Here is a 129,639-nt window from a genome sequence, read left to right as displayed (position 1 = left end):
AAGAGTTTTTGAATAGAGGGACTGAGGAAAAGGCATATCTTTGCAATGTTACGTAGGAAAAAAACAACGGGTTTTAGCTACATTATGAATGTGAGAGGGGAGTTGTATGACCCTTAGGCAGCGTGAGAGAAACGGAGACAGAGCAACAAAAGGCTCAAAAAGGAAAAAACAAAGCTGCAATTCACACAAAGAAGTCTCCAGTACCAGGACTAACGTCGGAATCCACCCCTGCTATAAGAGCAGGAAGAGAAGAAAAACCTCAATTGTCACTGGTCAAAGGCGACCCAATAACAATAATTCAACCAAGCATATACCCAATCACTAAAGTCATGCATTATAGACAAATACATCCACATAATGTAAACAAAATCAAAACAATAACATGAATAGCATTAAAGACTGCAAAGACACCAGACTACACAACAAAAACCTAATTAAAGGCAATGAAAAGATAAAAATTAAAATTAACTATGGCTAAAAACAAAATATGTGTATATAACATATACCTCATGCTTATTCTCTGGTCAATCGTCAATTGATTAAAGAATATAAATATATTAAACATGTATATAATAAAGAGGAAAACAATGGAATAGAATAATATTGTTGAATAATTATTACATGATATTAAACCTTAAAGAATAAAGATTTAAAACATTTATAAATACAGAAAATAAAATGAATAAATATATAGAAATAGAAAAAAATAAGACAAAAATAGGGGAAAAAAATCAAAATAATCATTATAGAACAAAACCACATATATAGATAATCAAATATTCAATACATAATATGAGTGCACATATGTACATCCATTCTAACTAGACACAAACACTAGTGACGGGTCTTTCCAAAAAGTGTTTATTATTTTTGAATTATTGTAATTCTTTTGCTAAGAAATTTAGATAAAGTGTATAATAAAAATTTGAAGAAAATTTCCTAAATAAAAACAATACAAAAACCTTAGAAATTTGTTGTTAAATCTATTTGAGAAAATGACCAAGATTCCACTCTACATTCATCCCGACAGGGAAGCGTGTTCTCAATGTAAAGATCCAAAACGCTTCCCTGCGGTCCAGTAGGTTCACATGGTTTCCACCTGTTGCCTTCCTATAGACCTGTTCGATCCCCAAAAATGACAATTTAAGCAAGGATGAAAGAATGGTCTGGAAATCTTTACAAGATAATTCTTTGTTGGTCATTAAAAGTGCTGATAAAGGGGGTGCTGTGATAGTCCAGACTACCTCAAGGCAGCATTACGCCAACTTGAGGATCCGTCTTCCTACTCTGTACTACCTTCAGACCCCACTTCTGATTATATGAAGGATTTATTGGATAATGTTGATTTAGTAGTGGTTACAGAAGTTCTGTCCAGGGAAGAGGTTAATTTCATTTTCAACCCTCACCCTGTTGTCCCTATCTTCCACCATCTCCCAAAGATCCATAAGACATTGGTCGACCCTCCTGGTCGGCCAATTGTCTCCAGTATTGGATCTTTGGGAGATGGACTCAAGATACATTAATATTTTTTTGCAACCTTTTGTCAGGAGACTTCCCTCATTCATTTTGGACTCAGGAGATTTTATGGATAAATTAAAAGAATTCCTTTGGGACAACCAGTACATCTGGGTTACACTTAATGTAACATCTCTTTATTCTGTAATAAAACACGACCATGGATTGGCAGCTATCCGCCATTTTGTGGAGAATCCAGATATTTTTCAATCCACTTTTATTTTGGATGCCATTTCTTTTCTTCTCACTCACAATTTTTTCACATTCAATCACAAATTTTATTTACAGGAAGTAGGCAGTTATGGGCACAAGTTTTGCACCATCATATGCAAATCTTTTTATGGGGTGGTGGGAATCTCAATTTATATTTTCTAGCACTAATCACTTTCGTAATATTATTATTTTTTTATAAAAAGGTTTATTGATGACCTGATTATTATTTGGAAAGGTGACACTAGAACAGGGGGGCGTAAACTTTTTTCCCTGCGCCCCCTACCAGCGGTCCCCTCACTCCCGCGCCCCTTAACCCCCACTTACCTGCGCTCTGGCGTCATGACGTCACGTTGCCATAGCAACGTGACGTCACATGACCTCGCGGCGTAATTTTGACGCCGCGTTGCCATGGCGACGCAGGAAGGAAGCCGCCGGAGCCTAGGTAAGTAAAGGTTTACAGAGGCCCTGCAGCTCCCCCGGCACTTAAATTAATCATTTTAATCTTCACCATATTCATTTTCTGGATCTCCAATTGTATGTTGATATTATGAAAAAAATTCAAACTAATGTATTCCGTAAAACCAACTGCAGGAACACATTTCTAAGGGTGGACAGTTGCCATCCAGGTGCAGTCGTTAGAGGTATACCCAAGGGACAGTTCCACCAGCTGAGAAGGAACTGCTCTACTTTAGTGCTTCCTTACTCAGTCTGAGGAGCTGGGTCAACGGTTCCTCAAAGAGGCTATCCAATTAATAGTCAGAGAGGCTTTTGAAGAAGCGCTTTATACGGATAGGTCCTTTTTGTTAATTAACCGAAGTGATGAGGGACATACCTCCTTGACATCAGTTGATTCCAACATTAGGAGAAACAAATGGAAGAAACAGGGTCAGAACAGTTCTATTATTAATTCCCCAATTTAATAAACATAGTAACTGTATAAGATCTTTTATTCATAAGCACTGGGGGGATTCTCTGTATGGACCCGATTCTGCATAAAAATATTGAACCGTGCCCGAAACTTGTCTTTAGAAGGGCAAGAACAATTGCCTCATATTTCTCCAAGTGAAGTTTCCACTCCTAAGATCAAACAAGTACCCTTTCTTACCAACGGCTCATTTCAGTGTGGAACATGCAAGGCATGTAGACACATGAAACCCTCCACATTTTTTCTTTCCGGCTCACCACAAAACAAAACATACAGGATAAATAACTATCAATTGTAATACTCAGTTCGTTGTTTATCTGCTGACCTGTGGGTGCGGAAAGAGACACGTGAGGAGGACGACAAGAGCTCTAAAAAATAGAATTTTAGAATACCTTAGGCTCATTAGGAATAAGGACTTGACCCACCCGGTATCAAAACATTTCTCCGAGTGTCATTTGGGTGGAATTAAGAACTTTTCCTTTTTGGGGATTGAACAGGTCCATAGGAAGGCAAGAGGGGGAGACCATGTGAAACCTACTGGACCGCAGGGAGGAGTTTTGGATCTTTACATTGAGAACACGCTTCCCTGTCAGGATGAATGTAGAGTGGAATCTTGGTCATTTTCTCAAATAGATTTAACAACAAATTGTATTGTTTTTATTTAGGAAACTTTCAGCAAATTGTTATTATACACTATTTAAATTTCTTAGCAAAAACATTACGATAATTCAAAAATACACTTTTAGGAAAGACCCTTCACTAGTGTTTGTGTCTAGTTAGAATGGATGTAGATATGCGCATTCATATTATGTATTGAATATTTGATTATCTATATATGTTTAAGTTGGTTTTGTTCTACAATGGTTATTTTAATTTTTTTCCCTATTTTTGTCGATTTATAATTTTTTTCTATATAATATTTATTCGTTTTTTTTACTGCATTTCTATGTTTTAAATCTTTATTCTTTAAGGTTTAATATCATGTAATAATTATTCAAAAATATATTCTATTTTTTTCTTTTTATAGGTCAATTATTTCATTTTATACAGATTAGGTCTATTATATACACATTTAATATATTTATATTCTTTAATCAATTGACGATTGACCAGAGATAAACATGAGGTATAGGTTATATACACATTTGGTTTTTAGCCATAGTTCGTTTTAATTTTTATATTTCTTCATTGCCTTTACTTAGGTTTTTGTTGTGTAGTCTGGTGTCTTTGCAGTCTTTAATGTTATTCATGTTTTTGTTTTGATTTTGTTTACTTATGTGGATGTATTTGTGTCTATAATACATGACTTTAGTGATTGGGTATGTCTGGTTGAATTATTCTTATTGGGTCTGCTTTGACCAGTGACAATGGAGGTTTTTCTTCTCTTCCTGCTCTTGTAGCAGGGGCGGATTCAGACGTTAGTCCTGGTACAGGTACTGGAGACTTGTGAATTGTGAATTGCAGCTTTGCTTTTTCCTTTTTGAGCCTTTTGTTGCTCCATCTCCGTTTCTTTCCCAGAGAAGTAGTGACGTCAGGGGAGAGTGCAGATCAGTGCGCATGTGCCTTGGGATGCACGTTGTGACATCATCACACTGTTTTTGGCGTGAAACAGAACATAGAATTAAGATTTTAAAAGACTGCAGGACACTAATAATTTTAACTCCTTGACAAAGAACATATATTTGAAACGCGTAGGTTATCCTCTATGCTTTGGATATTCCAATAAAACTTTTTTTGCATCTATTGGATCCTCTCCTGGCTTTTTGGCTGTCACTACTCCTTACTTCTCTACTTAGGTGGAGTACCTCATACTTCCTCCTTCGACAAACTTAACATGTCCGAGGAGGGTCATCCTGGTTGATATAGCAAGACAGACTTTAATCTGTACAGCAGGTGTAAGGTCAGTGGTTGAAAGGTAAATAAATGTGTCATCAGCATAAAGGTGATATTTGAACCCTAGATATGTGATAAGGTCACCTAGAGTGTCAAGAGAAGAGGGCCTAGGACAGAGCCCTAGGGTACACTCAGAGAAATGGAGGTGTGTTAGCAAATGACACTGAAAGCACAATGGGAGGGGTAAGAGGAAATCCAGGATGCTTTGTTACGGATACCACGATCATAGAGAATGTGAAGGAGAAAAGGGTGGTACACAGTATCAATGGCTGCAGAGAAGTCAAGTAATATGACTTTGTCTTTCTCATAACTAGAAAGCAAAAAGGGGTCAAGTACATAAAATCAGTCAGTGTAGGCAGAACTAATTTATTTTATCCACCATGAATGTCAATATGTTGAGATGTGAACCTTCACAGAGCATTGAGATTCTGGCCCCCAAAATTGCATTTTTATTCCTAGATCACTGATACTAGAGATCTGTGAGTTAGCAGTTCTGATGTGAGAAATCACAAATAGCAGAGAATTCTGCAAAAATTCAACACGAAAAAAAAAACAACATCTGGTTCCACCCAGCTCTATTTAGGTCAACACTTGCAATTATGGCAAATCAGATGTAAGACAGTGTTTACAGACTTAAAACCAGGTCAATTGTCATACAAAGTGGGTAGTAGCTGTGCCAATACAGTTGCGAGATGTCACTTTCTTGCAACATATCACGCCAATTGTGACTGTTGCACTGCACTTACACCTTCGTCCTATAACCTTAAAGCTGTAGGTTGAAGACAGACCTTAAATTAAGTAGTTACCAAAAAGTTAAACATAAAAAAACCCCATAGGCACGCTAAGCTTGACTCCATTTTAAACTTCCCAAATGCTTACCGTTTTATGTTGCCATCTTATACTATTAATGTTATGAGTTCACACTTTGCAGGCTTTTCTTATTTATTAACCAATTCATCAAACTTGCGCTACCTCCAGTTGATTGCAATACACATTGTCTAGAGTTTAGACATTGGTAATCCTCACGACTTTCTTTTCATAGAAGTATTGGAAATGGAATGCAACTCCATGCGATTCCAAGATGAGATTTTAAAATGATTTAAACATTAAACCAGCAATCCGCACAAGAAGTCTATGAGTTTAATATGTTGGTATTCAGTACAATATAAAACAGAAACGTAAGAAGAGAATGGACTTTATTAAACAGTTGTATATACACTTGAGGGAAAAAAATGGCTATTTTCCCCACAGAAACCTGGTTACCCTACTCACTGCTGATCATGATCAGAAAGTACAAGGGCGGACGGCGAAAAAGATAAAGTATGAAGTTGTGAAAAATGTTGATAATTGCGGTGTTTAACCAAAGAGCATAGTTTTGCTCACCTTTCCTAAACAAAACAAGTTGTGAAAAATGTTGATAATTGCGGTGTTTAACCAAAGAGCATAGTTTTGCTCACCTTTCCTAAACAAAACAAGTCTTTGTACAAGAAACATTTGAAACCAATTTTTGTTACAGCTGTAAGGCTGCGCTTATAGTGCCGGCGACGTTGACGTCACGCTGCGGGCACTGGAAAAATCAAATTGAAGTGACTTACAGTGATCACGACCAAGCCGTTGCGCCGCTCCTACTATAAGCGCACGCAACTGCGTCAATACATTTTTTTGACGCGACGTCGCAGTCACTATAAACGCGGCCTAAATTTTCTTAGGCAAGTTAGTTTTGGGGAATTCAAACCCTTTCCTGCCAGGTAGCCTGCAATGCATTGCATGCTTATAATGGTGTTTCAACAAAAGTACAGGATGGGAGCAAATTGCAGAGAAAGAAGTGCTAGAACAAAAGGTCATGCTCGGAGAAGCTGGAGCATGGCAGGCTAAGGCCGCGCTTATAGTGCTGGGGACGGTGACCGATGACGTCAGCCGTCGCTGTCAGCGAAAGTTATAATTTGGTTTTTAGCGACGTTGCTGGCGACAAGGCCGGTGACGTCACGATGGGGGCGGGTAGCACAATCTGAATGGTTTAGAGAGTCACATGTGGCGACTGTCTCTAAAAAAATCAAATTTACCGGGCGTCAAAATTTTTGGTTGCTCCGTCGCGCTTACTATAAGCACTTGCGACAGAGTCAATGTATTTGTTTTCGGAGCGCCGTCGCGTCGCAAGGCACTATAAGCGCAGCCTTAGGGAAAAATGCAAGGAAGTACGTCTTCCCAGAAAGGGTGGTGGATATGTGGAACAGCCTCCCAACAGAGGTGGTCAGGGCTAACAACAAGTAAGAGAATTGAAACATGCTTGAGACAGCCATACTGCTATCCTAAATACAAAAGCCAAGGAACACAGATGTCTAAAGTTTTACAGCAGATAGGAAAATGAGCAGACAAGGTGTGCCAAGTAGTTCCTCTCTGCCATCCAATTCTGTTTCTAATGTGTTGCAGAAAAGTGTGTAATTAGCAGATGGCATGCAGCAACATTGCTGCCAGTCCTGCAATACATTATAAAGCAAAGTATCCAAATGATGGAGTTAGGATTTTCATTCAATTTTTAGACACAAAACGTTCAGCAGGGAAATATGCATGATCGTAAAAGCAGTCAAAAATCTGAAATTTTTCTAAGCTACAAAATGGGTGCAAAAATACACGCGTTAAATCTTTTGGTTGTGCATCTTGTGCTTCTTTGTTCACTGAAACAGAATCGAAAATCAACCCCCAGAAAGCTGAACGTAAACTAAATCATCTCATGCGGATTTTATTTATTATACCGAGAATCTTCAACCGGACATTTGCTATGGTAAGTAAGGCACATGGAAAACACAAAATGTTATATTGTAGTTTCAAAAAAGTCTGTAAGGGCTGAGACAACTTTAATTCACACGGTTGACAGTCAGTATAGAAGTTAGTACCTGAAGCACTATTTGGGTTGCATCACTGCTATCATGGATGGCTACATATTTTTTTTAGTATATATAAACTTGGGCAAGAAATAATTATCTTTTGGATCACTTTTTCTAATATACAGGGATCTATGTGCTTTTTCTTTTTTTACACAAGGGGCTTTTGAGGAGTGTTTAGTGCAATGTAAATTGTCATAGCACTTTGACAAAGGCAAATGGATTATGTAATGAAGATTACTCAATCCAATACACCAATTTTATCACACGAATCACTGACGACATTGGCGTCCCAGTCTTACTTCGCAACATGAAATGGAAGTTACAATAAATACAATATAAATTTAACATCTTCGCTACGGTTTTTACCCGCTGTTTCATAACTAAATGTAATAGATTTTCAAATTTAGGTCCAAAAGCTAAAATAGCACAAGACATCGCATGGGACAAACAACGCATACTGTTCTTGTTGGGAGCCATTTAGATCATGAGCCAAGGCCCCAGCGACACCAAAGTTGTAGTAGGTGAAGTTTATATGATCTTTGTATGTGGGCTTGCCTATTCAATAATGAAAACAGGCCTCCATACCAACGGGCAATTGCTTGTCACGGAGTTAAAGCTTCCTGTGGTTAGTACAGATTTATTAAGACTTCATGTCTTCGGTGCCACTGCCACACACAGTATCAAAGGATTAATGCTGCGGGGGTCACATTCAGAATCAGACCAGCACAGCTACATGGCGGCAGACATTGTCTGCGGTGCTGAGGACAGCAAGTATTGCTACATCTGTATTTAAAGCCTTTATTTATATTTAAAAAAAAAAAATGTTAATACAAGACTGAAACAGGGGGTCTCCGGAGCTGAACCCCGTTAATTTCAGGTCCATCGACCCTCTGCTTAGAGAGATACTAATCTCGAAAGGGGGTGCTGGTATCTCCTGCAGTTTTCTGCTGTTTAAAGCTCCCACGTCACACAGGCCAATAGGACGCTGCACCAGCTTCTGATCTAACGGCACCTTCTATGGGGGGTATCTCCAGAAGTCGGAGGTCCCGGAGCTGAAATTAACGGGGTTCAGCTCCAGAGACCCCCTACTTCAATCCTATATTAAAATGTTAAAAAAAAAAAAAAAAATCAAAAACCAGCATGGATTTATTAAAGCATTGTTGATAATAGGGCCAATTATACATTGAGCTTTGGTATTTTGCTGCGACCCACTTAGAAAGTGATTTCTAAATCAGATTTTAATAAAGGTTAATAAGTCCAACTAAGTTGGTCTTTCCCACCTGCATGATTTCATACTGAATGGTGAAATCATGCAGGACACTGAAAAAAATATTAATACAAATAATTCATAAAAAGTCACTACTGCAACATTTCTAAGAAGTAATACACAGTTCAGCACTGATCTCTGCAATACGTGAATCACAAAAGCACTCAGTTCGATAAGAGTTAAAGCAGCGGGTGCAACAAATAACTGTAATTTTTTGTTTACCGGGTTAGATTTTGGAGTCAAAACCTGAAAATCCATTCAACAAATAGTACAAACAGATATCAGAGCCTTACTGTTGACACATCCCCTAGTCAACAGGGGTCTCCAAACCTGTCCTCAAGAGCCGCACACAGGCCAGCTTTTATGGATATCCCGGTTTCAGCACAGGTGGCTCAATCAGTGACTCAGTGCTTGACTGGGCCACTGATTGAGCCACCTATGCTGAAACAGGGATATCCATAAAAGCTGGCCTGTGTGCGGCTCTTGAGGACAGGTTTGGAGACCCCTGCGGCCTAGTGCACCCTGTTCTTCCACTCCTAGACTGAGCGGGTGTCTCTCTCTTCTCTACATGACAAATAGCACTTCAACTTGTAATACAATGGCTAACACAGATGGAGATTTCCACACTATGCTCTACAACTCATTACAGGCCACTGTAAGCCATGACACACAAAGGACCAGGCTAACTTAATTCCCAATGTATCCATGATCCCGGCTATTTGTTGCAGTGGTATGAGTCATGGAAACAGACAGGCAGAGCACGGTGAGGATGGAAAGAAAAACAAAACAAAAAAAATAAGCAATGGACACAAATGACATCTAGAAGCGTTTATTGTATGCAACAAAACTTAAATATGATCATGTGTACATACAAGATGCACATACAGCATTGGGTGCACAGGTTTAAGTGTTCACTATTTCTATGACAAACAATGCTGGATGCAACTCTATTAACCTAAAATAAACTTTTAAAAATGATTCTGATAAGAGAGGCAAATGCAAAACATTGACTTTAGATCAGCAAAACATCTAAAATCGAAGAGCCAGCATTTTTCAACATTTCCTTACAAAGCTGACTAATTCCAACTATTTTTTTTAAAAATTGATTTTTTTTTTTACATCGTTAATAAAAATCTGGCGACCAACATTATAAAATCAATGCCGAACTGTCTGTTAATTCCATACAGTATTCAAACATAAGCTCTTGAGTAAAAGGGCATTTAAATGGTGATATAGGTTTTTATAAAACAAACATCAATATGTACATTTATTTCAAATTATATTAAACCTAACCCCCCCCCCCCCCCCCCAAAAAAAAAAAAAAGGGACGGGAGAAGATTACTTTCTGAAATGTCTGCTTTTGAATTAATATTCAATTTAAGTAATTTGACCCCACTCCGAGCATAGGAAAAGGGAAGATATAGCCGCTACCATATAACTTTTCAAAGGATGGGGATCAAAAGAGAAAAAAAAAAAAACTGTACATCTTATTCGTTTTGAAAAGTAGTCTGGCAGCAAATTTTACATAAGGTAGTTACCAAAGATAAAACCAAGACAGATTACTCTTAACTTTCCAATAACCCCTCTTCCCCTGCTACTGCAGTGGCTGTAAGCTCTCCAGCAGAGCAAGTTTTAAAATCTGCATAGCAGGAGTCTACACGTTTCTTAAAAGCATAAAACTAAACTGGCTGTATATTCAAAACAGTATTTTAGTGTAACGGCACCTCCTGTGTGTTTTTGTAAAGCGGTGCACAGCTCAGACATGACCTATCTTGCTGCCATAGAGACCCTTTAAAACATGGTCTCTAAAGCGATGAAGGCCTATCGTTCGTAATGCTCCATATACCCAATAAAGTGGGATCACGGTGTTCGGCAATTTGCTTCATTGAGTTGAGTTTGTGTTAAAAAAAAAAAAAACAAATAGAAGAAGAAAATCTGTGATACTTTCCAATCTTGTGAGTTTCTTGTTTAGTTCTGTGAAGGAAATCCCTTGTAGGGAAAGAATAGGTTTTCAGTTTGAATGCTTTTGAAAAGGTAGAACGCAGTTAAGGTTTGAGAAACTTGTTTCTGAATATAAAAACAGTTTGAAGCATGCCGTGTTTTGCACTTTCATTTTCTTCCCCTGCGAAGAAGCTTTCTCTTTACCTAGAAGGAAAAAATAAAAAAAAAGGGGGGTGTTAATGTGAAGAACTGAGAGCATTGTGCTCATACGCTTTTTCTCAAAATATTTTCAGCATGTCAAAATAAAGAAAGATCATGCCAGCTGAAGCGCTCACTTGGTTAGAAAGGGTTTTTTTTTTTTTAAGAGACCAATAAAACACTTAAAGCTGCAGACCAAGCAATATCCTACGTTTAAAAAAAAAAAAAAAAATGAATCAGTTCAGTACTATGAGAAAATACTTGTAGCATTAAAAACAAAAAAAAAACCAACTCAATTACATTTTTAAAGCTTTATAATGTAACATGCATTTTTATTTCTATAGCAACCATTTACAAAGTCACATCCCCTTCCTCTTCTGAAATAGGCTCTGGCACACCCCTTTTTGAGCCCTGCCCTCTCTCTAGCAGTGCACCAATTGTATCTAGTGACTGCCTGGTCACATGATCTTCCCCACTGAACTTTTCTTCTTTGATCCTCTTCTGCTGCACAGATTTAGTGAACCCCGAGCCGAATCTTGATCGATCACAGGAGAACGGATCAATCGGCAACTTAGCCAATTACGTATCATTGTGTGGATTGTATTGATGTGCAAATTACAAAGGAAAAATATAAAATAAAAAACAGCATCTTTTTTAAAGCTACTAAATTACCTCAGAGACCCCCTATATGATACTTAAATGTTTATATAACTAAAGAGCTGCATGTGTTTGGTATGGTTCGTAGTTTGGGTCTCTTTGCTGCCAATGGCAAGCACAAACACATTGTTTAACCCTCCATGTGCCATTTGACGCAGCTACTCTATCATGGAGTACGACTCCTGGGTCCCCTACAAGCAGCAGCCATTTAATTCTATTTTCTCATTATTCTAGAGATTGCGTTCTGCGACGTTCTGTTCCATCATCAATGATGCCACGATCACGTGATCACTCCCGATGAGCGGTCACATATGCGCAAAGTGGGGCTGCTTTATCTTAAAAAGCAAACACACTGAATCCATGACATAATATAAGCAACAGAGTTTCACTGCTGAAGACCGCACTTGGCGACTGATACAGGTTGCGTTAACCAACTAAGAAATAAAAAAACAACAACACAAGGAACTCTAAACAATCTGTCAGCTGCACCTTCAAGCATCCTCTCTCTGCTAACTCTGTATCTTCTGTATCCTGGCTGCTCTCACATGCACTAACAAGGTCTGCATCATTAGAAGAATATCCTGGACTGGACTCTATCTCCCACAAGGAATCTCCATCACTCCCCAGAAACTGGCTGCTGAAAAAATGGCAAACAGCTTGTGAACATCAGCTAAACAGAGGAGTTCTAACAATGTAACTGGTATAGAATGAAACAATCCGCTTTTGGGGCGTGAAAAAGCTTCTATTTTTCACAGGCAAGTTCGTGGCACTCGAATAATGTAACATGGTGCACTATATACAGTTGTACTACAGCAGAGGCGCTCAATGTAACTTTCACGAGTATAATAATGTGCGCTCTTGCGAGTGTTACACAATTAGGACCGACTTGGGATAGCTAGATTAACTTGCTGTTACAAAGCCTGCAACATACAGCAAAGTGAGGTGTTGCATGCCTATCGGGCAGAGAGGAGGTGAATATGTCGGATAACCTTTTTATTAGAAAATAGGAAAATCACTATGGTAAAATCCAGTAGTCAATTTCTAATTCTTACCTTTGTAAATCCATTTGCCTTTGTGCTGTCTGTTTTTTGGCTGTCGGGTCCTGCTGTTTTGGTACTTTGGCATTACCTGCCTCAAGCCCCACAGGGCTTTCTTGATTTGCTGCCGCCCTCTTCCGCCCTCTCCCAGCTGGCTTGTTTGGGTCATCGTTCTTTGCTGCACTACCCTGAGATTCAGACTTGGGCGGCCGCCCTCTTCTCGGTTTGGGTGGGATTATCTGTCCCAGGTCATCAGCTTTCTTCTCCTCTGGCTCTTTGAGGATATTCTCTGCCCCAGGCGATGCTGCGGACCTCTTCTTTCCTCGTTCAGTACCAAGGTTAGATGGTGTCGTCTGATCAGAATTTATTTCCTATCAGGGATGCATAATAACTTTTGCATTAGAAACCAAATTGTGAGTTTTATTTTTCAATTAATTTACTGATCGGATACACAAGCTCAGACAAAGATTACAGTAATCAATTGGACAAATGTTTCCGTTAAAAAAAAAAAAGAAAGAAAGTACAACTACATAGATACTGGATTTCTTTCATTAAAACAAAACCTGATGTCTGATGAATGAACTCAGAATAACTAAAGAAGATGGTTTTAGATCAACTGAGCTACTTACATTTAGAGTGAAGAATAACTTTGAAAAAAATCTGTGTTGCCAAATGAGAAAACGGAACCAATTAAGTTTCTGTACGTAAAGGAGCCAAATGTTGATTTGGATACATCGTTTGGGTACATCTGTCTACTGTATAATGCAGAAGTGGCTGACCAAACTGGGGGTAAGTCACCGCTCTATTTCTAATAGTGGTTTTGTAGTAGGAGTGCAAATGTTTATGTTGCAGTGTCGCCGTTTTTCCAATTCTGAGGCTCAACCTCAAAATGTATTTCCTGGGACTATTAAGCAAGTAACAGTGGGTGCTAGGAACACATTACTGGTTAAAATGTATAAGCAAAGTAGATTACCTATTTAAAAAAAAAAATATATATATAAAAAAATAGCAATTTTCTCAAATATTAAAAAATGTGGCAAATGATTAAAATGTTACATTGAAGTTACATTTTCCTTTGTTACACAGGACAGAACATTAGAAAATGAAGCTGAAAGGTTACCTTGTGCTTCACAGACTCAGTCTTCGCTGGTGTGACGGAAATTCTTACAGGATGCTCGTCGTTCTCACTAACTCCAATCTCAGACACTTCAGAGCACAGATCCCTGGAAAAGAAGTGGACACGTAGCCAAGCGTTTCTTTAAATCTTACAATCTCATTGGTCTGTGATTAAGGCACATGGAGATCAAGTATCTTGCCAAAGGTCGCAAGGAGCGCTGGATTCAAACTGGGTTCACCTGGTTCAAAGGCAGTAACATTACCAGTAAGCTCCTCCTATTTAAGCTGAATGCTGATCTATATAAATGTATGAAGCTGGTTACATTTTAGTTTGTAATAGCAAAAATACACAAGAATTACAAATTCTACTTGCTACTATTTAAGTGTAGCGCACAGTATGAACAACTTGCAAAGATCCAGTCGTTTCTACACACAAAATGTTGTTAACCTTTTCTGTGCCAGGTGGCTTGTGCTTACTCAATGTATTTGTGGTCTTCACTGACTGCGAGCAGCGTTGCGTGTATTAATAAAACAATATTGCTTTTTTTGTCATTCTACAAAGCAGGTGTATCTGAAAAAAAAGTGTGTGCCTGAAACTCAATCTTTGTTGAGAGCTTTCTAAACTGAATTAAATAGATTAGAACAAATTGCTGAAAACCAATGACCCGCTATAATCCATTCAATAGTCAGTTTTTAGAAAGTTAATTGATCGCTTACAAAAAAACATTTTATATTTCAGGTAAATCATATTGCAGTTCTTAAAAGTAATTTCATTTGAGCATGTCAATCAATCTCTGTTGAAACAAGCACTGCTACTTTAAGTACAGAACCATCAACAAAACAAACTGCTTAACTCATGTTCTAAAGCAGGGATGTCAAAGTCATTTCATATGAGGCCTGATTAGATTTTATTGTACTTAATTCGGGACATACATTTTCAAAATACGCATATTAAAGACAGTAATGCGGTTGTGTCAGATGTCAGCTCTTGCCCCCCACTTCCCCTGTCTTCTCACCCCTTCACACATTGCCTATCTCACCCGCCTCCTCACACGCTGCCTATCCCCCCCCCTCTGCCTCACTCACTTAACACCCCCTCCATATTCAGCTCTTAATATCACCCCCTCCCCATATCACTCTTAATACCCCCCATTCCTACTCTTACGGGGTGAACCATAAATATGAAAGTAGAGTTTTTTCCCCTCAGCAGGACCGTGCTTTTAACCTGCGCAGTGCTGGCAGGATCTCTTCCAAATGACCACTCTAGAACTTCATGCAAAGTCTGGATTAACCCTTTAAACCAGGTGAGGCAGCTAGAGGGCACCAATATTGGCTCAACAAGCCTAACGAGAATGCCTGCTGTAGTCAAGTGCACAAGCGACATGAGGCCGCACCGTCCCCTCCCCCACACCAGCTCTGCCCATGTCCCGTTACAGTCCATGCTGGTCTGTGGGCCAGACAGAAGTATCTGGGAGGCCCACAGGGCTTAGGCTGCGCTTATAGTGCTGGCGATGCCGCGGCAAAACAAATGTACTGCCGCCGACACGTGCGCTTATAGTAAGCGCGACGGGAGCAACGCAAATTTTTGTAGCCGGTCGAATTACATTTTTCAGAGGCTGTCGCCACATGTGACAGCCTCTGAACCAATCAATGACCTGGTCGCCCGCGACGTCGCCGGAAAGCGAATTACAAGTTTCGCTAGCGGCGACGTTATCCGTCGTCGCGCACACTATAAGCGTGGCCTTATGTTTCACAGCCCTGCTCTCAAGTAAAAGTTAAAATGAAGACATACCTCTGTCTGTTCCCAACAGGAGAACCGGACTCTGAATTCACATTCACGATGCTTCCAGTCTCAGACACCGTATTTCTATTGTAAGGTCTCCGACCAGCGGCAGAAAGAGGCTTATTAACTGCACCTAGCACAGTTGTTGGTTTGGGCTAAGAAGGCAAGAAAGAGAGAGAAAGAGAGAGAGAGAAAGAGAGAGAAAGAGAGAGAGAGAGAAAGAGAGAGAGAGAGAGAGGGGAGAGAGAGAGACACATTAACAGGCAGCATGTACATTTCTCGGCAAGAACATTTACACCTAACTTTCTTTTACATCAGTGTCAGATATGCGCACAATTTATTTAATAACTGACGTTTAAAAAACAAAGGGATAGCATTCAGTAATGTGATAACACCCCTAGTTGGGCAGGAATGCCCAAAAAGCTTGTATTACAAGACAGTTCAGTCTTCCTTTTATTTCGCAATACCATAACAGTATAGAAAATTACACACCACCAACTATTTCAAGGGTCAACATATCTATACTAACTTCCCCCCCCCCACAAATGATTTAAAAGTATAAAAAGTTGGTAGGACCTGGAGTACCCACCAGGCTGGTGGTTCATGTACCACAGGTTACGGGGCTCCTAATCCAAGTAGATCTTAATGTCGTTCAAGACAAGGGAATGCATAACAAACCTGCCGGTGCAAATCATACTTCCCTAATCCCTCTGTTCCTCATCACCACTGAGAGTAGGCATTTCTCTTACCAGGCACTCGTATTCATGGAGTAAAAGAACACATTTCCAAGCTTTCTTTTTTATTATTAAGTAGAAACTTCCCAAATAAAAACACAATAGTAGTTCAGACACCTGTTACATCTGAGGAACCTAAATATGATCTAACTAAAAAAATACTATATAAGCGGCTCTATGTCCCAAAAAGTTAAAATATGTCCCCTCAGCGTAGCTCTGTAGTTTTTAAAACAGTCCCAAATGATTAAGCTCTTGATGGTGAATATTAATCTACATTTTTAAAAACATGCTGTCATGCGGGGGTCACATTTTTGCATATACCATACCTTTCCTGTTAAAAGAAGGGTCCGTGTCTCATCACATATGAAGCTCTTATCATTGCAAAAGTCCTGATAGATGAGGAAACAAGTTACATTTTTTTTTGCATAACATTTCACTTCAAGACCTAGTACTTTTAGCCCAATGTTACAAAGACCACAAAGTCTCCCTCCTACACAAACACCCACCCCTCCTGCCCAAATCTAAAATTATGACACCAACACTAAGGTAAATAGAGCCACCTCTATTAATTTAGCTTCTAACATTTTATTTACATCTACCATAAAATAACACATATGAAACAAAAAAAAATAAAATCACCTTTTCAGGTTGCGTGAAAAATCTGGTTGCCAACACTGGGTCCTTGGGCGTTTCAATATGAGTCGTCGAACTCTTGCTATTCATGACACAGAGGGCCACATCACAGACTGTGTAGAGTTTCTGGAGGCGGTAGAGATTGCCAAAACCAAAATGTTATTACACCAATAAATAGATACGTGCATTCTCCACTAAAAATAATCAAACAGCACAATACAATTCAGGTCATGGGATCACTAAAATACCACTTAACAATTGCTGGAGCATTGTCTGCTGACTAAGGATTGCCTCAAAATTGTTTAGGATAGTCAGTATTAAACTACATTCTATATGAACAGATAAACTTGCTGGGCACTCCTGATTGCATACGTTGGTGGCATGTTAACTCACTTTAAAAAATGAATATATAACAAAAAAGTAGATCAGATTGAAAAACAAAAAAAGCCCATGCCCATCAAGTTCAATCCTTGTTAAATTCTAAATGGGTGCGTTACTCATCTTATATGCATAGGTATCCATCCTTGATTATAAAAATCCTTCCAGACTAGAAAATTAGCTTGCTACATGGATTACATTTTTTTTAACTTGTGACCGAACAATACATAATAACATAGTTGCATCTAGTGCTTTAGAGAAATACAGTAACTAAAAACACTTTCACGAGGGATGGAGGGAGCCTGGCTTGGACAGTACTGGGGTACTTGTAGCCGACTGCACGTACTCCAGCTAAGCTCCGCTGGAACACAGTGAGAGCCCCAAAAAGAGATCAGAAGCCCCATCTACAGAAACGGAGGCAGTGGATTGATCAGTGAACCTGTGCCCGCCGATCGGGGCCCAGTATGAATCGCTGAATTTGGCCCCGAAAGTACATTCTCACTGCATCGTGGTTTCCCCATCGTGATTCCCCCTCGTCCCTCAAGGTACAAGTCTTGAACGCATAAGCAAGATGGCCACCGCGGCTGAGCCCTTCATTGTAGCAGGCGCAAGAAATTTGTGGGGGGACACAGACATACCAAGGAAGGTGGTCTGATGAGGCCTACCCTGCTCCTCCTTAGAACACGGAACAGAGAACAGAGAACTCAGCCACATGGGGAACCCCCACAACTGGCCTGAGCAGTGAGGAGCGCACAGACAAGCTCAGATCCTGCCAACCAGCTGGAGTCGATCTCTGTGAAATCAGGGGGCTACGATGAACTTACATGGGGGTGCTGCATATCCCATATACTGCGAATACAATGAGGTGGACCAGACAGCTTCATAATGGAGGCAATAAGGCAGATAGCCATTAACCTATCAAGCAGCATAAATAAAACTATGTAGTGAAAATATTTAATAAATAACATAACAACAGGGTCTTTAATCCACAGCACAAGATGTATTAAAACAGAAATTTGTTAAAGTGTATGATTTCTGTTACAAAATCTCAAATAAAGGCCTGCCTACCAAGGAGAAAGACAGACAGACAGAGACAGGCACAGACAGACAGACAGGCAGAGAGAGATAGACAGAGAAAGACAGACAGACAGACACAGACAGACAGGCAGGCAGAGGCCTCGGACATAGTGCACTGAGCGTCGCTGAGCAGTGCTCTCGCTTGCTGACGCTCGCGCTACCAGGAGCTTTTTGCTGTCCTGACAGAGGAGACAGCAAGCGCGCGTGGGAGGCGGGTATCACTGTGTGTGTGTGTGTGTGTGTGTCACTTGGTAGCTGTCAGTGTGTGTGTGTCACTTTGAAGTGTTCTGTGTGTTTGTGTGTCACTGGGGAACGTGTGTATGTGTGTGTGTGTGTATATTATATAATATTTTAAAAATTAAAAAAAAAAAAGACGTGATGAGAATAAATTATTTATTAACATTGTGCAACTTTGATAAATATATTCACGCAAGCACGCAAGCACGCAAGCGCACACACACACACACACACACACGCGCACACACACACAGGGGGCAGGGACCGGAGCAGAAGGGAGACAGCGATGGGGGCAGGGACCGGAGCAGAAGGGGGGCAGGGACCGGATCAGAAGGAGGGCAGGGACCGGAGCAGAAGGGGGGCAGGGACCGGAGCAGAAGGGGGGCAGGGACCGGAGCAGAAGGGGGGCAGGGACCGGAGCAGAAGGGGGGCAGCGATCGGGGCATCACCCCCCCCCCCCTCCTACACACACACAGACACACACAACACACACAACACACACACAACACACACTGCCTTCTGTCTGGTAATGGCGGCTCTGTAGGGAACCGGCTGAAGCCCCATTGGATGGGAGCGGTCACGTGACCGCTTCCCCGAGCACCAAATTTCAGTTTGGCGCTCGGGGAAGAGTTTCTCCTCCTCAGCGCGCATCAGCGTGCATGAGGAGGGAGAAACTATAGCCGCGCTGATAACCGGTGCAGGGGCGTTCTGCATCTGTTCAGTGCGGCTCAGCACGCCTCAGCGACGCTGAGTGCTCTATGGCCCGGGCCAGAGACAGACAGACAGGCAGAGACAGACAGACAGGCAGGCAGAGACAGACAGACAGACAGACAGAGACAGACAGGCAGAGACAGACAGACAGACAGACAGGCAGGCAGAGACAGACAGACAGGCAGGCAGAGACAGACAGACAGGCAGGCAGAGACAGACAGACAGACAGGCAGGCAGGCAGAGACAGACAGACAGACAGGCAGGCAGAGACAGACAGACAGATAGGCAGGCAGAGACAGACAGACAGGCAGGCAGAGACAGACAGACAGACAGACAGAGACAGACAGACAGACAGGCAGAGACAGACAGACAGGCAGAGACAGACAGGCAGGCAGAGACAGACAGACAGACAGACAGACAGAGAGAGAGACAGACAGAGAGACAGACAGAGAGACAGAGACAGAGAGAGAGACAGAGAGAGACAGAGAGAGACAGAGAGAGACAGAGAGAGACAGAGAGAGACAGAGAGAGACAGACAACCATTTTCTTTGGAAGAAATTCTAGATTCAATAAAGACCATTAATTCCTCCAAAGCCTCAGATCCAGCCGCCTTCTCAAACCTGTATTACAAAAGGTTTAATGTTATCTTTTTTAATTTTTTAATCTTTTTATTAGCTTTTGAATATGAAACAATATAAATACAATAAACATGCATAGTATAAATATATATATATACTTGCATATATACACGAGAGAGAGAGAGAGAGAGAGAAAGAGAGAGAGAGAGAGAGAGAGAGAGAGAGAGAGAGAAAACTGATTAACATACTGTCAAATCTACAGTATTTATATGGTTTCATATTATTCAAAAAACAATTAAAAACAAAAAAACAGAAAACCTTTTGTAATACTGGTTTGGGAAGGCGCCTGGATCTGAGGCTTTGGGAGGACATAATGGTCTTTATTGAATCTAGAATTTCTTCCAAAGAAAATAGTTTAACAAATTGTTTCGACACTTGTGGGTGTACATTGGTTCAGGTAGTCCTGAATTGCTTTCTCCTTGGTAGTATCTTTGACCAGAGATTGCTTCAATTGTTTAATGATGTCTTAAAAGGGACCAAGCTACCCAACAAGATGATATCTGCATCAATCTCAGCAATACCAAAATAGGGAAGAGATAGAAGCTGTTTCAATTAGAGACCCATTTCCTTAATAAACAGACATTAAGATTTTTGCTAAAGTACTCACAAGAACAAACAATTGTCTGAATTCTATTATTCACCCAGACCAAGTTGGTTTAGTTCCTGAATGCCAAGTTTCCGATACCATAAGGAGAGTGATTAAATCTTATACATCACTAGGAACACACAAAAATCCCACTATGATTTTGGCACTGGATAGCGAAAAAGCTTATCGCGTCTCTTGGCCGTTTATGTTCCAAGCCCATCATCAACACAGTGTTCGATTCTCACTTTTTAAACTGGCTCAAGGGATTGTAAAACTCCCCGACTGTACAGTGCAAGCATTGGCTTTTGCCTCAGACCCTATCCTGGTCAGCAAATTTATTTGTCATGTTGTCCCTTTTCCCCCTTTATTATTTGCAATAGTCATAGAAACCCTTGCATCTCAAATAAGAACAAATAAAGGCATTTAAGGTATGAAAGTAGATCAAAATATCACACTTTGCAGACATCTTGGTTACACTGAGGGGAATACTTGTCACTGGGAGGAGAGAAGGGACAGCGGGCACTGCTCGGCTGATAGTAAATGCTGGACTGCGCTGGGTTAAAAAGTTATTTATTTAGCCATTTGCAAACATGAATAAAAAGGGTAGGTCCCCCGTAGTACCTCTAACGCGTTTCGCCCCTATGGGGCTTTGTCTTGGTTACACTAAAAGATCCTCTCCATTCCCTTACTTTCTTATTCCTTGATCTAATACAGCTCGGACAGGTCTCAAACTTTAATGTAATGCAAATTAAATCGAAAGCATTAGGCTTGCACGTCCTAGCCCATATCTATAAGCCCATAACACTCCATTTTGATAACCAGTGGAAAGACTAAAACGTCAAATACCTAGGGAATAAACATTGCAAAACCATATGAAAGTGTATATATGGTAGTAATTACCCTGCGCACTCTAAACAATTGATAAAAGCTATGAGTCAGTGGAAAGATGACACAAATTAAAGGGGCAAACAATGCTCTTTTTAAAAGCAGGGGGTCTCTGGAGCTGAACCACCTTAATTTCACAGCCCTGCAGACCAATAGGAAGCCGTGATGTCATCATGGTTCGGCTTCCTGTTGGCACGCGTGACGCGGGAGCTTTAAACCGCTGGTAGCCGAGCAGAGTGTAATACTACAGAGGTAAGTATATATGGAAGCGGGGGGGGGGGGGGCACAAGAAATTAATGGGGTTCAGCTCAGGAGACCCACTGCTTCAATAGAGTTTTAAAAAAAAAAAAGTGGCAAGAGGAAAAAGGTGCTTGGATTGCTTTTTTAATGGATGGGAAGGGTTCATTTATTGAAGATCAACACCCTTCCATGGGCACCATACCTATTCAGGATCTCACCGAGCTCTAAACTACTACAGGTAATGAAAGACCTACAAAAGGTAATCTCCAGATTTGTTTGGAACGGCTGAAAGCACAAAATGAAAAAACAAAACAAAAACAATGATGAGAACACATCAGGCAGGTGGCACCATCTGGGACTAAGCCGTGGGTGGACTTGGAGAGATCCTTGGCCATGGTTGACGATTCAAGTTTATTTTGGTTACCCAAGAACTTTAGACAGCAAAATTATATACAGTGTCCATCAGTGCTTAAACACTATGTTCAGTATATGTACGATAACTTCGGCATTTTTATTCTAAACTGCTCTGATCCCTTTAACTTCCATTTTAAACAACAGAGTTTGAACCGGACATAGTCGATCCTTTATTTACACAATGGTGGGTTTCAGGTATTTTACAGATTAAGGATCCCTTTGAAGGTTCCAATATAGTCATTTCACATTCTACAGGACTTCAAAAAAACTCCCCCATGGGTGGTTTTTACCAATATCTACAACATCGGGCACTGTTTCCTCTTCAACTTATACTGAGGCAGCCACTAGACGCTTAACCTTTTGAACAGTTGTATAATAAGGTCCATTACGAAAAGGGAGCTATTTCACGTCTCTACAAACTATTTACCCCCAAAGACAATGTTAAGTCCAAGTTCATGGTGCAATGGGAGGAACAAACTAGTTCCCGCATAGGATGAAGAAAAATGCGGGGAAATCTTTGCAAGTCTCCAAATTGCCAATCAAAGCTAACATAAAACAAGATGAAATTAAATGACTACACAGGAGGTAAACAAACACCTGACCGAGCACGTCAAATTTACCTGGGGCACTGTAGTTCGTGCTGGCAGGAGTGTGGGCAAAGGGGCTCACTAATCCTCTTATGGTGGTCCTGTCCCCAAAAATTAACAGATGTGGAAGAAAGGTCCACCTCCTCATAGAATGGGTGACGAAGCTTTCTATAGAAACCTTGGGACCTATACTATGGTCATGCCCTACGGTTCAGATATTCTGGAATATGATCCGCTCTATAGCTGAGGAAATAGCAGGAGAAGAGATCCCTCTAGACCCCCTGGTGTTCCTTCTAGCGAAACCAATGGACTCAGTCTCAGCTTCCACGAGAAAACTAATCTCACACCTGCTCACAGCAGCTCGCTAACAGCCAACTGGAAAAAAATAAACCCCCCGTCCAAACAGATGGTCCTCCGTAGAACAAATGAGGTTAAATTGATGGAGTACTTGTCGGCCCTCCTGAACCAGAGCCTGGACCGGTTCAACAAGGTCTGTGACTTATGGCCCTACAATTAAGATTAAAACCCCCGAATCACCTGATCGCTGCGCCTTACGCACGTCCCCCCCTCCCCCTTTTTTCTTTCTCTACCTGTCCTTCACTATCCTCACTTATAAAATAAGAGGAGTTACTGCCCCAGCATGTTTTATGCAAGCTTCCCTGTATAGGTCTTGAAAGATTGACTGTCTTACTGTATGTACAATGTGTTATAAACATGCCTCCTGTCAACGTTATGGAATGTTGCCTGTAACCCTCCATGAAAACCAAAAAAAATGTTTGTTAAAAAATAAAAAAAAAATAAACCAAACCATGGGACCTGGCAACATTTTACTTAAAACACCCATTTACGTGATTGATAAGACATACAAACTCATGATGCATATCCTTAACGTTGCTAAATCCGTGAAAAAACACACACACACACACACACACACACACACACACACACACACACACACACACACTTTATTTATAATGCACAAAATATTAGTCTTAAACATATTGTTTTAGATGTTGTTTGCTGCTTTTTCTATACATGACTTTCCCCATCTAATCTCCTCTCTTTTTATGTACCTCTCCTCCCCCAACCGACTGAGGTTTTTGTTCAGAAAAACAAAGATAGATCCATAGACCTAAAAAAAAAAAAATGTTGCAGAATACAATCAATTCTTACTTCGTTTACTTTAGGATCATCTGGTGATTGAGCATCCCGGGTCTGCTTGATGTTCTCGCACATTTTCTTCATGAAGGCGTGACTGTTATTCTCGTTCTTGGTCATTAGAACTTCAAGCATGAACCAAAGGCACCTTATTTGGAAAAAAAATGGTTTCGTTTAATATGCATATGAAAAACAAAATGGTTAAGCTTGTGTTTTGCCCAAGGCTTAATAAATAATAATAATAATAAAGAAAAAAGGTAGAAAGAATTTTAGAAGAAATCAGGCACAATATTTTAACTCTTTTAGCCCACGTTTGTCTCTTTCGACAATGGGGTCGTTTGTGACATGGCTTTGTGAGAGATTAGGCCATATTACACAGTGACTACAAGAACACAAACACAGAAATAAACACAGTGCCATTAAACCATAAACCCAGCAAGATATTCATTTTTTTTATGGATAAATTGTATGCATGTCCCATTTGCACTCATTTGGAAATGAATAGCTCCTTGCAAGAAATCTCGTCATCTGCTTGAGCAGGTTTGCAAATGATGTATTTTTGGTTTGCAGCCAACAGGAAGCATCTGAAGTGTGCTAGAAATGAGAATAAACATGGGCTTTATGTATTCATTGCTACCAATTCTCTGAGAGCCCTGATGGATTTAAGGTAGGAAGTAATGGACACTTCATTTGAAAGGGGAAGCTCCACTTATTCTAAAAATCACATGAAAACTGCTATCTGGGAGGGCAACCAAGTTGGTAAATTTTCCAATATTTGTTCATCGGTTTCCACTTGCAAAAATAAACTGATCTCCTGTGTAACACTGTAGGATGGGTCAAGTAAACCACATTTTCTAAGGAAACATCCAATTTTGCACACCGAATATTTTGCACTATCCATGTATAGACTTTTTCTAGCAGCGGGAAACTCATTCCCCAGCCTAGTTATAACGGTTATATAAAAACTTACTCTTTGATATCACGTAGTTGGTCAACATCCTGTGGTTTCGTAAAATCTGGATCATGAGCCAGCAAATGAACCATGTATGGGACAACGTACTCCGGCAGCAAGGACAACAGCTTCTCTGCGGACACATCATGTAAATGTACTTCTTCAGTCTTGACATTAAACTTAAAAATGAAGTGTGCTGAATGTGTTTAATCTTAGCAGCATTTTCAATTTAAACGGGTAACATAATTTTTTTTTTTTTTTACTCTAAAACTTGTGTAGATAGCCTAAGTAAATAAATATAGAAAACTCAGATCTTAGGACTTAGAAGGCTAGTCCTGTCAAAAACAAAAAACTAAAGGCATTAATAAGACAATGCTGCCATTAACTCACACACGAAGGGTTTAGCTCTTCTAAACTATGGGATTATGGTTTCCATTTCCCTAAAAGCAGTGTCAATCCAAGCTACTAATGCTCCCATCACAAAGCAAACAGGATTGGTCAAAGTCCCACATTGCAGGGGGGAAAAAAGCACATGATATTGGACACGGTGTAGAAGGAAAAAAAAAAAAAAAAAAAAGGCATTTATCAGTCAAACTTCATACGACTGCCTTCTATGGGAAAATTGGAAGCAATTTTAAGTTCAGGCAAAAGTGGAGACGGATATCTCCAGATTGCATCATTTTAAAAGGAAAATATCACATTGAAAAGCACAAGGGCTACAATAATACAAAACCCTGAATCATGCATATATTTGAGTTTAGGAAGCGTCCCTAGATTGTGCACCCCCCCCAGTGTTTAGCAACGGTTCTTCAATCTTCAGGGACCCGCAGTTTATAGTTTTTTGAGAAGTTTGACAAAAACTACGAATATGGATGTGGGGCGTGAATAGAAAGTCACAACATCCTCTTTCTACCGGCCGCCAGAGCAAACCCACACGCTGCAGCAATTTAGTTTTCACCAGGCGAGCACAAACATGCTTGGCAATCAGGAACTGGGGAGTCCCTGCCAGAATGGGGAACAAGCTTCCAGGAAGCTGAACCCTCTCTCTACCACTCTAAGAAAACGCAAGCAGCACATAGTGTTACTTTAAAGTTCATGTGCCATCCTTGTGTACGTCACAGTGTGCACAACATCCGTGATAAAAGGGGCTGTAAAACACTGTGCAGTGAAAGGGTTAATATTAATTTAATATAGGCGTACTCATGAGCAAGATTCCTGACTCATGCAAGATGCCGTTTGGCACTCTCCACAGAAACTTACCACTTGCCACTGGGTTTTGCTTGATGTACTCCCTTCGTATGGTGATATTCTTCAGCAAGCACTGTCTGGCGTGCGCCCGCCTTTCTTTCACTGGATCCTTGGCACACAGGGCAAAATTGGCCATATACTCCAATGGGAGCTGCAGTTTCACCAGAGACTTGTGGAGCTTCTGTGCAAAGATCTGACGCACCTGGTAACACTCATCCTACCGCAGAGACAAAAGAAAGCAAAAAAATGAATTAAAAAAACCAAGCAAATGCTGTAAGTCAGGTCTTAAGGATATCCCTGCTCCAGCACAGGTGGCTCAGTCAAAATTACTGAGCCGCTGATTGACGCACCTGTGCTGGAGCAGGGATACACTGGTGTAGAGAAAAATATGGCTCGCATCAGTTGTATATTTTTTTCTTTTAATGTAAAGTTGCCAATTCACACCAGGCACAGCTGTGACACCAAGATAAAAGGTTGCCTTTAGATTGCAGGCAGGCGTTTTGCTGGGGAGGCTGTTCACACTCCCTCACCGAATTACTTTAATGACATGGCAATGATAAATTACTTACGTTAATAACCAGAGCACAGAGCTGGAATTGCTCTGGGGTAATTATTTCATGGTAACAAGGTTCCTGAGCAAGCTTCATGATGGCACCGCCAGCTGCCAACCTCAAGCGAGACATGTCCGATTTACTGAAACAATTTTAATATTGAAATAGAGAAACATGTTACAAGTCTATGGGACACTTAACAAAATGCTGAAAAGGAAACACATGAAAGCCCACTGCCACATTCCATTTGGTCGGTGTGCCTAGTCACAAAGACTTTCAGTTGCTTAGAAACACACCTGGGGTGAGCAGAAAGCCAAAGGTACTCACCTGATCTTCTTATGCTCAGTCAGGTCCCCTTCACTGACTAGCATAGCTGATAACAATCGTAGGGTGGAGTTCGCTGACTTGGATTGATTGTTCTTCATACCCAACAGCCAACGTACCAATAACTTTATTGCCTGCACCTGGAAGAACAGGTATTTGATCAACAAAAAACAACAATATTGACCACTTATCCAAATGAAGGTCAAGTTAGTATTTCAATATGTGCGCACAATAATCATGACTTAGTATTTTTAAAGTTAATTTGAACATCTGATGTTTCAGGAACCTTTCTGAGCAACCAAAATACATTTGTATTGATTCTGTATATCTGCATATGAGCAGTTTCTGTAATATCCAAATGCTCATGTGGAAACCCAACTTGCATAGTTTACCCATAGGTCAAACAAAGTAATCCACAAACATGCCAAATTTGGCCTTTATTTTGACTAGAAAAGAAAGTATTCAAAATGTCCTTGTTGCTGAAACTGCATTAAGATTCCATCTGCCCACCCCACTTTCCAAGTTGGCAGGTCAGTTTCATTTTGGCTGGTTACGACAGATCCAATGTGATCATTCTTCCTGTAATTATACAGGTAAATAAGAATTTTAACCCAGGTGAGTGTTAGGCCCTGCTACGGTCATGCCTTGTAAGTGGCAGCAGGCTTAAGATGCTTTGGCCAAAGGGTTAAACTAAATTACCCTTTTTACAAGAGATATATATCGTATTTCCTCGATTGTAAGACGCCTTTGATTGTAAGACGCACCATCGATTTGGCCCTTACAACCGAGGAAAATTCAATTTTCACTTACCATGAAGCGGGCGGCGGTGGCAAGAGCTCCCACGTCTGCAGATGGTTGAAGATGGACTCCGGGTGGGTGTGCGGCAGCAGGACAGGTCCAAAATCTGCAGGTGAATTAAGATATGAAGACAGCGGGCGTGCGGTGGGGCGGCAGGAGATCATAATTGCAGGAGAGCTGAGCAGGACCAGAGCGGCATAGGGGAACGGCTTCGGAGGTGCACACTGTAACCGGAAGTCAGACACCGGTCAACTTCCGGTGTTACAGTGTGCACCTCCCAAGCCATTCCCCTATGCTGCTCTGCTCCTGCTATTATGATCTATTAGCCGCCTCCACCACCGCATGCCCGCTGTCTTCTTATCTTCATTCACCTGCAGACTTGTGACTTGTCCTGCCGCCGCCACCGCACTCCCGCCCGCTGCCATCTTCAACCATCTGCAGACGTGGGACCTCTCCTGCCGCCGCCACACACTTCGTCCTCCGCCGACATGGGACCTCTCAGGAAACATGTTAAGTGAAAAGAAGGGGTTAGTATTGTAGACACTTTTTTTAATACATCGATTCTAAGACGCACCCCGATTTCAGACATGTGAAAATCGAAAAAAAAGGTGCGTCTTAGAATTGAGGAAATAGGGTAGGTATTGCACTGTGTATTTTTGTCACATTGGAAGTAGCTTTGGGCATTTCTGTTTTTTGTTGTATACATTTAGCCACGCCCACTAGCACTCATTTTGACACTTATGTGCATACATATATTGTGTGGTATTGGTTGGGATTTCTCAGAGCTTGTTGGGAATCTATGTATTTTGGTATGTACATGAGCAGATACTCCAAATCAAAGCAAATTTGTTGTATGTTTATTCTACTTTGTCAACCTCTGCCACTAACATTTATGGATACCGGTTCTGGAGGCACATATGTACATTGAAAATCAACACGCTAACCCTCCCAGTTTAAACACAATTACACACACGAGTAGACTATGTTAAAACAACAAAACCCGGAAACATTTCTTGTGTTTATATCCCCATACTGGAAAGCAAAAGGGTCTCCCCCTATGTTCTTTGAAAGACAAATATTTGTGTATTCATTTGTGCACAGCGTAAGGTAGTATGTTCAGAGGAAAACATATCCAGCATAGTTTTTCTATAACATTTAAAGGTCATTGACCACAAAAAAATGTGTGTGAAGTGACTGTTGGAACTTTTCCCCATTGCCTTATTTCCACAAGTATTCTGAGAAATAAGTCACCAAAATGAAAAACAACGTGATATGGTAGCAGTAACCTGTGAGGGCAAACAGAGAGCAAACGCATTGCTAGGTTTCAGTGTGAAACGCTTTGCAACTTTTGGTTACTCTTCCTAAGAACTGTGCCCGAATTGCAAGGTTTTTGGATCATCCGCCGGTAATGTCAGCAATTAGAAACAAAAACAACCCTATACATCAGTGGTTTTCAACCTTTTTTCTCTCGGGGCACCCATAACCACAGTGCTCAGTTGCTGAGGCACCAATAGAACAAGACAGGGTCACAGAAGAACACAGGACAGAGAGACTGTCCGAGGAGAAAGAGAGTGACTTGTCAGAGGGGGCAGGGAAAACACACACAATTAGGATAGAAAAAAACTTCACTGCTCTCTCCCTGCTCCGGGAGAAATCCCACGGCACCCTTTTGATCCACTCACGGAACCCCTAGGTGCCGCAGAACTCCGATTGGGAAACACTTATCTACATAGCCAAAGTGTCAACAGAAGGTTCCTTTAGTGTCCCTTCAAGTACACGGACAACTGGACACTCGTATTTGGGGTTTTGCTGGTCTCTTCAAAAGAGGAATGGATCGCTCGTCACACCCAGACATTGTCTGTCCTGAATATATTGGTGCACTAGTCCTCAACACATTTGCATTCTTTCCTTGTCATTAAATAGAAATAAGCCGTGTCAGTCCAGAGTGAATGAGTACTTCAGTATTAGTTGATACCATTTTTTTATTTGGATACTTACTTTTGCAAGCACTTCTGGTGACACATCTTCATCTGGGGACCACAGTTTGCCGTTCTTTTCACCATTCGACTATGAATTGGAGAAGTAAAAGATTATTATTTCTTTTAAACAACGTAAACGTGTTTTTTTTTTTAACAATCTGGGGGGGCGGGGGGGAGGGAGAAAGGGGGGGAGGTGACTCACCCGATCGTTCATAAGTAGATCTTTCACAATGAAATTTGCTACTACCGATTTCATCGGAGAAGCAAACTGGTCAGGCGCCAACATGGAAATGTGACCCAGGGAAACTAAAGGTGTTATAAGCTGCTCTGGAACATCTGCATTCAGACTTCTGCTGAGGGGCTGAAAAACAGCAGACATCTGACTTTCAGTAAGGCTCTCATTACTAGAACTTCAGCTCCCCAACTGCCTCCTATATTCTCCCAAGTCTTAGGCAATCCTTGAAAAGGAGCGCTGACAACCGCATAGATCATTTGACTGAGAAAGTGTACGTTTAACTGCTTTATTGAAATGTTTTGCTCTCTCAAGCACTTAAATTCTTACCAGTTATCAAGATTCTCATCAGGGCCTTGAGCCAGACCAGGCTTTGAGACCACCAATGAACATGCTAATCGTACGCACTTTTTGTGTTATTCTACAAATCTGGAATAGCCAAGGTTCCCGCATGACAGATTGGCATAGCTGTTAAAAGTACATGGCAATGACCCCAACATTAAAAAAATAAATAAAAAATGACTTGAATATTTGAGGGAAGGCGAGCACAAAACAGGAGTTACAGTCCTCTGTGTTACAGAATTGCAATCCAAGTTAACTATGACCATACTGTTTTATTCCATCACCATGTACTTTGGAGATTGTGACCGAAAGATAGGTGTATTGAACACTTTGGGTGGCCCAAGATGTAGCAGCTACGTCATGGGGTCTGGCACTTCAGGGGTCCCATGACATAGTGGCTAAGTCATGGCCGCAGAGTGCTCGCTCTCTTGGACAGGGGTGCACAATCATTTCCCCCAGCCTGCTCTCGAGTTCCCCCCCCCCCCGGGTTACCATGACGATGTGTCGCTGGAAGCCAAGGAAAGTTAGTTACAGTGTCCTTACAGTGTCCTCCCCCAGCATTTCATTTAAATGACACCGCAATCACATACCTCCTTGCAATGAAACTTGAATTAAGCACAATGGAGTGTAGGTAGAACATGGGGAGGGAGTAGGTATGCAATAGACCATATCTATGGGGATATAGACAACTACCTCATAGTCCTAACCTATACAATAAATCAGTAACACACTGAGGAAAAAGTCATGATGAATTATATAAATATATAATATTGATTAAGGGGACATGTTTGCCAACTAAAGCCACACCTGTAACGAAGAGGTAATGCCTCGAAGCGCGTGGGGTGGCTTTTGGTTGGCTGCTAGTGAGCTGTGGGTGTAGCAGGAATTGGTGTGCAGGAGAAGGACTAGCAAGTGGAGTCTGTGGTGTTTACTCCCGCTAAGACCATCCTCCGTGCCCATTCCTGTGACGGACGTCTGTGTCGCGGTGACCTCACGACGTGGTGACGCGGCGGCGCATTGCTCACGTGGCACCAGGACAGCAGAGGTGTGATACCGGACAGACAAGTCTGGTGGACACGCCAACAAGATTGAGTGTATCCTTGTCTAAACTATTCCTGGACTACAGATGCCCCAACAGCATTTCTGTTCATTGCTCTTGATGCATATATTTTGTAAGCGCATTTCCATTCTTTGCGCCAGGTAAAGAAGATAATACTATACTATGCTATGAGGTGTGCGCTTCTCTCCTTTCTTACCCCCACCATACATACAAGTTCCCTAAAAACACACGTTTCCAAAGAGACCAGCCCACCCAACACTCAACTTCATTTCTCACATGCATCCTAGAACCGCATACATCCGAGTCCCCAAGCTTAATGCTAAACACATACTGAGCAACTCTCTCCCCCTCCCCCCCCCCCCAACTTTTTACATTCTCCTCACCAGAACATTTAGAAACTTTAACCCACAACAGTTCCTGACTGATCTTACCAGCTGCCCTTGGTACAGAATCTACTTAATTCCCGACCCCGCACTCGACAATTTCCCATCAGAGTTCTTAAAACTCTGTGATACCCATGCTCCACTACGCAGAATAAGAGTACGGGGGGCCCACCTTCCGTGGGTTACAACCAACCTTATAGTGCTCTATCATCTTAGGGATGCCTTGTGGAAAAACGACAAAGTAACTGGCACTACCAAGGATCTTAATAACTACAGATGCCTGCGGATTGTGTGAAGGAGGAGCAGCCGGATACTTTATTGAGCCTTGGGACCATGAACAGTCTTTTGGAGTCAGATCTCAGATAAGTGCTGCATGTGGTTGGGGTGAGGAGCTTGTTCAGATAGGTGGGTAGCTTGCCCAGAAAGTATTTGAAGGCAAGACAGGAAAGGTGAACTTTGCGCCTAGACTCGAGTGATGACCATCTTGGAGCATTTCGCAGTGATGTGTGTTGTACAGGCAGTCCTCGGTTATCCGACACAATGCGTTACTCAAAATGGCGTTGTAAAGCGAAACGTTGTAAAGCGAAACACGCTTTCCCATAGGAAAACTGTTTAAATGAAAGGTTCCGTTCCTGAAGGCATTTTTAATACTAAAATACACCAAATATTTTATGCAGGCAATAAGATTTGCAGCACACACACAAATTATATAGTGTATATACTGTATTATATATATAATATAACATAATAAATAATATATTATATAGTATAATATTATATAGTATAATATTATATATATACGCTCTTACGATGCTTTGCAACGTTGTTTATGTGAATGTGTATATATATACACACATACACAATGTTGCAAAGCGTCGTAAGAGCGTTGGATAAGCCATTTTGGCGTTGTAAAAACGAATATAGGTATGAATTGCATAGCGTTGGATAAGCCATTCGTTGTAAAGCGAAGCGTTGTAAAACGAGGACTGCCTGTAGTTGCATTGGAGAACGAAACGACAAATTGAATTGTAGAGGGTGTCAAGTTTGCCAAGGTGGGTTTGGGGTGCCGAGCCATATACAGTACTGTGTCTCCATAGTCGATAATTGGCATTAGCATCTGCTGTGCGATTCGCTTTCTGACCAGCAGGCTTAGGGAGGTTCTTTCAAAACTAAAGCTGTCTCACATTTTAAACTGGTAACTGTAATATACGCCTTTAAAATATATCATCTTTAACTGTGCATAAAATGTCCTGTATATCATGTACTGTATAGCCCATTACACTCATTGTAACCATGTATTTGTCATAACTTTGACTAGGACATACTTGTAGTAAATGTACATTGTAAATGCAATAGTCAGCAAATCTACATGCAATATTTTAAAATCAAATAGGATAGCAATTTCAGAAAATAATTTGAAGTGAAAACAGTTTTTACTTTGTTATTTAAGACATTCCTTATCAGTAGATGTCTAGAGATCCGCCTCTCCTCCACACAACCATGTTCTAACCCATTATAGCAGCACATTACAATACAATGTGTATTCTCTCAGGCTTTGGTCCCGCTGCGTCCGGCGACGTGCGCTACTCACCATCTGCTTGTATCCTCCCGAGCCGTCCCAGTCCCTCCTCCCTGCGGGGCTCACTACATGCTGTGACGCATCAGCCGCCAGGGGATGCAAGAGAATTGTAATCCCGAGCGGCGACGCATCACGTGGTGTGGCAGTGAGCCAATGAGGAGAGGAGGGGGGGAGGCTTCGAGGAGCAAGCAGCGATTTGCCTTCCAAATGAACTGTGTAGCACCAAGGGAGCCCCCCTGCTCCCTCCCACAGACTCTCTCCTCATACTGTGTGAGCCGAGACAGAGGGAAGCTCTCCTCATACTGTGTGAGCCGAGACAGAGACCAGAGGGAAGACCCCCCCCCAGATTAAACCCTATAGTGTCTGCAGATGCACAGGGGGGAGGGAACCCCCTGCACAGACAGTGTGATGGCCCCGCCCCCCGACATCATTGCCACGCCCACCCGTTTTGGTCACGCCCCCGGCCCCCCGCTCCCTACAGACCGCAGATAGAGGTCAAGTGCCTCTCCACGCGCCGCCTGGCTGCAGTGCGGGCGCGTGGTCTGAGGCAGAGGGGCCTTAGCCTCATAAGTGCTGATAATTACGACTTCAACACCCTGCTGGCCAATTTAAGAGTAAAGACAGGTATTTACTGCTACAAGCAATTAAATGAAGATATTAGCCTTAAAAAAAAAAAACACCACTGTCATGATTTACATTTGCAGAAGAAAGATTTCATAATGAAAACAGACATTTGCTTAAATCTTGCAGAACTTTACCTCAAAGATCTGAGCCAGTTGCACTTCTTTATTCGAGAATATGGCATGGATGCAGTGAACAGCTTGTTTAGCTTGGTGCGGTGTACCTCTTTTGGCTTTCTGGTGCAAAATTGGAATAAGCGTCCTATTAAAAAAAAATGTTGTCAAAAGTTAAATATTCATACATTTTAAAAGAGAACATTGTGTGTGTGTGTGTGTGTGTGTGTGTATGTGTGTGTGTGTATGTGTGTGTATGTGTATGTGTGTGTGTGTGTATGTGTATGTGTGTGTATGTGTATGTGTGTGTATGTGTGTGTGTGTATGTGTGTGTGTATGTGTGTATGTGTGTGTGTGTGTGTGTGTGTGTGTGTGTGTATGTATGTGTGTGTGTGTGTGTGTGTGTGTATGTGTGTGTATGTATGTGTGTATGTTTTATACAGGATTTGAACCCACCATATTGATTTCCCCGACGGAGTGCCTATTGTTCTTTATCTATTTGGTGTGTGTATGGTGTGTGTATGGTGTGTGTATGGTGTGTGTATGGTGTGCGCGCGCGCACACACACACACACACACACACACACACACACACACACACACACACACACACACACACACACACACACACACACACACACACACACACACACACACACACACAATAGATAAAGAACAATAGGCACTCCGTCGGGGAAATCAACATGGTGGGTTCAAATCCTGTATAAAACAAATAGGCAATACAATACCGTGTAGAGACTAATATCAAAGGCAGCACTCCAAATGGTTGTCAAAAGAATATTGTATTAACAAGACATCATTTCCAACGTTTCGGTCCTTCGTGCGGGACCTTTCTCAAGGTCATCACAATACAATATTCTTTTGACAACCATTTGGAGTGCTGCCTTTTATATTCGTCTCTACACCGTATCGTATCTTATATATCTATATATCTCTCTATATAGCTACAATACTAACCCAATGTTGTATTGTTCATAATGCAGCAGAGAATTGTGTTGTGCAGACTGTGACTAGCTTCTAACAATCTACACATATTTATAGGCCACCGTTCATGTCTCCTCAACTTGGAAGTTTATTACTATTTAACACAGTGTACACTCTCCCTCTCAACATAACATCAGCATCTAATTTACCACTTGACTGATAAAGGGACTGAGCAGTTCAGAAAGTTGACACCTTTGTAAATCCCTTTATAACAAACAGTAGTGTGTGTGTTAGAGAAAGATATATATCTATATATATATATATATATATATATAGATATATATCTATCTATGGATGTCTAAACATCACTCTGTGATACCTCAGCTGCCTGTCACTCACCTGGGGACAGCCAATGAGATGGCACATCCTGTGTGATGAGACTGCACATTGGCTGCATAACATACAAAGTGTCTGTGGAGTTGAATACAAGAATTGAACTCTGCACTTTGACCCTTTAACTGAGAAATTGGCTTTCTAAATGCTCTGACAACTTTATCACATCTAAAAGACCAACGTTCAAAGCTGCTGTGTAACCAACCTTCAGTGCTACACTGCCCTCCCAAACCCGATTTATATATCTGCTCTTTCACATCCTACTCATCTTCAATACATGGGACCTCTCCCTGCATCTCATTATGCCTCCCTATTGCTTTTTATATGTTTGCTGTTTACTCACTCCTTTGTAAACTTTTATGCTCTCTCCAACTTACCCACTCTCCTATCCACATTTCTTCATCTCCCCCCCTCCCACCTATGCATGTGCCTATACACTGCACCACTATGTACACACCTTTCCCAACTACTACACCCCCTCAATAAAAAGCACCCCTACAAATCCAATTCTCACCTTCTCTCTCTCTCCTCTAATCCTGGACCCAGCCATATACACAGCTGTTCTCACCCACGCCTCCCTGACACCTCTTTCCCGGCTAATGGTGTTAACCCATATAATTATCGGCTAACCTTAAAACACACCTCTCAAAAGAATCATCCCAATAGCCTGCACTCATGGCTACTGTCCCACACCCTCAGTCACTCCTACCAACCACTGTGGCCAAGCACTGCCATATACTGCACTTATTCCCTCACTTGCTGTCTCTAAGTTTCCCAACATACCACTTAGATTGTAAGCTCTCCGGGGAAGGGATTGTCTGATATTATAATTCCCTCTACTGTATGGTCTTTGTAAAGCGCCGAGTACACTGGTGGGGCTATATAAAGATGTGCATAAATCCCTCCCCCTCTGTGATAGACTGAATGGTCTCTCACCCAGAAAACTGGGGGAAGGTATTTTAATGGCAGTGCAGACTGTAAGGTTGGCGACAGATGAGATGAGTAGGAGAGGAAGGAGTGTAGTGTGCACAGAGAGGAGCAGACAGTAAAGCAGTGAGTGCAAAGAGAGAGAGAGGGGGGGGGGGGAGAAAGTGTAAAGAGAAGCAGGGCATGATGGAGGGGAGACAGCAAGGAGAGGAGACAGAGGGATGACAAGGAGGGAATGGAGAGCTATGTGCACATCGGGCAGGATGGGGTGCAAAGAGAGGGGAGGAGAGACAGCAAGGTCAGTAGGAGGTAACAGAGACAGCGAGGAGAGAGAGAGTAGTGAGAGAGTATTGAGAGGAGCAGACAGTAAAGCACAGAGAGGGAAGGAGAGAGTATAAAGAGGAAACGGAGGAGAGAGTCAAGTGGGGAAGAGGGGACAAGAGACCGCAAGGCATTACAGGGAGGGGTGAAAACAGAGTAGTATTTAAGTAATAACCGTTCAGATCTCCTAGACAGGCGAATGTTACACCGGATATAGTTAGTAGTATATTATTAACATTAGAATCCTGCATATTCTCCTGGCTAACACTTCTCCTCCACACTGCCACACAGCTTGCTGTAGCACACTTCCAGTAGGATCTCAGAATAAGCCAAGCATGGCCAAACCTCGACGTCATACATTTTAGATCAAATATGTTCACTACAAATGAACTTAAAAAACAGTAATCAGCCCTGAAATTTGTATTTTTTTAATTCGCTGCTCAGTTCAGAAAATAAATGTTTGAAACGTTTCAGAGGTAAAAAGGAGCTCAGCGCAGTCTACGGGTTACCATGGTAACCTCTAGAAGCTAAAGATGAAATCATGATTTTTACCACTAAAAAAAAAAAACATATTGCAAGGTGTTAACATTATAGGAGAACTCATGAAAGACCGAGTTTAACTCCATGTTGGTATCTTGCCCATGTCCCCCCCCCCCTTTTTTTTAAATGCTAAAAATAATGATTTCTTTGATCTCTACCTTTTAACGTTTACCATGGAAGGCTGTGGAAATACATAACTTACGATCTGATCTGTGGTAGGTCTGTTTCTATTTTGTGCCCTGTGTTCCTAAAAATCTGGATAGCTGCCTCTGCCACTTTGTCATCTTCCATACGGAGGCACTGAAGGAAAGATTCATACGTCTCCGCAGAGTGGAATGAGGTAGGATGTGTAAACGACAGTACCTGCAGTAAGGGGGTGAAAGAAAACCTCAAATGTGTAAGACTGGTCACCAAAAAAATAAATCACCATCACAATTTCACAAAATCTTTTGATATAAAGGATGCAAAATAAACACTATTTTCACATTCAAATACCTCAGCAAGTATGACATTATTATATTTCAGAATATCAAATGAAGTCATGCCAAGAAAATTAATAAATCAGGGGAGAACTGTTTCTGTATCTGTTTGAGCTGTGGTATTTAGCTTGCGAGTCAAACTCGGAAATGACCTAAATAAAACATACCTAGGAGATACACCGTGACAAACCTCAACCCACTGCCTTTTGGAACAATTTTTAAAAGACTTGTAACCAGAACCATCATTTTATACACTTTGGCCATTACAAAATATACAGTGACGCCACTTCTCCATGTTAAGGAAGCGTCGCAGCGCCATTCATGTTGTGGCTTCCCCGACATGGAGTGCCCCACACAGTACATTAAACAAGGCCATTTGCATCCCACAAAATTCTACCTCCAGATTACACACACTGAAGGTGCCGTGTTCACTCAGAATGAAGTAAAGCTACTTCAAGCCAAAAAGCATTTCCTTTACTATTCACAGTAATTGTTCCATAATTTGTTACTAGCAAGTTATATTTTTATTTACTAGCTTTGCAAACTTAGTCCCAAATACATAATAGTATGAAATACAATAGAATATACAACACATTTTGCTTTAATTAGTAGTCAGAGGCCAGGGAGAAACGTGTCAGTTACTAGACAGGGAGTTAAAAAGGTTAATTAAAAACGGTGGTATAAATATATGACAAATCTATACTAAAATGTCGTGTCAAGTCTCATATGATCTGTGATTTAAACTGGGCAGACATCCAGAACTTTGAATTTTCAAACTATAGTGGCATGTGATTGGAGACCCACAACGTAACTATTTTAGTAAAATGTTATTAAACAACGAGTTAAACACATAGCCAGCCCATACACTTCATGACATACCTTAAGTAGTTCCAGCCCCGCCCGTATGGCACAATCAGGACTTACACCCTCATCTTCATCATCAGCTGTCCCCTCAATCGATTTATTTATCAACTTTACTAAAGCACTAGGGGGAAAAAAAATATATATATGTGCAAAATGTAGGTACTATGCTAGGATTTATATCCATGAAAAGGAGATCCAATGCACTGCAGATTTGCTGAATAGGAAAATTTATTGCACCACACGTTTCGACCGTGAAGGTCTTTATCAAGTGACAGGCATGTTAACAATGAAGAAATACCTAGTATATCTATTAAGTCCATAATAGGGATTACTTGCAGATGACGACGCGGGACTTCAGATTGGACGAGGGGAACGCGATGATGTCACCAATGCTGGAACGCGGAAGAACCGGTCTGTGAAACGCAGACGCGGACGGCGCATGCGCAGGATAGATGCACTACCCGTCGCGAGACTTCGGAAGAAAGAGGAGCCTATCGGGGCACAGATGACGTCCCCCAGTGACTTATGCGGAAGCATGGACATTCAGCATATGAGGGAGGAGAGACTTAATTAAAGGAGTACTATATGGGACAGCTGCTGGTGATTTTCACGTGGTTTTAATTATCTTCCTTTGGGGGCGTATATAATAGGTATTCCTACATTGTTAACATGCCTGACACTTGATAAAGACCTTCACGGTCGAAACGTTGTGTGGCGCATTACATTTTCCTATTCAGCAAATCCGCAGTGCGTTGGATCTCTTTTTCATCAGTTCAGATTTGGATGAACATAACAGGTACCCATTGAACCAGCAGCATCAGTAATATTGAATGTATTATTATTCTCATGGTGTGCAGCATATCACTCTTGTTTAGGATTTATATCCATAACAGCTTTAATAATGATAAACACAAATAACAGAATAAAGCAATGAAAATGTGTCAAGAAAAACACGTGTGTTAGGGCAACTTACAGCTGCTGGCTAACACAACGGTATATATTTAAGCTATGAAGACTTTTTTGACAAGATATATAGACATTTGCTATGCAGTCTTTGGCACTGGTCACGAAGTATCACTTCAATACAAAATAATAGCATCTCTTCTCAATACTTTATTAAGCAGCTAGAGACTTGTATCATTTCTAATAATCCATGAAATTACAGTTAGAAACAATCTCAAATTGTTCAAATGCAGTGTTATTTCTTGATATTTTGACATTACAGATTGTTCCCACAAGAACTGCATCCATTCATAAAATGCAGATTTAGAAAAAATACTTTATTCCCATAACTCGTCAAAAACACAATTCCCTTATATAGCACGCTTATCCTCATTAGGTGCCAAATCAAGGCACTGAGATACTCCTCAACTTCTGGTTTATTACTACGCCAACATTAAAACAGATCCTTTTGGGGTAACCAATGCATCTCCCGCTAGCAGCAGCCAACTTTTTCATTCTTTATACTTATACGATAGACATACTGAATAAAATTTGTAGCAGAACATACCTGATGGCTTCTGAATCTATATGCACTGGGGCAATTCTTTCCAGTAAGAATTTCACCATTTCCAAAAATGGATTTGTAGGCTGTTTGGGATTTGCAAGTTTACGAGCTATTTCCCTCTAAAAGACAACAAAATAAGGACATTTAAAGAATTGAATGAGGACCAAATACTTTATTTCACTAGATGTAACTGCGAGACTGAATCATTGTAGTATTGTTCATAAAACTGTATTTAGTGTAGGCAATCACCATTGGCTCTTTGTGCAAAATGTCACAAAAATGGTTTTGCATTGAAATATGGAACCTCATTGATGTAGGCTTTTGAGAAATTGTAGATCAGCAGTTTTTTCTCCATTTTATAGATAGGCTATGCCTGCTCAGAACTACAATTGCATAGATCTTAAAAAGACCCTATGGAGATTCAGAGGAAGAATCGCTCAAAAACAAGATCAAACTAAACAGAAAAGAAAACCCTAACTTCAGAATGGATTCGGGGCATCTTAAGGTTACGTTAAATATAACCTGTGAAGGAAGGGAGACCAATCATCCCCAGTTTTCTAAAGGTAGAGAGCTTTGAAAGGTTGTGTGCAGGAATTGTGTTTCATGTAGTAACATGTCATTAATATATAGGTGGAATAATTTCGGAATATATAAAAGTATAACTGAACATTGATACATTTAATAGAACATGCATAATAGAACAAAAGGTGTAAAGTCTTCATGTAATTCTAGATAAAGACATTCATTAATAACACAAAAAAATAGATGTATAAGAATGCAATGTTTGCCTTACCACACAGACATCTGCCTGTTTACATGAACATGTTGGGCTAATTAGCAATTCAAGTTGAATCCTAAGTTTCTCATCATCGCCTAAAACCTGATTAAATTTCTTAACAAAATCTTGTGCTTTTCCAGGGTCTGGTAAGTTTTCTGCAGAATAAAAAAAATGAAAACAGAATTACAAAAATCACCTACACCACCAACGGTCCTTTCCCAACTACTTTGTTGAACAAATAATTTTGTACCATGCTTCATTCCAGAACATTGATTAGAAACTGTACGCAAACAAATGGTACCCTGATCAATAACGATTTATGTAAAGGTTGTTTATCAACTAAAAGCTTTTGCCAAAATATTTCTAATACAAAGAGTCATGATGTAAACAAAATACAAAATCAGTTTTAAGCTTCATTTTTTTGTAGTGGGGAGAAAAACCAAAACAAATCTATACCTCAGATTAAGAACGGTTCAACAAATCTTTAATAATAATAATAAAAAAAAATGGGGCGTGTGCCAACCACACAAGTGCAACTTTTGTGTTTTGTCACTCAAAAGTATTTCATTCAATAAAAATCATTCAAATGAAAATACAATTTCAGTGTTAACGCAAAAAAGTCTGAGTTACAATGCGGACACAAAGTGTGTGCGTTTGTGTGTGTGTTCCGAGCCTGATTATCTGGACACAGGTGCTGTTGGTACTGGGTGGCTCTGCGCATGAGAGTCTGTAACGGCTTGGAGCTGACCGTCTCTGTGCATGCATAGGCACAGTCGGACCAAACTGCGCATGCGTAGGATTGGTTGGGCTGCCATCCATGCGCATGTGGAGTCATCCGTGCTTACAGAGGGAGATATCTGTGCGCATGCACTTGCTGTTATTTGCCTCAGCGTATGCGTTTGCTGATCCAGCCACCTCGGCACATGTGCAGGCAGAGCTGGAGGCCTCTGTGCATGTGGTGGCCGTGGTGGGTGTCTGTGCGCATATGCTTGTGGAGCTGCCCGTCTCTGTGCATGCGCAGACAGAGCCAGTCCCATGCGTAGGATGGGGCGGGCTTCCCTGTATGCGCGGGATACGGAGGTAGTCTAGGCCCGTGCAGTGGCTCGTATCGACAGACGCATTCATGCATGAGGGACCAGCCGGTCACATCAGCGCATGCGACGGCCATATCTGCGCGAGCCAATGGCCTCTACAGGCAACAATCACACATACGGCCTCTTCTGCCCACAATTACCTCACTTCCATAACAAACTGTCTCCATGAAGGAAATTTGTGCCAGCTAAGAAGTTTCACTTCAAAAACCTTAGCTGGAAGAATGTAATTTAAGGTACCTTGAGAACCACAGAACAGTATACACACACATTTGAAAAAAAAATTCTCTTCACTTTGCATTTTTAATACCAATGAAGTACATTTATGAATAAAGGTAAAATATTTGACTCGAGAAATGTCTTAAAACGACCACCATATGCAGCTGTAGCAACCACTAACAGATGACTTACTGAAAATACTCACTTGCTATAGTCATCAACTTTCCGAACATAGACGAACTATTTGCTTCCGACTGGGAAGAAAAACAGAAACGCATTAATAGAGCTGTTAAAAGCCCAAGAGAATTAAATAAACAAATACTTTATATGTTGGACCAAGGATAGTTAAAATGGGGTGTCATTTATTTGTAAATGGCAATCCATTTGTGGAATAAATCCATGTATTTTTTTCACTGCAGGGGTTACCATAAAACATAACAGTGGATCACAACTTGCGCTTGTTTGTTATGATGTGGCAAATAAAGCAAACAAAAATACCATTCAGTATTATCCTACTCCATTCATTAAACGTCAATAACCACATACACAAAAAAAAAAAAAAAATATGTGGTGACTAATATTTTCTTTTTAAATAGGTATGAAGTACCCAAAATGCCTTTAGATACAGCTCATTCTAAAGCAAATGTAGATCAGCCCAGACACTAAAGTAAAAACAAAAAAAGTACACACAACAGATGCATATTACAATGCAATGAATCATCAAGTCATGCTGTCTATTGTTCCACACACCAAAACCCCTCATTGGCAAAAGTGGGTGGATAACGCTGCATACATGTTAAAAGTTGTCTTTAATAAAATCCATTGTTAATTACCTTTATTAAAAATCTTAAAATAGTATTCCCACTCGTGCAGGCAAAAGGGGAGCAGAGTTGCTGAGCAGACAGCAGCAGCTTCCTTAAATATTGTTAGTCTCAACTTAAAAGGAGCATTTCATGCAAAAAACATCCCTAAGTGGGAAGCAAGAGGTCTCCGGAGCTGAACCCTGTTCATTTCAGTCTGGGGATATCCGCCTTTTCAGAATACATAATGTCGGAGGTGTATAAAAGGGTGGGGAGGGGTGGGACACAGTACCAGGGCACATTTGGAGGTAAACATATCAGGAAGCATGGGGCCCATAGAGCCGAAATTAACAAGGTTCAGCTCCGGAGACCGCCTGCGTCCCACCTAGTACAAAAAAAATTAAAAAATAAGAAAAAACCCTACATGATTTGCTCATAAAGGTCTCTACTGATGGAGATAAAACATTAGCTGCACACTTCCATATAAACAGCAAACCTTCCAAGAACTGATAAAATGACATTAAATGTAATTACATTTGATGGTCAATTTCACATCCACAGTTAAAAATGAAATATGATTTGACAAATACTTACAGTGGGCTGCTTGTGTAAATCCAACAGCTCTCGCATGTGACTTCGAAGCATATTCTGGCATTTCCACATTTCATTTAATGCTCTGCGTATTAACAAAAGTAACAAAACTAGCCTGATTATTGAAAGTCTACATAGGTGTATTTTAAATAGTTGCCAACAATTGTCTCTCTCCCTCCCCACCCCAAAACCTATAGAGTCACAAAGTGTGTAAGGTCTGGAGAGTACACTACTTTTAAATTAGTAACAGTTTAGTGAACCAGCATGAGCGGTTGCCTATTTTGTGTGTACAAGTTTACAGGGCTCATGTAATACTGCTTTATAACTTTTTTAAGTGCTCCAGCACATTTTTGCACATTTATACGATTAGTAAGATTTTAGTCAAATAATTAAGAGTTATAGAAAATCTAAATCTGAAAATAAGCAAGAAGTTGGAAGGACTTGCTGAACACTATTGCAGCAATGAGAACACACACTGGCTTGATTTTACATTCTTCTCTCTACACACGATTAGGCGAGTCTACACAGCATACTCACTTTACAGCGTTCGGATCCAAGCTAGCATACAAATAGTAGAGACACTTCATTCTCTCTTCTGTTTCTAGGTTATGAGGGACAAGGAATTGAGCAAAGATTTTCTCCACCAGCAACCTGCCGAAGGGATAAAATGAGAAAGTTTTAAATAATTTGTCATCACCACAAACTGTGACTAAGACGGCATTGATGGATGAAAGATTAATTTTAAAAGCAGCAATACAACACACCCCCCCATATTTCTTATATGTAAAGCATAGGACAATGTAGAATTCTACATTCTTACCTAAAAGGGCAATCGTTTGGTGCTTCAGTTATAAATCTGTAAAAATCCTGACAGCGTGCATAACAAAATGGCTGCCTTCTAACTTTGTGATGCAGGTTGAAATGCTGCAGTTGATATGTAACATTATATAAACGTATAACACTTTTTAAACAGGATTTGTCACGCTTTGTTGCTTTAATATATAATTACACAAAGTGGTTTTTTTTTTTAAAAGTTAAAGAAAAGATCCAGCCTAATGAAAACCTGTACTAAGAAATTTATAAATTCAACCACTTTACACTGTCCAAATAAGCCACCAATCTTTATGAAGTCAAAGGATTTCTTCATCATCTGGAAACCACAGTGATCTTAAAATTGATTAACTGCCCCTACATGGGTTATGGATTTGACTTTTATAAATACACTAGCTGAGAGACCCGGCATTGCCCGGGAGTCACACTGTTACCCCCCCCCCCCCCCCCCCCCTCACACACACACACACTATCTCCCCTCCCCCCCCCCACACACACACTGTCTCCCCCCCCACACACACTGTCTCCCCCCCCCACACACACACACACCGTCTCCCCCCCCACACACACACACACCGTCTCCCCCCCCCCCACACACTGTCCCCCCTGCCCCACACACTGTCCACACACTGTCCACACACTGTACACACACACACTGTACACACACACACTGTACACACACACACAGTCGTCCCCCCTCCCCCACACACACACTGTCCCCCCTCCCCCACACACACAGACTGTCCCCCCTCCCCCACACACACAGACTGTCCCCCCCTCCCCCACACACACACTGTCCTCCCCCACACAGACTGTCCCCCCTCCCCCACACACACTGTCCCTGTCCCCCCCACACACACACACACACACACACACACACTGCCCACCCCCCCACACGTAGGCCGCGGCCTGTAGAGGGTCTGCGGTTGTGGAGGGAGATCTGTGGCGTGCGTCCCGGTCCGCGGGTCGTAGAGGGTGTGCGGTAGCGGGAGGGAGATGTGTGGCGTGGTAGGCGGTCCGCGGGCCGTACAGTGTGTGTGAGGTAGCGGGAGGGCGATCGGTGCCGCGGCCTGTAGAGGGTCTGCGGTTGCGGAGGGAGATCTGTGGCGTGTGTCCCGGTCCGCGGCCCGTAGAGGGTGTGCGGTAGCGGGAGGGAGATGTGTCGTGCGCTGGCGTTCGGAAGAGCTCCGTGCGGGCCGCTGCCAAAGTGAGTAGGTAGCCGGTGGCGATGTTGTTTAGCGGGAGATGGGAGGGGCGCGGTAGCAGGAGGGAGATCTGTGGCGTGCGTCCCGGTCCGCGGGCCGTAGAGGGTGTGCGGTAGCGGGAGGGAGATCTGTGGCGTGCTGGTCGGTCCGCAGGCCGTACAGTGTGTGAGGTAGCGGGAGGGCGATCGGTGCCGATGGTGTTTGACTGTAGGCCGCGGCCTGTAGAGGGTGTGCGGTTGCGGAGGGAGATCTGTGGCGTGGACCGGGGGGGGGGGGGGGGGGGGCGAGGGTGGTGTTTTGAAGAGGCAGTCTGCAGTGTTTGGTGTTGTGTGAATGTGTGTGTGTGCAGTGTCTGCAGTGTTTGGTGTTGTGTGAATGTGTGTGTGTGCAGTGTTTGGTGTTATCGTGCGTTTTGTGTAGGTGTTGTGTGTAGCTGATTCTGTACCTGATTGGGCAGTCTGTGGTTGCAGACGGTGAGGGTTTTGATAGCTGTGAAGCGTGGCCCCAGAGCAGTGAAGGTTGTGCTGCAAATGCAAAGCGTTCCCAAAGCTCAGTGAGGGGTGGGACAGTGTGGAAGTATTAGCTCAGTGAGGGGTGGGACAGTGTGGCATTGGTGTTGGACGCAGGCCAATGAGAGGTGTGCGGGGGCGGGCATTGGACGCAGGCCAATGAGTCAGTGAGGGGTGGGACAGTGTGGCATTGGTGTTGGACGCAGGCCAATGAGAGGTGTGCGGGGGCGGGCATGGCCTGAGCCGGAGTGACAGGCCCAAGGTGCTATGCGATTGGCCCTTGGGACGCAGACATACAGTGCTTTCTGAAATATATAGTAGATTGGTATGAATAGAGAGCACCCCCTCCAATATGCCTTAAAAAGACAACATAATTTAAGCTACTCTTGAATAAACCAGAAATTAAGAGGAATCAGAACAGAGTAAAGTACAGCAGAGGTGCGCAAACTTTGTCCTGTGCTCCCCTGCCTACTCTTCCTCTCTGCTCGCGCCCCCCACCCTCACTTTGTGTCAAGCATCAAATGATACGACGGGGTCATGTAACGCCACCCCGTGGCAACATTTGACATTGCGTTGCCATTGCGCCACGGGTCATGTGCAGTCACGTGACCCCTGTGGCGTCAAATGACGCTGCGTTGCCGTCACACAGCCGTCTGAATCAAGGCAAGTTGCAGAGGCCTCACGTGATCCCCAGCATTTAATTTAAATGCCTCGGGGAAGAGCGTGGGGCCTCTCTAACCGCCACAGCCCCCAGAAAAATCTGGCGCACCCCTGTTTGGGTACCCCTGGAGTACAGGATGAAAAAAAAGAAGAAGATCGAGATGAAGTTTACGAAACAGGTAGTTTAAAGAACATTTTGTAAAGATATTGGTTTGAAAAAGCAGCTATGATCATGTTGCATGTTGGGGGGAGCGGTAAATAGTTTAGTACTAAATGTGCAGATTATTTCCCCTGAAATAAGAAGTCTCTAATCTCAGACCAAAATACAGTTGAATTTTAGGGCAATCCCATCGAATGTGAAAGAGTCTACATAGCCGCCGTTTCTACAACACAGGTCTGACACACGGGGAAAATCTTGCCTGAGCGCAATGCCTCTAAAGAAACACTTTGCACTGAATGTCTCTTATAGGGGCTGATCTAGAGGCAGAGGCCGTATTATGCAAGATCCTACCCCAGGTCGTTTCCTTTATCTGTAAACCTACATTTTGCTTCCCAGCGAATTGATAGTAATATTTAGTATTAGTTTGTGGAGATCCAAGTAGATTATAAATCCAGGAAATGACACCCTTTATCAGGGGGATTTATTACGCAGTAAGGACTCAAAATAATTAAGTGGTCTACTAAAAGAGCTTTGAACAGATGAGGAAGTAATCCAATGCTTAAATTGTAAATCTCAAAATAAGCCAACCTAATAGTTTATGATCCAGATTTTGCTGGTTGATTATTGAACCAGTCTCAGTCTTTAATAGTGTGGCATAATCATTTTTCACGCTCCTTTTTATAAACGTATGGTTTTAAATAGAAACGATTCGAATGTTTGAGAATCCACACAGAAACAATGTGTTGTATAAATATGGCTATAAAACACCACTCTCTCAATGGCTGTGGGCACGTTACCTGAACATGCCCCACAGCCATTTCATACTGTTTGCAATTAATCCGAGTACAATCAATGGAGACAAATACAAGATGAGGACGACTCACTTGTCATCAATGCTATTTTGGTAGTATATATGCAGAAGTTTATCCTTTATCCAGCTCACTTTCTCTCCGACTTCCTTCCCCGCTTCTGCATGCAGGCAGTACTTCTTGTACAGCTGCGCGAGACCCATCATTGCTTCTTTTCTTACTCGCCACTAGAGGAGCGGGAACAAACAACTGACAGATTATAGCATTCCATACTTCCAAACCACACACAAAGTCTCTTAAATTCAAATTAATTACTTAATTCCTAATTTCACAGAAAGTAATTCTCAGATTGAGCAATACATATTTTGATTAGTTATCTAGTCCTGATTGCACGAAATTAAATAAACAAAAAAAAAAAAACCAACAGGTTACACTGCCCTGCAATACAGAGCAACCACATAACAAAAGTTAATATTCTAAAAACCTGTTTTCAGACAGTGTTTTTCATGCAGAAACTGGTTGTAGCTGAAACCAAGTCATTAAGAATCCCAAACTAATACACCCCTAGCCCTCCAAATATCTAAAAATACATTTTCCAAAACATCCAAAAGGGGCAAAAAAAAGCATTTAAACATTTTTTTTCCTTGACCCCGATAGTTCCTCTTCTGCTGAGGAAAAAGTATCAACTGAAATTTAACATGGAAAGTGATGGTTCACACAAACCGTATAAATGGCTGTGCCTAAACCGCTTTCGCACACCAGATCGTGTAATGCAATTTATACACAGGAGTATGTTTAAAATTGTCAAATTCCTAAGTCTTTAAACATTTTAATTACCAATTACAGCATAAACATTATATGAGCAGCGTCAAACAATTAATATAAACAGAGGAAAGCTGTGGATTGACAAACTTGACTAGCTCCTCCATGTTAAATAATGTTCCAAGTCAGCGGTGTGCAAACAGGGGGAGGGGGGAGGGGGGGGGGTGGAGCAAAGGCGTTGCAGAGGCCCACGCTCTTCCCCCAAGGCAATTAAATTAATGCCGGGGGATCGCGTGAGGTCTCTGCAACTTCACTTACCTTCTCTTCAGCGACACGTTGCCATTTGCCGCTGCAGGGTCATGTGACCCCGCAATGTCATTTGACGCCGGAGGAAGTGGTAAGGGAGAGGGGCGCGAGCAGGGAGGGAAGTGGGGGGGGGGGTCGAGAGCAGGAAAGATTGCGCAGTGCTGTTCTAAGCAATCGATAAATAAAACCTATATTTAGATATCCATATTTTCATTTCTGTAGGCAGTCCCTTTTCTATATGTGAATGTGCATTTAGTTGCTCTGTTGTCCACTATCTGCTTATTCTCAAATACATATATATATAGATTTTTTTAAACCGGTCAATTCCATAATTTCTTCTTCAAATTAGTTGTATTAATTTTTTTTTGTTTTTCTACACTTCTGGTCTTTATGCATGAACACAGATAGGTTAGAATGATTATTAATACACTTCAGTCTGATGCTTGCAACACCACAAATTAAAGATGCGGTTTACGGTTTCTTAGAAAGAAATTAAGTGCTATTGTTGAGAAAGTTTTAAAACGGAAGAACACTGCCCTTACCAGCTGTAGCTATGAATTCCACCTATTATGTGTCATGATAATGTCACAAGATATTGGGTATTTTTAATCCCTCTGGTGCTTAAAGGGTTAATGAGCTACACTTTTAACAAAAATACAAAATGCAGAGTCTGAAACAGGTCAGAATTGTTTCTTTGAACTGCTCTGAATTTCAAAGGGATATACTTGAGATGGGGTGTACATGTGGATGGCCCACTCAAGTTGTCAATTGAATTAATCAAGGTCTACAGACAGGGTTGGGGGAGAACAGCTTAAAGGTATTTTGTAGAAGGGGTGGGCTCATGAAGGTGCCCTAAGAAAGAATTGTACTTAAGTCTGGGCCAGGTTGTAAAACTGCAGGTCTGACCAGGGGCATGCTTGGAAAGCATGGCAGAGCTCATCTTCTGAACCAGTGCCTCTCTGGGAAAATCCATAGCATGTGGTAATGTAAAGGATTTTCGGTTTTACCTCTTTTATTTTAAGAAGCTGTTCTGCCTTATATTGTAATTGTATGTTTATTTTGTAATACCTTTTCTGTAATTCAAGCACTGTATTTTTATATATATTAAACCATTTAATAAGTAATGCTTTGGGCTCTGAATGAATTTTGTGCACGCTGGAGAGAATAACTTGCTAAATTCGGGCACATGTTACAAACTCATTTGGTGTTAGAGTGCATAGTTTTTCCTATAATAAACAGGGACCTGGGGCCCTGCCAGATATTTTAGTCTAAGATCTGTTATCGTATCTGCATAACCTCAGGTGGTGGCAGTGGATGGTTATGATGTGCAATTGAGTAGGGGGTAATGCTAACTCGCTGGTTCCTTGCGGAGGAGAAAGTTAGGGTTGCTAGAGTAGCCTTGTGTATTAACCCTGGTTGCATATCTAAAGTCACGTGCTCACGTGTGTGCTGTTCGTGGCGGTGGTATATTGGGACGGCTTGAGGAGAGATACAACTCATTTGAGGGACCCTTGAGGGGTTGAAGATTGGGGCACCTTGCGGGTTGTGTATTGATCCTTGATCCTGTAAGAGGGGATATTGTCCATTTGACGGACCTTTACGGAGGTGAAGAGTGGGTGCGCTTGCGAGCGTCGGAATTAACCCTTGTCCCGTATGCAGGTCACGTGCTAGAAGGGGGTCGTACGTGACAATATGGATAATGGTTTCATAAAAATACAACAAGGTTGATGCGCCAGAGTTCCACACCTCTAAATTGACATACTTTATGTTTGAGGTGAACCCATAATAATCCCTTTATGTAGTTTTGTGTGACCATCAAGTTATTATTAATTATTGTTTATTATTAAAGCGCCAACATATTCCCCAGTGCGGTACAATGGGGGTACAGAGATTTGATAATGACAGTTACATACAAATAAAGATTAACATGCATACAAAAGGTAATGAGGGCCCTGCTTGCAAGAACTTACAATCTAGATATAGCGCCAGTACACAATCTAAAAAAAAAGAAATGTCTCACGCTGGCCATCTCTAGAGTCAATGTATAAATACAGTAGATATTTGTTGACGGGTATATTGCACAATAGATATCACCTCATGTCCCAAGGGGGGACAAAAATATGAAATGGAAGCTGACCTGTTGCATATGCTGTGGTCTTGCCCGTAGATTTGCCCTATATGGCGGAAGATTAGAGATTGGCTTCAGAGGATCGTTAACCTCACAATCCCCTTGGACCCGTGGCTATTCCTTTTGAATAGACCAACACTGGGTCTAAGCAAATCAGGTAACAAATTGGTTGTTAATTTTGCAACAGCAACGCGGTGCGAGATCGCAGCATTATGGAAACAACCCGAAATTCCATCAATTCCCAAGATCAGGGACAGAATTTGGTTTGTGTGCCAGATGGAAAAATTAACGGGTTTAGTTAATGACACTGGCAAAAATTTTCTAAAAACCTGAACGCCATGGCTGGCCCAGACAGACATCCCGGGGGTAGAGGAGAGATACAATCTGGCTTTGATAGTTGCAGATGCGTTCTCCCTTGGAGTCCCGAGCTGGGTACTATATACAGTGTAAATCAGAGGTTGGATGCCCTTGAGGCTTATATGGGGTTAGAGCCTGAAACATTCATCCCGAGAGGACGGCTGAATAAGACTACAACCACTAGGATGGTTGGAGAAAGAGCAAGAAACGAAAATGGACCTATGTCAGGGGACAGACCAGCGCCACAGCCCCTCCCCTGCGCCACACCCTTCCCCCCCACCCGACCCTCTTGTCTTCCCCTTTCCCCCTCACCCCCCCATAAACCTTGGTACTGGAATTTAATACTAGAACAACATCATTGTGGAAAATATACTGGATGTCATAATTGTTTCTGTATTATTTCAAAGAAACAAAAAAATCAAAGCTAAAAAAAATAAAAAATAAATATGTAATGGAGCATGAAGATTAATTTTATTTAAAATCTATATTTCGCACAATTTACATAGATTTACAATTAATTGTAAAAGAAACCAACTGCACGTTGAAATTAGCATTTAGGGAACACAGGCAAAACATAACCCTAACTTTAAGATGTTGCCAAAAGCTTAGTATTGAGGGAAAGTGAATAAAACAGTTGCCCAAGCGTCTAACAATGGCTCACAATGGCTCTTCCTTATCAGAGAAGAGCATCAGTGTGCAAACTAGGGGGGACGGGAGATTTGTCTGGGGGGGGGGGGGGGGAGAGGAGGCGGGGAAGCAGTTGCAGAGGTCCTGCGCTCCTCCCCAAGGCATTTAAATTAAATGCCAGGGATCACATGAGGCCTCTGCAACAGTAAGGCTGAGTCCATAGAGGGGGTAGCAGGGCTGAGGCGCGCTGACGCTGAGGCTCGCCTGCTGAAATCTGCGCGATTTCATGCCCATGCAGGCGAGCCAGCGGGCGCGATCGGGAGGCGACTGAGGGAGGCGGGGCAGTGACGTCGCTGGGCCAATCGCCTGCAACGCACCGACGTCAACGCGCCGTGACGTTGACGCTGCTCCGCGCTGATTGGATGTTTTCAGCCGACAGCGCTCTGAAAAACAGCTTGGCTGTTGGCTGAAAAATCCAGCGCCTCAGCACGCCTGCGTGAGCCCCCTCTAAAGACATCCTCATGGAGGATGCAGGGGCTCAGCGCGGAACGTCCACACGGCTCAGCGCGTCCTCCCCTGCTATGGACTCGGCCTAACACTTACCGGGATTCAGACACGTCTCTATGGCAACGCGGCATCTTGGGTCATGTGACGTCACAGGACCCCGCAGCGTCATTTGACGCAGCTGACAGGTAGGAGAGGGGGCGCAAGACTGGATGAGGCCAGGCAGGGGGGCGCAGCTTCAAAAGTTTGCGCTCCCCTGGAGTAGAGGGCATGTGCATTACAAACATTACTAGAGAAAGTGAAAGTACAGCTGAGAAAGGCCGTCACATTCACCACTAGATGGAACACATGGATTTGCCATTTTAGCAAAACAACAATTGGAAGTACAAAGGAGCTGAACACACAAACAACGCTGTCAAACACACGTTTATGTACAATAGATTTTTTTTTTTTAAAGAAACGGACAAACTGTACTTCACCAAACCAATCTGCATTATAGCCTATAAAAATTACCAGTGTCAGGATTGAATCTGTAGGGATAGTCTTCAATACAGGGTGATTACATTTACTATATTAGACTGGGGGGCTGGGAGGGGGAGGAAGGGAGTGTTTCAGCAACTTCAACATTTGTATTATTCCATGAAAACCTTTGTCACCGCTGACAGACCAACAGTTGTAAGAATGAACCCAGCAAATAATGCATTATTTTTTTTTATAAAAAGGATATGTTCAGTTATGCATTAAGAACGTTTTACCAATGAACCCTTAACATAGAAAGCTTCACCGCCTTAAATGCTTATGAAAAACTCTTTGAGAGTCTCAAAATGAATCCATGTCAAGTTAGATTACTATATCCTACAGCTCTCATATTAATTATAGAAAGAAAAGTGAACCAGTAATGCTAAAATAATGGTGTTGATTATGGGAAGAGAAAAAATGGTAGAAGACCTGTTTAAGCTCTTTGATGACCTAATTCTGTTCACTGAATGTCATGATTCAGGCATTCTTGGAGCACTTGTGACATGCGGCTCCTTGGAGGGGCAGTGTCTCCCACACTGAAAGTGTGAATGGGAGGACTTTTTACAATAATTAAATAGGCATTTAACAGGTTTCATTGAAAATATATACGTATGTATACATTTCTTTAAACCAATATATAGTAATAAGCAAGTTTCACACATTTATGAAGGTGGATCCCATTCTTCAAGGCATCCCCCCTCTGTATCATCATCACATTCTAGACCACTTCCCAACTCTCCTCCTGTCTTCCTTGACTCTTCCCTCTGTCACAGAGGATGTGTTGCTGCTGATATCGTCTCTCTCCCACTTGCCCTATTGACGGCATTCCCTCAAACCTCTTGCTCCCAACTCTTATTCCAACACTCACCCATTTTAAACTTTTCCCACTACTCTGGTGCCTTTCCAAACTCCTTTGAAAGCAAGTTATATGCTTGCTCAAAAACAGCAAGCTTGATCCTACCTGTCTCTCCAATTATCGCTGCCTCCCTCCTCAACTCCTTGTATTCTCTCACTTGTTTCATTTTCTCACCACCTGTTCTCTACTAGCTACTAAAACGAACACAGGCCTTCATTGTCTCCGATCTGGATTATTGTAACTTTCTAATATTCAGCCTTCCTGCCTATCACCTCTCTCCATCAAATCTATTAATCCATCAAACACCACTGCTAGAATCACTTCAGTAACTCTTAAAACTGTCTCAGCATCTCATGTCGAAATCCCTCTCATGGTTAATCAAATGCCATATCAGTCACAAAATTGCCCTCGCTTTTAAGGCTGTTCTGCCAGTCCTTACATCTCAGCCCTAACTCCTCACTATACACCGCCCTGACTTGTGCTCTGCTCAGTATCTTCTGGCTACCCCTTTTGTATCTAAAGCCCTCTCCCTCACTTCCCCACACCTCAAGACTGGATGAGGCCAGGCAGGGGGGCGCAGCTTCAAAAGTTTGCGCTCCCCTGGAGTAGAGGGCATGTGCATTACACTCAATACACGACTAGCACTCTCAACCTTCAAGATCCATCTTAAAACAAGCCTCTAACGAAACATATGGGTAGCTCTGTGCCTGATACTATACATCTCATACATTGACATGGATCACTTGTAGACACACTTGCCAGAACACTCCTATCTGTACGTTCTTCCTACTTTCCAATTAGATTGTAATCTCTTCAGGGCATGGACTCCCTTTTCCTAATGTTATTTGATGTCTCAAGTGCTTATTCCCATTATGTCTTATTCTAGTTCATGTTTATTATTGTTGTGACGTGTAATGTACATAGATGGCACTTAAGATATGCATAGATTACATTGGTTAATTCTCTGGGTCTTCTAGCAAAGAGGGACAAAAACAAGCAAACGATACCTATAGGGAGATTATTGCATGCTATGTTTAGCTTCAAGGTATGAACTTGATAATGGTAAGTAATCATTTTGCCTACTATCACACCAGTAGCAATTATAATGGTCAAAATATTACATTTGGCCTTCCAGTGTGGCGCCAAGCAGCTGAAGACTGAGCTCTGTAGTAGCACCGCCAGCTAGCAGCCGAATACAGCAATAATCATCAGAAAAAGGCATTTGAAGAGAAGGCAAGGTGAAAGGAGAGGCTCCTAAGCTGTTTAAAAGACAAAATACCTTATTTAAAAAAAAAAATTAAAAAAAAAAAAGGGGGGGGGGGGGTGGAGATTAGAGAAGACAGAGGAGATCCGGTTTGGCACCAAGCAAAGCGAAAGCAGAGTACCGAACTCTGCAGAACCCCAGTCAGCAAATATCCAGAAAGGCACCATCCTGCATTAAAAAAGTGACAGGCAAGGAGAGAATAAAGGGTCCCAAGTAAGCCAAATGGAAATATACCTAGAAAAAATAAATTAATAAAATATGCCACCACAGCAGCAGCGTCCTGAGAAGGCAGAAAAGAAGGAGAAACCCATCTGGTATCTGGTGGGACGGGATCCGGCGTAACTGGAGGATGTCTGTGACCCACAGGAGAGAGCGACGGACACAAGGAGCAGAGGGAGCATGGTGAGGTGGCCAGAGATGTGGGGCAACAAATCACCCCAACTCTGACCAAAAGCTTTGAAAAGCTGCAGAGAGCCAGAGGATCTTAAAAGGGAACCCACTTCCTGGAGTACAAGAATAGGGGAGCCTGATAACAGTGAGTGACCTGGAGGATAACTCTGCTGCACTACAACTGGAAACTCACTCTAAACAGAAAGAATCATTACCAACAGAACAAAAGTGGATAATCTGGAAAATAGGTCACATAGGAATATGAGGATTATTTCTGTGAAACCAACACAATTAATGGACTTTTACTCTAAATGGAAACGAAAGACACTAGGAATTACTCAGGTTGGAATCCAGGTCAAGATGGAGAGGACTCACAGACTAGGTCAGACTAAACCATGGCAAGAAAACAGACCCGGGGCAGTATTGGCTAGTTTTAGATTTCGCAGAAAAAGCGAACCTGCTACCGGCGTATAAAAGTGCTGTTGCCTAATATTTTAAGGATCCTGTTATTAGAAGACTATTCAGCAGCAGTGTCGCCTAAAAGGAGGGAATTCAGCAAGGTGTGCAGTGCTCTCTTTAAGTGCAACAAAAAATTTACACTAAGCTACTTTGCCTTGTCAACCCACAGTTGCGAGTATTGGATCTTTGGGAGATGGGTTATCGCGGTATGTGGACAGGTTTTTACAACCCCTGGTATTTCAGTTGCCTTCGTTCATCAAGGATACGACAGATCTCATTGTCGGTTTACAGGAGCTCACTTGGCATAGGGAGTACAGGTGGGTCACACTTGATGTGACCTTGTATTCCATTATAGAACACCAGCACGGGCTTACAGCTATACGTCGTTTTCTTGATTTATCTACTTTATCTGTTTCACATTGCACTTTTTTATTAGAATCTATACATCTTTCTTACTTACTCACAATTATTTTTTGTTTGACTCACGTTTTTACTTACAAAAATTGGGTACTGCTATGGGCACAAGTTTTGCACCGTCATATGCTAATTTATTTATGGGTTTCTGGGAGTCACGTTTTATTTATCACAGTGATAATTCATTTCGTCATAATATAGTCTTTTTCAAGAGATTTATTGACGATCTGATCTTAATTTGGAAGGGTGATGAACATACACTTCTCTCTTTCATTGATTTAAACACAAATGATTTAAATCTCATATTCACCTTTGAGCACAATATTAATCATATTCATTATTTAGATTTGCTCCTGTATATCAATAATGATACGACTATTCAGTCAGACATTTACAGAAAGTAGAATTCCAGGAATACGCTACTCAGCGCACAAAGTTGTCACCCACGCTCACTAATTAGGAGCATTCCAGGTGCCCAATTTGTGAAATTAAAAAGACTTTGCTCAGACAATGAAGTGTTCTTGTCTCGATCAAAGGATATGTCTGATAGATTCTTGGCCAGGGGTTATTCTGCTAAGGATGTGTCAGCGGCTGTTGTTAAAGCAGATACTATTGATAGGGATACCCTTATTTGTAAGAAAAACCCTACATCCAAGAGGAAGAGAGTTCAATCTCTACATTCTGGTCAAACAGTGTCCACTCTTTATTACAACTTATAATCATCAATCTCAACAGATCTCTAATATCGTGTCTAAACATTGGCATACGCTTCTGTTGGACAAGGATATTCGAACTGTGGTACAGAGAGGACCAAGATTTACTTATCACAAGGCCAAAACATTGGCATTCCATTTATCACCAAGTATTTTTTCTAGATCTAGTTTTTCGAATGTTAGTGGCAAATGCTCTATGTGCCAGTATGCATCTCCTATCAATTTTATTACATTCAATAATAATCATAGAAAATATTATATTAGGAATTTTCTTAATTGTAACAGTTTTGTTATCTATGTCCTTTATTGTAGTTGTGGACACAGATATGTGGGTCGTACCACGGGACCAATAAAAGTGAGAATAGCTGAGCATGCTCGTTTGATTAGGGAGATTTGATCCACCCGGTGGCCAGACATTTCTCTCAGTGTCCTAAGGGTGGTATCGATAACTTCTCCATTTCCGCCATAGAACACATACCTTGCCACCCCAGGGGGGAGGAAGGGGGGGGGCTATAGAGAAAATATTCTCAACAAACAAGAGATGTATTGGATATACACTCAATACTCTCCACCCACTGGGCATGAATTTCGACTGGGAGTTGAAACACTTCCTACATGGCTAGTGGTTTAGGGGAGTGTTGGGAGTGTGTTTCAGTACATTATATTATCTGTTAGTATATTATCTGCTACATTCCTTTCATACAAATCTTGCTATCATGAGCAGCTATTTTTATTTCATTCTATTTTGTTATAGTATGTTATATTATTTGTTTCATTTATATGCATTTTTCTTCAGATATTATTAAATCTTCTAAATATATTTTATAAGGATATCTCATTTCCTTAGTGGTTATATAATTGTTATGTACATTGTTTATTCCCACAGGGTCCTAACCATATATGTGTTTTCTTTTCATTATTTTATGATATGCTTGCTTCACACCACATATGTTCTTGTTTTTAATATCATTTTTTTCTTATCATGTTTTGTTTTAGTTTCTTGCCATTAAAAGTGAGTTTATTGTGTTTTTACTCTATTTTTGTCACACATAGGCATCCGTATGAGGGGTAATTTGACTCTATCCCTGCTCTCAGCATATGTTGATTGCTAGCTGCTGTGTTTTACTGTTTTCTGCCCAATGGGGAGGAGTCATTACCTACATAGGGTGTCTATGTGTTGAGAGTTCTTCACTCTTTGATAAAGTCCCATGACGGGATGAAACGCGTCAGAGTTTCTCTCTCTGTGATGTGCAGCAAAATGATTAAATAAAGCTGATTTTATTTCTAGTTTTGGCTGATTCCCATCTCGCAGTGACCGCCTATCATCTTTATTCTACCCTTGTCTACAAACGGCTGGAGCACGCGGGCTTCTTACTGCATTACCAGGGAGATCCATGTCCCTCCCAGCATGAGTCCAGGCGCCGCCCGTTGGAACGTGTGGACGCGCCGGAGTGCACGGCATGCGTGGGCTCTTCCGGATTTACAACTCTTCGTCCTCTAACAGTGACGGCACCTTCAGAGTGTTCCTGAGCGGTTTACCTGCTGGGCGGGCAGTGAAGACACCGGGTCAGGTAAGGGCAGCAGGTTGTGGGCTTCTCGGAGTATATGAGAGGTGTTTGTGGATGCTTCTTCTCCTGTCTCTATCCATTTTCCTGTGTACTATCCCCCAACCAAGGTTACAGTCTATATATGCTACCCTCCTTTAGGACCTTTTATTATCACATATATTTGCAGTAAGATTCATATGTTTGTGGACTACGCATGGATCAGAGGTTTCAAACAGCTAGACAGTCATACATGTGTTTTGGGAGCATCGGATACATGGGGTTCATTCCCCTTCCTTCCCTACTTTGCCACACTGCATCTTCACGGATGCAGGAACGAAAGTGTTCAACACTACTGAGGAAGTGGAAAAGTTTCTACAGGGACTGAGGCATAGGCACGAGATAAAGACCCAGGGGGCAAATTAAGAAGCAATGGGAGAAACGACGAAAGCCCAAAAAGGAGTGAGGCCAGCAAGAGAACAACACAACGTGGAGTAAGGGCTTTAATATAGTGTGTGCGGCCATGCGCGCGCCTGTGCAAAGGCACATGCCGCACACGTTTTGTGTATATTGTGTGCGACAGTATGTATGTGAGTGTATGTGAGTGTGAGTGAGTGAGTGTGAGTGAGTGTGAGTGAGTGTTCAAATAAATAAATCCTGAAATAATTTTTTGCACACGCACCGCTTTTACTCCTGTTGTTGACGTCCCCGCTCACGCGGCGCGCGCACGCTCACCCAAGCTTGGCATTTGGGAAGATCAAAAAAAAAAGGAGTTTGAAGGGCAATCAACATGCCCCTGTGCGCGTGCTTGCAAAATAGACGAGACAACCGGCGCTCATGCTTGCAGAGTTGTTGACGTCACCGCTCTCAAGCATGAGCGCAGTCACCGCCAGCAGGCACGCAGCTGTAGATACGTTCAGCTACTTAGGATGTAGGGATCAGTATCATCTATGTTGAAACCATAAGTACATAGGCTGCCTACATGAGAAATATCAGCACAGATGGTATGAATGTACATAGAAAGAAAGATCTCAATATAGAGGCAATATACTAAAGGGATCAGTACCATTTATGTTGTAGCTATAAGTATATGCCTCCAGAGATGATACACAGTGCTATAAGGAGAACTGCAAGAAGCTGTATTTAAGGAACGCTGACATCAGGCGGACGCTCGCAGTGCAAGCAACAATATAACAGCTCCTTGCACAAAACATAGCTAAATCGGGACACACCGTATCAGTGCGTCCCTACAGATAGCTGGTCAGAAAGAGGCGGACAGACCAAGAACCCGTCTACACCAGCCGTGCCGGGAGGCACGAAGGCTGGATCAGTGTAAGGGAGCCGCGGTGTGACGTGCACACCCTATAGTGGATCAGTAAGCCCTGCTCGTGCTCAGGACCGTGCGCCTGTTACTAGTTTGTTGCCACACGTAACGCTTTTTCAAGGCCAGTGATACCCCCAGTGGTCTCGTTGGGGAGTTATGTAGCAGCATCAGGCGGCTGCGAGACATCTTTTTTTTCCCTCCTGTGCACATTTATACTATCTGTGCTAAGATTTCTCATAAATGGCAGCCTATTGGAATGTCAGATAACTAATAATAAGAGTATTTATATCTATATTAAAACTGACACTACAGAGCTACTCTATTTCTCTAGTGCTATATAGGAGCGGTGTATTGAAGGACTTCAGCAGTTACGTATTGATTCACATATATTATATAATACAATAGGCAGGTATTTACACACGGCTAGCTTTGGGATATAGGGTACCGAAACCGATGAGCAGATTATTTATTCTGGATATATATTCGGTTATCTTCTACTATTTGAGCATTACTGTCCACTAAGCCAGCGGTGCGCAAACTCCCTGCGCAGCCCACCCCCACCTGCTCTGCTCCTCAGTTGCGCCCCCTCACCTCTATAATGTTGCGTTAAAACGACACTGCGGGTCATGTGACGTCAAGTCTCCATGGCAATGGGCGTCATCTGATGCCGTATTGTCAGACTTGTGACTGGAGCCAGGTATGTTTACAGAGGCCTCACACGCTCAGCGTGGGACCTCTAAACACCACGCCCCCCTCCACCACCCCCTAGAAAAGTCTTGCGCCCCCCAGTTTGCACACCGCTACACTAAGCTCTATGCAGACGTGACTGGTTTGGTCGATTTGAAGCAGTTGTATATTGTGTCTCTAACATTATCCAATACGATAGGTATTTAACCTCTTACTGCTACCTCTGTAATTGTGGGTATTTCTCTCCTTGGTCATTTACTTGTTCCCGTACCTGACTGATCTACTACTAACTGCCTGTCCAGACTAACCTTACCAGTTTCTCCATTAACTTACTGTGCAGCAACAGAGGCAATTTAACCCCTCAGCAGCCCACACAACAATGAGCTATTATCGCTTTGATTATATGTTGTCGTGTGTGGCTCCTGTAGGTTTAGCTATTCGCTACAGTTTTTTCATTTAAGTGTATCTATATACTCTAGCACATATCTCAGTGCTTTGTTAGGATTACAGTGTCAAATCGTTATTTCACCCAATTATTATTATTATTATTATTATTATTATTAATGATTGACGATAATTAAAAAACTTGTATAGTGTGTTCAAGTGCCCACTAACTGGATTTGCTTTGTCTTGTTCTATTTATGCTATTAGCAGCAGTTACATATGTCTAAACTAAATAAGGATGGGGTAATGGGCAGAACAGGTTAATAAAGTCTAACAAGTAGTTAGAAAAGTCAAAAGTTTATTAGCCAGGCCTAAGCTGGAGGTCTATTTATATGGCAGGAGTGAATTATCACAATAGGGAGGGAGGCACGAGTTTCTCCTGGAAAAAGGGAAAGTCAATACAGGTGATGTTTATGTAATGTTTTTTCTTTGTATCTGCGCGTTATGTTAATAGTTTTGCAAGGTGTGTTTCAGTACATGGATTTAGCAGGTAAAGTAAAAGGACTCCATGCAAGGAGTGCTGTAGAAGAGATAGCAAGATAACCACAAAGGCAGACGTATAACCACAAGTATTTAATCACAAACATACTGTAATATAATGTACATGAATAGTCTCTTGGAATGCAAAGGGCATAAATTCTCCAATGAAAAGTAACAAAAAATTCTTAAAACATCTGAAAAAATTAACTAAATAGGTGCACTTCATAGACAAAGTGCACTAAAGAATCCCTATTATTGGCGCACTGCAGACCTTTATAATAGAATAACAAGGTCAGACAATGACTAGATATGTTACAGTTAAAAGGTAAATTTTATTAAGGTCCTTATGTTAATGCTAAAAATAGATATAGATCCAATAGAACAGGAAATATACCTATATACAAATTCCCTCAATGCCTAAATCCACATATAATAGATAGTAAATATCAATAATTCTCATGGAGCAGCCACTGCTCCGTGAGAATTATTGATATTTACTATTATATGTGGATTTAGGCATTGAGGGAATTTGTATATAGGTATATTTCCTGTTCTTTATCTATTTTTAGCATTAACATCAGGATCTTAATAAAATTTACCTTTTAACTGTAACATATCTAGTCATTGTCTGACCTTGTTATTCTATTATAAAGGTCTGCAGTGCGCCAATAATAGGGATTCTTTAGTGCACTTTGTCTATGAAGTGCAGCTATTTAGTTAATATTCCATTTTCTCCCAGGCAGCACGCATATACACCTCTTTTGGGTTTTTTTTTGAGCAAGGTGTTTTTTGCATTTCTGACATCTGAAAAAATGAAGGACAGATATTGCTCTAGTTCAGGAAACCGACTTGAATTAAGATCCAAGCAAAATATGTCAGAGGGAATGGGTGGGAGAATGTAAGATTTTGTGGGAGGCGTTAGGGGGTGACCGATTGATGGAGGTTAATAAATCACAGAGAGGGAGTACTCCCTTTTCCCCCCATCCACATAATCCGTTCGCTGCTCCTCTTACCGTGCATCCCAAAACTGGAACAGTCTACCGGAGACTCTCAGCCACCACCTGTCTAAATTCTTTCAAAACTAAGGCTGGCTCACATTTTAATCTGGTCTGTAACTTTTCCATGCGCCTATAATATATATTATCTGTAACGGTGCATGCAATGTCTTGTATATAATGTATACCCTGTTCATTTATGCAACTATGTATTTGTCATAACTATGCCAAAGACCTACTTGAAAACGAGAGGTAACTCAATGTATTACTTCCTGGTAAAACATTTTATAAATAAGTAAATGAAAAGGGGAAGATCAACAAAGATTAAACGATCCAATTTCCATAGAAGAAATAAAAGTCGACTAAAAAAAAACCCTTCAAAATGGCACAGCACCAGAGTCCGATTGGTTTGGTGTCAAGTTATACAAAATATTAAGTGAGCAAATAGGGCTGCCATTTAAGGACATATTGAAAACAGAATACTTAGAAATGGGCACGGTGGCTTTTATAAGAATTCTTCACAAGGGGGGGGGGAAAAAACACTAAACCCAGAATCATATAGCCCTATATCATTATTAAATGAAGATGCCAAGATCTTCTCAAAAATATTAGCGGAGGCCAGCATAAATCCTACCAAAATTGATTCACCCAGATCAGGTTTTGTAAAAGGGAGGCATCTGGTGAAGAATAGAAGAAGCTATGGCTGCCATAAAATGCACCACATCCAATATAAAAAAACAATAAAAATATTATATCAATATACGCCGAAAAGGCTTTCGATAATGTAAGCTGGAAGTATCTGTTCCAGGTGCTGCAAAAAGTGGTCATAGAGGGACCCTTACCGTAGGATAATACAACCAATGTTAGCTAAACCCAAAAGCCAAAAAAATGGCAGCGGGGTTACTATCTCCAGAGATCAAATTATACATCGGTACGAGACCAGGGTGCCTCGTCACCTCTGATCTTTAACTTGGCGAACGAGCACTTGGTTGAATATTTAAGACAAATGGAAAGTTTCAAGAGAAACAACATAGGAAAGCAGGAGACTAAATTGGTGCTGTTTGCAGACACTCTGCTGCTCCTAGTGTCGAATCCTGAGGCGTTGCCCAGCATATTTAAAGCTGTGAGTATGGTAAATTCTCAGGGTCCAAAATTGATGTTACAAAAACGGAAATATCAATCCTCACAAATAAGAATGATGTAACCTGGGATGAGATATTTACCTTTTAAAAAGACAATATAATCTATAACCTATCTAGGCAGAACTGGGAAAACTATACGTAGACAATTTTAAAAAGTATTTCTCCGATGGTAATTAATGAACTGAAAGGGTGGTGGAACCGCCCTCTGAACCTGTCAGGGAGATGCCAACTGATCAAAATGGTCACGACTAAATTCGCCAGATATCAGAAAATACAATTTAGTGTGGATAACGGAGAAAAGTTTCCACTCAAACTTGGAGCCGCAGCAGGTATGGTCTATGGCCTCAGAGATATACTACATACGAAGTGGGGAGCAGTGCCGCGAGACATCAAGGATATCACATTGGTAAGAGACACTTACACCGAATGGAAGATAATGTCAGAGATGGGATCATACACAATCTCTAAATTTCTGCCTATTAAAGGAAAACGTTAACTTCCACCCAGGCATCCTTTTAATTGTGGGAAAGCAAGGGCTTACGTGTATATGACAACTGATAAAGGAAGAACAGGAGAGGTCTCCTTACCTTTGATGAACTAAAGGAAAAGAGGGAGCTGCCTAGTTCACAGGCTACTCCTATGCATGTGACTCATCGTGGAGAGGAGAGTTCTCCGCTTGCTTTTGAGATCAGGTTTCACTTCTCCACACACAATTTCCGTCAGAAAATTTGCAAAAGAGCATGACGTACGTCTTGGGGTCCCAGCTGTGCCAGTTATCAGGCACACTGTGGATCTAACCCGTTTTCCTCCCTGCCCCTGGCCTGTGGAATGTCTCACACTCTGTACATGTCAAGCATCTTCTCACACCCACCTCTGAGTCAAAACCAAATACATATTTGTAGTCCGGATTCAAGGCCACTGCCCGCAGTCACCATATCCAACTGCTGTGGTCTGTCACAGCCATCTACTGCACTTCCCCGGAGAGGAGGTGAAGGAATATTTACTTTCCTACTGTCCAATGTCATGTGTATTGTATTATAATTCCCTGTATTGCTTCCTTTGTAGGAAATATATAAATAGAAATATAGAAGATTTCTCCTCCGCGCACAGACTTGCTAATTTGGAATCAATTTAAGAATTCATCATTTATTATAGCAGACAGTAACAAGCTTGCACCACGTATCGGGGGTGGTCCCCTTCGTCAGGTTGTTCATTTGACAAAGTGTACATTCACCCGTATATACCCAACACCATAAAGTGCAGTCGCTTTTCTTTTTGGCGCCTTTTCCCCTAGTTATGATGTATGCCCTCATTAGTATGCAGCTTTGTGGGAATCCTGACGTCATTACAAAGCTACAAACTTATGACTGCGACAGCGTTCTCAGCAAGGAAGGGGTCCCTGCCATTGTCTCCATACCAGCAATAAAGAAAATCAAATTGGTGAATGCTATACCAACTATTGACTTCTAAATAAAAATATACATGACTGCAGCAAACCATTAGTCTTGGCGATGGTAAGGGCACTCTTACACCGGAGTTATTAAACATTGTACTTTCCAGCACATTTGCAAAGAAAAAACAGGCCTCTTATAACTTCCCTAGCAGCACATAACATCTTCTCAGACCACAGAATAAGATGATCTCTTTGCAGACCCCTTTGGAATGGAGAGAAGTACCCCAGATAAAGCATACCCCAATAATGGTGTCAGTGTACGCCGAAAACAGTAGGTAATGTTTTTCCCTCTATGGCCATCTCAATTCAAATGGGTTTTTGCAGAGAAAGCAACTGACTGGTCAGAGATGATGTAAAATACTACTGGTGAAGATATAAGACCTTAGGCTCCCTTTCCAAATGTGTTGAATGGTACAGTGTTATCTGCGAAGTAGCACAAAATTGCACCTCACAGTACAGCTAATTTATTATCCACATTTCTTAATCTCTCATACTAGTACAGAAATGTTGTTAAGTGGAATAAAAACAAGAACAATGCATCATCACAATGGAGCAACTGCCAAAAACCAGCTTATTTGAACCTACACCGAAAATACTAAAAAATGCCAATCACTACAGTAAACAAATTGATCAGAACTGCCATCAGCTCAAAGGATTTTATTTTCCCACAATAAGCTCCTGGTTTCTTACCCTCTTGTCCAATGTTCTCTCACGTACAAAGCCAAGCAGCTGGTCGTTTACGAGAGAGAGGTCTTTCTTCCCAGCAGTGATTATTGTAACAATAACATCATGGCGAATTGCTTCTTCAGGGTCATGTGATCTCACCTTCAGGAATTCTGTTCATATTGGGGAAATATCAGTTACCAGTCATACAGTATCCGATACATTACAGAGACGTGTGTGGGACTCACTTGCACTCTGTATATACGCACACTTTCTGAATGAAGGCATTCAATAACCTGGACTCACGACTACTTCTCAATATTCTTAGTCAGGACGTCACTCACTGCGCTTACTCCTTCCCCTACTGTTTCATGAAGTCTCCCAACATACTTGTACATGTACATTTTACATTTCCAGCGCAGGCATTATATTAATCAGTGTACGCCTTAATGTTTGTGGTGCTTGTTGTACTTAAATTCCCTGTGTATTGTATATTTTGTAAACTGCTGTATGCATTGTTAGCACTACACAATTAAAATACACACATGTATACAGTGGGTAGATTTGTAAATTCTTAAGTGCTCCAAATTAATTTATATTACATGAAGAAATAATTTTATTTTGTACAAAACAAAACACTTGGGCACCAGCGAACAAAATAAAATGCAAGCAATATTAATAAACAGGTACAAGAACGCCAGACATAAAATATAGCAAAAATGTAGCTCTAACACAAGACGTTAGAAGAACGTCATAACGAAATAGTTTTACTTTACATTATGGTCAGTCCTGCAAAATGAGCAACTTACCAGTGAGATCTTTAGCTAGGTCTGGATGGTTCATTAAACAGTGACTAGCAAATTTCACACACTCTAATCGCACAGGGACATGAATATCATTAAACCTAAAGAAAGAATAAAAAATACTTATTCATTTAAAGTAAAATGTACTTTTTTTTGCTCTTCTAATAGATTCACGCATATACCCGTTTTAAGGAGAAAATTAAGGGGGAAAATAATAATAATAGCATGTTCTTGTATAGCGCTGCTAGTTGTACGCAGCGCTTCACAGAGACATTTTGCAGGCTGAGGTCCCTGCCCTGTGGAGCTTACAATCTATTTTTTGGCGCCTGAGGCACAGGGAGATAAAGTGACTTGCCCAAGGTCACAAGGAGCCGACACCAGGAATTGAACCAGGCTCCCCTGCTTCAAACTCTCAGTGCCAGTCAGTGTCTTTACTCACTGAGCCACTCCTCCAAAAAAGCAGCGGACATAGTACACAAACATGATTTTGCGCTTGGTATATTTTTCCTGCTTGGATTATGCCAAAGGCCAGTCATAGTAAGAATGAGCAGACATCTTTGCACTCGGGAAACAGATGCCATTGATTTTTTAAATAAAAAGCAGAGATCAGTTTGTTAATATTTGTAAACGCAGAACTCGTCACTATGGTACAACATTTGAAATGTTTCAGTGTATTAGAGATAAATTTACTCTATCCACTGACAGCATAATTGGTACTTGAATTTTTAAGCAATTCGGAGAGATGTTGAAAGAATGCATTTGCAGTCTCGCAAGATACACGTAAAACAGTTCTATAAGGGTATTAATCATAGGAAAGTCAATTACACCAAGCTGTTCACATTTTTTTTTAAGCCGCTAAGTTAGCCTGTCCCTTGAAAGGTGGAAACACAGGTTTAAGTCAAGACAACCTGAATGACTGTGCAAGAAGCCCAGCACCTCTTTAAAATGAATACTAAAGGTTGAGCAGCAAACCTAAGTATGCTTACTCAAGAAGAAACGAAAAAGAAAAAAATACTCACCGTCCAAGGAAACACTGCCATAACGGCCGGTTCTGTGTAGCCAGGTCTGAATCCTTTGAGCCAAATAACTTGGCAAGAAGCCGCACAACAGCCAATCGTTCCTCTCCATCGTTACTCTGGGGAGCAGGACAAAAGTGGTAATGTTTTTTTAAGGCCTTGCCTCCTAAACAAGCAATGCGGTAAGGATGGCAACGGTTGAGGCTAACTGGGAACCTTATGAACCAACCAACTTGTGCTTTCTATTAATGCACCTGTGGGCCATGCAAACAACTAAGGTTCATACGATCTTGCTGTGGTAGTGCACAGTAAACAGTTGCTCTAGGAGTCATGCAAACTAGATAAAAATCATTGTAAATGAGGTATGCAGAAAGTTTCAGGTTAATCCATTAATGTTTCTTTTACATGAATTATAAATTGAAAATGATTTCTACCAAGCTTTCCATTTACACAATGCAAATGTATAACTTTCTATAATTGTGATATATTTTTGTATACAATCTATTTAAAAACATACTGGAGCTGTATATAGAAAGCAGATTTAGCAGGGTTGGATTATGCTCACACTAAACGAGGGAGTTGGTCAATGTGAATTTTAAAAGGTCACCACTAAAATCTTCTGGGACCATGGGACCACTATTGGGAAACCACTGGAATACAGTGATTTCATTAAACACCCAGATTCCTGACTAAATTAAATAAAAATACTTTAGGTTCTTACACGCGCGTACTGTACTAGTGCATGGTTTGAAAACGTAAAAATCATAAGAATTAAACCTCGGAATTTTCAGATCACTTTTCTTTAAGCGCGCACGTTCATTTCTACAATGTAACTCTGAGCTTAGAGAGAAGCTAGAATTGCTCTTGGTAAAACATGACCTTTTTCCCCAGTCAACTTGGCTACTGTGACCTGGTGCCTTTACTTTGAATACTTGTAACAGGTCTACATTATTTCTGTGGCATGCAATTAAAAGATGCGTCATTGTGGCCTCACCTTCAGTTTGAATTCCAGCTGCGGCATAACTGACAGCAACAAATGAGGATCTATTGCAAAAAGCTCTTGTATCAGATCGAAGACATGCTCTGACAGGTCACTAATTGAAGATTTTCCCAACACTAAAACCTGGTTAAAAAACTACAAATATAGAAGGGAAAAAACAAAAACAAAAAAACAATTCAGTTATTTGACAAAACAAAGTCCTTTCATTAAAATTAACTCTAATCATTGTCAGAAGGATCCTGTATGCTATACATTACATAATGCAGGGTTAAAAACTGCTACACACAAGTGTAGAAAAACCCTTTTACAAACCATTCTACATCTCCCGCAGCCATTACCCTGCATTGGCAGTAGTGAGGCATTTAAAGTGAGCTTTTAAGTGATAAATATAGTTAGACTATAGTTAATATACTTACTTTCTTCATGCAAGACCAATAACCTCAGCTGATATGACATGGAATCTAATTGCATTCTTTTCACAGGTATGTCCCTTGATGTGCAAGTCCTGTTTAAAAGATTTACTCAGCGGCCTTAAGCATTGATATAAGTTAGTATGTTTGAATATCAAAAGGTGGTTTATTTTTTTCCCCTCTTAACTCTGTGCTGTTAATTGACCAACTGGAACGAGCTGATTTGTTGGGGATGGGGAGGCTCATGTGACTGCTTTAGCTGTATAAAACCAATACCTCTCCTGCATTTAGCAGGCACTGCATTGGCAGTAGTGAGGCATTTAAAGTGAGCTTTTAAGTGATAAATATAGTTAAGACTATAGTTTGACTAGAGGGGACTGGGAACTGGATCTACTGCAAACTCTTCTGCACATGGCAACAAACGGTGAGCTATTCTGACCACACTATGATCCATGCTGTTTATGCTGCGCACACACACTTGGCTCACAACAGCTCCATGCAGCATTACCTACCTCTGGCATAATGAACCTGCTTTTTTACCTCCACTTTGTTCTTTCTCGTGGCCTCATTGAAATGTTATTCTCTCTATCCACTACACACTCCCCCCTCCTGGCCCACGCCCAACATCACCATACATCCTGGATTACTCAAAAGCCTTGCACTATCTACTGAATGTTGGTGGAGAACCCTGAAAACCAGCACTCCAACCACCGCACACTCAAATGGCAAACATCAAAGTAACAACTTGCAAACAACTACTCAAATTTCTACTCATACTATTACTCTCTTTAGCAGGTGATATTGAATCTAACCCAGGCCCTCCCACTTCAACTCTGTCCCATACTCCTGACAATACCCCCTTCAAATTCCAAAAAGGGCTATCTGTCGCCCACATAAATATCCGGAGTATGCTGCCCAAACTGGACGAACTAAGAGCATGGTGCCTTATGCATAAACCAAAAGCCATCGTTCTTACAGAAACATGGCTAAACCCTAAAACCCCTGATGCACATATTGCCATTCAGGGATACTCCATTTCTAGGAGAGATAGGTAAAAGAGAGGAGGAGGGGTGTTATTTTATATTGCAGACACCTTACAATTTACACTGGTAAACTGTACCCCAAGACCAACCTCTTTTGAAATCCTAATTGGCAGAATCTGCCTCCCCTTCTCTAAGCCCATCTTGCCAGCTGGCATTTACCGCCCCCCTAAAGCCCCTCTACAATCTCTGACTGATATCACCCAGTTTCTTGACTCCATTTCCTCTCTGAATGAGAAGATTGAGCTGCTAGTTCTTGGGGATTTCAACTTTAATTGGCTTGACCCTAAAAACCACAAAATCCACACACAAATCAAGTCGCTTAACCTATCGCAACTCATTTCCCAACCCACATGAACAAACCTGAAATCGCACAACCATTCCCTGCTTGACTGGATTCTCTCCTGAAATCCCAGCAGCATCCAATCCTCTGGCATCCTTCCTGACATTTTCAGTGACCATGCAATAGTGTACTGTGTAAGGAAAATTAAACCGCCCCAATCAAGCCCTAAAGTTCTCCTCACTAGAACATTTAGAAACTTTAACCCACAACAGTTTCTGGCTGACCTTACAAACTACCCTTGGCACAGAATCGATTTAATTCCTGACCCTGATTCTGCGCTCGACTATTTCCAATCCGAGTTCTTAAAACTCTGTGATACCCATGCTCCACTGCACAGAATAAGGGTACAGGGTGCCCACCTTCCATGGGTTACACCTGACCTTATAGCACTCTACCAGTTCAGGGATGCCTTGTGGAAAAGCCACAAAATAACTGGCACTACCAAGGATCTCAATCACTACAGATGCCTGCGGAACTTGTGCACAAGGCAAACAAGGCACGCAAAAGCACAATATTACTCTGACCATCTCCTCCAGAACACATCAAACCCTGCTAACTTCTGGAAGGTTATCAACAACATATTCCAGCCTTCTAACCACCAACAGCCAAGTAATATCACTAAGGGCGATATTACTCTGACACACCCCACCGACATTGCAAATGCATTCAATGATTACTTTGTGGGGTGTGCTACTAACTTATTAGTGAAACGCAACCCAAACCACAAACCTGAACCTCATCCTGGGAGTACCCCTATAGCACCACCCCCTCCCAACATTGCCCACAATTTTCAATTTGGCCCAGTATCCGAAGAGGAGACTACACAAGCGCTTCTCAAATTAAAACTAAGCAGCCAATGTGGACCTGACTACAATCTAGGTTCCTAAGACTTGGTGCCCCAGCAATTGCCAAACCAATTGCTTCCATAGTCAACTCTATCCTGTCTGCTGGCCATATCCCTAAGACCTGGAAAGCTGCCAGAGTTGTCCCAATATTCAAAAGTGGGGACAAAAACACTTTCTCAAACTACAGACCAATCTCCCTTCTCCCAATCCTATCCAAAGTCATGGAAAATGTGTCCACTCCCAATTAAGCGATTACTATAACAAGACAAATTTCCCTAGCCAATTCCAATCTGGCTTTCGCCCCAAACACTCTACCGTAACTACCCTGCTAAAAGTTTGCAATGAAATCCAGTGTGGAATGGAACGGGGTCAACTCACTGGTGCAGTATTCCTAGATTTTGCAAAGGCTTTTGATACTGTTGATCATGCTATCCTGCTCAACAAACTCCAGAGCTCTGGAATAGGGAAGCATGCTTTAAACTGGTTTCAGTCCTACCTATCAGGTAGATCCCAACATGTGTCCATCTCTGGCTCTAACTCTAACCACCTGGCTATCACCTGTGGCGTCCCGCAAGGCTCTGTTCTGGGGCCCCTACTCTTTTCAGTGTTCATCAATGATCTTCCCACAGCTTGTCAGGAAGCCTCAATACACATGTATGCAGATGACACAATCCTATATGCACACAGCCATAGCCTCTCTGACCTTCAACACATACTTCAGTCTGACTTTTTCAGACTCGAAAACTGGATTTCCCAAAACAAACTGTTTTTAAACACTGACAAGACTGTAACAATGGTGTTTGGGACCAAGACTAAATTTTTAAAGCTTCCAGCGACTGAGCTCCTGATTACAAGCAACACTAACACCACCCTAACTCCTGTTACTAGTTTTAAATACCTGGGCATATGGTTTGACTCCCACTTAACATTCGGGATGCACATTAATACCCTGACAACCAAGACCTATGCCAAACTAGGGGTACTTTACAGGAACAAATCCTCCCTAAGTCTCCTGGTCAGAAAACGTATCGCACAGCACATGCTAATGCCAATTATTGACTATGGAGACATAGTATATGGCTCGGCACCTAAAACCCACCTTAGCAAACTTAACACCATCTACAACTCAATTCGTCGTTTTGTTCCCCAATGCAACTATAACACACATCACTGCGAAATGCTCAAAGAACTAGATTGGTCATCACTCGAGTCTAGGCGCAAAGTTCACCTTTCCAGTCTTGCCTTCAAATTCTTTATGGGCAAGCTACCCAGCTACCTGAACAAGCTCCTCACCCCTACCACATGCAGCACCTATCACCTGAGGTCAGACTCCAAAAGACTGTTCATGGTCCCAAGGCTCAACAAAGTATCCGGCCGTTCCTCCTTCTCTTACCGTGCACCCCAAAACTGGAACAACCTACCAGAGACTCTTACATCCACCACCAGTCTAAGTTCTTTCAAATCTAAGGCTGTCATACATTTTAATGTGGTCTGTAATTGTTGCATACGCCCATAATACAAATTATCTTTAACTGTGCATGCAATGTCTTGTATATAATGTATACCCTGCTCATTATGTAACTGTATTTGTAAACATGTATTTGTCTTAACTCTGTGCCCAGGACATACTTGAAAACGAGAGGTAACTCTCAATGTATTACTTCCTGGTAAAATATTTTATAAATAAATTACCCTTCCTATTGCTAAATAAAACATGCTAGCACTTACAACTCTACCCATGTGCCCTTCCCCAAAAGGGGGTGAAAAAGTATCATAATGCAAAGAGGCCATGTACCACTCTTGGGCCCCTTTGTCTTTTTAAAAAGACATTATTAAAAATACCTTAATCACCAAAACCAAATAAAGAAAAAAAGTTAAATTCAAAACAAATTGACATTCATGTTTTTTTGAAGACACAAAGGGTAGAAAATATTGCACCCATGCCCATGTTTGACTGTTAAGGAACACTGATGTCCGTTGCAGAAACAAGACAAGTACACAGTCGATAGGAATTATTTATTAAAATTACAAGAATGCCAATTGGTGTCAGTAGGTGTGCACGTTCCATAGAGCCCTCATCTGCACTACTGCAATTAAGCTAGCAATCCCCATTGTCTTTATTGGAGGAACTGCAGTTTTGAAGAGCTAACCTGTGTACAGTAAATCCATTTAACCCCACTAGTACTTCACAGGTACTTACATTTGCAATGCATGGTTCAATCGTTTGAACCGTCCTTTTCAAAAGAATCTTGGCTAAATCAAATGCTTGTCTGTTTAAGTTCTGAAAACAGACAGAGGAAAAAAACACGTCACCCAGACCAACGCACCATACAGTACAAGCTAATGTATCTCACCAGAAGTGTTAGGCTTGGTTCACACATATTTGACTTCACTGGTAGAGCACGATTTAGATTGTACAGATAGTACAACAAATGTAGGAACGTAAAATGAAAGTGGAGATGGTCAATCTACCGATATGATCATTATATTGTGATAATAAAATGAGAATAAGTTTAAATAGAACATTTGTATTATTGTGATATCATAATCAGATAGCATTAGATGGCATTGATAGAAATTTAAATGAGAACTTGGCACCCGTTTAATTCCCTTTCCCCAATCAGATTGCTTTGCCTTCTGTTTGCCCTATTCCTCTTAAGCATATCCCTACCCCCATCTCTGATGTTCAGGAACAAATTGCATTATGGTATTAAACATTTAATTTGTCATACCGTAATAGGGAAGGTATTTAAAATAAAACTAAACATTCACTCAAAAAAAAAAAAAAAAAAAAAGAATTAGTCTTTTCCTACTGAACAGATTCCAAATCAAGAAAATTAGCGTGATACGGATATGTATCACTAATAGTAGGAACAAATGAACTCTTCACAATACATGTTTAAAATTATTTTTGTGGAAAAAGTATTCAACCATAAGAATATCCTGAAAAGGTAGAATTAGGAAGAGCTTTTGCCTTTCAGTAGTGGTGTTATGTGGTGTCATGATTGTGTGCTCCCCCACATCTCGACTGGTCCCCGGAGAGGGAGTGGTCTACAGTAGCAGGGAGATAATCAACGCAATTTTTTTTAAAGCATCTCTCCCCCTCCCCCCCCAAAGTTTATTATCCATAGAAATCGAATAAGTCAGGCGTTTGTTAGAAAATGTGCATGTGCGCAATATATAGGAAAAGGAAATATTACTGTATGCTCATTTGCATGTCTTAGGCAGGTCTGTAACCCTGCCTTTCAGCATTATCACCCAGCACCCAGTGCTTCCACAGCAGCAAGGGATTCTGGGAAATGACATGCAAATGAGCACACAGTGCCACCTTTTGCTTCAATACACACACACAAAACAAAATATCAATGCATTAAAAAGACTATGGGGTTTTAAAATAAAAACCATTGTTTACGTTTTTATCAAAACCCCTTCCCCATGCCTTCTTGCAATGAGTTTTACTGTATTTAGCGTACAATTAAAATTCTAGTTTTTTTTAATACAGTTGTATCGTATTCGATAAGCAACACTAAATTACAAAAAAATTGTCACACTATGCCCTTTTAACGGCATTTTAATGTATTAAGCTTCCCTAGGTTGTGTCATGGTAAGACCGTTAAAATATCAAGTATTTAAAATGAATTTCAGTTAGAAGTTGCATCTTAAAAATACATGGTATTGTGTAATGGGAGGTCAGGCAAAGAACAACAACAGTCTGTTTTTCTGTGTTTGTCTAAAAGTGGGGTTACCCAAGGGCGACCTGCTCTAGGATTGTTGGGTGATTAAAGCCCTAGATCGGTGTTTTTCAACCAGGGTTCCTAGGAAGCCTTGGCTTCCCCGGGCATCCCTAAAGGATTCCCTGTAATTCTCTGGTCATTTGAAAATTGTATCAAATACAGAAGAATTTACAATGCACCTGATCATAGAGTTGCTATTAGAGCTGGTTGGGGGTTCCTCAGAATTTCACTTAGAGTTCCTTAACCAAAAAAAAGTCTGGAAACCACTGCCCTAGGTGCACAACACTGACACTGGAATTAAGTAAAGCCCTTGGTGTGTAACTTTAAAAAAAAAAAATCTGCGCATTACGCAAGAGGGTGTGGCCAGGAAGACGCTACACGTGCCTGTATGAGTTTACTACATATTTGGGATTCGATAGAATTCACAAGGATGTGAAAGATTTATTTATTGCAAGGGAGCTCAGCTGATTACATTTATTTCAGATACCCATTTCACCTTCTAGATTCAAAATTAACCCATCAAGTTGGATATCCACATGTGTATTTTAATGAAACAGCGAAGGTGGCATTCGTTCAGGTATTCTAGTAAAAGTTATGAGCTTATTTTATACGCCGACATTTTCTCTCCAAGACATATTTTTATTAGAGTGGTGGGGGAAGGGGAGAAGACCTGTAAATCCTCATATTTGCAACTCAAGACCCTTTAAGAAACCCAAAATGTGGTCCTCTTTTTTGGCTGATGGGGCAAGGTTAGTAGGGTAGGACCTGATCTCAGTGTTCCAACCTCCGCACCGCCTCCATCCCATGCTCCCGAGACCCTGGCCAGGTGGCCAATAAGTTATACTTGCCCGGGTTGAAAATATGTGAACAGGAAAATGGTTATCTCTGCAGGTCAATAGAAAACTGCAACGTCATTGGGACGAGGACCTTGCAACTTTCCATTTGTGTCTCTGGTTTCTAGTTGTGTGTTACACTACAAATATCCAAGAAACAATGGGTTGCAGATCAGCGCCCAGTGACCCCGCAGTGCCGCTACAAATAAAACAAATAAATGAAAAAATATATATGAAGCAGGGGATCAGCAGAGCCGATCTCTTCCGGAGGGCCATCTTCTCACCAAGCCTTTCGTTTCTTCTAATTATCAAATATTCTCTTTTTTCCCCCATTAGACAATCAATGCTTTTAAAGACCCCAACTAATTTCCTATTTTTATCTTTGTCCTGGAAAGATATGTCTGGGTCCATCATACAACCACCAAGATTGACACATAGCTTAAATATTTGACACATGTGGTTGCATTTCTCTATAGCTTGTCTGAGCACTAGTAGCCCTTTATTATGCGAGATACAAAATACTATCAAGGATACAATATACTTACTTGTAAGATTAATTAAATGTAACACAAGATATATCCCATGTCAAATTTGAGAACTAAAATACTAATCATTATTAAAGCAGCGGTGCTCAAAATAAAAATGTCAACATGCACGGGTCATTTTCAGGATATCCCAAATTCAGCACAGGTGGCTCACAGATAAGGACATCCACATTTGATGAAGCCAGGATATCCTGACCAGTTGGTGGCCCTTGAGGACTAGAGTTGGCCACCGCTGGGTTAAAACATAGTAACATATGATGCCCCTGATATCCTTACAACCAGGCTTGTTAGAATAGCGTTTGGGGAATAGAGTTTGGAATCGGTGATGTAGACCATGCATCATTTTAGAAGCTTTTCTTTGCACAATCACAAATGTATTTACGTGCTTCTGGATATACGGGGCTATTCAGTTTCCTACAACAGCTTTTATGCAGATTTTACTGACCTTATGTGCAGGGATAAGATTAATGAGAATAGAATCCAACAGTTCCTGTGTTACACCATCTCCCTCCATGGTAATGGAACTCATTAAATCCAACATGTGCATCTGAACCTTCTGGTTGTGGCTGTTACTAAACAAAATATACAGCAATGCAGATGTTAGCACAACGCACACGTCATGAATGTATACATTGCTACAAATTATCATGAAGCATATATATATATATATATATATATATATATATATATATATATATATATATATATATATATAAAACATAATACTGAGTTAAGATATGGTGAGTAAAATAAGTGACAAAAACCCTCCACAGGAAAGCAAAAAAGATGAGCATACAGCTATATTTGCATATATATATATATATTTGCATATATATATATATATTTGCATATATATATATATATTTGCATATATATATATTTGCATATATATATATATATTTGCATATATATATATATATTTGCATATATATATATATATTTGCATATATATATATATATATATATATATATATATATATATATATATATATATATATATATATCAAGTGGTGCGATTCCAAGAGAGAGAAAAAAGGGGAGGGGGGGAGCAGGGTGTTCTTGCATTTGAAGATCCAAGAACCTCTAGTGCTTTCAATTTAAAGAAAGTGTTTTTTTTATTGACGCTGATGCACAAAAAGTGTCATAGCAGTTGCAAAACCAATGAAGGCACAGAAACTGCACCTAATCTCAGAGAAAGATATAAAGGCTTATTATGCAATCCTGTGTAAAACACGTTTTTGCAGGGGACATATCCACAAAAAAAAAAAAAGAATACACAGAGGTATTTTTTTCCCTTCAGTTTATAGAAAACAAAGTTGGTTTGTTTTTAAACACACCACAACTTGTGTACTGGAATCTTCCAGAGCATAACCAAAATACATTTTTAGTTCCATGTACTTTCTGGTTTCATAGAAATGTAGTTTGTTACAGGTCTGCTTCCTGGATTTCCAAATATGGAGCCGAAAAGTGATCCAATAGGAAGTCACATCACCAGCCGTTGTGGCTTCCTATTGGCCTGGCAACAAACCGTAAGTATCTTGGGAACGGGGCAGGGGAGATCTGTTGAGCTCAGGTACAAAGTTTCTTTAAAAAATAAATAAATAAATAAAAAGATGCAATTGTGCGGCTTAATTCTGATGGACAACACCATTCGTATCCGTTTGCGCAGTACATTCAATGGGTGCTGCACTTTAGTTTATACAGACCATGAAATAAATAGAAATGTGACTTACTTGATAACGGAGAAGAGTGTCTTAAAAAGTTGAATAAATATTTCATTACAGTCTTCCAACTCAAAACAAATGTTATATGATTTAACCCAGGCCAAGTTCTAAAAATGTGAAAAAAGGATGCAGTATTAGAACCTGTTACATTAGTACATGAACACTAACTGTACAAAAACAGGAACAATTTATTTTTTTTAAATTTTTAATCGCGATTTAATTTTTTTTTCTGGCTACACAATACAATGGTTTATTACATGGTAAAGGCTAAAGAGACAGAATCTTCAAGCGCATCACACAATGTGTGAATCAAAGTATATCACTTGCTTTAGGAAAATATAAAAAAAAGTCACGATTCTTTAAGCCCTTTGCCGCACAAGTATTGGCAACACATCATGCACTTCCAAAATGAACTAAATTAATGGGAGAAGCTAAATATTTGAACAATTTTTTTTTTGAGATTTATATATACATAAAGTATCAAATGACAATGTTTCCGGGAGTTTAACAAATGCCCTCGAAGTTCAATTAAATATTCCTCAGAGATGGATACTTTACTAGCAGGGCTCATGAGACATCAACATTTCAAACATTATTTAAGTGCTCAGAATTTTTACCACTGTGCAGAAGTGGGATGAATACAAAATCAAAACGCACAAGCCCCTTTGTCCCATAAAGACCATCAATGAACTGATAAGTGCGGCAGGGATTTCGGGGCAACACACACCACTTAAAGCAGCAGTTCAAGCTGTTAAAAAAAAAAAAAATTCCCATTCAATATGTGCATCAATACAATCTACACAATAGAAAAAAATATGTAGTACTAAGGGCTGGTATACAGACAGTAATTCAATGAAAAAAAGTTCCAGCATGAAGGACCATTGTATGTAGTATTGTGAATAAACCCTCGGGTAGGTGGTAATAACACTCTTGCCTGGAAACCTCATAATACACAGATGTAAAGGTAATAAACAGTTGTTAGTCCAGAAATGGCAAAGTGTAAATAAAATACACCCAATCTTCAATAGTTAAATCAATAAAGATAATGCGTCATAGCATACCAAGCGCTATGGCATGAAACGCGTTGGTGAGGCGTCACCTGCGCTTTGTTTGTCTCTATGACCAATAAATAATCAATTGTTACGGAATAGGCATTCTTAGCTTTTTATTCTTGTTCCAGTAGTAGTGATTAGTTTTTGTCCTGTTGCAACACAATCTACACACTGACAAGTGATTAGTTAAGTTGCCGATCGATCCATTCTCCCGTGATCGATAAGCAAAGATTCGGCTCGGGGTTCATTAAATCCTTGTCAGTGTAGCAGAAGAGGACCAAAGATGAAAAGTTTTGTGGGGAAGATCATGTGACCAGGCAGTCACAAGATACAATTGGTTCACTGCTAGAGAGGACTGGGCTCAAACCGGGATGAGCCAGAGCCTGTTTCAGAAGAGCAAGGGGATGGGACTGAGTAAACGTCTACTATAGAAAAAAAAAAGGCTTATTACATTGTAATACAGGGGAAAAAAATTGTCTGTTTTTTTAAATGCTGCAAGTAATTTCTCATAGTACAGAACTGATTTATTTAAAAAAAAAAAAAAAAAAACAACACGTAGAATATTGCTTTAACTGCAGCTTTATTAAAATTAGAAACTCTTACCTCTAATAAGTAAAAATATCTGTTGAACTGTGGACTCTTGGTGTCTTCCAGACCCTTCAGTTGTCTTGTTATAAACAAGAATATATCCTGTGCAAGAAATTAAGAGCAATAAGTGAAAAAACACAAGACATGCTCAGCCTTTGAACTGGCCTGTTACAAACAAAAAGAAGCAAACACCAGAGGGGATTAGGTAAATGAATGAGTAAATACATTTGGCTGTCAATTATAATCCCCTGGAGGGCTTCAACCCACAAATGCTCTCTTTATAGTAGTAGAACAGACAGTTATTGCCTTAAAATACTCAGCACACTGCAGGATTTGTTCATGCAATAGTGGTATTTTATTTGCTGTACTGTGGAGGGTCATTTTTTATTTTAAACCCCCTCCCCCCATATAGCTTTTTTTAAATAACCGATTATAACCACTTACCAGCATCACGTTGCAAATCCAGTAAACCAGCCTCACACTGATGAGACCCAAAAGGTCGAAACAACTGTTCAAGTAGGTTTACTGGCTATGCACTTTAACTTGGGCTGTGCAGAAAATCAGTGTACGGCTACGCGTATAGTGCCGGCGATGCCGACGTCAGGCTGCGGTTGCTGGAAAAATCAAATTGAGATTACTTCCAGCGATCACGACCAAGCCGTCGTTCCGTACTTACTATAAGCGCACGCGACAGCGGCAATGCATGTTTGGACGCAACGTCGCGTCGCTATAAGCGCAGCCTAATGCGGCAGGTATAAGCTTATAGGGTTCCATGTCAAAATGGATAAGTAAAGTGACTCACCGAGTGCTCATTTGCCTGTCATTACCCAAAATCCCTGACTACATTTGTATGTCTCGGACAAGTCTGCAACCCCAAGTGGAATTTTTATTTAATGTAACAGAAAATGCATGAATTCACTTCTCAACCAGAATGCCGTTTTGTATTAACCAGAGAGATAAGCTATCAATCGAGTTCTTGAATAAACCAAACTAGATTTTAAAGGAGCATATGCTCCATTCAAAAAGTTTTTCCCCTCAAGGGGCTCTCTGGAGGTGAAACGTGTTCATTTCTGCTTCGGGAACCCCCTGCTTCCCTGAGCTATTAATCTCTGTAGGGGGATGCCAGTAACAGCTCTGCAGATTTAAAGCTCCCGGTTATGGGGGCCCAATAGGAAGCTGCAAGGGATGACGTCACGGCTTCCTATTGGTCCATGTGACGAGGGAGCTTTAAATCTGCCATTTGTACAACCCCACATAGCCCAGTCAGTTGCTGCAAACATGGTTATTTAACAAAATGAAAACATGTTTGCAAGCTTGAAAACTCCCTGAACTCCAATATTGATAGACCATGTCAATGGGAAAGAGGTGTTGGTCATGTTATTTTCTAGAGCTTAATTTCTTTAACTACTTCATTTCACAGGGGGCTTGGTGCACACTGCACTACATTGCAAACCCTGTTGGTACTGAAAGAATATGAGGCCCAAGTCTCCCTTGAAAACATCAGTGTCCCATTAAAATATAAAAAAATTGCTCTAACAGTTAATATTTTATCTTTTTTTTATAATTTAAAATTGTTTTATAACTTGCAAAGTTAGGCTGCAAGGCCTAACTGCAAAAAAAATTACACAGAACATACCAGTCTTGTACACACTAACGTGGACATGCGTGAGGGAAAGGAGGACATATTGTGATAGGTTGGAAGAGTCGCAAAAACATCACAGGACCTTGCCTTCACTTCCAGGGGTTAAATGCTTTCCCCACCGATGACAAGGCAGCTGGTACTCCGTGCTGCTCTTTTTTAAGTCACGTGAAAAGATGTGACGGTAGCCCACCTTCTCCAGAACAGGGAAGTGCTTTGCACTGGGTTAAAAAGGCTGGCATCTCTGCTGCTGTGTCGGGGTATCCCTCTGGAGTCTGTCAATCTCCAGCTAATGTTGTTTTTCAGCCTCTGTCCTGTCGCTCAGTGGCCATATTTCACACTGCAGCTTCTTGCTCAGCTGTTCCTTGCTGATGCAGCAGGTGAGCTGCAAGTATACAGCTGGTTCAATGTTCACCAAATCCTGTTTGCAGATAAATGTCCAAGTCGTTGTGGATATTAGGACTACTGGTGTGCTCTGAGTATTGGTTCTGGGCACCAAGACGCTTGGGCAATTTCCTGGGCAAAGCTACCCTGCCTCACTGCTCAATCCTGGCACAGAAAAGCATCCAGAGCCTCGTCATGGTCCATTAAAGCCTGTGCCAGCTCATCCTTAGAGTACTTACACAATACAGAGCGTGCGTTGTCAAGTGTATGTAGAGTAGCTATATTTTCACAAACTTATACAAAAAAAATGGAGAACTAAAGTGAGGAGTAGGGAACGGTCTGGTGTATGTATAATAAGTTCCGTCTTTGGGGACGAAGCTGTGCTCAAGACTCACAAGCTTAGTCCCTGATGGGGACTAACTTATCCTGCAGGCACAATCAGAAGCACTAAGGCACCAATAATAATAATATTAAACAAAATTATCCAACCGCTCTGTCGCCCGTCACATACACGCTCACCCACACGTGAGAGAGAAAAGGGTATAAGCAAATTTATCCGCTCAGTTGTGGCTCACCTTCCTGCAGGGCACCAAGAGGGGGTCTAGGATATTTGGTCGTGGCCGTTTCACGCTTCGCTGCGACTCACCCTGGCGCCGGTCACAACGCCACTAAGGTTCAGTGCCTAAACCCCCTAACTTAAGCCTTACCCTGAAACCCCCTACCCCAACAGCTAAAACCCGCAAAAACCCCTGTAAATTAACCCCTTACCATACCTGCAAACCCCCGGCGGTGGTTCCAGCACCGGATTGGCTGTGGCAGCCATTTGGTCACGGTGAAAAGGCTGCGACCAAATGTCCCATTTCGCCAAGAGGAGCACGCGCACACCAAAAATCCAGAGTCCCTCAATTCCACGGTCGCCAACAATAGTATATTTAGGGGAAATTGAGAGCTTGCATAAAAGTTCTTGGTCACCTTGCTCCAAGAAAATTACACGTTTAACAAAACTGGGTGGTAAAAAACATCCAAAGATAAAGGAGTAACGTCAAAGGTAAAAATAAAAAATAAAAATATTAAAAAAAAAGTTCAAATAGAGTTTAAAGACCACACTTATTCAATTTTAGATTTAATAGAACGAAAATAGTTAGTACAGTACTTGTGCATATAAATTCCTAAACATCCCCATAAAATAAGACCAGTTTATGGGAAATACATGGAACAGAACACCTATGCATTAACAAATGCAGCCTTGTGAACAGATACTATAGATGCCTTGTAAAAGGGTTCCCATGGGGAGGAAATGGGAGATTTACAAACATACAAATCCAAGATGAATGTAAAGTGCGAGTATCAGACATGAAGCTTTATCCCAGCTCAGGACAACAAGAAAGGGGTGTGTGCTGACCGTGTTTTTTTTTTTTTTTTTTTTTTTTTTACAGATTAACAGTTTTACAACCTGGGGTCTGGAAGAGGACAAAATGTATTTTGGATTTAAAAATCAGGGAATATAAAATACTCAATAACTTTCAGTAACCAACAGATTCCCTTTTCCAGAGACATAATTAGGAGAACATGCAGTGTAATAGGCTTCTTTGGAAGCCTGAGAATAATATGGGTTAACGGCTACTTGTCACAGTTGTGTCATATCGGTTCCTGCCCTACAAGAACAGAGCAGATTATGGCCATGGCTCAGACGTCTAAGCGACTACCAAGGGTTGTACAAAAGTAACACAAATTATTCATATTGACCTGCAATGACAGATACAACTGCTTCTTATAACATTTAGAACATTGGTGGGCAACAGGCAGGCTGGGGGCTACATGCAGCCTGCAGGGGGATTCACTTCCAGCTGTCCACTCTCCCTTTCTCCCCAGGGCAGAGTGAGCAGGGATGTTGCTGCTGCAGACTGTAGTTTCTCCCTGCTCCTTCAGTTGCTTAAAAATACTCCTGTGCTAATCACTAGTCTCCAGTGTAAGAAATGGAGTGGGGTGGTGCTAGCATTAAGCAGATGACAGGGGGCGCTGAAATGCACCTATCCGCAGTTGTAACATCTCTGTTGACTGTTAACCGCATACAAAAAGGCAATGTGTGGACCAGCTCAAGGATTGCAGAAGCTAATCACGCTGACCACCACAGCTTTAGGCTAAGGCCCCGGCGCTGTAATGCGCGTCCGCGCTTTTGGCAGCGCGTTCCGGCGATTCCCCGGTCTGCAGCTCACTGCAGGAGCAGAGACCGGGGGGGGCGTGGCGGAGGAGTGACGGGGGCGCGGCCATGACGTCACCCGGCAGGTTCGCCCTCATTGGCTGAACCGCCGGGGGGCGTGCCTAGCCGCTCGACGCGAGTTCCTGCTCTCAATTCCATTGAGAGCAGGAGTAGCTCTCGCGCGAGCGCTGCGGCCCCCCCCTCGCAGCGGGCCCGGCACCATTGCGGGGAGGTCTCTCGTGAGCGCAGCGTCCGCCACAGCGGACGCTGTAGCATGCAGCGGGGGCAAGGCCTTAGAATCTGGATTTTTTTTTACTTCAACAGCACACTGATAAACCGGTTAATACCCTCACACACTTTGCTGGTAACCCTCTTGGTTGCCATATTGCATCTCCAGACACACAATTTCACATTTCCATGGCTATGTCATGGCAACACTAAACAAAACACTCATTAAAAAGCTGGATGCATGCCTAATGGAAGGTTAGCAGGCAGGATAGATTCAAATCTGCAGTAATCACGAATGAGATACAAAATAAAAACCAACAACTACTAATGGGTGATAGGAAGATAGAATCAAAATAAAACAAATAATGCAATAAGTACAACTTTTGTGTGTGGGGGGAGGGGGTGAGGAAGTGGGCAACTGTCTACGCGTAAAAAAAGCTTTCAATCTGATTGTGTGCAAAAACAATTTCCTGACATCTTTGAGGTAAAAAAAAAAAAATTTGATCATGCAGACATTTCACTCAAATCGTACCTTCAGCTTATCATGAGACGTGTAGGGTGCTTCTGGGGCATATATTCTAAAGATATCAGCCAAGCAGCAAGCCACAAGTAGGCGGACATCTTTGTTGGGATTCCTGAGGAAGAATTCTGAAGCAAGATGCAAGGCTAGAGGGAGATATTGCTGTTTCTCATCTTCAGAATCCTGGTCCATGTCCATGAAGGTTTTGACCACCATCTACAGGAAAGAGAAGAATAGAGGTTCACCTACATTTTTCAAATACAATTTGCAGTGCTAGAATATATCAAAATAAATATAAATATAATATACACTGTATAAGTGATTAAAACAAACAAATGTGAATACAGACCAACTAGTTAGTGTGAACAATGGCGCAGCAAAGTACGTGTTGTAAGTTGAAAGAGAACCTGAGCAGCAAAGCTCATATGCTAGCTATTGATAACTGAAGCACGGAGTAAAATTGACATAACCAAGGACACGTGGAGAGCTGAAACTAATGCAGTTGTCGATGTTAGTGCAGCACTCAGTGATCCTGTTTCACCACTATAGCAAGAGAGAGAAAAGTATAGACCATACGGTGTAAAATTAAAGGCATTGTGGAGATCCCTGCTCTGATTCGTCATGTCAGATATTAATAGTCAGTAATGTCCACATTTTGGGCACCTGGACAAATCAAAGAGCAGGGATTTATTACCTTACTGGATCGGGCAGTAGACCCGTTGGTGGGAGGAAGCAAAACCATCCGGCAAGGAGAGGGAGATAAACCATCCGGCATGGGGGAGGGAGCTAAAACAACCAGCGGGGGGGGGGGGGGGGGGGGGGAGGGGAGGGAGCTAAAACAACTAGCGGGGGGGGGAGGGAGCTAAAACAACCAGGGGGGGGGGAGCTAAAACAACCAGCGGGGGGGGGGGAGCTAAAACAACCAGCAGGGGGGGAGCTAAAACAACCAGCGGGGGGGGGGGGGAGGGAGCTAAAACAACCAGATGGGGGGGGAGCTAAAACAACCAGGGGGGGGGGGAGGGAGCTAAAACAACCAGCGGGGGGGGGGGGGAGCTAAAACAACCAGCAAGGGGGGGGGAGGGAGCTAAAACAACCAGAAGGGGGGGGGGAGCTAAAACAACCAGCAGGGGGGGGGGGGAGGGAGCTAAAACAACCAGCAAGGGGGGGGAGGGAGCTAAAACAACCAGCAAAGGGGGGGGGGGGAGCTAAAACAACCAGCAGGGGTGGGGGGGTGGGGGGAGGGAGCTAAAACAACCAGCAGGGGGGAGGGAGCTAAAACAACCAGCAGGAGGGGGGGGGGAGCTTAAACAACCAGCAGGGGGGGGGAGCTAAACCATCTGGCAGGGAGAGGGGAGAGATCCTGGGGTGGGATAGATGAGGGTGGTAAGTACAGAAGTGGGCAGAGGACCAGGCGGATGGACGGCTAATTGGTATTTTGTTTTTATTTTTTAATAATACATTTTCAACTCATCCTCCCTGGGCATTAATGGCTAGGTAATGCCCTGACCTGAGAGGATTATTACTTAATTTAAATGCAACATTTTTACATTGATTTACAGGCAATCTTCATTGTTCCATAACAGTTTAACAGAACCACATACAGACTATTGTAAAATAAAGCATACTAGCAGTCACATTGGTCAGAGAAAGGGGAAAATATTTTGTATGTTGATATCTTATAAATCTACCAACATTATCAAATCTTACAAGGTTTTCCTTTGCATATTCTTTTGAGCCCACATATTTTATCAAACGTAAAGAACAGGTGAGACATTTCAAAGCTTATGCATAAGAAAACATTGAACAATTTGTGTGTTGGCTTATTCGAATATGTCAACCTACGAAATAGCATAATGAAATTACACGAGATCACTATTCTGAATTGAAAACAAAAACGTGTACAAGATATATTTATGTGGGGAAAAAAGTCCTATAAAAAGTAAACTTTGCATAATCATCACAATTAATTATCTTGTGAAAAGTAATTTGTAGTTGATCACAAACCCTCACCATCTTAATATATAAAATCGAAAGGTTGGTACTAGCTGCGGTGAATGTGATTGGTCCGTGGCCACCCCGACTCATTGGCCAAGAGGTATGCCCCACTGTGACACACACCTCCCACACGACTGATTGGACAAAACTTACAGTGACATCAGTGACACACACCTACTTCACTCTCACACACTTGCACTGACAGCATACCCCCACAAAACCCCTGCGGAGTCCTTGCTAAGTTTACATCTCACACTCTCACCCCTGTGTCCACACACCCACACGCACACACAACACACACACCCCTGTGTCCACACAAACACACCCAACACACACACACAAACACACATCCCTGTACACTGACTCCTGTATACACAAACACACACATTCACTGTACACATCCCTGTACACTGACTCCTGTGTACACAAACACACAGTCACTGTCATCCCATCCCACAATTACAATATCTGTGTTTACACACACACACACACACACACACACAAACCTGTACACGGACTCCTCTGTACACAAACACACACACCCACACAACCCTGTACACTGACTCCTCTGTACACAAACACATACAGTCACTGTCATCCCATCCCACTATTACAATATCTGTGTTTATCTCTGTTTAACTTTTACTAATCACCGGCACACTATCCTAGCTTTACATCATGAAATTACCACTTTTACAACATCTCCCGCTTTCACAATGTTCACGATCCTCTATAAAAATAGACATTCAACATCCACACATCATTACTTAACTTTATTAAATACTCTCCCTTTATGCCTTAGTACAGCGGTGCGCAAAGTGGGGGGCGCGACCCCCAGGGGGGGCGGGAGATTGTGCTGGGGGGGCGCGGGCAGTTGCAGAGGCCCCGCGCTCTTCCCCCAGGCATTTAAATGAAATGCCGGGGGATCGCGTGAGGCCCCTGCAACTGTTTACTTACCGGGATTCAGCCGTCTGTGTTGCGTCGCCATGGCAACGCGGCGTCAATAGACGCCGCGTCACCATGTGACCTGACGTCACACGCCCACGCAGCGTCATATGACGCGGCTGAAGGTAGGCAGGGGGTGCGAGAGCCGGGGCAGAGTGACAGGGGGGCGCAGCACCAAAAGTTTGCGCTCCCCTGCCTTAGTACAAACTCTGACGAAACCCACGTTCATGCTTACTCCCCTGTGCATGTCCGCACATTAATTCTTTAAATTCACACTGTAAATTTTATGGCCGCAACACCAACTCATTTACCTTACATTTTGCCAATCTTCTATTCTTTACGTTCATTAATTTACTTTTTTCAATACTCTCCCTTTATGGCTTTGTACAAACACATAGCCACTGTCAATTACATTTATAAAATGGCCGCTGTGCATGGCCGCACGTTTCTTTAACTACGCACTTACAAAACATTTACACTAATGCCCGCAAAAGCAAATTACAAACATTTACTTACATTTACATTCTACAATATCCCACTTTAAATATTTCTAAAAAAATTCAACACTCACTATACACAAAATGATCATCCTTACTCCCCTGTGCATGCCCGCAAACCTAGCCACTGACAATTTCATTTTTAAAATGGCCGCTGTGCATGGCCGCACGTTACTTTACCTACGCACTTACAAACGATTTACACAAATGCCCGCTACAGCAACTTACAAACATTTACTTACATTTTACAATATCCCACTTTCAATATTTCAACATGTTTATCAACACTCCCTATATACAAACCGCTCATCCTTTCTCCCCTGTGCATGGCCGCAAAACTAGACAATGTCAATTTCTTTTACAAATGGCCGCTGTGCATGGCCGCACGTTACTTTATCTACGCACTTACAAAACATTTACACAAATTTCCGCAACACAAAATTACATAAGTTTACTTACATTTACTTTCTACAATATCCCGCATTCAATCTTTCTACATGTTTACTTTCAATAATCACCGCCAGCCTATCCTACCTTTACATTCTTAAATGCACACTTTAACAATATCTCCCGTTTTGAATATCTTCACGATCCTCTATACAAAATTAAAATCATCTTTTCATTGACATTCAACATCCATACACTATTCACATACATTCATATGATACAGTACACATTCATACCTTCATTCACACAACCTCAACACACACGTTACTTCACCTAGCCACTGTCTATTTCATTTATAAAATGCACCCTGTGCATGGACGCACCTTACTTTACCAACGCACTTACAAATCATTATCACAAATTACCGCAACACCAACTGACATATACGCTCCGCAACGCACTTACAAATAATTATCACAAATACCCGCAACACCAACTGACATATACACTCCGCACCACCATCTCTATGCGCTCCGCTCACCAATCTATCTCAATACGCTCATGCACAACACGCATGTGTCGCAAAGTTACCAAATTTTTCCTTACATAAATTGCATGTTAATGTCACTGAATTACCTGCTTATCTGCCACCACACCACCCTTCCTCTTCACAACCACCATTCGTCTTACACCTTCCCCACCCTTACTCTTTCCCCCCAAAAACTACACACACCCTTCCTCTTTACAATTCCCACCTCCACCCTTCCTTTCCCCCCACCCCCATCCTTCCTTCCCCCACACCCACAACCCTTCTTAAACCCTTCCTTTACCACCCCTCCAACCTTCCTTTACCACCCCCCCACCCTTCCTTTACCAACCCCCCCCACCCCTTCCTTTACCAACCCGCCCACCCTTCCTTTCCCCACCGCCCACCCTTCCTTTGCCACCCCACACATCTTTCCTTCCCCCCACACCCACCGTTCCTTTCCCACACCCCCCACCCTTCCTTTCCACACCCCCCACCCTGCCTTTCCCACACCCTCCACCCTGCCTTTCCCACACCCTCCACCCTTCCTTCCCCCCCCCACCCTTCATTTCCCCAACCCCCATCCTTCCTTTTCCACACCCCACCCTTCTATCCCGCCCCACCCCTTCCTATCCCACCCCCCCACCCTTCCTTTCCCACCCCCCCACCCTTCCTTCCCACCCTCCTTTCCACACCCCACCCACCCTTCCTTCCCCCCCCACCCCACCCTTCCTTTCCCCCCACCCCACACTTCCTACCTCCCCACACCACCCTCCTTTAACCACCACCACACCACCCTTCCTTTAACCACCACCACACCACCCTTCCTTTAACCACCACCACACCACCCTTCCTTTAACCACCACCACACCACCCTTCCTTTCACCCCCATACCACCCTTCCTTTCACCCCCCCCACACCACCCTTTCTTTCACAACACCCACCCCACCCTTTCTTTCACAACACCCACCCCACCCTTTCTTCACAACACCCACCCCACCCTTCTTTCACAACACCCACCCCAACTTTCTTTCACAACACCCACCCCACCCTTTCTTTCACAACACCCACCCCACCCTTTCTTTCACAACACCCACCCCACCCTTTCTTTCACAACACCCACCCCACCCTTTCTTTCACAACACCCACCCCACCCTTTCTTTCACAACACCCACCCCACCCTTTCTTTCACCCCCCCCACCCCACCCTTTCTTTCACCCCCCACCCACCCTTTCTTTCACCCCCCCACCCCACCCTTTCTTTCACCCCCCCACCCCACCCTTTCTTTCACCCCCCCACCCCACCCTTTCTTTCACCCCCCACTCCTTCTTTCACCCCCCCCACCCCACTTTTCCTTTCACCCCCCCACCCCACCCTTCCTTTCACCCCCCCTTCCTTTCACCCACCCCCCCTACCTCACCCTTCCTTTCACCCCCCCACCCAACCCTTCCTTTCACCCCCCCACCCAACCCTTCCTTTCACCCCCCCTTCCTTTCACCCACCCCACCCTTCCTTTCACCCCCCCTATCTCACCCCACCCTTCCTTTCACCCCCCCTACCTCACCCTTCCTTTCACCCCCCCACCCCACCCTTTCACCCCCCCTTCCTTTCACCCCCCCACCCCACCCTTCCTTTCACCCCCCCCACCCTTCCTTTCACCCCCCCTTCCTTTCACCCCCCACCCCACCCTTCCTTTCACCCACCCCACCCTTCCTTTCACCCCCCCACCCTTCCTTTCACCCCCCCTACCTCACCCTTCCTTTCACCCCCCCCCACCCTTCCTTTCACCCCCCCTACCTCACCCTTCCTTTCACCCCCACCCCACCCTTCCTTTCACCCCCCCCCCACCCCACTCTTCCTTTCACCCCACCCCACTCTTCCTTTCACCCCCCCCACTCTTCCTTTCACCCCCCCACCCCACCCTTCCTTTCACCCCCCCCCACCCCACCCTTCCTTTCACCCCCCCACCCCACCCTTCCTTTCACCTCCCCCCCACCCCACCCTTCCTTTCACCCCCACCACCCCACCCTTCCTTTCACCCCCACCACCCCACCCTTCCTTCACCCCCCCCACCCACCCTTCCTTCAACCCCCCCCCACCCACCCTTCCTTTCACCCCCCCACCCTTCCTTTCACCCCCCCACCCCACCCTTCCTTTCACCCCCACCACCCCACCCTTCCTTCACCCCCCCCGCCCCACCCTTCCTTCACCCCCCCCCGCCCCACCCTTCCTTCACCCCCCCCCCGCCCCACCCTTCCTTCACCCCCCCCACCCACACTTCCTTTCACCCCCACCCTTCCTTTCACCCCCCTCCACCCTTTCTTTCACCCCCCCCCCCACCCTTCCTTCCTCCTCCCCCCCCCCCCCCCCACCCTTCTCCTAGCGGAAAATTTAACTCACGGGCAACGCCGGGTCTCTCAGCTAGTATTTAATAAATGGGAAACAAATTAACGTTGTAAAAATATTTTCGGGGGGGGAAAAAGTTGTCACAGTATCCTTCACCATTCACAGAGTATTAACCCCATTTCATGCTCTAGCAATTACATTTCTATAAACCAAATACATATTGGCATCCATACATCGAGGCACTTTTCAGAATACTGGACATTTTTAATAGAAAAATATCTTAAGGAATGTCTGGTAGATTTGCCCAAAACACTATCTATATAAAATAGCCAATAACATTCAGTAATGGTCCAAAAATCCTCAGTCCATCACCTATGCAGCAGATGGCAGTTAAAGCAAAACTTGGCAATTTATGCAGAGAAATACATGCTCAAAACAAGATTCTGTAAACTTAAAAAAAAAAATTTCTAAAGCCTAAACAGATATTGCATATATTGTGATATAGTCACTATGCTGACAGTTAAATTCCTCCTGGAAAGGCCTGCTACAGGTGTAGCTAATTAACAGTGAACTCCTGAAGGAACAGGGGTTTTAAAAAACAGGCAGCTGCCTGCAGTGAGATTGTTTTCCCCAGAGAGACGGAGAGACTTTTTCCCCAAGCAGGAAGGGGACTGGTTGGTATGGCTACCTGTTCCTGAACCTGCAGAGACAGGTCAGGAGGCTGTGGGGACTGCCCAGAAGGAAGGATGTGCCTGGTGCCTGGTACCTGCAGGACCCTGGGGGCGTGAACAGGGTGTGCCACGAGGGTCAGAGAAGCGTCACGAGGGTCAAAGAAGCGTCACAGACGTGAATAGATAAGGATAGATAAGGATTTGAGATTGCAGAGGGAGCAGGGCTTTTTTATCCAGGAAGTGGATCCATAAGTATGGAGAGAAAAAAGCAGAGCACTGCAGGCAAAAGATGGGGCTACGCACAAAAACTTTGAATTAAAAACAATATATTGGATGGGTGACAGCATGTGGGTACCTGACGCGCCTCACGCTCACGGCACTTTGACAAAACGCAGTGAGAGCGGAAGGTGTTAGAGTTACCCACATGCCACGCTCCCTGCTGTCACCCATCGGGCGCGCATGTCACAGTGATCACTGGGACCGCAGCCTAAGGCTCATAAGGCTCCAGTAGAAAATTTAAATTAGGAAAGGTTAAACAAAATTACAGTCAGGGTACTTAATTTTGTCTATACAATTTACTGTCCCATAATGCTAAAGAGCTCACTAATCCTCTGAAAAATATGATAGCTAGGGAAATTGTAAGCACCATAAACAAATTGGACAATTTGGGCAAAATTGAGAATGTATTAATTAAAAAATGGCCACCACAAGTGTGTGTTGCTTCCAGATTTGCATCGGTTAAAAAGTTATTTTGGGTTTATATTAGCTATTTTTATAAGTCTAAAAAAAGCTGTCTCCCATTGTTAACTAGTAGAGTAAAAAGGGACAGGTTTTTTCATTGTGATTCAAAGCCACATACTTCGTGCTCTAGTTCTGCCACTGGTTATAACAATTAAAAACAGGATTTTAATATTACATTATTAATGCTAGCAATCATATCATTATAATATATTGCAATGTTTTTATTTTTTTTACTGGTAAGTAACCATTGGAAAGAATGATAAATAAAAAGTTGAAATAAAGTGTTTCTGCATTAAAAGTGATGTTAACTTTCATGAAGATCACCGTTTCAACATTTGGCAGAATTCACAGCAATAGTACAGCACTGAAATGATTATTGAAAATAAATAAACAAATAACTTCAGCAACATTTTTAGTGTGTGCAAGAATTTTAACCATCATTTCTGGAAAAATATTTTCCACTTGGGCAATGTAAATCTTGAGCCATTCTTCTTCCAAATGCTCAGAAGACAGACACAGAATGGAAGGAGAACGGGCTATGAACAAGGCATATGGTTGAAGGTCCCTTATACTACAAAAAGCCAAGATGATAATCTAGGGTCTACTGTGTTTTTCAACAGCTGTTCGCAAGAAGCCATAGGCTGCACTTATAGTGCCGGCGACGGCGCGTCAAAACAAATGCATTGCCGCCGTCGAGTGTGCCATTAAGTGCGACGGCTTGGTTGCGATCACTGGAAGTCATCTCTATCTGATTTTTCCAGCGATCGCAGCCTGACATCACCATCGCATCGCCGGCACTATAAGCATAGCTTAAGGCTGAGATTATACTCAACGCGCGCGACGGAGCGCATAAACGCCTGCTGCTGGCGTGAGTTCTGTCCTTTCAGCGATGTTCAGGTGATGAGGTGTGGCCGCGATGTCACCTGAATGGTTCACCTTCAGTGGCTTGATGAGCCAAAACATGCTCGCCCCATGGCGCTCAGTCGTGCGCGCACTAGGGGCGCCCTCATAGGGATTGGGCAGGCTATCCTTGTGGTGCGCGAGCGGCATCGCACGTAGTATAATCGCGGCCTTCGGGTTATCCAATATACCGGTATCATCGTAATATCACGATGACAAAATCCTACGGTAGGTTGATGTGGGAGATTAGTTGTTATCGCAATATTACTATGGTGCCAGAGTGAGGGGGATAGGAACAGAGTTACACTTGCCACGCTGTGAGATCGGAGATGCTGTGATGGGAGCTGCAGGCACACCCTGCCCTCACTCCCTCCCTTTGGTTTGCACTTCTCACTGGGGGGAGTGGAGGGGAGATAAGCAAATCTGGCAGCTAGTGTGAAGCAGCATGAGAGAGCAGGAAATCAGTTTACAGGTCACTCCGCCTCAACCCCCTCGCAACCCCCTTGCTCACCCTCACCTGGGATTTCTATACCTCCTTCTTACCTTATCCTAACCCGCCCCCATAAATTTCTCCTGAACTCTTCCGCTCCCTACCTCTTAGCCCCTTTCTCATTCAACCTGTTATTAACACTTTCACTACCAGAGCATTGCAGTGACATTTTATGCAAATTCTTATTGTAACAAAATAGGGATTATCCCCATGTCCCAAACCCTTTCAATTCCTGCACTTGACCTCTCACTTACACGGCTCCCATCCCCCTCGCCCCATCACTCTCCACCTTAGATACTCCTTCGATTTAAAAACACATTTCACTTATAAAATGTAAAAAAATACTTAATATTTTATGTATTTAACGTATTATAAATAAAATGTGTTTTTAAAATGGGAGTATCTAATGCGGAGAGTGATGGGGCGAGGGGGGTGGGATCAGTGTAGGTGAGAAAATGTTTGGGTCCCTTTGTTCTAGTCTTTTTTTAACACTTTAAATTTACTATGACACTTTGGGCCTTTTTTTAAATCATATTAATCGCGATATATATATTGTTATCGCAATAAATTTATTGATATTGTTATCGTGGGGGTTTTTCTGTTATTGCCCAACCTTAGGCTTGGGTACCCCTGACATTCCTAAAGGTTTCTCTGTAATTTTCAGGTAATTTGAAAATTTTACCAAATACAGAAGAATTTACAATGCATCTGATCTCAGACGCACTATTAGAGAGGGTTGGGGTTCCTTACAATGCATCTGATCTCAGACGCGGTATTAGAGAGGGTTGGGGCTCCTTACAATGCATCTCAGACGCACTATTAGAGAGGGTTGGGGTTCCTTATAAAGCATCTGATCTCAGGCGCGCTTTTAGAGAGGGTTGGGGTTCTGCAGAATTTCACAATATCATTATAGGATTCTTTAACTTTAAAAAAAAAAAAAACAGTTGGAAACCACTGATCTAGGGACTATATGATGCAAGTTAAACAGTTTTAATCTGCAATAATGTGGTGTATAAATTCCCTGAGATACTTCATACAGTACAGATAGAAATAAGGGGAAATAAATAAAGGGGCAGATGGACGGCAAGATGTAAGACAGGGACACTGAATTCTCTGGAATGTATAAAAATTTACAATGGAGACAATTTTCTGTTTTCTATTCCTAGGTGTAATAAACCGGTGGTACAGTATCTCTACACAGTGCTAGCGGATACTAAACCTTAGTTTGATATGGAAGAGGCATGGGAAAGGAATAAACAAGCATAATGTTCATTGAAAGCAGATGGGATAATAAACTAAAACCAATGGGGACAAAAGTAGACATATCTGATTTATATGCTTATAATTGTAACATCTGTACAATATTGAGGTGGCAGGGGGATTCTGATATTTTCTTTTGATGACTTAGAATAAAAGAAGGGCAGTATCCAAGGCTGTACTGCATTGTTTCACTTCAGAAAACCGGGGGTGGGGGGAAATCAACCCATAATTGCTTCAATCTAAACTATACAATGAACAAAGTGCACATATTTGTAGGTGTACATTATATGGAGATGCAGGATGTTAAACTTTCCTCTGCAGACTGTATCAACCATTACTTGCCCATTGCAATGTATGTCTCTCCAGCACAGACTGTCTAAATGCAGCAAACACCTCCCAAAAGTAAGTATATTTTTTTTTTACCTTGATTGAACAAGTGTCCCCCTGGAGCTAAAAACGTAGCACTCACAGCCCTGGAGTGCCCCCAACAGAGATTATTTCTTACTATTGGCACAATTTGCAAAACTTGCAAAACAGACGGCTGTCACCTCACCGTGATTGCACAGCTTTCAATTGCCAGACTGAGGCGGACAACATTGCACTTGTTTCTCCAGGACAAGAATGCAAAATTAAATAATATTTCCATGGATTTGGAGTGCTGCGGTTCAGCTGTAAGGAATCCCCTTGTTTCAGAAAAGTTGAACTATATATACATACACACACAGCACAAATTGCTAGTTTAAAGCAGCAGTTCAAGCATTATCCTACGTGTTTTTTTGTTTTTTTAAATAAATACGTTCTGTACTATGAGAAAATACTTGTAGCATTTAAAAAAAAATTGTTTAAAAGACATTTTTAATGTTTCTAATGTAGGAAGCATTTCCAAAGTGACAGCCCCCTTCCCCTTCTGATAGGCTGTGGCTTTTGAGACCCACCCTCTCTCTAGCAGTGCACCAATTGTATCTAATAACTGCCCAGTCAATCATATTAGAGGAACTAAAATTGCACAAAATGCTCTGCAAGAACTGAATTTGATAGGCTTGAGCAAGCGATTGATTACAGGAGAAGGCTACGGCCCCAGTGCCTGCGCTGCAGGCGCGCCTGCAGCCGAATTTCCCGGTCTGCAGTGAGCAGCAGGGGGAGCGTGACAGGGGCGCGGCCATGACGTCGCCCGGCAAGTTCGCCCTCATTGGCTGAACCGCCGGGGGGCGTGACCTAGTGCTCCATCGCTAGGTCTAATCACAATTTTAATGTGAGTCTGAAAAACGTACCGCGGCGTCCCCCCCTCGCAGCGGGCCCGGCCCCATTGAGGGGCGGCTCGTCCCACCAGCGCCCGCTAGCCAGTGGGAACCAAGCCGAACAGATCGATCTGCAGCTTAGCTAATCACTTGTCAGTATGCAGATTGTATTGATGCACATATTGAATGGGGAAATTATAACGGCAGCTTGAACTGCAGCTTTAAAGGAGCAATCAAAGCCACCGATTTAATTTTTTGTGCAGAGTATTTATTTTTAACAGAAATATATGTTTTAAAGCAGGGGATCTCCGGAGCTTAACCTCGTTAATTTCAGCCTCTGGGGTCCCTGAGATACATAGCTCAGAAGGGGCATCGGTTTTTAATGTTCCTGCATCACATGGGGCAATAGTAAGTTACACAGATGACATTGCGGTTTCCTATTGGCCTGTATGTCACGAGGGCTCTGAAAAACAGCCATTACATGATCTGTGTGCTATCCAAGTGACTACCAGCACCGCCTACGTATCTCCAGATGCATGGGATCCCCAGAGCTGGAATTAACAGGGTTCAGCTCCAGAGACTCCCTGCTTCAATACAAAAAAAAACCACCACTGGCTTGGATGGCCAATTTAAGTGAGACCTGGCATGGAAAAGTTACCACTTGTTTGGATTGGGCTTTTCCCTCAAGGCACCCTATAAAATAATTTTATGTACAAGGTTGTATGTACTTTGTTATTGTCAATAGTAAATGAAGCAACCTTGGCAGATAGCAAGTTAGTAAACTCCTAATAGACTATTTAAATGTGGTATAAAATAAAAATCACACTTGAGATGTATATGTAAGTCGCTGACAATCTCCAGGATCGATGGGGTGACTTGCCCTTTTGATTCTGTGGAGTGCCACCCACCTGCAAACATCACTACATTTATCCCAGATGTCCTATCCCCAGGTAAGGTTACTATTTCGGGTTGCATCTGAGCAATAACTGTCTGAAAGTTACTAAAACTAGGCCAAAGTCAAAGGTTGAAAACACTGACACAGACCACTAGCAAACAAGCCAGTTGGTTATTTTCAGTGCACCGAGCCTTCCCATGAGATAACACCTTTCATGACCTTAAAACTCAAAGCAACTGTATCATCATCAAAACAAAAGAATGTAAAAATATCCTGATGAAGCAGCTCCAAACATGCGCAGGATGCACGGGGACAGATTAGGGCAGAAGTGAAAAAACTTTTTGCCCTGTGTCCCCCCCCCCCCCCCCCCCGCCTGCTCTCCCCCACTGCTCACGCACCTAGTCTAAAGCGTCAAATGACGCAGGGTGACCTTATAGCACTCTACCAGTTCAGGGATGCCTTGTGGAAAAGCTACAAAGTAACTGGCACTACCAAGGATCTCAATCACTACAGATGCCTGCGGAACGTGTGCACAAGGCAAACAAGGTATGCAAAAGCACAATATTACTCTGACAATCTCCACCAAAATACATCAAACCCAGCTAACTTCTGGAAGGTTATCAACAATATATTCCAGGCTCCTAACCATCAACAACCAAGTAATATCACTAAGGGGGATATTACTCTGACAAACCCCACTGACATTGCAAATGCATTCAATGATTACTTTGTGGGGTGTGCCACTAACTTATTAGCGAAACGCAGCACAAACCCCAAACCTGAATCTCATCCTAGGAGTACCCCTATAGTCCCACCCCCTCCCAACACTGCCCACAATTTTCAATTTAGCCCAGTATCTGAAGAGGAGATTACACAAGCGCTCCTCAAACTAAAACTAAGCAGTCAATGTGGACCCGACTTACTACAATCTAGGTTCCTACGACTTGGTGCCCCAGCCATTGCCAAACCAATTGCGTCCATAGTCAACTCTATCCTGTCTGCAGGCCATATCCCTAAGACCTGGAAAACTGCCAGAGTTGTCCCAATCTTCAAAAGTGGGGACAAAAACACTGTCTCAAACTACAGGCCAATCTCACTTCTCCCAATTCTATCCAAAGTTATGGAAAAATGTGTATACTCCCAATTAAGCGATTTCTACACCAAGACAAATTTCTCTAGCCAATTCCATTTTGGGTTTCGTCCCAAATACTCCACCGTAACTACCCTGCTAAAAGTTTGCAATGAAATCCAGTGCGGAATGGAACGGGGACAACTCACTGGTGCAGTATTCCTAGATTTTGCAAAGGCTTTTGACACAGTTGATCATGTTAGCCTGCTTAACAAACTCCAGAGCTCTGGAATAGGGAAACATGCTTTAAACTGGTTTCAGTCCTACCTATCAGGAAGATCCCAACATGTGTCCATCTCAGGCTCTAACTCCAACCCCCTGGATATCACCTGTGGTGTCCCGCAAGGCTCTGTTCTGGGGCCCCTACTCTTCTCAGTGTTCATTAATGATCTTCCCACAGCTTGTAAGGAAGCCTCAATACACATGTATGCAGATGACACAATCCTATATGCACACAGCCATAGCCTCTCTGACCTTCAACACATACTTCAGTCTGACTTTTTGAGACTCGAAAACTGGATTTCCCAAAACAAACTGTTTTTAAACACTGACAAGACGGTAACAATGGTATTTGGGACCAAGACTAAATTTGTAAAGCTTCCAGTGACTGAGCTCCTGATTAGAACCAACGCTAAAACCACCCTAACACCTGTCACTAGTTTTAAATACCTGGGCTTATGGTTTGACTCCCACCTAACATTCGGGATGCACATTGATACCCTGACAACCAAGACCTATGCCAAACTAGGGGTACTTTACAGGAACAAATCCTCCCTAAGTCTCCTGGTCAGAAAGCGTATTGCACAGCAGATGCTAATGCCAATTATTGACTATGGAGACATAGTATATGGCTCGGCTCCTCAAACCCACCTTAGCAAACTTGACACCCTCTACAATTCAATTTGTCGTTTTGTTCTCCAATGCAACTACAACACACATCACTGCGAAATGCTCAAAGAACTAGATTGGTCATCACTAGAGTCTAGGCGCAAAGTTCACCTTTCCTGTCTCACCCTCAAATACTTTCTGGGCAAGCTACCCAGCTACCTGAACAAGCTCCTCACCCCTACCACATGCAGTACCTATCACCTGAGATCAGACTCCAAAAGACTATTCATGGTCCCAAGACTCAACAAAGTATCCGGACGTTCCTCCTTCTCCTTCCGTGCACCCCAAAACTGGAACAACCTACCAGAGACTCTCATATCCACCACCAGCTTAAGTTCTTTCAAATCTAAGGCTGTCTCACACTTTAATCTGGTCTGTAACTGTTTCATACGCTCATAATATATATTTTCTTTAACTGTGCATGCAATGTCTTGTATATAATGTATACCTTGTTCATTTATGTAACTGTATTTGTAACCATGTATTATTTTGTTTTACTCTGTGCCCAGGACATACTTGAAAACGAGAGGTAACTCTCAATGTATTACTTCCTGGTAAAATATTTTATAAATAAATAAATAATTTGACGCTGCGTCGTCCAAAGTTGTAGGAGTCATGGTAAGTGCCTTGGGGAGAGCGCGGGATCTCTAAGTGCCATGCCCCACCCCCAAAAAAATTTTTGGGGGCGTCCCCCCAGTTTGCGCACCCCTGGACCGGGGCATAAAGTAAAGTACAGGGGGAGACCTAGGTTTGGGGCTGTCACGGGAGACAAGGATGAACACACCAAGGATCAATTCGCCGTGACAGAAACACAGAGTTTACAAAATTAATTTATTGGAGAAAGGAATATACACAACTATGTACTGTAAATCAACATTCACAGTTACAACTGGGAAACTGGGGTACCCTATAACACTTGGTGCAGCGATCTCCCTAAAGAGATTTACCCTTTGCACCCTTCCCTGCAAAATCCTCTGCAGCGTCTCCCCATTTCACACAGCTCCTTGCCAAGCTGCTTCTTCTTGGGCCTCGTCCAGGGTGGCGGTGAGCGGGTGGGCGCGCTCACGCTTGCCGCGATGAAACATTGCGGCAATGTGTGTGGCCAGCGTGAGCAAGCGCCTGCGCCCGCTCAGAGCAAGCAAATTGAATTTGCCGCTCGCAAGCGCATCACGTGAGCGGTTCGCCCAATGAGGGCGAACAAGCTCTGTGGCCACGCTCCCAGGCGAGCGTGCGCCTAGACGCCCACGAATTGCCCGGACGAGCAAGGTGCAGCACACAAGCGCCAGCGCACCGGTTCCCTGCCTGGCCGCAGCCTTAGGCTAAGGCCCCGGTATCTCCGCTGCAACGCGCACCCGCGAGATTGGCGGCGCGTGCAGCCGATTACCTGGTCTGCAGCTCACTGCAGGAAGAGAGACCGGGGGGGGGGGGGGGGGGGGAGTGACAGGGGCGCGGCCATGATGTCACCCGGCAGGTTCGCACTCAATGGCTGAACCGCCGGGGGGCGTGCCGTATCACTCTACACGAGTCCTGCTCTCAATTCTATTGAGAGCAGGAGCAGCTCTCGCCCCAGCGCTACGGCCCCCCCTCGCAGCGGGCCCGGCGCCATTGAGGGGAGGGCTCTCGTCCGTGCAGCGTCCGCCACAGCGGACGCTGTAGTAGGCAGCGGGGTCAAGGCCTAAGGCTACGGGCCCAGTGTTTCCTGCAGCACACACGCGCGCCTGGCAGCGCGTGCACAGGTGAAAGCCGCGTTGTGCGGTCTGGGGGGAGCCATGAGAGGCGCGGCTATTACGGGTAGGGGACGCAGCCTTGACATCAGTGCAGCACAAAGCACAGCCCACTCTTTATTGGTCCACCCGATCTGGCCTAACATTGGCTGCCACACACAACGTGATCACGTCGCCGCAAGGGAAGACAAAATTCTCGTCTTCCCTGTCAGCGCTTTGCGCGCCCACACACACGTGGTCACTGGGGCCTGTGGGGTGTGACACGCGCGCGCCGCAGCGGCCGCTGGGGACCTGGTCTTAAGAATCTCCTCCACAAAAAAGCTGAGCTCACAGCTAATCGTATCTCCTCTAGCTAGGTGTTTGCAATATGACCCCAGACCCTGATTGATGGGGGGGGGGGGGGGGGGAGAGAAGTGAAAAAACAAACAGTTACTTGAAAGATCACAACCCACTATACAGCATCCCCAACAAAAAAATTAACCCCTGGTCCCGGAAGTGCTGGAACCTGGCTATAGAATACATATATACATACAACGTATTACTGACAGGTAGGGGTAATTGGCAGGCTTGACATATGAAAAGCAGTCACATTTCCCACTACCGACACAGGGGTGACAACTAAAAACCTCCCACGCAGTTATTGCAATAATAAAAGTAAAAAAAAAAAAAACTAGTAAATCTAAATAAAAATTTTGAGTTAAAATAAATTCATTAGATTTACAAGAACAAAGGGCCCTTCATTCTCAGCAGAGAAATGTAATGCAAATCCCTCTGGTAACAAAAGGGTTACATTGTTACATAGTTACATAGTACATAAGGTTGAAAAAAAGGACATACGGCCATCAAGTTCAACTCATGCTAAATTTAGACAACAGATACTTTATCCCAATACAAAAAAAACTAAATAAAACCTACAATGAAAAGCGCTAGATCTAATATATTGCACAAAATAAAGTGAATTAAATGAACCGTGTTTGTGTCAGGTGAGTACGGATGAACTGTAGTGACCAAATAGGCTAATATTAGCCACTAATAACCCAGATGAAGGATATTAGACTGGATGGAGCTGCCCATGGGAAAACAATTACAAATTTTTCTAGGAACCTGTTACATGTATATAAGCAAATACAACATGTATCCCCGGCGCTTGTACCTGACAATAAGCAATCAATGATTGCCCACGCAACACAACTAATGTCCACCGCAAAAGTACACAAGTGCACTCCAAATGAAATACTTCCAATCCTGGGTACTGCTTATTGTTAGTCCTCTTAGTGGATAAAGTTCATTCTAGTGCAAATCATACAAAAAAGAAAGAAGCACACCATAGTGTATTGTATTGTATGTCTTTATTTATATAGCGCCATTAATGTACATAGCGCTTCACAGCCGTAATACACGTGGTAATCAAATAAATAACAGATAATATAAATAACAGATCATGGGAATAAGTGCTTCAGACATAAAAGTAACATTAAGGAAGAGGAGTCCTGCTCCGAGGAGCTTACAGTCTAATTGGTAGGTAGGGAGAACGTACAGAGACAGTAGGAGGGAGTTCTGGTAAGTGCGTCTGCAGGGGGCCAAGCTTTATGTGTCATGTGTCCAGAATATCCACAGTGCTATTCATATGCTTCTTTAAACAAATGTGTCTTAAGGTGGGTTTTAAAGGTGGATAGAGAGGGTGCTAGTCGGGTACTGAGGGGAAGGGCATTCCAGAGGTGTGGGGCAGTCAGTGAAAAAGGTTTAAGGCGGGAGAGGGCTTTAGATACAAAGGGGGTAGAAAGAAGACATCCTTGAGAAGAACGCAAGAGTCTGGATGGTGCATAACGAGAAATTAGGGCTGAGATGTAAGGAGGGGCAGAAGAGTGTAAAGCTTTAAAAGTGAGGAGAAGAATGGAGTGTGAGATGCGGGATTTGATCGGAAGCCAGGAGAGGGATTTCATGAGGGGAAATGCTGAGACAAATCTAGGAAAGAGTAGAGTGATTCTGGCAGCAGCGTTTAGGATAGATTGTAGGGGAGACAGGTGAGAGACAGGAAGGCCGGACAGCAGGAGGTTACAGTAATCAAGACGGGAGAGAATGAGGGCCTGAGTCAGAGTTTTAGCAGTCGAGCAACAGAGGAAATGGCACATCTTAGTTATATTGCGGAGAAAAAAGCGACAGGTTTTAGAAATGTTTTGAATGTGAGGGGCGAATGTGAGAGAGGAGTCGAGTGTGACCCCTAGGCAGCGTGCTTGGGCTACTGGGTGAATGATGGTAGTTTCAACAGTAATGTGGAAGGAGGTAGTAGGGCCAGGTTTGGGAGGAAGTATGAGGAGCTCTGTTTTAGCCATGTTGAGTTTAAGGCGGCGGAGGGCCATCCAGGATGATATAGCAGAGAGACATTCAGAAACTTTGATTTGTACAGCAGGTGTAAGGTCGGGTGTTGAAAAGTATATTTGTGTGTCGTCAGCATAGAGGTGATAATAAAACCCAAAAGATGTCATTAGGTCACCTAGAGAGAATGTATACAGAGAAAAGAGGAGAGGTAGCTTGTCACGGTAACTTTAAGACAAGCTATAATATACTCCAAAATACCTGGGTTGAACTGAACACGGCTGAGATATGATAAAATATAATTTATTCCTTGAAAAAGGTGAACACACGAGATATACAAATAACAGACAAAATATGCACTTACTTAGAATTGGAATGACGAAATAATCAGAAATCTTGATTAGCAGTTCATACAGCAATCTCAGGATGACATGTATATGTCCTGAATTGATGCCCAGTAGAGCCAACAAAATGCCTACTTACAGGATAAGCTTGTACAGTATTGTGTTCGGCTGATAGAAACTGTGCTTTGTGCCAACGTTCTGGCCACATCCTCAGGGGATTGTGGCCCGAGGAAATGGCCAGAGCGTCACGAAACGCTTTGGGAGGAGCCTAATTCACGTTGCCAGTCAAGAAGTGTGGAGCGAGCCTTGGAGTGACATCGGCACGCGTGCAGGGACCCTCGATTGGGATCGTGAGAGTGAACGCGCAAAAAGCATAAATTTGAATTGAGGCTCTGCTTGGACACAGCGGACGGCAACAGTGTTTCATTTTTAGCAGAGATACAATGTAAGTGTATTTCTCTGCCTTGTCATTTTTAATTAAAGCCTCTTAGATTTGCACTATCTTCCTCCTCTGTTTATTTATGGGGGAGATTGATCGATGCTGTGTGTGGGAGTGCAGCGACGGAGCTTGAGAAGCGGCAACACGTGGGGTTCGTGGAGCAGTAGAAAACTTTGGCACAAAGCACAGTTTCTATCAGCCGAACACAATACAAGCTTATCCTGTAAGTAGGCATTTTGTTGACTGTACTGGGCATCAATTCAGGACATATACATGCTACACTATGGTGTGTTTCTTTCCTTTTTGTATGATTTGCACTAGGATGAACTTTATCCACTAAGAGGACAAACAATAAGCAGTACTCAGGATTGGAAGTATTTCATTTGGAGTACACTTGTGTACTTTTGTGGGTGACATTAATTCTGTTGAGTGGGAATTCATTGATTGCTTGTCAGGTACAAGCGCTGGTGCTACTATAGCGTGCAGTCTACTTTTTCTACTAAACAAAGGAACAATATGGTATCTATTGGTTTTTATTATACAATAATATAGCTCATTGGTTTGTAACAATAAACACTTTTAATGTCTTTAAGAAATTGTAAAACAAATCTTCTGCATCCTTTCTTAGAATTTTCCAGCAAATGGGATGAAGGTGTGATTGAAATTGCTCATTAGGAACGCCTCATTTTCAAACCGTGACCTTTCAATCCTTTGCGTGTTTGCTCCCGACACTGGATCCACGTAAAATGATTGGCTATATCACAGACTTACGTAATCGCCAGGTAACTCCTTATTCTAAGGCTAAGGCCCCGCTCCCTCAGTCAGCGCGCCCGCACTGCAGACAGGCGGGGCGCTGACAGACACAGACCGCGATATGCGGTCTGTAGGGAGCCGGAGCGGGAGGGGGGCGCGTGGTTTGACCGGAGGGAGCTGCTGCGGGCTGCTGGAAGGTAAGCAGCTCCCTCCCCCTTCCCCCACAAATGCCCTCACACACGCTGACACTGAGACAGACAAACAGACACACACTCCACCCCCTACCTTGTGTAGGAAGCTGTCTGACAGCTCCCGCCACTGATTGGCTCATCAGTGCACCACGTGACGCGTCACCGCTCGGGATCACAATGTTCTTGCATCCCCTGGCGGCTGACGCATCACAGTGCGTAGTGAGCCGTGCAGCGAGGGGGAACTGGGACCGGCTCACAAGGATTCCCCTGCTGGTGGGGAACGCTCGCGCGGCCGCCCGCGCCGCCGGGCGCAGCGGGTCCCAGCCCTAAGGGATTATTATTTGAGTAAATTTCCCTCTGGGGGAGGGAATAATGGTTACTGCTCTTTTGCCAACATAATTAAAATATTGTACCAGAATGGTTTCATTTAGATAATTTTGCGCTCTGTCTGGATAGGTGAACAGTTACAGCCACAGCTTTCTGACTAATTTCATGTTTTCAACAGCTCTCATACACAGGTTAAGTCATCCAACCTGTTCAGTGGTGTCAGGAGCATATTAACTTAATCTGTGCCAAGCAGTGTTGTCACAAATCTATTACATGTGCAGTGTTAAGATCTTTTTAATGATATTGTATGCAGCATTTGTCAATAGATTCTCAAAGCAAAATCATACAGATACATTAATCAAATAAATAACAGCCTGCCTGTGTTGAAGTTACAACGTTGAAAGGACTACATATTTTGCTACACAAGTATTTCTATAACAAACTTTTGATTGTTCTCTCTCCATTGGGTCAAGCAATACTGTACTGATTTACAAAAGCCTACATGGGAATAAGGCTGTGCTTATAGTGCCAGCGACAGCACGTCAAAACAGATGTATTGACGCCGTCGTGTGCGCTTATAGTAGGCGCAACAGCCTACGGCTTAGCTTATACTGTGTGCGATGTCACTTGCGTGCACGTCAAGCACAAAGTGCAGGATCCCTTAAGGCCGCTCCTAATATATATATTAGGATATGTATATATGATAACATATGTATATGTATGTGTGTGTGCGTGCGCGCTTACATACATACACGTTTTGAAAAGACAAGAAAATGGGCTTTTCAAGCGGCGGCTGGAGAACATGAGCAGTTCAGCCAATCACAGCGAACCAGCTCTGTGATGTCATAGCCCCCCCCGCCCCCAACACTCTTTGATAAAGCGCCTCCACGGCGGGAAACGCGTCAGAGTTTTAATCCTGTGTGTCTGTCTTTTTTTGGCCAAATATGCCCAATAAATAATCTTTATTAATTTATTTTTTGCCCCAGTCTTTTTTCCACTTTCTGGCAGTGCTCCGCTTTTTTTTTCCATCTCTCATATGCACTGACCCACACCACTTGCACACCCACTTACCAGAACACCCTCCTACAGTCTCTACATTCTCCCCACTTAAGATTGTATAATCTGGGGGGCAGGGACTCCTTTTCCTAATGTTTACTTTTATGTCTGAAGCGCTTATTCCCATGTGTGTTATATTATGTTAAGTGTATTACTGCTGTGAAGCACGGTGTACATGGATGGGACTATATAAATAAAGACATACATACATTAGAAATGTGGAGAGAATGTAGGACCAAGCATGTATGAGCAGTGTGAAGAGGGGGGAGGTATAGGGGGGCGAAGGTAATGCATTGTAAAATTAAGGCAGGGAGAAACTGTACAAAAAAAAAATCTGAGAGGCTGTAAAAAACCTCAGTGTTACATTCTCTTTTTACAATGCCTCACCCTGCCCCCCACCCTGCTGATAGAGGCTTTGTCCTACAAGCTCTTAAACACACAGATACCCAACAAGCTCTGAGAAACACCAAAGGTTACCACATTAAAAAAGTGTGTGTGTGTGTGTGTGTGTGTGTGTGTGTGTGTGTGTGTGTGTGTGTGTGTGTGTGTGTGTGTGTGTGTGTGTGTGTGTGTGTGTGTGTGTGTGTGTGTGTGTGTGTGTGTGTGTGTGTGTGTGTGTGTGTGTGTGTGTGTGTGTGTGTTATAAAAAAGTGTCAAAAGGCGTTCTAGTGGGCGTGGCTAAATGTATACAACAAGAAACAAACAACGATGCCCAACATTCATTTAACCACGTCCACTATTTCTCCTTTTGACACAAAGATATACATATACAGGCAGTCCTCGTTTTACAACGAATGGCTTATCCAACGCTATGCAATGCATACCTATATTCATTTTTACCATGCCAAAATGGCTTATCCAACGCTCTTATGACGCTTTGCAACGTTGTGTTTGTGTGTATATATATATATATATACACATTCACAAACAACGTTGCAAAGCGTCGTAAGAGCGTATATATATAATATTATACTATATAATATTATATTATACTATATAATATATTATTTATTATGTTATATTATATATATAATACAGTATATACACTATATAATTTATGTGTGTGCTGCGTATCTTATTGCCTGCATAAAATATTTGGTGTATTTTAATATTAAAAATGCCTTCAGGAACGGAACCTTTCATTTAAACAGTGTTCCTATGGGAAAACGTGTTTCGCTTTACAACGTTTCGCTTTACAACGCCATTTTGAGTAACGCATTGTGTCGGATAACCGAGGACTGCCTGTATATTATGTGGTAATGTTTAGGGTTTCTCAGAGCTTATTGGGTATCTGTGTGTTTATTAACTATGTGCAGCTGGTCTCAGCTGTTTTTGGGAGGTTAGTGGCCCCTTCCCCCCACCCCCAAGGTTTAAGCTTCCGCCCCCCACTTTAAGTTGCCAGTTCGGTTTCATTTTGCTGGGTTACGACAGATCCAATGCTGATCGTTCTTCCCCTGATTATAGAGGTAAATAAGAATTTGAAATCAGTGAGTGTTAGGACCTGCTAACATCATGCCTTGAAGTGGCAGCAGGCTTAAGACGCTTTGGCCAAAGGGTTGAACTAAATTACCCTTTTTCAAGAGAATATATAGGTATTGCACTGTGTATTTTTGTCACATTGGAAGTAGCTTTGCACATCTGTTTGTTGTTACATCCTACAAGCTCTTCACATTTCTCACTCTCCCTTTTATCCATGTATTGCCCTGTATGACTATTTCCTCCACAAATCCTTCCTTAAGGAAGAGAGAACTGTCAAAAGTGTGACATATCAATTGTTAGTCCAAATAAAGGTATCACCTAATACTGAAGTACTCATTTACTTTGCACTATCGCAACTGAACTAACACGACTATTTCTATTAAATTCCAAGACAAACAGCGCAAAAGGTAATAATTTTTTTTTAAAAACACCTAATAAACTTTTAGGATTCGGAATGTGGGGGTTATTCTCCGTGGGTTCAAGCTTCCAGTGACAAGGGGTTGGTCCCTGTCAAGTCACCAGGGCGGTTTCTATTAATATGGGGCAGATGTTGGGCGGTGCTACGATGCTATCGCATTTAAACAAGGTTAGTATTCAAGTCTAAGCCTTTACACACGCCACACTACATAGATCTTTAAAAGTTAACAAACATTGATTTACTTAATCTATTTTGCTAGTTGATTTTAATCAAAATCATGACAAAACATTTATGCTTTAGTTAAGATTATGTTGCTACGTAATGATAACAAATCTGTAAATGCATCAGCCCCATGATTGCTCTTTGAAAATTGAAAACCACACATGAACCAGAGTGAGACAGAGGGTGGGGGTTGGGACGTGGGAAAGAATTAGAGCGAGGGGGGTAAAAATTGAGTGAGGCTGGGGGTAAATCAAGCAAGGCCAGGGGGAAGAGGGGTTAATCTAGGCAGTAGAACAGTGGGCCACCCAAAAAGTTGTGCCCATCAATTGGTACGCCTGAAAAAAAGGTTAGCCACTCCAGATCTAGAAGATCTGGCTGTTCTGTTTATTTCACTGTTGCCGATTTCATTTGTCCTACAGCCATTTAACATTTCTGTTATTAAGGGAAGGAGAACACATAAAAAAAACATGAGCAAAGTGCATCAGCTCAGTAGATGTATTTCCACGAAAGGAGCTTAATGACCGGCAGTGAACAGATATTCCAAATTAGAATGTATTGAACCATGTCAATTTCAGAGGGGTAGGGAAGCAAACAGAAGTATTCAGAGTGAGACATTGTAAATGAGCACAGAGATATTATACAAAAATCAGTTCTTCTGTGCTTGAAAACCAAAAGGACAAGCATCAATTACTCACATTGGCAGCTATTTATATGGAAAAAAAATGTTAATGATATCAGGGTGCCTCTGCATTTGGGATACATCACTGGCTGCCCTTGAGCACACGGGGATGTCTTTTCTCTTGGTGACCTCATCAACTCTTTTAGCCTGTGACGATATCCTCTCTATACAGATCTCCGATATATCTATCGACCCCTACAATCCAGTCCCAAGACTCAGGCTGCCATCTGGCTAGCCTTGCTGCCTTAAAGTTAATATGGCTAAAACAGAGCTCCTCATATTTCTCGTTAAACATAGCCCAATATATCCTTTTTGCATCACCATAAATGGTTCTACCATCTATCCAATCGCCAAAACACATTGCCTAGGAGTGACATTTGACTCTTCCCTCTCCATTCACATTCACAGCATGGCTAAAACACGTCGCTTCTTCCTGCATAATATTGCTAATATACACTCTCTCCTCTGTCACGCTACACATAAAAAAACTCTAATGCATGCCCTTAATCTCTCCCCCCTGGACTATTGTAACATACTGCTAACAGGCCTCACTGCCTCACAACTTTCTCCTTACCAGCCTATTCAAATTTCTGCTGCTAGAATAATTACACTTTCTCCCAACTGTTCCTGCTCATCTTCTCCTTAAATCCCTCTCCTGGGTCATCAAGTTTTGGATCACCCACAAAATTCTCCTCCTTACCTAAAAGGTTCTCCACTCATCTGCTCCTCCTGCTTAACAGCTCTGATCTCTCGCTATGCTGCTGCATTCTACAACTGTCTTCTTTCCACACATTTCAACTGTACTGCTCTCTCGCCTTATTAAACCTTTTTCCCTTTTTACTGACCCTTATTTGTGGAACTCCATCACACTCAGTATATACCAAGCACTTTCCCTCCGCCCCTTTAAGACAAACATTAAAAATCACCTTCTAAATGAAACATTTGATTAGCCTAAACTCATGGCTACTGTCCCACACCCAGTTATTCCCAACAATGACTGCCATCTACTGCACTTATTCTCTCACCTGTGGTCTCCAAGTCTCCCATCATGCCACTTAGATTGTAAGCTCTCTGGAGCAGGGATTTCCTTTCTTATTGTCTGATCTTGTGTGTTGCACTTATAGTACATGGAATTATAGTACATGCAATAATTCCCTATATTGTATGGTACTGTATCTCTTGTAAACAGTCAAGTACAACTGTGTGCGCTATATAAAGATATAAATACATTTACTTGAGTGTTATTGAACAGTAGCTCATACAGTTTTTAGTAAATCATGTTCAACTTCTCAAATTCTGCTGAACATACTTCTGGCAAAGCATATCCATGCACCTTAAAATATACAGAAGATTATCAAGCGGACATTAAAGAGTTGTATACTGAAGTTTTATACTGGAGTAAAAACAACTACGAATAAAATCTAAATCACTATGAAAACAATTTGTAAACTAGGTCATATAAAATGTTGCTACATAATTACACCTTACATTGTTGTGCTGATTGGGTGAGAAATTCGATTAATTTTGTCAGTAATGGCTTAATTCTGACTAAAGCTGGGACCATGGTGCCTTCGCCCGCGCGGAGGATGGGAAGTGACCGTGTGAAGCGGGTGCTGTCCCTGGCCATGGTGGACGGGTCGTGGGGGGCGTGACTAGGGGCGTCACAGGGCTGACGTGACCGGCCTGTCGCGCCAAGAAATCAGTCAACTGATTCCTTGTGCAGTGCACGTCCCCTCCCGCCCGTCGCATGGACGCGATCACTGCTTTAAGGCAGTCTAATCGCTCGCGTCCGCACGGTCTGCGGCACCATGGCCCCAGCCTAATGCAACAATCCAGCTACAGTAACCTTTAGGCCTGGCATTTTCATTTTTCCCTCCCATCCTTCTCATATACAACTGTCAAATCATACACATTCAGTTTTTCGCCGTGTAAAATGTGTGGTTTCTTAAATATTACTTAACTGTGATTTTATTTTATATATTGCCATCAGAAATTTACTCAACAGCAAACACAATAAATATTGACCGTATACAGATTTTATTAGATTATAAACGTAGTAGGGAAGACTTGCCAGAATTGAAAAATAGCAAAGAATTAAGTTATATTTAAATTGGTCTAAAACATATTAATGGTTGATTTTACAATGGAATTGTGACAAGGATAAAAATAAAAAATATACTTTTCAAACTGCCTTTCCATTTCCCGAGAAGTGACTCACTAATTTACATAAGCCAATTACGAAATGTATTCTGTTGGGTTCCTGAGCCGTGTGGTGACTGCCCACCTATTAAGACCCCAAACTGCACCTTAGCGTAGGTGGTATAGCAGTAGCTTCCAAAGTCGCTCAACACAATGCATTGCACCCACACAGCACAGCAAGACATAGTGCGGTGTGACTTTAAATGCTCCTGCGGTAGTTTAAAGATGTACCACCTATGCTGTCTGCCCACACTGGGGTCCAGTTTGAGGCCTCATTAAGCATGTGTGCCCCTCCCCCTACAAGCTCAGAAACCTATACCGCCTGGGATCGGTCAAAACAGCTTTGTTAGCAATAGTCTAATGAGCAAGAAATAAGCTTAATTAGGTATTCGTGGACCAAATATTTTATAGCAAGGGGTGCACCGTGTAAAAAAGGTTGCAAAACACTGAGCTTGAGTATTAAAACACATGAGAGCAGGCAGAGACGGTAGGAAAGGAGGGTGGCGAGAAAAATAACCGAAATAGATAATTTTTCTTAAATACAATTCAACTCTTCCGAGCCAAAAGAGCCAGCAACTTATTCAATATGTTGCAGGGTTACTGAAATGGTCAGTTCCAGTATATTATTCTAATTCATTGTTACAATATTTATGTTCAATATCTGGAGACTTTTTGCCTACTACTGATGTTATCTTTTATTTGATTTCACGCACTTAAAAAATTGGCTCACAGAGCTGCCAGCAAGAACCTGCTTGATAGGCAATTATCTGGAATGACAAAACAGAAGGAACCCAATAAACAGAATACATGGGTTTCCTTTGACAAAGTTACGGATCGACTTGTCAGGAAGGCACCCATTTTTTCTACACCATGAGTTAACTCTACTCATAAGCTTTAATATCTTTAGTATAACGGGCGCAGAGTTTTGATTAAGGCCATCATGCAAAAAAAAAAGACCCCGTTACTAAGAATTTGTGTGTGGGGGGGATGGTGAGATACCAGAAGGGACAAAAGCAGCACCAACTCTAGCTTTATAATAAAGGTTTAGAAACCAGAAACACTAAACCTAATGCATTTCCTAAGCAGTCAATGAATGTCAGTTTATACGAATTAGAACATTGTGGCATGAGCAGTGCTCAGCAGAAGGGCTCAGGTGTGTGTAAATTAATGAGCTGTTCATGATTCTAGAGCAGAGATGGCCAAATCTTTTGCTTACATTACCGCAAATATGGCGTTCCTTTGCAGCCGCGGGTATTCGCCTACTTTTGTGTGTATATAATACCACTGGCCACCACTACAGATTTGAATGTGACTGTTGTGACATTCGATTCAACTAGTAGTTCCAGACCCTGAAATATGAGGTTTAAGGAAGAGATTCCTATTTTACTGGAGTCCCAAGTACTATATACCCTCAAACAAGTTGAGACACCTCTACTCGGAGCACACCGGCAATACCTGGGATATATGCCAATAGGAATCATTACAATATACTTTCCATATCCTATTAGCATATACTGTATCCCAGGTGTACTCCTTTTTGTGCATATAGCACTTGGGACTATTAAGTTAGGACACCGTCCCCTCTCCTGCAAAACCCATATTTTAGGGTCTGGAACTTCTGGGCAAATCGAATGTATAAACATTCGAAATATAAAGTCTACACATTTGTGGGCGGATGCCGGTTTCGGGAGCAGTCGCCCACATTTTTACTGTCCAACCCGCCTACGAATCAAATTTTGTGGCTCACATTTGCAAATCTGTGTTGCTTTGACTTCAAACAATGTGTCACGACACAAATACTCCATGTAGGACTGCAATAACCAATTCTCCACTTAGGCATGAAGTCAGTTTCTGAAGCGCTTTTCTGTTAATGTAGTTATTTGTGACTAAAATGCATCCCCCTAAAATCATGAAACCTGGTGTTTGACCCTCAGCAAAGCGAGTAACAAATATCAACAGAAATGTTAGGCCAGTTGGCAAAAAAACAACTTTGCCATTAGTTTAATTATTTTTTTTCCTTCTTTCTTTCAATGCATGATGGGTATAAACGCAAAAACATTGAGATTCACTATTACAAGCTGCAAATAAAGTAAGAGCTATGGGTCTAGTGATTTAAGGGAGATCAATGTTTCAATTTGCTTTTTTTTTAATTATTTATTACATATAATAAAGGTGTGGTGAGTTGTCCCTTAAACGCTCGCATGATGAATGTCACAGCCTCTTTGACTCCTGGCCAATGTGATCTGCCACCTGACATCTACCCAAGAAGAGGCAGTCATCTTCTGTTCTGATCAAGCCCTCCTGGTACGAGTCTACTACATCAATTGGTGTCATATGACATTTTAATGCAACATACTGGGAGTAGCACCAGGATCGTGTGCCAGTTCTCATGCTATTTTCTAAAGAGGGAAACCATTACTTCATGGGGAACGGATTGGTCCTGGCCGGTAGCTTTGTGGCAATCGCTAATAACACAAACTTATGAATTATACCTTTTTTTAATGGAGTATTACTCCTTTAAGGCAGCAGTCTGTCAGTGCAGCAAAAGAGGACCAAAGATGCAAAGTTCTGTGGGGAAGGTCATGTGACCAGGCAGTCACTAGATACAATTGGTGCACTGCCAGAGAGAGGGCAGGGCTCAAAAAGCGGTGTGCCATAGCTTGTTTCAGAAGAGGAAGGGGATGGGACTTCGTAAATGGTTGCTTTAGAAACAAAAATGCTCGTTACATAATATGTCACAAATGTCAGAGATGTTTTGAAAAAAATAGGCTACAAGTATTTTCTTATTGTACAGGATTGCTTTATTAAAAAAACATGCAGGACATTGCTTAGTCTGAAGCTTTAAAGCAGAACAGTTTATTTATTGTTAATTACAGGTTTGAAGCAGGTGGTCTCTCGGGCTGAACCGTGTTCATTTCCGCTGCGGGTACCCCCAGCTACTTAAATCTGTAGCGGTGTCGGTATCTATGCCGGTAGGTAACTGTGTGCTTAACCTTTGCGGCTTTCTATTGGCCAGGGTGAACGGGACATGTAAACTGAAAAGGTACCGGCAACCGCTACTGAGGTATATATATGAATTAACAATTCAGCTCTGGAGACCCTGTTTCAATGCAGTAATTAAAGATTAATAATATTTTTTTCAAACAATGCGTCTGCTCCGATTTAGAGTAACAAGCCATTTAAAAATAATAATAATAAAAAAATAATACAATTCACAAGTTTACCGTCCAGGAAAAGCCGATTCTGGTGAAATAATGGTTTCCCCCCTCTGAGACTAGCACACGATCCTGGTACCACTCCCAGTATGTTGCATTAAAATGCAGTATGACAGCAATTGATGTAGGGAAATAGAAATTGTCTAAAGACAGTGAAGCATGTTCTGCTGCTTTAAGTAGCATCCCCGCAACAACAAAAAAAGAGACAAGTGTGTATATTATATTACTGGCATCAGCGGTTATTTATTTATAAAATGTTTTACCGTTGAGAGCTACCTCTCGTTTTCAAGTATGTTATTATAGAAACATGTGCCTAAATATTTAAGTATTAAAGGAAGTAGGGCAGATTGCTCCTTTAACACAAGCCTACAAAATCACATGGTGAAGAAGCAAAGGTATTTATGCATTTCAAAAATTAGAAGTCAAGTGTCAAAACTGTTAAATCTTTTTGCGCACATTGAAGGGTAATTTGAGAAAAAGCCACAGTAGAGGATCTCACATATACCCTCTTATAGATGCCCACATTATGGACTTCAGATTGTTTAGAAATTTGTTAGTTTTGATTATTTACTATTACGAGCATAGCATACACATTTATTCACATTTGTGTACAGGCATACCCCGATCTAAGGACAATCACGAGTAAGGACATATCGCCCAATAGGCAAACGGCAGCTCGCGCATGCGCCTGTCAGCATGTCCTGAACAGCAATACCGGCTCCCTACCTGTACCGAAGCTGTGCGCAAGCGGGGAACTATAGAGCCTGTTACAAATGCCTTATTTACATCAGTTATGCACGTATATGACATTTGCAGTACAGTACATGCATCAATAAGTGGAAAAAAAGTAGTGCTTCACTTTAACTACATTTTCACTTTACATACATGCTCCGGTCCCATTGCGTACGTTAATGTGGGGTATGCCTGTATTTATATATTTTGCATTGCGATATTCTGTAGCGCTTTGTCAGCTCACAGTTTTAGCTTGGAGAACAGTCAAAACCTCCATATGTTTATCTAAGTCAGTGGTTTCCAACCTGAGCCCCAACCATCTCTAATAGCAACTCTGATCAGATGCATTGTAAATTCTTCTGTACAGTACTTGATACAGTTTTCAAATGACCAGAAAATTCCAGGGAATCCTTTAGAGATGCCCAGGGAACCCTAGTTGAAAAACACTAATCTAAATACAGCTCAACCACGTTATAACGCGATCCGTTACAACGCAAATCCGCTTATAACGAGGTGCTAGCGTGGCTCCCAATTTTCGTATTTATAAATACTTTACAATACGATTATTGGTGTCTTAAATACTTTATTGTACAATGCATACAATTGTACATTATTTCTTACGCGATCTGCTTATAGCGCGATGTGATTCTTTGGACCCCAAGCACAGCGTTATAAGGGGGTTAAGCTGTATATATTTAAACAAAACAGAAAGAGCCTGCTGCTCAACCCAATACGGTGGTAAGTATATACAACAAAAGGCAGTGCATGAGGGAATAGGAACTTATATATACACACACACACAACACTGAATCCCGGCTAGGGGTCACACAAAAAAAAAAGGAGTCCCTCTCAATTTGCACTCATGCCTGTAAAATATTATGTTAGGTAATAATTGCTCGGAGTGCCATACTCAGATAAATACACAATCTTGACTAGAAGAGCTATGGATAGCTCTAGGAGACGCCACTAAGTATAAGAAAAAAATTATATATATATATATATTTTTTTTTTTATTAACATATATGTAACATCAACGGACAAAGTGAATAATATATATACAATGTGAATAAAATCCCCTCAGTGAGGATAGACCATCTACATAGATATTATCTATGATGAAATAAGATCCTTATAATGGCCATTAGATGTAGTATAGGATATTGCCTACACTAACCTAAACTGCCTCATGCATAATTGCAACATAGTAGTGTATATGCATTTGCAACTGAAAAGATAACAGTGGCAAAGGATCTTATTTATATTGTCACCATTCTCAAACAACTATATAAAGTAGTAGGCGGTAGATGGTATATAGTAGAATAAGATGTTGTCCTTCAAACGTATTTTAAGGTGTATATAAACTGATATTGTTAAAGAGATAATATATCCACCATTGCAAGTATCAGCAACTAAAGATAAAAGGATATATAAGATGCTTCAGGTAAGGCAATGGACACTAATTCACTATGTTCTTAGAGAAATCTCTAGTTCTCCTTTAACCCTTGTTATATATGGCAGTGAGATATCAGTAAAGAAAGTATTACAACACCTAGTCAAAGTGCAAGTGCGGTATGCAGCTATCATCAGTAAATAGAAGCTTTAACTGACAGAATTTGGTTTAAAAACAAGACGAGAGAAAAAAAAAAATAGAATGCAAGACTCATCTACTGAGAGAGCAGAGCGCAAGTGACAGCGAACAGGAAACACAATCTGGCACAAATTCTGACTATAGGCCCCGTTTTTTAGAGACAGCAACAAGACCAAATTCGAGTTCTATTTTAGACCCCATAAGCCTCAATATAAACACAAAGAGGACAAGGAAGGGGCAGAACCGACTCTCTAAAGCTGTGGCCAGGCAGGGAGAGAGCGCGCTGGCGCTCATGCGCGTTGACGTCACGAGCTCCTACTCGGCCGGGCAATTTGTGGCCGACTAAGTGCGCGGCCAAGATGTCACGGAGCTGGTTCGTCCTCATTGGGAAAACCGCTCATGTGACGCGCGAGCGGCAGATTCATATTTGCTTACTTCGGCAAGCAGCTAAGCACCGTGCATGCGCAAGCGCTTGCTCACACTGGCCACACACATTGCAGCAATGTGTTTCATCGCGGCCAGCGTGAGCGCGCCCGCCCAGAACCACCCTGGACAAGGCCTAAGAAACCGAGAGAAATGGGCCTACAAGGATCAGAACAAGGGGAAGAAAACCACACAGAAAAAAACCAGAAAAATTACAAGTGATTAACTTTACTTCCAGAGCTCCGACTTTAGAACTTTCTCCAATAGCTGAAGATGTTCTATCTTTTTGTCCGAGCAGCCAGTTAGATGCTTTAAATGCATCAAAGATGTGAACCTGTTCTCATAAAAACTCCTCCTTCATACATTTTTCAGTAGGAGACAGGAATTCACGAATCGCAATACACTCTTAGAAAATTCTGACCAAATAGATCTAAGCAATTTCCGTATCCTGAATGAATTACTTGTGGTAGGTTTGAGGACACCTGGGGAAGATCTGTTCACGGACATCCGTAAGAAACCTACCTTTATGCCCTCCCTAGCAATGAACTCATATCGACATGTTCACAAAACTTGTCACAAAAGAGATGATGGCACTCCCCACTAAAAAAGGCCCGTACTTTGTTAGCGTCAAAGAACTAACTGCCTTAAAAGATTTTGAACAAGATCAAAGTACCATTATTAAACCGCCAGATAAAGGCGGGAATGTAGTGGTACAAAATAAAGAAGCATATGCGGCAGAGTGTTGACGCCTATTAGCAGACACGGAGTAGGATCCGTTGGCAGAATCCTATAGCACTCGGACATTTTTGAGTGAATTACAATCCATATTTAAGTAGGTCTAGACAGCAGGGTCATATCCAAGACAGAGTATGATTTTATAATGATCAAAACTCCAAGGATAGCTACCTTTTACTGCCTACCTAAAATTCATAAAGGCACACTACCACCTCCTGGTAGACCCATTGTATCAGGGATAAATAACCTTACATCAAATGCGAGCATATACCTTGATACATTTCTTAGACAATTTGTGAGCTCGCTCCAATCTTACATCAAAAGACAAAGACGTCCTTCTTAGATTAGAATATGTATGTCTGGACCAAGATACCTATCTGGTTGGTATTGATATTGAGGGGTTATACAGCAGTATCCCTCATGCATCAGGTCTACTGGCAATTGCACACTTTAAGGTCAAGAAGCGAACTTAAGACTCATAATGAGTTTGTTGCGAAGTTATTAAATTTCACCCTCACTCGGAATTACTGCCATGGGGACCACCGTTGCTCCCACCTAGGCCAACCTCTATCTGGGCTGGTGGGAGGAGACGTGGTCTTCAGTGACATCATGGCACCCTTCACTGAGCATGTAGAGCTGTGGGCGAGATACATCGATGATGTGCTGCTCCTGAGATACAACTCCATCAATTCATCGATGCACACAATGTAAATGCCCACAATCTCAAACTGACCTACCAACAACACAGGAAACAAATTGATTTTTTAGATCTTACCATCAAGAAAAATAGAGGAAGCTATATAGAGACCACTATCTTTCGTAAGCCTTCATCAACAAATAGTCTATTAAGAGCGGAGAGTCAACATCCAACTCACATGGTGAGAAACATACCGATAGGACAATTTTTGCGATTGAAGCAAAAATGTTCTCCACAGTTTCAAGAAAAAGCCATTGATATGAAACAGTTTCCGAACACAAGGATACAGTAACACCATTAAAAAAAAGCATATCATCGAGCTCTAACTACACCAAGAACACAGCTACTAACGAATAACATCAGTGAGAAGATGGATGTCAATACCATCTTTATAGGCACTTACAGCAATCAGTGGGCATCCATTCGCCAAAAATTTAACAACTACTGGTATCTTCTGTTAGAAGACAGTGATTTGAAGAAGATTCTTATGCATACTCCAAGTATGGTGAGCCGAAGATCGAAAAATCTTCGCGACCGTTTGGTACATAGCCATATTCAAGGTACCAGTCAGGACATGGCTGGGTGAGAAACCGAATGGCTGTTTTTCATGCGGTCGATTTATAACAAAAATATAAACATCAGTTTATATACACCTTAAAATACGTTTGAAGGACAACACCTTACTCTACTATATACCACCTACCGCCTACTACTTTATATAAGTGAAGAGCCTCTAGAGAGGAGAGATGGAGCACAGCCTGCGTGGATTCCTTACTGAGGTACAGCACTCTACAATCAAGCGAGTGGACTATTATATTTGAAATTGTTCCTTGATTATCTTTACCAATACTGTTCTGTGACTTTGTGAGTGTGGTAGGAGAAAAGGGAACTCTCAGCCTTTTGTGTTATGTTCCCCTAATACCCTATAAATCCCACTCTATACATTTGCAGCCCTAGGGCGGTCACACTTTGTGAACAGATTAAATGGTTGACTATGGATATCAAGTTTAATGGAACACTAACTCCACTTATATTTCAAGGTTAAGGAATATATATCCGTGGCATATGGGACTTATTATAAAATACCTGTGAATATATCTGTTGCACCATTTGGACTACAATAGTCCTATTTTCTATATACTACTTTATATAGTTGTTTGAGAATGGTGACGATATAAATAAGATCATTTGCCATTTATCTTTTCAGTTGCAAAAGCACATACACTACTATGTTGCAATTATGCATGAGACAGCCTAGGTTAGTGTAGTCAATATCCCAGACTACCTCTAAGGGCCATTATAAGGATCTTATTTCACCATAGATCCTATCTATATAGATGGTCTATCCGCACTGAGGGGATTTTATTCATATTGTATATATATTATTCACTTTGTTCGTTGATGTTACATATATGTTAATAAAATGTTATTCTTTCTTATACATAGTGGCTATCCATAGCTCTTATAGTCAAGTTTCTGTATTTATCCGAGTATGGCACTATGAGCAATTATTTCCAAAAATAATATTTTACAGGCATGAGTGCAAATTGAGAGGGACTCTGTGACCCTAGCCGGGATTCACATAGTTGTATAAATATATATTTACGCAGTTTCCTATATTTAAAAAAAAATAATAATGAACTCCCTTCTCCAATGAAGCAGTGCCACTTGCCTACCTACTGTACTCTAAAATTGCACTGCTAGGCCTTACAAATGCTGTTGTCCCAAGCACATAACTAAATGGCAAGTTAGCTCACACATTCGCAAACCATTCTTCAACCTACCACAAGCTTCCATTAAAAAAAATATATATAAAGAATTGTTAGATTTGGTACTCTAACAATTACAGATTTTTGGTGGACTACGTGTGGACCTTCAGGAATGCTGATGCATTTATTTGAAGAGGGTCTCCATGAATCTCAGCAAGACCAAAGTGATGTGCAACATAAATGTGTCAACTCAGTAAAGATATCAAATAGAAGAAGAACGAGAAGTCAAAGTCTGCGTCTACCTTGGACAGCAAGTAACAATGGATTGGAACCTTTTGAATGAAATCAACAGAAGAATGAAGAAGGGATGTAGCGAATTTGGAAGATAGACGATATTTCCACTTTGCCTCAAGAAGTAGCATTTCTTGAATTTCTTTTAAAATAGGTAAGCACATGGTCTGGGTCTGTGGAGCTAAAACCCATTAATTTTAGACAAAGATTCCCTACTTATTGAAATACCTTCCTGAGATGTTCATGCTGGTTAGTTCCTGGTTGTTAAAATGTTGAGCGGCACAAAGGCCAATAGGAAAAAGAGACAGACGTGCCACAGAAGATTTAATTAATCTGGCATATTGCGTGCCCAGTCGGGGATGCTACTGACATAGGCTACGGAGGCAAGTACGTGTATCTTAGGAAGCAGGGCGTCTGCGGAGCTCAACTGCAGGGACCCCATGCTTCTGTATGGGGCAGAAATAGAAGTGGACTCTGTCCAGACTATATGAGCCAACAGTTTATTTTCCCCACTGTGTCAATGAATCCAAGTCCCATACAAGCAGAACACCAACCAGCTGCCGGCAGGAAAATGGAACCTTGTGGGTGTCAATTGGAGTAAAAACAGTGCAGCAGCAAAGAGATACAGTAAAAGGGAGTGCAGGAATCAATATTGTTTGGCAGATTGTCTATTGTTTCTTCATTAAGTAAACAAAGAAAACGTTTTGCACAAAATAAACGTTATCCTTACTAATATTTTATAAAAGGTTTTTATAACTTGTATAAATACTGTTTTGGCATTGATGGCTTTCGTTTAAAAAAAAAAAAAAAAAAAAAAACGCTAACCCCACAAAGGTAAGTAGGGTAAAGGATTGATAAGATACTTTTGTTATACCTGCGATAGGAAATCTAAACATTCATTTTTTTGATTGAGTGGTCAGCAGCAACGTATTTTCAGATTTAAAATGTTTCATATTTTTTAACAGCTTAGCAAATGTAATTACTAAAACCTAAGGCTGCGCTTATAGTACCGGCAACGCCGAACCAAAACAAATGTATTGACGCCGCGTGCGCTTATAGTAGGAGTGATGCAACGGCGCGGTCGCCGGAAGTCGCTTCAATTTGATTTTTCCGCAGCGTGACGTCACTGTCGCAATAAACGCAGCCTAACTAAAGTGTACGTCAATGTCAATATACAGTACACATTACTTTGTTTGAGATTAAGTAGATGGCCCATACCCCCTATGCAATTACTCCAAAGTTGCATTTTTCTGGGTTGAGAAATGTAAATAACTTTGTCCTCACAAAAAAAAACCTCAATATTACTTCACAAATAAAGAAATAATAAAAAAATAAAAAAACAGTAGGACTTTGCAGTGACCCATTAACCTCTGGTGCCACAGCAATGTTCCAGGAATGACAGATGGGCAGAGTATTTCTGGAACAGCACACTGTCCCAGGTGCTGATCACTTATTTGGCTCTGGGAGAGTCATGGGAGAAATATGAATGAAACAGGACAACCTTTTCTGCCCAAGGGAAGAAGTTGAAGGTAATGTGTATGGTTCTTGTAAAATTAAAGCAGGACAATCAAAACACTTACAAACTGCATATACACTTGCCTTGGTAATACCTTTTTCATAAACACCAAAAACAATTATGCCAACACAGAGGGTATTGTACAACGCATGCCTACCCGAACAAACATAGAAAATTATTGGTTTTGAAAGTTAATTCTTCACACAGCACATGCCATAGAAAAACACTCAGAGGAAAGTGGCTTGATATTTGCAGATGAACAAATAATTGCATAGAGCCGATCACCACAACATGTGCAGCTTGACTAATATTCAAAATGTGAAGTGCCTAGTAAAGCAGGAATGGGATGGTACCAAGTTTACAGAAGAAAAAAAGAGTGAGGTACACGTACATCTTGAGGGTTTGTGTTATCTGATCGGCTTCCTTCTCTCCACCAGATATTTCACCATGTCAGAAAGATCCAAGTGAACTCAAGATCAGAACTGCAGGTTTGTACATCACTCAAAGGAGGCTGCATAGTGAAAGCAACAGGACTCAATTGTATAGACCAGTCTCCCTTTACTAATTCTAGACATTGGACATTCTCTCTCTAAACATAGAGTCCTTTGCTTACAGCATCAGTCTGCACCGACTGCCTTTTGTTTTGCATATTTCTTTTATATTTACACAAACAAAAATGTCCTCTTGCCACATCTGCAAATGTTTTTATTTTTTTAATTCAATACTTTGTGCAGGAGATATTACTGACGAAATACTTTTTAAAACAGAGGGGAAAAAATGCTCGGGGGGACAAGATACTATTATACTGAGTAATAAAACCCAAAAGAAAAATGGAACTCCTATAGTGAGTGAATAAATAAATAAATATATATATATAAATAAAGACAAAAAGGAACAACGCGGGCTCCATAGTGTAATGGGTTTCAAGTTTTAATATCACAAGCTAAAATCAGGTCACTTACAACAATTCAGTAAAATATGCACATTGGTTGTAAGCATCAGTCCTCCGTTGTGTCTTAAAGTGAGGAATAATGATAGTTCATATTAATAATTATGTGAATATTAGATGAACAATATATGTGTGGAAAAAAAATGGTGAATTCGTTTGAATGAGATTAATAAACAATTTTGGTGTATATCCCACTCGCTGTTCTCTATTTCACTGGTCTCTGGCCTCCTGTTTAACCAGTTATCCTTTATCCATCTTTTATTTTTGATATTGATGGATTTATGTATATCATTTAATCATTTTTTTTACATTGAGAACATATTTAGATATCCATTTTAGCAAAATGATATATATTTTCAGATATTCACAATTTTTCACACATTGTTCATCTATTAACATAATTTTTATGAATTATTGTAATATCACAATGTGATACTTCACTTATATAACTTACATTCATTTATATCGATTTACATAGATCACTAATTACTTAGTCACATTAGTTCCTCACTTTAATATACTAATTATATTTACTCTAGCACTATTTAACACATTGATTCAAATAAATATTGACATTTTTTATTGGGTTTTATACATTTGCATTTTTATGAGTCTGTGTCCACAGACACTCATTTGTCTGAATAGCCCTATTTATCCTATTTCAAGGGTTGGTATTATATATTATAAAATGTTTTATACAAGGTCGTCTCTCTCTCTCTCTCTCTATGCACTTTTATGTATGAGTTAAATTTTAGTTATATTTATAATATATTGTATATATTTTTGATGTATATATAGTTATGTATTCTTTTATTTTTATGTTTATTCTTTGTTCCCCATTGTCTCAAATCCTAATATTGTGTGCCAGTTGTAACATTATGTATTTTTGTTCATGTGGGTCTTCCTTCAGCCGAACTAGTGTTAGTCACTTTTGTTCACTCACATAGGGTGGTGCTCGTATTGAGTAATCCTTCAATCAATTTAGACTTTATAAGGCATGGGGATTCCCTCATTCCTTATTCTCTGATGAAGTCGCCATAACCTAAGCGACGAAACCCGTAAGATTGTGTTGTTCTTGGCTGTGCCAGGAGCCTGCTGTATAGTGCTTTGTAACTATGGAGGGGAGCTGTGGCACTTGGAGGAGTGATATTGCTGTAGCCGGGGGACCTGTGTGTGGACGCACAACACGGGAGATACCCGGCTGTGAAGCAGTAGGAGACACGTTCCCAGCCACGAGATTTGGAGCCCCATACCTGAAAATGCACAACGGAGGACTGATGCTTACAACCAATGCGCGTATTTTTCTGAATTGTTGTAAGTGACCTGATTTTAGCTTGTGATATTAAAACCTGAAACCCTTTACACTATGGAACCCACGCTGTCCCTTTTTGTCCTTTAGAAGTATTGAAGAAGGTGGTTGATCCTGCGAATAGCTGCTTGGAAGTTCCAGTGTTTTTATTGTTATTTTCAAGGTTTTTATTTTTCGTCTACATCCTTTCCCCCCCCCCTTTTTTTCCCCTATTGTGTCTATTTCCCCATCCTGTGTTATTTTTCCTTGTTTTATATGTTGGTTTTATGTTTATTTGTAATTGGCACAATCTATAATTATTATAGCAGGGACTATATCTATGGGTCTCTTTCTTGATATAGACAGACACACACACACACACACGTGTTTATATCTATAATTTGTGATGGATTTTTTTTATTTATTTCGTTTTTATGTGATTTTTAATATCAGTATGTACCACTATTATAGCAGCTTCATAATCACACAGCACATTTAAATACATAGGATACATGTATATTACTTTTCATATATACTTAATTTTTTTTGCACATATTTTCTATTTTTCATTATACAAGTTACATTAATAGGCTTTTTTGGGGGGGAGGGGGGAGATTGCTGCTTTGAATTATTGCATTTTTAAACTCTGACTTCGATTATATTCAGTGGTCTTAGTTACATTTTCACTTTGGGATAGCCAAACCAGGAAAAGTAAGTAAGTAGCTGGCAACAGCATCACCCAAGTCTTTCACTGTACCAGGGATGCAAAACCTCAGATCTTTAACAAGTGTCAGGTCACACAAAGGCCATTAATTGTAATGTTAAATAAACATTCCAAGAGCTCTGAATATATTAAATACAAAGCCTCATCCAACAATCACAAAAAAACTACTTGAACCGTTAGTTGATCTTACATTATTAAAATCACCCAAGCTCATCACTTCTTCCAAAGTAAAGCATGCTCATCAATGCTCAATAGTGTTTAAAACACAGTAGCCTAAAATAAAAAGCCCACCTTGATAAAGAGGCTATTGCCCTGAGATTTTCATAAGTAAACTAATTATAAAAGGAACAATCGATTTTCTGGGTTTTGTGGGATAAAACCTTCCCTTACTCTGTATTTTTATGGTCTAGTCAAATATTCTATAGAGTAAGAAAGTATTTGACATTTTAGAACAGCTGCAAAACTACATGTGTCACGCCAGTCACTTTTCCCCATTTCAGGAAGAATGATTAAACTGATTAATTCACATCTCTACACATTGAGACAACAAACAAAAAAACCTGACAATATTCTTTACAACATACAAAAAGTTTAAAATAAATAATGCAGAAACGAATCCACACAACACTTGAACACCAGCTCAAACAAAAATAAACTCTGAAATGCTATTATGCATAGTAACACGTTCAGACTACCCCCTACAAGAACAAACATCGCACAATTAACCATTTTGCGTTCAGATGTGTCTAAAAAAGGTTTATGCAACCCCAACCAATACACAAAAATGGAAGCCAATACATCACCAAATTAAATATAAATAAAAATGGATAGCTCAACAACTTGTGGCAATACAGAACCTGTCAAATTTTGCTTGCATATACATAATTATAAACGGGACAATTTGGGGTATCTTCACAAAGGGGGTTGTCAGCCACCTTAATGTGTATTTATAGTTTGACAAGTCATTTTTTTGGTGCTGCTAGACGGGGCTTTATTAACCCGTTCAATGCCACAGGGGGGCAGCTTTACAGGCTTAGCCTTAGGACAGATCAGGTTAAAAGAAAAATTGCATTACCAAAACAATGCACAAAAATCCATCTACACAGCAAAACACAATCATAGTGCTGCAACAAAACACCGTGTTTCTCTACCTAGCCGGGGGGGGGCTGGGCAGCCGGGGTGGGGGGGGAGCGGCGGTGACTCACCTTCAACCGTTTCACCACCTCATCGTTTGTGATTTTATCCGTGATCTCCTTCACCCCCGGCGGGTAAATGATTTTGCCGTCCCCCGGTTTTTGTTGGCTTGGGAATTCCATTCTGCTTCAACTTTCCTTCCCAAGTTCTTTACCGGCCTCTATCGGTGAGAAAACAACAGTTCAGCCCACAGAAAATGTAACGAAATTAAAAAACAGCATCTACTTTAAAACCTCTTCACAAAAAAAGCAACAAATACAATTTAAAAAAAGCACAGCTTGTGCGCGGGGGGGGGATGTTACCCTTCCCGGTATACAAGCACGCATATACCCGGGGTGAGAGGGTGTTAGGCCCGGGACGGTGTTTGAATGACCGGGGGGGGGAATCACTTTAGCTGGGTTTTTATTCTAACCAGTGTGACTTCTTTTAGGGTGGGGGGAAACTCCTTTCTCCCGGCCGCGTCCTGCATGCCAGCCCCCCCTCTGGGGGGGAGAGAGAGCTGCTAGGGCCAGTCCCCCCCGTGTATACACACACACCGGGGCGAAGGGGGATCCAGGGGAGAGGCGGCCGAGGCCCAAGGTGCAGGCCGCAAACCTCCCGGAGCACAGGGAGAGGCCCGAGGAGGGGGCAGGGCCCGAGTGAGGGGAGTTATTATGGGAGCAGCGGTGGGTATATGGCGATAGCTATGTATGGATATATTTAGGTGCTGTATGTGTATATATATACACACATATAGAAATGTGCCTGTATTCACAAACATTATTTGCATGAGAAATCAGCACGCCTCGGCTGTACCCAGCCAGCCCAGCTCTGTAACAAGGAGTTGGACCAACCCCATCGGCCTAACTTTTGACCCCAGGGATTTGCTTTTAAGTCTCACGTGTGGCCTCTGGGAGCAGACACCAGATGGGACCCGCTCACCTCACCCTGGACACGGAGACAGTCACACCTGTGTGACGGTGCCCATGCACATAGCCTGTGCTTCTCACTGTCCCCAGGCATGTCCCTGCGTGAGAGCTTGGACTTACACCGCACACAGGTCCCCTCTCTCCGGGGAGCTGCATCAACAGAGATCAACACCCTCATATCCGTGTGTGCACGCGGGGTGCTCTGAACACCATGTTTGCATCATCATACACACAGAGATATGCGTACGTATATACACACAGGCACACAGGCGTGGGTGCCAGACAGTTGCACTCTGTACCGGGACATGGCTCAGCTCTGGTTCCCAGCCCCCGGTCTCTTACCTCCCGAGGAGTACGAGGTCCCACCCCCGCATGTATCCGGCAGCCGGTGCTCTCCCCCCTCTCCCTGCGTGTCTGTGTCTCTGTCCTCCCCCCCTCCCCGGATCCGGGGCGGCAGGAGGAGGAGTTTGGGAGGGGGGATTGAGAGGCCTCTTCCAACGCCCGCAAAAGAGAAGATGAAAGCGCGAGGAGGCTGCCGCGCGCACGGGGGGGATAGCGAGTTCGAAAATAAATTAAAAAGAAATCCGACCAGCACGTGAAGCACCCAGCGATTAATTACACGGTCAAATAAAACCTCTGTCGGAGCGCGCGGGGGGCACGTGACGTCGGACCTGCTGCCGGCCGCTCCGGGACAGAACGTAAGCGCGAGACTCGGAGGCACGCACGGGCACGCGACGCCACCCCCTCCACAAGCTCAGGCCGGAGAGAGAGAGAGCGCGCGCGTACAGCGCCACCTCGCGATTGGCGCCAAAACACGCGCACGCGGGAACATGAAACAGTATATTCACAGAGAGTGAGAAGGGTGGATGGAGAATCTGCTCACCTCCGCTCAGGGCTCAAGTGTCTGCGCATCCACAGTGCTACTAGGGTGCTTCAACTTATTTCCCAAAGGGGCTGGATCTTAAAATATATATATATATATACATATGTGTAACGGGTATTCCCCCCCCCCCCAATCGCAGATATAGTGTGGGGTGCAAGGAACATACGGTGTTACCATAGGTGTGGTGCATTACCTGTTGGCTCGCAGGAGGGCTGAGCTTCCGCCACGGGGAACCTGGGGCAATTATACTAGGGGTAACCACTTACTCAATTCAGCGCCTCCACCTGCGATGGCTCCCACCAGAGGGGGAGTGGTTCCTCGCAGGACAATCACAACAATCAATACTCATACACAGATATATAATAACTAATACTATTTACTTAGGTTAGAACAGAATATAACACATCATGACAGGTATCACATAACCGGTGTCCCTCTCACGAGGAGACACTAACTGCGACGTCCAGCAGGACGCTTCCCCAACACCAGGTGATCCCACCCAGTGTCCAAAGAACCCCACCCAATGTCCCGCACTCTTGCAGACAGAGTCAATGGGTGACTGCGCAGTCACTATTAAACTAAGGGCCCGTTGGTGCACTTGTGTGTTAGATAGTACCTGCCGAGCACTCCCGTGCTCGGATTTCCAACTGGCTTCACAAAGGATCCGTCGTGTGAAGGTTCCGTCTGATCCTACCCCGGACTCCTTTGTACGCGGACCGCCAGGGCGGTCTCACTCTGGAATAGTCTCTGTGGACCCCAACGTGGGTTCGAACCGCTTCACAGGAACCGCAGCGTCCGCTGAGTCCCTAACTAACACTTGGCTCTAACGTGACAGGAACCCTAACCTAGGGCCTGTCCCTGTAGTACAGCAACCTAAAGTGGCTTTGGGGAAAACTCCTAGAGGCCTACCGGGGTTAATAACCTGCCCCACTCCCCTAACTCTTCCCAGCCTTGACTGTACTTACTAAGACCTAACGAGTCCCAGCGCCTACAGCAGCAAGCTGTAGCTCACTGGATGCTGCAGCCAACGTGCTGCGCAACACTGTGCCTGCCTGTCAGACCTCACAGCACTAACAGCCGTGACTCTGACAAGGCAGCACTCTACACTAAGGGCAGCCTCCCTAAGCATTTACCCACTAAGCTAGTGGGGAGTTGGGGCCTACCTGGGGTGTAGGTACCTATATGGGGCAGGAGCTGCACTCGCTCCCCGCACCCTTCCTTCCCTCACAGCTCCCTGACTCCAACTCTCTGTAACCTTCCTTTCCCAGCTCCCACTAAT

The 129,639-nt window shown here is 42.1% G+C and overlaps 1 protein-coding gene across 3 annotated transcripts; it reads right to left on the bottom strand.

Annotated features, from left to right (window-relative positions):
* Nucleotides 1-9,511: 9,511 nt before the first annotated feature.
* On the bottom strand, nt 9,512-128,211 carry PDS5A (PDS5 cohesin associated factor A). Of its 3 annotated transcripts, none has more exons than XM_075567727.1 (34): nt 127,820-128,211; nt 126,581-126,729; nt 84,466-84,669; nt 79,498-79,584; nt 77,852-77,949; nt 76,564-76,690; nt 73,207-73,287; nt 68,363-68,503; nt 67,372-67,487; nt 66,359-66,453; nt 65,577-65,722; nt 47,594-47,745; nt 43,882-43,995; nt 43,348-43,429; nt 42,159-42,207; nt 40,659-40,798; nt 39,869-39,984; nt 38,374-38,479; nt 37,218-37,378; nt 33,915-34,038; nt 29,763-29,921; nt 29,580-29,648; nt 26,787-26,923; nt 26,478-26,601; nt 25,921-26,125; nt 24,679-24,793; nt 23,724-23,856; nt 16,804-16,923; nt 16,491-16,553; nt 15,440-15,585; nt 13,652-13,754; nt 12,547-12,902; nt 11,984-12,131; nt 9,512-10,843 (listed from the first exon to the last, which is right to left on the bottom strand). In XM_075567727.1, exons 2-34 carry the CDS (start codon nt 126,689-126,691, stop codon nt 10,808-10,810), a joined length of 4,164 nt encoding a protein of 1,387 aa, XP_075423842.1. In that variant the 5' UTR covers nt 126,692-126,729; nt 127,820-128,211; the 3' UTR covers nt 9,512-10,807. The 3 variants fall into 3 exon arrangements, with proteins under 3 accessions (XP_075423842.1, XP_075423852.1, XP_075423863.1); XM_075567737.1 differs by having other exon boundaries at nt 11,984-12,128; XM_075567748.1 differs by lacking the exon at nt 11,984-12,131 and having other exon boundaries at nt 127,820-128,210.
* Between the last annotated feature and the right edge of the window lie 1,428 nt (nt 128,212-129,639).

Source organism: Ascaphus truei, chromosome 1, assembly GCF_040206685.1.
Source record: "Ascaphus truei isolate aAscTru1 chromosome 1, aAscTru1.hap1, whole genome shotgun sequence".
In the NCBI taxonomy this organism is placed as follows: domain Eukaryota; kingdom Metazoa; phylum Chordata; class Amphibia; order Anura; family Ascaphidae; genus Ascaphus; species Ascaphus truei.
Note: the sequence above shows the minus strand (reverse complement) of the source record. Positions and strands in the feature narration are given on the sequence as shown.

Coding starts and splice junctions, on each gene's coding strand:
- PDS5A (XM_075567727.1), bottom strand. CDS start 126,691: ATGGAATTCCCAAGCCAACAAAAACCGGGGGACGGCAAAATCATTTAC. Junction 79,585..84,465: donor CGTCTCATGATAAGCTGAAG/GTACGATTTGAG, acceptor TTTCTTGCACAG/GATATATTCTTGTTTATAAC. Junction 26,602..26,786: donor ACTGAGCATAAGAAGATCAG/GTGAGTACCTTT, acceptor AAATTGTTTCAG/TAAATCGGACATGTCTCGCT.